At 43.1% G+C, this 144,179-nt stretch overlaps 6 protein-coding genes and 2 pseudogenes across 15 annotated transcripts; 1 reads left to right on the forward strand and 7 right to left on the reverse strand.

The window, feature by feature from the left end:
• Positions 1-9,319: 9,319 nt before the first annotated feature.
• Positions 9,320-15,224, reverse strand: LOC135546452 (dynein light chain 2, cytoplasmic). 2 transcript variants are annotated; one of them, XM_064974877.1, is made up of 4 exons: positions 15,136-15,224; positions 11,837-11,885; positions 10,804-10,940; positions 9,320-10,619 (listed from the first exon to the last, which is right to left on the reverse strand). In XM_064974877.1, exons 3-4 carry the CDS (start codon positions 10,933-10,935, stop codon positions 10,482-10,484), a joined length of 270 nt encoding a protein of 89 aa, XP_064830949.1. In that variant the 5' UTR covers positions 10,936-10,940; positions 11,837-11,885; positions 15,136-15,224; the 3' UTR covers positions 9,320-10,481. The 2 variants fall into 2 exon arrangements, with proteins under 2 accessions (XP_064830949.1, XP_064830948.1); XM_064974876.1 differs by lacking the exon at positions 15,136-15,224 and having other exon boundaries at positions 11,837-12,610.
• On the reverse strand, positions 15,018-24,469 carry LOC135546451 (serine/arginine-rich splicing factor 1B-like; annotated as a pseudogene).
• A 2,582-nt stretch (positions 24,470-27,051) lies between these two features.
• On the reverse strand, positions 27,052-31,986 carry LOC135545288 (fructose-bisphosphate aldolase C-like). The gene is made up of 9 exons (XM_064972911.1): positions 31,881-31,986; positions 30,237-30,373; positions 29,807-30,018; positions 29,332-29,386; positions 29,033-29,193; positions 28,822-28,905; positions 28,551-28,725; positions 28,165-28,364; positions 27,052-27,898 (listed from the first exon to the last, which is right to left on the reverse strand). Exons 2-9 carry the CDS (start codon positions 30,346-30,348, stop codon positions 27,812-27,814), a joined length of 1,086 nt encoding a protein of 361 aa, XP_064828983.1. The 5' UTR covers positions 30,349-30,373; positions 31,881-31,986; the 3' UTR covers positions 27,052-27,811.
• Positions 31,987-35,953: 3,967 nt separating this feature from the next.
• Positions 35,954-42,581, reverse strand: LOC135545289 (ribosomal protein S6 kinase-related protein-like). The gene is made up of 12 exons (XM_064972912.1): positions 42,282-42,581; positions 40,933-41,211; positions 40,580-40,663; positions 40,384-40,452; positions 40,002-40,071; positions 39,269-39,376; positions 39,119-39,159; positions 38,970-38,997; positions 38,351-38,440; positions 38,173-38,261; positions 37,904-38,014; positions 35,954-37,798 (listed from the first exon to the last, which is right to left on the reverse strand). Exons 1-12 carry the CDS (start codon positions 42,306-42,308, stop codon positions 37,496-37,498), a joined length of 1,299 nt encoding a protein of 432 aa, XP_064828984.1. The 5' UTR covers positions 42,309-42,581; the 3' UTR covers positions 35,954-37,495.
• Positions 42,582-42,691: 110 nt separating this feature from the next.
• Positions 42,692-71,729, reverse strand: LOC135546453 (bridge-like lipid transfer protein family member 2). 7 transcript variants are annotated; one of them, XM_064974883.1, is made up of 39 exons: positions 70,945-71,729; positions 68,107-68,233; positions 65,023-65,072; positions 64,731-64,875; positions 64,518-64,636; positions 64,346-64,406; positions 64,047-64,230; positions 63,601-63,724; positions 63,366-63,490; positions 63,134-63,201; positions 62,841-62,977; positions 62,468-62,622; positions 61,789-61,982; positions 61,198-61,495; positions 60,826-61,031; positions 59,638-60,715; positions 58,530-58,721; positions 58,117-58,319; positions 57,889-58,007; positions 57,531-57,754; positions 57,007-57,197; positions 56,581-56,680; positions 56,130-56,329; positions 54,888-55,194; positions 53,435-53,592; positions 53,070-53,276; positions 52,558-52,657; positions 50,861-51,040; positions 50,462-50,583; positions 49,950-50,105; positions 49,594-49,715; positions 49,226-49,406; positions 48,872-48,958; positions 47,734-47,844; positions 47,406-47,541; positions 46,546-46,673; positions 46,135-46,236; positions 45,127-45,261; positions 42,692-44,672 (listed from the first exon to the last, which is right to left on the reverse strand). In XM_064974883.1, exons 1-39 carry the CDS (start codon positions 71,010-71,012, stop codon positions 44,484-44,486), a joined length of 6,789 nt encoding a protein of 2,262 aa, XP_064830955.1. In that variant the 5' UTR covers positions 71,013-71,729; the 3' UTR covers positions 42,692-44,483. The 7 variants fall into 7 exon arrangements, with proteins under 7 accessions (XP_064830955.1, XP_064830953.1, XP_064830954.1 ...); XM_064974881.1 differs by having other exon boundaries at positions 61,768-61,982; XM_064974882.1 differs by having other exon boundaries at positions 64,047-64,233.
• Positions 71,730-72,246: 517 nt separating this feature from the next.
• Positions 72,247-78,033, reverse strand: LOC135546454 (glyoxalase domain-containing protein 4-like). Its single transcript, XM_064974887.1, has 9 exons — positions 77,681-78,033; positions 77,195-77,244; positions 76,946-77,066; positions 76,717-76,861; positions 74,312-74,448; positions 73,933-74,019; positions 72,947-73,060; positions 72,774-72,860; positions 72,247-72,682 (listed from the first exon to the last, which is right to left on the reverse strand). Exons 1-9 carry the CDS (start codon positions 77,768-77,770, stop codon positions 72,617-72,619), a joined length of 897 nt encoding a protein of 298 aa, XP_064830959.1. The 5' UTR covers positions 77,771-78,033; the 3' UTR covers positions 72,247-72,616.
• Positions 78,034-79,029: 996 nt separating this feature from the next.
• LOC135546455 (rRNA methyltransferase 3A, mitochondrial-like) lies at positions 79,030-79,954 on the forward strand (annotated as a pseudogene).
• Positions 79,955-80,213: 259 nt separating this feature from the next.
• LOC135546457 (nucleoredoxin-like) lies at positions 80,214-140,303 on the reverse strand. Of its 3 annotated transcripts, none has more exons than XM_064974888.1 (8): positions 139,782-140,303; positions 95,645-95,762; positions 92,557-92,690; positions 88,637-88,737; positions 88,341-88,447; positions 87,520-87,699; positions 86,721-86,845; positions 80,214-81,671 (listed from the first exon to the last, which is right to left on the reverse strand). In XM_064974888.1, the coding sequence occupies exons 1-8, from the start codon at positions 140,088-140,090 to the stop codon at positions 81,489-81,491; spliced, it is 1,257 nt and encodes a 418-aa protein (XP_064830960.1). In that variant the 5' UTR covers positions 140,091-140,303; the 3' UTR covers positions 80,214-81,488. The 3 variants fall into 3 exon arrangements, with proteins under 3 accessions (XP_064830960.1, XP_064830961.1, XP_064830962.1); XM_064974889.1 differs by lacking the exon at positions 139,782-140,303 and adding an exon at positions 130,467-130,659; XM_064974890.1 differs by lacking the exon at positions 139,782-140,303 and adding an exon at positions 110,790-110,879.
• Between the last annotated feature and the right edge of the window lie 3,876 nt (positions 140,304-144,179).

Below are 144,179 nucleotides of genomic sequence, written 5' to 3' on the forward strand. Positions count from 1 at the left end.
AAATCTCAAATTTGGACTCATCAAAGGACAAAGGGCCAAAGGACATTGCTCGTGTTTCTTGGCCCAAGCAGGTGTCTTCTTATTATTGGTGTCCTTTGGTAGTGGTTTCTTTGCAGCAATTCGACCATGAAGGCCTTATTAACACAGTCTCCTCTGAACAGTTGATGTTGAGATGTCTGTTACTTGCACTCTGTGAAGCATTTATTTGGGTTGCAAATTCTGAGGCTGGTAACTCTAATGAACTTATCCTCTGCAGCAGAGGTAACTCTGGGTCTTCCTTTCCTGTGGCATTCCTCATGAGAGCCTGTTTCATCATAGCGCTTAATGGTTTTTGCAACTGCACTTGAAGAAATTTTCAAAGTTCTTGACATTTTCTGGATTGACTGATCTTCATGTTTTAAAGTAATGATGGACTGTCATTTCTCTTTGCTTATTTGAGCTGTTTTTGCCATAATATGGACTTGGACGTTTACCAAACAGGGCTATCTTCTGTATTTTGTAATTGTATTTATTCATTATTTAACTAGGCAAGTCAGTTAAGAACAAATTCTTATTTAAAATGACAGCCTACCCCGGCCAAACCCTAAGCCGGATGACGCTGGGCCAATTGTTCGCCTCCCTATGAGACTCCCAATCACAGCCGGTTGTGATACAGTCTGGAATAAAACCAGGGTCTGTAGTGACGCCTCTAGCACTGAGATGCAGTGCCTTAAACCGCTGCATACCACCCCTACCTTGTCACAACACAAATGATTGGCTCAAACGTATTAAGAAGGAAAGAAATTCCACAAATTAACAGGCACACCTGTTAATTGAAATGCATTCCAGGTGATTACCTCATGAAGCTGGTTGAGAGAATGCCAAGTGTGTGAAAATCTGACACTTTTTGATGACTACATGATTCCATATGTGTTATTTCATAGTTTTGATGTCTTCACTAGTTTTCTACAATGTAGAAAATAGTAAAAATAAAGAAAAACCCTGGAATAAGTAGGTATGTCCAAATTATTTTATTTCTTATTATTACTTTTATTGTCCTGCAATGTTGCGGGGTACAGATTTTTACTATACCCCGCATTTACATCTACAACCCTGTGACTATTAATCTTCTAATCTACCAGTATTAATGGCTAGCAGGCTCAGACAATATCAATAATGACTATAGCGAAAGGGGAGGGTTGGTGACTTGTGGGGGAGAAAGAACCAGTGGAGGCAGCAACAGACAGGTAGAAAGTAGCAGGGGCCAGGTGGGATTGGGCCAGGTGTCAGGCTAGGGTGTCCTCAGTCACGGTCCTGGAGCATCAGGCCCTCCGGAAGGAGAGACAGAGAAAGAGAAAATATGAGGATTAGTGAGAGCATGCCTAAAACCATAGTACACCACATACACTAGGGGTAGAGAATAATCAGTAGTGTTGCTGTGGACACTAGATCATCTGACTGACACACACCTGTTTAACCTCGCTGTGATACTGTCGGCCTACTTACACTGGGGCAAAAAAGTATTTAGTCAGCCACCAATTTTACAAGTTCTCCCACTTAAAAAGTTGAGAGATGCCTGTAATTTTCATCATATGTACACTTCAACTATGACAGACAAAATGAGAAAAAAAATCCAGAAAATCACATTGTAGGATTTTTAATGAATTTATTTGCAAATTATGGTGGAAAATAAGTATTTGGACACCTACAAACAAGCAAGATTTCTGGCTCTCACAGACCTGTAACTTCTTCTTTTAGAGGCTCCTCTGTCCTCCACTCGTTACCTGTATTAATGGCACCTGTTTGAACTTGTTATCAGTATAAAAGACCTGTCCACAACCTCAAACAGTCACACTCCAAACTCCACTATGGCCAAGACCAAAGAGCTGTCAAAGGACACCAGAAACAAAATTGTAGACCTGCACCAGGCTGTGAAGACTGAATCTGCAATAGGTAAGCAGCTTGGTTTGAAGAAATCAACTGTGGGAGCAATTATTAGGAAATGGAAGACATACAAGACCACTGATAATCTCCCTCGATCTGGGGCTCCACGCAAGATCTCACCCTGTGGGGTCAAAAGGATCACAAGAACAGTGAGCAAAAATCCCAGAACCACACGAAGTGGACCTAGTGAATGACATGCAGAGAGCTGGGACCAAAGTAACAAGGCCTACCATCAGCAAGGGCATTGAAGATGAAACGTGGCTGGGTCTTTCAGCATGACAATGATCCCAAACACACCGCCCGGGCAACGAAGGAGTGGCTTCGTAAGAAACATTTCAAGGTCCTGGAGTAGCCTAGCCAGTCTCCAGATCTCAACTCCATAGAAAATCTTTGGAAGGAGTTGAAAGTCTGTGTTGTCCAGAAACAGCCCCAAAACATCACTGCTCTCGAGGATATCTGCATGGAGGAATGGGCCAAAATACCAGCAACAGTGTGTGAAAACCTTGTGAAGACTTACAGAAAACGTTTGACCTCTGTCATTGCCAACAAAGGGTATATAACAAAGTATTGAGATAAACTTTTGTTTTTGACCAAATACTTATTTTCCACCACAATTTGCAAATAAATTCATTAAAACTCCCACAATGTGATTTTCTGGATTTTTCCCCCCTCATTTTGTCTGTCATAGTTGAAGTGTACCTATGATGGAAATTACAGGCCTCTCTCGTCTTTTTAAGTGGGAGAACTTGCACAATTGGTGGCTGACTAAATACTTTTTGCCCCACTGTATGTTACTTTTCTGAGTCAATTCAGGAAGCATTCAATGTTCTGTGTTTGTGTTTACAATGGCAGCCAGCATTGAAAATAAAGAGATATGCAGAAAGATAATCAGCCTCTGTGTCCGTGGATCCTTTCTCTTAATGTATTGTTCATGTCAGTCAGGCCCTTCTTTTCAAAGAACCCTTACAAAAAAAGATTGCAGTCAGAGTGAAATATATTGACTCAGTACACTGTCCAAAATATCACAGTCGACTGCATTTACTGCACTTTTACTGCAGTTTTAAAACTGCAACCGATTTTTATAATCTGTAATTGAGTAAAATAACTAGTTTTGGTCTGGTCACAAGATAATCCAGAAAATTGCGGTAAACAGCATCACACTCAGGCAGAAAGTGAATGTTCTATTCTCAGCCAGGCCCATCTTTTAAAAGAAAATGTAAATGTAAACAGAATCTCTATTTGAAAATAAATAACCGTTTTGTTGTGATGACAAGAAAATTCTAACAGAATCAGGTAATGATGTCAGACAGTCAGGCATAAAAATCTGAATGTTCTATCATAAAGTGAAAACAATTCTTTTCCCTGGCTGTTTTGTCACTACACACCAGACGTGATCAGCACTCGCAGGTTGAAATATCAAAACAAACTCTGAACCAACTATATTCATTTGGGGACAGATCGAAAAGCATTAAACATTTATGGCAATTTAAATAGCTAGCTTGCTGTTTCTAGCTAATTTGTCCTGGGACAGGGTCCTCTACTCTGTTGCTTCTTCTTCTTCAGGCTGCTGCTTCTTCTTCGTCTTCTTCAGGCTGCTTCTGCTTCTTCTTCAGGCTGCTGATTCTTCTTTTTATTCTTCAGGCTGCTTCTACTTCTTCTTCAGGCTGCTGCTTCTTCTTCTTCTTTTTATTCTTCAGGCTGTTTCTGCTTCTTCTTCAGGCTGCTGCTTCTTCTTTTTATTCTTTAGGCTGCTGCTTCTTCTTTTTATTCTTCAGGCTGCTTCTGCTTCTTCATCAGGCTGCTGCTTCTTCTTCTTCTTTTTATTATTCAGGCTGCTTCTGCTTCTTCTTCAGGCTGCTGCTTCTTCTTCTTCTGCTTCATCTTCAGGCTGCTGCTTCTTCTTCTTCTTTTTATTCTTCAGGCTGCTGCTGCCTCTTCTTCTTCTTCTTTTTATTCTTCAGGCTGCTTCTTCATCTTCTTCAGGCTGCTGCTTCTTCTTTTTATTCTTCAGGCTGCTTCTTCTTTTTATTCTTCAGGCTGCTGCTTCTTCTTTTTATTCTTCAGGCTGCTTCTTCTTTTTATTCTTCAGGCTGCTTCTTCTTTTTATTCTTCAGGCTGCTTCTTCTTTTTATTCTTCAGGCTGCTTCTTCTTTTTATTCTTCAGGCTGCTTCTTCTTCTTTTTATTCTTCAGGCTGCTTCTTCTTTTTATTCTTCAGGCTGCTTCTTCTTTTTATTCTTCAGGCTGCTGCTTCTTCTTCTTCTTTTTATTCTTCAGGCTGCTGCTGCCTCTTCTTCTTCTTCTTTTTCTTCTGGTGGTTGGCAACCAACTTCAAGGTGCGTTACCACTACAGACTGGACTGGAGCATAGACCTCAGTTCATCTTTCAATCACCAACGTGGGTATATGCTCCTAAAAACCAATGAGGAGATGGGAGAGGTGTTAAGCGTCACAAATAGAACCACGTTCTATTTTAGCGTCTGGTTATGCAGATGCTCTTTTACATGCGTGAGAAGTGTGAGTGTAATGATTGAATAACATGTATGTGTACATTTATTTTGCAACTCTCGCGCACAGGACACGAGCGGTGTGGTCTGGTCAGGATAGAAACAATAACGACAGGTGTGATGGAAACAGGAAAAATTGTATTGTATAAATGCCGACAGATAACTTATTTGTTCAACATGGTGGGATATTTGGTGCCGGTAAAATTAATAATACGAGAAATGGCGGTGGAAATGCCTTTTTGAGCAAATATTGATATAATAACCATCATATTGAAGTAAACTTGGAGTCACACGATGATATGGTGTGTGGTCTTCCCACTACAACACTGGAAACCATGCAGTTTAAACCTATTAGGCTACAGATTAAATAATTTACGATGAGCTTCACAGGGTAGTGAAAATGCACGATGACCTTGATGCTCCTTTCCAATAAATATTTCAGGTCTTATTATGGTGACAAGATGATCAATGCTAGGCCGCTGTTTAATTAAATAAAATTATCGCTCTTATCCATAACCTCATCATGTAGACTATCCTACCTGCACAGTATACGCCTTCCTAATATTGATGGACATCCTTTTGGTGATGGACACTTGTTGATACACATGGGAAACTGTTGAGCGTGAAAAACCCATCAGAGTCGTAGTTTTTAACACAAACCGGTGTGCCTGGCACCTACTACCATACCCCGTTCAAACGCACTTAAATATTTTGTCTTGCCCATTCACCCTCCGAATACACATTACACAATCCATGTCTCATTACTTAAAAATCCTTCTTTAACCTGTCTCCTCCCCTTCATCTACACTGATTGCAGGGGATTTAACAAGTAACATCGATAAGGGATCATAGCTTTCACCTGGATTCGCCTGGTCTGTCTATGTCATGGAAAGAGCAGGTGTTCTTAATGTTTTGTATACTCGGTGTACGTGCCTACCTTGATGTGAATTACATGCATGTCACTGGCTTTTTATCTATTTGACCACAAGAGGGATACATCCTCCTATACTGTAGACAAACCACTGACAAAGTCACTGTTACTCACTGTTCGAAATACTCAACACCCACACATACTCTCAAAGGGACACTTATGCTTTCACTCTTATGCCCTCATTCTTTTCTGAGCCCTCCAGATGACCCTAATCAGTGAGCTCAAATCTCTCCACTAAAAATCCCTATAGTCACTGGAAACAGTGCACAATTACTCTGCTGAGTTTAAATGATTATTTGCAACCTTTCAACATTCTCATTTCACTGAAGGGCCAGATGGGAGGAAGAACATCAACATCCTCTGAGGTAGGCTAGTTCTGGAGGAACACATTTACTAACATCAGAGGCATACTCTGTGTGAGCGTCAGGTCTGTGTGTGAGCATCAGGTTTGTGTGTGAGCGTCAGGTTTGTGTGTGAGCGTCAGGTCTGTGTGTGAGCGTCAGGTCTGTATGTGAGCGTCAGGTCTGTGTGTGAGCGTCAGGTCTGTGTGTGAGCGTCAGGTCTGTGTGTGAGCGTCAGGTTTGTATGTGAGCGTCAGGTCTGTGTGTGAGCGTCAGGTCTGTGTGTGAGCGTCAGGTCTGTGTGTGAGCGTCAGGTCTGTGTGTGAGCGTCAGGTCTGTGTGTGAGCGTCAGGTCTGTGTGTGAGCGTCAAGTTTGTGTGTGAGCGTCAGGTCTGTGTGTGAGCGTCAGGTCTGTGTGTGAGCGTCAGGTCTGTGTGCACGTGCCTATGAGGGGCCAAGAGTTTCTTAAAAGAGATGCGATTTTGTATGAAATGTTTCCCTGTACACTGTGGCCAGTTTATTGGGTACACCCATCTAGTACCAGGTGGGACCCCCTTTGCCTCCATAACAAGATTAATTCTTTGGGGCATGTTTCCATGCCCCAAAGACCTACCCTGCTGAGGGGAGGCCGGCTCATGAAAATGTTTGGAATGGAGTGAATAGTTTCAAGCACATGAAAACCATGTGTTTGATACCGTTCCATTTATTCGGTTCCAACCATTACTATGAGCCCCTCCTCCCCAATGAAGGTGCCACTGGCCACCGATGGTGATCGCATGCCCCCTGGAGCCGTTTCTTGTTGTTTTTAACTGATAGGAGTGGAACCCAATAAGGTCACCTGCTACAATAGCCCATCCATGACAAGGATCAACAAGTTGTGTGTTCCAAGATGCCATTCTGTACACTACTGTTGTACCGTTATATGCTGTTTGTGGCCCACCTTTTAGCTTGCACAATTTTTGCCATTCTCCTTCAATACTCATCGACAAGCTGTTTTCTCCCACAGGACTGCTGCTGACTGGATGTTTTTTGTTTGTTGCACCATTCTCGGTAAACCCTAGACACTTTCATGCGTGAAGAGCCCAGGAGGCTGTCATTTCCCGAAATATTGGAACCGGCGCGCCTGGTTGCTTTGGTCACTCGTTTTGCCCATTCTTTATTTCTTACCCCTTTTTCTCCCCAATTTAGTAGTATCCAATTGGTAATTACAGTCTTGCAACTCCCGTACAGACTTGGGAGACGCGAAGGTCGAGAGCCACGTGTCCTCTGAAACACGATCCTGCCAAGCCACTCTGCTTCTTGACACACTGCTCGCTTAACCCGAAACCCAGCCACAGCAGTGTGTCGGAGGAAACACAGTACAACTGCCGACCGAAGTCAGCGTGTATGAGCCAGGTCCGCCACAAGGAGTCGCTAGAGCACGATGGGACAAGGACATACTGGCCAGCCAAACCCTTCCCTAACCCAGATGACGCTGGGCTAATTGTACACTGCCTCATGGGTCTCTCAGAGCCTGGGATCAAACCCGGGTCTATAGTGATGCCTCTAGCACTGTGATGCAGTGCCTTAGACCGCTGAGCCACTCGGGAAGCCGTTTTGCCCATTCTAACATTGAATGAAACAGTAACTGAATGACTCAATGCCTGTGTGCCTGCTTTATATAGAAAGCCACAGCCACATGACTGATTGTGGCTCATTCATTGAGTTCAATTGAGTTACAATTGGCTCATTAATTTCCCCTCCTCTCCCCTGTAACTATTCCCCATGTCACTGCTGTCAATGAGAATGTGTTCTCAGTCAACTTATCTGGTAAAATAAGGGTTAAATAAAAAACAAATAAATATTCTGCAAAAGAAAACCATTTTTGTGAACGACGTGGTGTACCTAATAAACAGGCCACACCATTGTAACACAACACTCAAGTCCATATAAGAAGGCAAAAAGGAAGACACAGTCACACACGATGATGAGTCAGTGCCCAGTGGCAGGGACATTGAGTGGGGTAAAAGAGCAGTCATCAGAAGGGAGCATAGTGTGCAGTACATAACAAGCAGCCTGGGAACAAGGACATTAGCATGTTTACAGCTTTAACAAACTTTAACTATATAATCTGTTTGAGAATCATTTCACATATATCTTACCCATATCACGTGGCATCAAATCAAATTGTATTTGTCACATGCTTCGTAAACAGATGTAGACATATAGTGAAATGTTTACTTACGAGCCCTTCTCAACAATGTAGAGAAAAATACAAAAATTATCCCAAAAAGATTGTACACGAGTACTAAATACACAATGAGTAACGATAACTTGGCTATATACTGTACATGGGGTAGCAGTAGCAAGTCGATGTGGAGGGTTAAGAGGTAGAGATATACAGTATATGTACATATAGGTAGGGATAAAGTGACTTGGCAACAGGTTAGATATTGCATATGGCAATATGATATGGCAGTTCTTAAAACATTTGATGAATAACTAGCTTTATCGGCTCTCTGCTTTTCAGGACTGTTCCTTGAATATGTACAATGTATTACTCTGAATGAGTTTCTATAATCAGGAAAACATCTACACACACTACATTACAAAGTGACTGTGACTGTCCAACAGTTCATTGCTGAATGACAGAACTATCTAGAGCAGAGTTTCCCAAACTCAGTCCTGGGGTCTCTCCTGGGTACGTGTTTTGGTTTTTGCCCTAGCACTACACAGCTGATTCAAATATCCAAAACTTGATTTGAATCAGCTGTGTAGTGCTCGGGCAAAACACTAAACGTGCACCTGGGGGGTGGGAAGTCTACTGAGTCTGTTGCAACCCACTTCAATGTACTGTATCTCATCCATTGTCTAGCTCTTTTGTTATTCAAGCCTTGGATAGATTAGCAGTGGAAGAAGAGATCCTTACTGAATGCTTCCCTCACCTGGCTGTCAGGTAACGGACCACACATTGAGGTGCAGTGTACAGTATACGCAGCTGGACACGAATAGTTACCATGCTGAGAAACAAAAGGCACCTTGTTTTCATAGTAACCACATGCATGTCTGTAATCCATTAAAAAACAAGGACATTGATTGTCAGTGCACGTTTCCCTGCAAGGTCTAGAGTAGTATTTGTGGTGAGATCACATCCACTGGCCACAGTCTGTCCCCACAAATAATTTAGTCACTTGTCCTTCACTTGGTCTTCCTCCTCTGTAGCCTTGCCTGCAATTGACCTCTATGCAGGACTAGTGTCTTCTGAACTAGGAAGGGTAACAAACTGCCAATTTCTTGAAAAAGCATGACTAAGATTAATATAATTAGGCCCCATTATCAATATTACTGCTCAGTTGCAGAAATAAACTATACTCAGGTTATTGGGGTTCAACAGTGTTCACACTTCAGTACTCCAGAGAAGCACATGCTGCCACCGTGGTTAATTCATTTGCCAGTCACTGCATTGTTCCTGTTTTGGGGTGTAGCAACCTTACTGAAATCTAATGGCCGATAGCCCAAAGAATGTGTGGTGGGTTCAACCCCCCATGGTTTCGCAGCAATGGCTACACATTCTACTGTATCGTCAAAGACATGGTTAAATAATCACTGCTGAAAGTGAACAGAAGACAAAAACAGTGACTTGATTAAACATTTTATTGACTAAATTAAAGTTAAACTTTACTGGGCACCTTTACCCCTTTAAAGGGATACTTTGGGATTTTGGCAGAGGCCCTTCATTTAATTCCCTAGAGTCAGAACTCATGGATGTAATTTAGATGCGTTAAAGCAATGTTTGGAAGTATGTGGTATTTACTAGCAACTTCCATTGATTGCACCAACACTAATTAGCATTTGCTTGCCAAACGATCTCCAACTTCCTTCATACTTGTTCAAAGGATTCCACACAGTCGGCTGAGGAAGTAGATAAAGGGCCTCATTGCCAAAAACCCAATTATTCTTTCAGTGAAGTGCAGTTGTACACCCATGCAGAGAAGAGGTATGCCTGTGCAAATCATATAGAAATGTGCATCAAACCATAGACAGACTTGAAACTACCAACAAAGCAGACAGTTAAGTCACTAAGATATGTAAGTCTACAAAAGGACCTGAATGCCAACATTGAGTCCTTTGTTGCACAGCCAGAATAGGTTCAAGTATGGATGGTGTCCCTCTGCAAATGGAACCTCCAAGCCAACATTCTAAAAACATCTGCATGTTAACATAAGAACGCAACAGGACATTGCCAACACCCTCACTATGCCAAATGAGATATGACTGGGAAATGGGATCGATAATAGCAATTGCAAATCTGGGAAGATGTGTCCAAATAGATTGTGCTAGTCTCACTTGTACCTTTGGCAATATACAGGCATTACAAACTGCTGTAGTAGTTCAAGGTCTGGAGCAACTCAGCACATTCAAACAGTAGCACAGAAGTCACAAAACAAAACAGCTCTCTGGGGTAAAGCAGATGCACGACTACGTTCTCTAGCTTTCCTTTATTATACAATCAAAGGCCACTGTTAAAGCATTTACAACTTAAGTATAACAAAATGTAGAACAGCATTAACAAAAATCTCTTCCAGTTGCATTTTATGGCAACTAGTGAAAGTAGTATTTGTACTGTAACATATACACATTAAATATGGTACATCTTAGTCCATGCAGTTGCGCACAGCCAGTTGTGTATCATCACGGTATGTTTTCATTTTAATATTTGAAGTGTGTGGGAAGTTGTGACATCAGCCACCAGTGCATTACAGTCCAGGTTGGGAGGAGAGGCACTCCAGGCCTCACAGAACTCAGCCAGACTTGAAGAGGAGGATGGCCACCTGCCCCAAATAGAAGTAGATGAAATGCTTTGTCTCATGAGTGACGTAGCTGCCGAAGTTCCTCCCAACAATACAATGCCATGTTGGGTTATACTTCTTGTCAAATTCCTATAGGGATTTATAACAAAAAACAAAAACAGGGCTTAAGTAATCCATGACTACATGAGGAAGAAAATGACCTCATGCAGCCCATATCATATTTTAAACAGCTTGCACCATGGAAGACAATTGGAATACACAGGCCAAAGGCAGCAGGCCTGACTGGGTTGATTCTACAGTATGCACATCTCACCTTCTTTATGTAGGCCGCAATGTCCTTCTCTATATTGTACTTCTCCATGGCCTGGGTAGCACAGTCCACTGCATCCTGCTGCATGTCCTCTGACATGTCAGCATTCTTGATTACTGCCTTCCTGTCAGTCATGATGCCTGCAAACAAGAACAAAACGTCACAACTAACGTTGTCACTATAGCTACAAAATTACAAGTCTAGTGAAGTGATGAAGCCTGAATTCACAGGCAACTCCAGGGCGGCCGGTAGCCTAATGGTCAGAGCGTTGGGCCAGTAACTGAAAGGTTGCTGGATTGAGTCCGAGCTGACAAGGTAAAGATGTTCAGTGGCAGAATGACAAGGCAGTTAACCGTTCCTAGACCGTTATTGTAAATAAGAACGTTCTTACTGACTTGCCTAGTTAAAAATAAAAAATAAACATTTCTTTAAGATCGCTTGCCCTTTGATCTTCACAGGTTAACTAACAGTCTTGTTTACTGTGAAAACCAAAGGACAAGCCAATTAAGTGCTGATACAATGTGGCAAACTCGGTTCTATCAATGTATGCGAATGTACTGGGCTTCTTTGTATTTCGACAAGATTACCTTGTGACAACGACCCTGTGTAGGTTAGGTACAATACGAATAGGCTACGGAGAAACTCGATACAGGTCGAATTAAATTACAAGGCAAAAATCACATGGCGACATTACATTAATACAATTTGGAATTGGTCCCCTGGATGATGCACAGTTCTAATCTAGTGCAAACGTCAATGTACATTAGTCAGCCGTTAAATTTCTACACAAATCCTTTAGATTATGGACGATTGAACAGGTCTGAGGGAGATCTGATTCGTGCCAATACCCTGCAGGTGGTAGCGACTGCGCATTAGTTCATACTCATATTTACGATTTAAATCAAAATAGTAAAAGTACACTACCTTGTATAAGAAACTTAGATTCAATAAAAAAATTTTAAAAAACTGAATCACCACCATCCATGCGAGTCAAGTGTGAGTGCGTGTAGGCTACTAAATAAACGTTGTCACTCACCTTGTGTAGGAGATGAAGCTACTTTCCACTTCGCGATCAGGTAACTCACCTTGATGGATATAAAGCTTTGTTTACTTGCTAGAGCGTGCTGCGACAAATTATTTTATAAGCTTTACTCAAACCAAATGTGGGAAACTGCCCTGCAAAATACCTCCCCCGCCCTAACACGCTGCCCTACGCCACTTACACTGCGATTGGCTGCGCTGCCACCTCTTCTTGTGTTGCGAGCATTTTCTACCAGCTCCTCTCTGCCAGCATCTTATTTCATCCCACAATGCATCGTTGACACTACATTGTGAGGTAGGTAGATAAGACCCCCTGGCAAACTCAGGTGTACGGAGTATTTATGCTCAATGTGTAATCTTATTGTTAGCAGCATCAATTAATGTATGCGTGATATCACATTATCTAGGCTATATTATTACATTGTTGTCTTATCATAGAAATACAATCCATGTTTCTACTGGACTTTATATTGACTTGTGTGAGATGTACACTGAATAAAAATATAAACGCAGCATGTTAAGTGTTGGTACCATTTTACATTGAGCTGAAATAAAAAAGATCCCAGAAATGTTCAATACTCACAAAAAGCTTATTTCTCTCATTTGTTTACATCCCTAGTAGTGAGCATTTCTCCTTTGCCAAGATTATCCATCCATCTGACAGGTGTGGCATTTCAAGAAGTTTGTTAAACAGCATGATCATTACACAGGTACACCTTGTGATGGGGACAATAAAAGGACACACTAAAATGTGCAGTTTTGTCACAACACAATGCCACAGACATCTCAAGTTTTTCAAGGAGCATGCAATTGGCATGCTGACTGCAAGAGAATGTAATATTAATATGATTTAATTTGTTTTAGAGAATTTGGCAGTACTTCCAACCAGCCTCATAACCGCAGACCATGTGTACGGCGTTGTGTGGACGAGCGGTTTGATGACACCAACGTTGTGAACAGAGTGCCCCATGGAGTTGTGGTATGGGCAGACATAAGCTATGGACAACAAACGCAATTACATTTTATTGATGGCAATTTGTATGCACAGAGATAGTGACAATATCCTGAGACCCATTGTCATACCATGCATCCACTGCCATCACCTCATGTTTCAGCATGACAATGCACAACCCCATGTTTTAAGGATCTGTACACAATTCCTGGAAGTTGGAAATGTCTTGTTTCTTCCATGGTCTGCATACTCACCAGACATCAAGCAATTTCGCAGCCATTGAAGAGTGGAACAACATTCCACAATCAACAGCCGGATCAACTCTATTTTTTATTTTTATTAACCTTTTATTTAACTAGGCAAGTCAGTTAAGAACATATTCTTATTTACAATGACGGCCTATAATGGCCTAACCCGGACAACGCTGGGTCAATTGTGCGCCGTCCTATGGGACTCCCAATCACAGCCGGTTGCAATACAGCCTGGATTCGAACCAAGGTGTCTGTGGTGACACCTCAAGTACTGAGATGCAGTGCCTTAGACCGCTGCGCCACTCAGGATCCCAGAGACTGACTGGTTTTCTGATACATGCCCATACTTTTCAAAGGCATCTGTGACCAACCGATGCATATCTGTGCTCCCAGTCATGTGAAATCCATAGTTTAGGGCCTATTTCTATTGACTGATTTCCTTATATGAACTGTAACGCATTAAAATCTTTGAAATTGTTGCATGTTGTGTTTATATTTGTTCAGTATGTAAGCACATCTGCTTGAAATGACATTTTCCTGAATATTTTACATTTCCTCACTAATGCATACAACTCATAAACAGGTAGTTTTATCACTTATTGACAAGTTTATATTCAGTTATTTCATACAACCCACGAGGTCAGTTTCCTGATTAAGCCTAGTCCTGGTCTAAAAGGTGTGGTCAATTCAGAATCTCCATTGAAATATACTGAACAAAAATGTGAACACATGCAACAACTGCTAAGATTTTACTGAGTTCATAATGAAATCAGTCAATTTAAATGAATTCATTAGGCCCTAATCTATGTATTTCACATGCCTGATAATACAGACACGCATCTGTTGGTCACAGATACCTTAAAAGGTAGGGCTGTGGATCAAAAAGTCCGTATCTGGTGTGACCACCATTTGCCTCATTTCCTTTGCTTAGAATTGATCAGGCTGCTGATAGTGGCCTGTTCTCCCACTCCTCTTCAGAGGCTGTGCGAAGTTGATGGATATTGGTGGGCACTGGAACACGCTCTCATATACCTCAATCCAGAGCATGCCAAATATGCTCAGAGTGACATGTCTGGTGAGTATGCAGGCCATGGGAGAACTGGGACATTTAACTTCCAGGAATTGTGTAAAGATCCTTGCGACATGGGGCAGTGCATAATTATGCTGAAACATGAGGTGATGGCGGCGGATGAACGGCACAATGGGCTTCAGGATCTAGTCACGGCATCTCTGTTCATTCAAATTGCCATTGATAAAATGCAATTGTGTTCATTTTCCGTAGCTTATGCCTACCCACACTATAACCCCACGGCCAACATGGGGCAATCTGTTCACAACGTTGACATGAGCAAACTGCTCGCCCACTCGACGCAGTTTCGATGTACTGACAGATTCTCTAAAACACGGAAGGCAGCTTATGGTAGAGAAATTAACATTACATTCTTTGGCAACCGCTCTGGTGGGCATTCCTGCAGTCAGCATTCCAATTGCACGCTCCTTCAAAACTTGAGACATCTGTGGCATTGTGTTGTGACAAAACCGCACATTTTAAAGTGGCCTTTTATTGTCCCCAGCATACAGTGCAGCTGCGTGATCATGCAGTTTAAATCAGCTTCTTGATATGCCACATCTTTCAGATGGATGATCTTGGCAAATGAGAAATGCTAACAGGGATGTAAATAAATTTGTGCACAACATTTAGGAGAAATAGGCTTTTTGTGTATATGTAACATTTCTGGGATGTTCATGAAACCAACACTTCACATGCTGCGTTTTTTTACTTTCTTTCACTGTAAATTTAGTCCAGGACTAAAATTAATCTGTGTCCGGGACACCGCCCCATGATGTATAATGTAATACATTAGAGTAGGTCTACTGGGATATTCTTCAATTTGGCCTCTTATTACATCATAGGGCCATTAAGTTCATATTTTACATGACTTCAAATGAAAAACAAACTAAAAAACAGGTACGTCTTTTCAGGATTTTATTGAAAATGCTAAACTAAAAGAGTAAATTAAATTTAAGAAAGACAGACTAACTATACTAAATATAATCCCCAACCATCACAAATTTTAATCCCTTATTTACCAGACTCCTACGTCTCCTTCCATTCTTTGATCCAACTTCCTGGTCCTCAGTTTCCTTTTCTTACTCCAAAAACGTAAATAATCCTTATCCATATCCTTTGACTCTGCGCATATTTACCGCTCAAAAATTGAAATAAACTGGGCCATTCAAAAAGTTGCATCTAGGATTCCTTAATTAGTTCAATTGATTTGATTCCTGGAAAATGGATCCCGCTCCAAGCATCCATTCTTGCCTATCCCTTCCCTAAACGCTCCTCTGATCCGGCTCCAAGCATCCATCCTTGCCTATCCCTTCCCTAAATGCTCCTCTGATCCGGCTCCAAGGATTGGGATCCACTGAGCCACTCCTCCAATCAAAACCTTGAAATACCAGGAAAAAAAATCAGAGGGAAACCATTAGAATCATGTCTGATTTGGGCCCAGCCCACTTCTTATTTTGTGCACTCATGACATGTCACTACTAAAGATCAATTTGAAAATGTCAGTGAGCACCCAAACCATCAAATTCATACTTTAGAAAATGTCTAATATTTCTCAATGTTTAAGCTGAAACAAGCCCAGAGCCCCTGTCTAATATTAAAACAGCATCTATAAAAAATAATATTATATAAATGGTTCTTATGTAGCATTAAAGTAAAAAAAAAAGAAGGTACATTAAGGACCTTTGTCCTGGCACAAAACCAAAGACATACACTGTTTCAGTGCTAAAAAGGTTGCCAAACAATAGATAGGGCAGGTATATATATAGGATATAGAAAATTGTTCTACATTCAAGAAACAATCATGCATCCTGAAGCAACGACTTTATCAACAGATGCAAATAATCAATACTAAAGCATACCATTGCCTCGACCTGACTCCTCCTAAGATGTCCTATCCTGATCAAACAAATGAAATGTGCTCCACAACTTTTATTCCAAATCACTCTTTAATCCTTATCTTCAGATGTCTAAAGGAAGACACAAGGGTAAAATACAGTTTAGCAATGAGACTCCCGCCATCTCATGAAAAAGTACATACATTTTCCAACACTTACAAAAACATTGAACTTGTTAAGATCAACATTTTTGAAGTTCAGAGCAATAGGGTTTCAAATGTTGCAACATTTTTGGAGGAAAGACAACAGGTCAATTAAAATGAATTGAGAAAGGAGATCAAAACAAAAGGACTAAAGTAGGGAGGGTTAGGGAGGAAAGGTGACAGGAGGGGATACACCTACATACCAAGACCTTCCACTAGGACATCAGGAGATGGAATGCAAAAATTAAAATCTATAGTTGACTTCTGAAAAACTCAAAAGGAGGTAAAAACAAGTGGAAAGAGGAACTGCTAACAGGGGATCCACCAAAATGGCAACAGAGTTTAGGAACGGGAGCGAGAGCGGCTATGGCGTGGAGAGTAGCGAGGAGATCCTCTGCCACCACGGGTACCACCACCGCGAGAGTTGCTGCGGCTGCGACTGGCTGCGCTGCGGCTCCTGCTTCGACTGCGGCTCCTGGAACGGGATCTTCCATAACTCGGGCTGCGGGGACCATCTACTTTCACGCGAACGTATGCGGTCTCTCCCTGGTAGACACACAAAAAGAACTAGACGTTGAAACAAAAAGCATTTCCACCTCAAACGGTTCCTTCCATTGCATCAAAACAAGCCTTAAGATCTTGAAAGGCTGCACAAGTAGTCACTGAAAATGGGGAGAGGTTAAGGGGAAAGATTCAATGGTGTTGGTAGTCACTTTACTTACCTTTAACGAAAATATCATCCTATCCTTATAATCAAATCCAATAAAACCTAAAAGCATACCTCGTGTGATCGGAATTTGGTGTTATCCAGCTTTCGAACAGCGTAGGTCATGTCTTCTTTGCGCACAAACTCCACAACCCCAGTTCCATCTCTGAAAACGTCAGCATAACATACATCCCCAGCCTCACGCATGTGATCCTTGAGGTCCTGCCAGCTGCCACTCTGGGGAAGCCCTTTGAAGAGAAAAGCAAATAAATTAGATTTTTTACTCACTGATTACTTTCAACACTTTACTGAAATGGTACAAACTTGCTCAATAGATCTGTGGCATAGCAATATAATTCAGAATGTGCACAGACCAACTAAACCAGGCCGGTTCTACACAACCAGAAACAATGAACTAATGTGGAAGGAATGGATATCACTATTTAGCCGACCAAAAAAGACCAGTGCTTCTGTCTGGTGAAAAAGGAACTAGCCAATTAGACAGTAGCCTCTGCAGAGTCCCCAACAACCGGATGTTCTGGTTTTCAGGGGAAATGGAAAGACCACCTGTGACACGACTTCTGCTTTTGGAAGTTAAGGCGACACTCCATCTTGACCACTTCTCCACATTTACTGGATTGGTTGAACAGTGCAGAAGAGAAGCTCCCGACAGTTTATTTTCCTTCTTGTCAAGACCTGAGGTGCGTTCAGTACGTTCAATGCTTGCTACATTCTTGAACAGACTGAGGTTTGCTGGGTATGGTGAGTTTTTAAATGGCAGTGGCCATGTCGACAGCATTCCCTAAACCTTAACAGTTTTTCAACTGGCAGTTCAGTGCAGCAGGGGACCTAGTTTCAGGTGGTTCTTTTACACCTGCTACATTACAGTAGGTTAATCTGGCAGTAACACAGGGAGTCTATTTGTTAGTTAAATAGAGAAGACCATCAGCACAGTGTCATTGAAACATTAGACTGGTAAATTTTCAATTGCACAGTGCGGTAGTGCAACGAATGATGTATATAAAACCCAACCCACATTACACTAGGGTGGTGTTAAGTGACAAAACAAACAATGGACACTAGGCGAGAATTCCACAAAACTGCAATAAATCAAATACATTGTCACTCATTTCAATAATTTAGTCATCAAAATATAGAAATAATTTGAAAACATGAATGTGGAAGTTGTTAACCATGTGGAAGTTTGGATATTTACGTGATATGAGCCCAAATGTAAAGTAAGTGCTGTGCTTAGAACGATCAATTCTGTGGGACAGCATAAAAAACAATGGAACTCAATCTGAGTGTTCATATTTGCTCTTTGCGATGGGTATTCCTCACTACCAGAGTAAGATTGATGTGACATTGTATTGCCAACAGGTATGGGAATGTCCTGAGGGTGTTTTACAGTCAGACGTCCTGGGACTGCAATTTAAGGTTCAACGTTTTTCCTTCCTCTTCAGTCATTCCACAATGGTCTCAGACTAGACTGAACATAGTGAATGTAAATCCAGGACACTCAAATTAGTATGATATGTTACATTTGGTTCTTAAGGCATAACAGAAAGGAGGGTGGTTGGTTGGGGTGGATGGGCGACGTATAACGCCTAGCAACCCAAAGGTTGCATTTTCGAATCTCATCAAGGACAACTTTAGCAACTAGTTACTTTGTAACTATACTGAACAAAAATAAAACACAACATGCAGTGTTGGTCCCATGTTTCATGACCTGAAATAAAAGATCCCAGAAATGTTCCATATGAACAAAAAGCTAATTTCTCTCAAATTGTGCACAAATTTGTTTACATCCCTGTTAATGAGCATTTCTCCTTTGCCAAGATAATCCATCCACCTGACAGGTGTGGCATATCAAGAAGCTGATTCAACAGCATGGCCATTACACAGGTGCACCTTGTACCATGGGACAATAAAAGGCCACTAAAATGTAGTTGTCACACAACGCCACAGATGTCTCATGTTGAGGAAGTGTGCAATTGGCATGCTGAATGCAGGAATGTCCACCAGAGCTGTTGCCAGATAATTTAATGTTCATTTCTATACCATAAGCCACCCCCAACATCGTTTTAGAGAATTTGGCAGTACGTTCAACCGAACTAACCATGGCAGACCACCTGGAAACAAGCGAGCCCAGGACCTCCACATCCGGCTTCTTCACGCACGGGAGCATCTGAGATCAGCTACCAGGACCTCTGATGAAGCTGAAGAGTACGTGTGTCTGTAATAAAGCCCTTTGTAGGGGAAAAACTCATTTGGAGTGGGTGGGCCTCCCAGGCCAAGCCATGGCTGTGTCTTTGCCCAATAATGTGAAATCAATAGATTAGGGCCTAATTTATTTATTAAAATTGACTTATTTCCTGATATGAACTGTACCTTAGTAAAATCATAGAAGTTGCATTTATATATTTCTTCAGTACACTTAGCATGTTAGCTAACCCTTACCTTAACCCCTTGAGCTAGCTAACGTTAGTCACCTAATCAATGTTAGCAACAACAAATTGGAATTCTTAAGATATCATACATTCAGCAAATTCTTAACATTGTACATTTTGCAAAGTCTCAACACTCACGAATTGCAATTCGTAACATACAGAAGCAGTCAAAAGTATGGATACACCTACTCATTCAAGGGTTTCTTTTTTTTACTAAACTCAGCAAAAAAGGAAACGTCCTCTGCGTCAACTGCATTTATTTTCAGCAAACTTTACATGTGTAAATATTTGTTTGAACATAAGATTCAACAACTGAGACAAACTGAACAAGTTCCACAGACATGTGACTAACAGAAATGGCCCTAGCCCTCTGATCCAACAGGTCCCGGGCATGCTCAAGGGATTGAGATCTGGGCTCTTGGCTGGCCATGGCAGAAAACTGACATTCCTGTCTTGCAGGAAATCGCACACAGAACAAGCAGTATGGCTGGTGGCATTGTCGTGCAGGAGGGTCATGTCAGGATGAGCCTAGCAGAAGGGCACCACATGAGTGAGGAGGATGTCTTCCCTGTAACGCACAGTGTTGAGATTGAATGCAATGAAAACAAGCTCAGTCCGATGATGCCGTGACACACCACCCCAGACCATGACGGACCCTCCACCACCATCCCGCTACAGAGAACAGGGCTTGGTGTAACGCTCATTCCTTTGACAATAAATGCAAATCCGACCCTCACCCCCGATGAGACAAAAGCGTGGCTCGTCAGTGAAGAGCACTCTTTGCCAGTCCTGTGTGATACAGCAACGATGGGTGTGTGTCCATAAGCAACGTTGTTGCCGGTGATGTAAGGCAGGTCCTCACCAGACAACAGGCATACAAGCCCTTTGCCTCGATGACAGCTCTACACACTCTCAACCAGCTTCACCTGGAATGCTTTTCCAACAGTCTCGAAGGAGTTCCCACATATGCCGAGTACTTGTTGGCTACTTTTCCTTCACTCTGCTGTCCAATTGGGTTAAGGTTGGGTGATTGTGGAGGCCAGGTCACCTGATGCTGCACTCCATTACTTTCCTTCTTGGTGAAATAGCCCTTACACAGCCCGGAGGTGTGTTTTGGGTCATTGTCCAGTTGAAAAACAAATGATACTGGGACTAACTGCAAACTAGATGGGATGGCGTATCGCTGCAGAATGCTGTGGTAGCCACGCTGGTAAAGTGTGCCTTGAATTCTAAATAAATCACAGACATTGTCATCGGCAAAACACCATCACACCTCCTCCTCCATGCTTCACGGTGGGAACCACACATGCAGAGATCATCTGTTCACCTACTCTGCGCCTCACAGACAAGGTGGTTGGAACCAAATATATCACATTTGGACAGATCTCTCTAAAGACCATTGCATGTTTTTCTTGGTACAAGCAAGTCTTATCGGTGTCATTTAGCAGTGGTTTCTTTGCAGCAATTCGACAATGAAGGCCTGATTTGCGCAGTCTCCTCTGAACAGTTGAGACGTGCGTTACTTGAACTCTGAAGCATTTATGTCGAATGCAATCTGAGGTGCAGTTAATTTCAGATTTCCGAAGCTGATAACTAATGAACTTATCCTCTGCAGCAGAGGTAACTTTGAGTCTTCCTATCCTGTGGCGGTCCTCATGAGCCAGTTTCATCATAGCGCTTGATGTTTTTTTGCGACTGCACTTTAAGCTTTTCGGTATTGACTGACCTTCATGTCTTCAATAATGATGGACTGTCGTATCTCTTTGCTTATTTGAGCCTATCTTGCCACAATATGGACTTGGTCTTTTACCAAATAGAGCTATCTTCTGTATAACAACTAGAGGTCTAAAAATTAAATCGGCCTAACCGATTTAATTATGGCCAATTTCAAGTTTATAACAAATCGGTAATCTGCATTTGTGGACGCCGATTACATTGCATTCCACGAGGAAACTGCTTGGCAGGCTGATCACTTGTTACGTGAGTGAAGCAAGGTGCCAAGGTAGTTGCTAGCTAGCATTAAACCTATCTTATAAAAAACAATCAATCTTCACATAATCACTAGTTAACTACACATGGTTGATGATATCACTAGGTTAACTAGCTTGTCCTGCGTTGCATATAATCAATATAGTGCCTGTTAATTTATCACCAAATCACAGCTTACTTCGCCAAACGAAGTCAGGGTATATGCAACAGTTTGGGCCGCCTGGCTCGTTGCAAACTAATTTGCCAGAATTATGACATAACATTGAAGGTTGTGCAATGTAACAGCAATATTTAGACTTAGGGTTGCCACCCGTTTGATAAAATACAGAACGGTTCCATATTTCACTGAAAGAATAAACAGTTTTCGAAATGATAGTTTCCATATCAATGACCATTGGCTCGTATTTGTGTTTGTTATATTATAATTAAGTCTATGATTTGATATTTGATAGAGCAGTCTGAGCGGTGGTAGGCAGCAGCAGGCTCGTAAGCATTCATTCAAACTTGACTGTGTTTGCCAGCAGCTCTTAGCAATGCTTGATTACAGCGCCGTTTATGACTTCAAGCCTATCAACTCCTGAGATTCGGCTGGCAATACTAAAGTGCCTATTAGAACATCCAATAGTCAAAGGTCTATGATATACAAATGGTAGAAAGAGAACGTTGACGCATCATAGTACCTATAATAACTGCAACCTAACATTTCTTTACTGGGAATATTGAAAAACCAGCTTTCATATGTTCTGAGCAAGGAACTTAAACGTTAGCTTTTTTACATGGCACATTCTCCAACACTGTTTTTGCATTATTTAAACCAAATTGAACACGTTTCATTATTTATTTGAGCCTAAATAAATAAAATCGATGTATTATATTAAGTTAAAATAAAAGTGTTCACTCAGTGTGGTTGTAATTGTCGTTATTTCAAATATATCCCAAAATTGCCCGATTAATCGGTATTGGCTTTTTTTTTTGGCCATCCAATAAAATCGGTATCGGCGTTGAAAAATCATAATCGGTTGACCTCTAATACCAACCCTACCTTGTCACAGCACAACTGATTGGCTCAAACACATTGAGGAAAGAAATTCCACAACTTAACATTAAACAAGGCACACCTGTTAATTGAAATCCAATCCAGGTGACCATCTCATGAAGCTAGTTAAGAGAATACCAATTGTGTGCAAAGTTGTCATCAAGGCAGAAGGTGGCTACTTTATAGAATATAAAATATATTTTGATTTGTTTAACACTTTTTTGGTTACTACATAATTCCGTGTGTTATTTAATAGTTTATGTCTTCACTATTATTCTACAATGTAGAAAATAGTCTAAATAAAGGAAACCCCTTGAATAAATAGGTGTCCAAACTTTTGACTGGTACTGTAGGTTAACAATATGTCCACCTTATTTTAAATTAATGGGCCTACCATCCTGTTTTTTTTAAATTGAATTTAATTCCATATAGTAATTTGCGTAATAAGTACCTATTTTGCATAAAGTCGTATAAAAAGTTGATTCTAATATATGAAATTGGTGCAAACGTACTTTTGCACAAAGATTTGTTAATATGACCACCTTACCTTAACTTTTGGTCATAAATTACTGTAATTGTGTACTGACTCATTTGCATAACATCAGTTTAATTTCATACATTTTACTTGTATTTGAATCAACTCTGATTTATTGATTTAACCCTTATTTAACTTGGCAAGTTAAATTCTTATTTACAATGACGGCCTACACTGGCCAAATCCGACGACGCTGGGCCAATTGGGAGTCCTATAGGGCGGCGCACAATCACGGCCTGTTGTGATACTGCCTGGATTCGAACCATGGTGTCTGTGGTGACGCCTCAAGCAATGAGGTGCAGTGCCTTAGACCGCTGCGACACTCGCTACTGAAAATGACATTGCATTTGGCCACCCTACCTTGAGATATTGGGCAAAACCTGTTGAAATATAGACTACATACAGATGGAATTGAGGCCATTATTGATTTGGGATTAACAATGACCAGTCCACAACCTTTTTCGATCACTTGTAAATGAGATCTCAGCAATTGTAAATCCCTAACCTCATAGTGTTCCTGAGAAGCATGTCTATAAAATTGAGTACAAAGTATAATACCAAAAGCAGTTTCAGTTTTACCCTTAACACCCTAGTTACATGACTCACCTGAGACAATGACCCTATACTCGGAGCGTCTGGATGGCGGCCCGTATCTGCCTCTAGGAGCGCCACCAACCCCCCACCACCACCACCACCACCACCAAAGCCGCCTCTCCCCCCACCCCTTCCGCTCCGAGGGAATTCAACTCGCAGCCGATAACCGTCGTAGTCATAGCCGTCTCGTCCGTACACTGCATCGTCTGCGTCCCTGAAAAAGTGATAATAGAAAAGTATTGCTAAACAATCATCCACACAGCACTCTGCGGTGTGCCTCATTAGCATATTATGTTACCAGTAGTTAAACGACCCAACTTAACTCCACGATTTACGGCGATAAATCTTGGAGTTTGGTCGGCTAGCCACAAACAAAGACACCTTCACAACATGTAAATGCCGAAACGGAAGCAACTAGCTATCAGGCCAATTGATGTTACTGTACATTCCTAAAACGAAAATAGATAGTTACGGTAGAAACATGTGCAGAGAAGATTCACGTTGTCGCATGAGCAGATAACGTTAAAGCAGTGCACGAGTTGCTAACAAGCTAGCCTTTAACGTTAGCTACCTGGGATCTTCAAATTCGATGAAGGCAAAGGGAGGTCCCCCTCTCCGATTTTTCAAATCGATGTCTCGAATAGCTCCGTATTTGTAGAACACGTCCTCGACATCTTTAGTGCGAATATCAGGAGGTAGATTTCCGACATAAATTCGACAATCGTTATTTCCTGCGGGGCCTCGCACGACGCCTCCCGACATGTTAGCTAGCAAGCTAACGTTAGCTCGTTTATTTTAGCGGTAGGTTGAAATAAAAAGCGATTTCGCAAGACGGTATTCAAGTATATCACCGCCGATTAGAAATTAATTTGAGTATAATACACAAACACTGCTGAAAACACGAAATAAGGTATCACTCGCGCTTAAAGTTGTGTACTAGATAGCTACACTTCTCCCCGTTCAGAATCGCGCTTCTCCGCGAGGGCATTCATCAACACTAGAAATGTTCTCAGTAGAGAACTAGAAATGGCTACGTCCGCCAAATAAAATAGTCCATGGTAATACAATCTGTAAGAGATTGTCAGTATGCCTCCCTTATAGAATACATGTCAAATAAATTAACGCAGGTGTGTGATAATGGTATGATTACGCGAATAATTTCAGGTGAGCAGATTCTTAGATTATGATTGTTTGGACATTTTCATCTTGCAATTTTAAATCATCATTATTTATAATTTGGCCTAATGAGTAGTGTCCAGCAACCTATTATTATAGGTAGACGGCCTACACCAATAATAGTGACTTCACAAGTGAGTGTGCATCTAAAGTATACAGACACTACATTGATTATGAATTAGGACCTTGGAGCCTAATGTACTATATCAACAACCTCTCCCTCAACGTGATCAAGACAAAGGACATGATCTGGGACTACAGGAAAAGGAGGGCCAAGCATGCTCCCATTGTCATTGATGGGGGCTGTAGTGGAGCAGATTGAGAGCTTCAAGGTCCTTGGTGTCCACATCACCTATTATCATGGTCCAAACATACCAAGACAGTCGTGAAGAGGGCACGACAACGCCAAATTCCCCTAAGGAGACTGAAAAGTTTTGGCATGGGTCCTCTGATCCTCAAAAAGTTCTACAGCTGCACCATCGAGAGCATCTTGACTGGTTGCATCACCTCCTGGTATGGCAACTGCTTGCATTCCGACTGCAAGGGGCTACAGGCCAGTACATCACTTGGGCCAAAATTCCTGGCATCCAGGACATCTATACCTGTCAGTGGAAGGCCCTAAAAATTCCCAAAGACTCCAGCCACCCGAGCCATGCCACACGGCAAGCGGTACTGGAGTGCCAAGTCTAGGTCCAAAAAGCTTCTTTAACAGCTTCTACCCCCAAGCTATAAGACTGCTGAACAGCTAATCAAATGGCTACTCGGACTATTTGCTTTGACCCACCTCCCTTTTTTACACCGCTGCTATTCACTGTTTATTATCTATACATAGTCACTTTACCTACTGTACATGTACATATTACCTTAATTACATCGACAAACCTGTACCTCCACACATTGACTTGGTACCGGTAACCCCTGTGTATAGCCTCATTATTGCTATTTTATTGTTTCTCTTTTATTTTTTTACTTTAGTTTATTTAGTAACATTTTTCTTAACTCTTATTTTTCTTAAAATTGCATTATTGGTCAAGGTCTTGTAAGTAAGCATTTCACAGTAAGGGCTACACCGAAAACGTGGATGCTGATTAAGAGCCCCCAGCACTTCTCTAATTCAGAGGGCTTGGGTTAAATGCAGAAGACACATTTCAGTTGAACAACTGACTAGATATCCCCCTTCCCTTACCTGTTGTATTTGTCACACGTGACAAATACAACTTGATTTGATCATCAACTACAATCTTTGGGCCAGTAGATGGTGCCATGGAACAACGTATATGAAAGTAAATCAGACGACAAGCTACAAATAGCCTACAAGTTTATGTGTGAGGATAAATTAACTAAGAATATTTTCCAGATACACTACCGTTCAAAAGTTTGGGGTCATTTATAAATGTCCTTGTTTTTGAAAGAAAAGTAATTTTTTTGTCCATTAAAATAACATAACCTTTTTCAGAAATACAGTGTAGACATTGTTACTGTTGTAAATGACTATAAGATGGAATATCTACATGTAGGCGTACAGAGGCCCATTATCAGCAACCATCACTCCTGTGTTCCAATGACACGCTGTGTTAGCTAATCCAAGTTTATAATTTTAAAAGGCTAATTGATCATTAGAAAAACCTTTTGCAATTATGTTAGCACAGCTGAAAACTGTTGTACTGATTGAAGAAGCAAAAAAACTGCCCTTCTTTCAACTAGTTGAGTATCTGGAGCATCAGCATTTGTGGGTTCGATTACAGGCTCAAAATGGTCAGAAACAAAGCACTTTCTTTTGAAACTTGTCAGTCTATTCTTGTTCTGAGAAATTAAGGCTATTCCATGCGAGTTTTATTGCTTCTTTATTGCTTCTTCAATCAGTACAACAGTTTTCAGGTGTGCTAACATAATAGCAAAAGGGTTCTCTAATGATCAATTAGCCTTTTAAAATGACGTGGAACACAGGAGTGATGGTTGCTGATAATGGGCTTCTGTACGCTTACGTAGATATTCCATAAAAAGTCAGCCGTTTCCAGCTACAATAGTCATTTACAAGATTAACAATGTCTACACTGTATTTCTGAACAATTTTATGTTATTTTAATGGACAAAAAATGTGCTTTTCTTTAAAAAACAAGGCCATTTCTACGTGAACCCAAACTTTTGAATGGTAGTGTAGGTATTCTGTTAAAGTCAAGAACTGGATAACATTCTCAGAGTTGAACCCTATGGTAGAAAATAATCTAAAAATAGTGCAATGTGTAAGTAGGCCTACTCTTCGGTGCAGTTACAACAAATCAAAAAATGATGACTAGGCCTAATCTCTCCTGGACAGACTATGGAGCATGAGCATCTGACCAAATTACGGGATATTTTAATCATGGTGTAACCGAGATTAATTAATGAAAAATAAAACCAGAATTCTCAGATTGTTTCAACTGAACTTTAATTTATTGTCATTATGATTTACTTTTGCACGACAGTATTTGATACATCACTTGCATAGAGAGCAATACTTAGCTAAATCACAAAAATAACATTTTACACCTAACAGTATTTACTGTAAGTCCAGATGTCCATGAGTTCATCCAAAACGAGAAGTCTTTGGAACTCTGTGCCACTATGAAAGAACACCCCATTTCTACAAACTAGTGTCTTCACACAGCTATTTCGTTTAGACACACATCTCTAATACACAGCCTGAATGTGGAATGGCAGTATGGTTTCTTAAAAAAAAACTGTAGTTCTCCATTCTCATCACACACAATAGGCCTACACCGCACACCCTTTCTGACGCTTATCCGAGTATGCAGCAGTTTGGAAGGTGGCTTTACATGGCAAAAGATCATTCTGAATCTCATCGAAATATGTAATGAAACAACCAAACATCAATTAAGTTTCACTTTCCTACTACCACAAGAACATGTTGTCATCTCAAAGGTTACAATAATATTGTTGAAAGTGTCTAATCAAAGGCCATCCTTCAATGACTAATTTCATTAGACCCTTATATCTAGTGTGTCCACCAATGTGCAACATTTTTTGAATTACCAGTGTGTACATTCAAATAACTATACTATAACTCCTAGAATACAGATCGAAGATAGCATATGTCTACGATTGGCCAATTGGTATGGCAGTGACAGCGGACTATGCTATTGGTTGGCCAAAGCTGGAATCACTGGCTCATTAGTATGCATGATTGGCCACATAGATCTGGTCGGATTCACTGTCCCCGCCACCAGTGTACTTCCCCTGACAGGCCAGGCCATTCACCTGATAGTAAGAGAATAGGGGTGGGGGTATGAGGGGCAAACACACAAACACTGTTAGGAGCAAACTCACTTAATGTCAACTGAAAACATAGATCACTTCCTCAAATGACCGTTCCACATTTGAGAAATTGTGAAATGTTCTTAATAGCATTGTCCAGTTTTTATTAAAAACAATATTAAGAAGAAATATGTTCCTCAACAATGCTTTCGTGCTAAAAGACAAATGCCAGGTTGATTAAGAGTCTGAAAACAGAGTGATGTACATGCCTCTGCTCGCTTGATAAACTGCTCAGTTGCAGCACTCTCATTCTCTTTATGTCCCCGCCAGGTTTTGAGTGCGGACACCTGCAGGGCTCGGCCGTACGAGAAGGTGAGGGTCCAGGGCTTCACCAGGGAGCAGTTGTTGATGGCATTCAGGTGGACAGAGGCCTCCTCTTCACTCTGACCCCCAGAGAGGAACGTCACTCCTGCACACACAGAAAACAAATAGAGTGAACAGTCAATGGATTTCTATCAGCACCATAAGTGCTTTACAAACTGCCAATAAATTAACCTATGTTCAATATGCCAAATCACTGGTATAGTGACTGAATCTGACACTAGTACTGTATATTATCTCTTTCTGAACTTCTCTGAGAGGCCTATGACCCTACCCGTGACAGCAGGAGGGACGGTGCGGCGCAAGGCGGTAACTGTTGCCATGGCGACCTCCTCTGCGCTGTATTTTGTGGGGCAGCTGTGGCCAGGAGTGGCCATATTGGGCTTGAGCAGAGTGCCCTCCAGGTACACATGATGGTCAGACATGGCCTTGTACAATGCAGCTAGGACCTGCACAACATGGGGAACACATGGAACATGATAAACTGGCAATGTTAGAAATACATATTACACACTAACAGGTTACAAGTTGGGGTACGGTCCCACCTTCTCTGTGACATACTGACAACGCCTCAGATCATGATCTCCATCAGGCAAAATCTCTGGCTCCACAATAGGCACAATCCCATGCTGGGTGACAGAAAAGGGACATAATTAGCATCATGATTAGAAGGTGATGCTGATGTTACGTACTGTAATTATAATATTTTCTCATACCTGACATTGTGCCTTTACACTGCGTTTGCGGAGTTCTTACCTGCTGGCAAATGCTTGAATATCGAGCCAGAACATTTGCATTCTCTTCAATGCACAGTTTAGAGGGGGTGGCCTCACTGATCTTGAACACACAGCGCCACTTAGCAAAGTTTGCCCCATCCTTCTTATACTGAGCACAGCGTTCTGAGAGCCCATCCAGTCCTACAGGATGAGAAAGAGATGAATAAGGCTGTGAAGGATTGGGATTCACCAGTGACTGGCAGACTACATTTTGTAATTGTCAAATTCAGATAGTTTTGATGATCAGATTGAGTGGAACCCGAGGGGTCTCGGCCCTACCCTGAGTGGTAGATTCTCCATTGGTTCCTGCCAAGGGGACAACACCCTTGTCAACCTGAAGAAAAGGAGGTAGAGCAGATAATAAAATACAAATGAAAATGGTCAATCCTCCCCTTCACACTGATCTTCTCTTTGTCTTAAAGCCAGCTCATTTTCATCCAGATGGTGTTGATATTAATAGCAGCTATTCTATCCATAGCACTGCCATCCATCAGGGGTAGAACTCCTGATCAGAGTGTATCTGTACTACCCTTTGGTCTCCATAATGTTGAAACCTGCTCCCTTCCTGGGCCTGTCCATTGGAGCATATCAAGTAGCCTTATGCTCCATATTCTCATTAATTCCTTCCCTCACGAATGTTATATACAGTAGAAGTAGGGTCAAGACGTATTCTTGCCCAAGCTAGAGACCAGAGACATAAAACATACTTCAGATATCACCATTGGCCCTTTTGAACCCTGTGCTCATACATTACCTTGATGCCCACAGTGATGCCCCTGTCCTTGATCATCTTGACGAAGGGCGTGCCGTCGTCAGCGTGTTGGTACAGCGTTTCGTGGAAGAAGATGACTCCTCCGATGCAGCTGTTGATGCGGTCGTCAGCACTGAAGAGGATCTGGCGGTACTGCCGACGGTTCTCCTCAGTGTTCTCAACCCCTATCTGGTTAAGGCGCTTCGCCATGCTGCCTGTTTCCAGGAACATTAGAAAAAGCATGTTCACAGTCTGGTAAACCTACAATTATAAAAACAGAATATTCTATTGGACACCATCCTGTACCACTGCTTTGTAGAGGGTTCTGTCAAGCACCACTGGAAATGAAGATTTGTCTAATAATAATTTGTCTAATAATTTTCATTATGATGGTTTTCCAATGCATAGAGAAGATGCAGAGCTCCTTACTGACCCACAGACTCATCAGCAGCCAGGATGCCCTTCCCTGGAGTGACGATACGAAGGGCAATCTCCTGGAGCTCCCTCTTCTGACCACTGGAGAGGGCTGGGAACTGGTGCGTCATCCTGAGAGATGGTCGATCACACAACCTGCATAGGGATATCATTAGATATCAGATCTTGCACATCTTTGCTGGTCTAAATTGATCAACATTCACTCAGGGAACTATTTAGCTAGAGACATAGATCAACAGTAGGGGCATATCTCTCCCATCCAATGGAGTAAAGCACTTAAGTAAAAATACTTTAAAGTACTACTTAAGTAGTTTTGGGGAGTTTCTGTACTTTACTATTTATATGTTTGACAACTTTTACTTTACTACATTCCTAAATAAAATAATGTTATTTTTACTCCATACATTTTCCCTCACACCCAAAAGTACTTGTTACATTTTGAATGTTTAGCAGGACAGTGAAATGGTCTAATTACATGTACTTATCAAGAGAACACATGGTTATCCCTACTGCATCTGATCTGGCAGACTCACTAAACAAAAATGCATTGTTTGTAAATTATGTTGGAGTGTGACCCTGGCTATCCGTAAATGTTAAAAACAAGAAAAGGGTGCCGTCTGCTTTGCTTAATATGAGGAATTTGAAGTAATTATACTTTTACTTTTGATACTTAAGTATATTTTAGCAATTATATTTCGTTTTCATACTTAAGTATATTTAAAACCAAATACTTTTATACTTTTACTCAAGTAATATTTTACTGGGTGCCTTTCACTTTTGCTTGAGTCATTTTCTCTTCTATTCTTTACTTTTACTCGAGTATGAGAATTGGGTACTTTTTTCACCACTGCTCCCATCCTCTGAAATCCCAGTGATTTTGGCTGAGTGACTGTCCTTATTGGCACATTGTCAGCTGGGATTAGGGATGTGTGGACCTTTGTGCTGACTATGCAGCCCACCAAACAAATAGCCCAGGAGGCACAAGAAAGGTGAGGGAATTCTGTCAGTCCAAACCAGAGAGTTTTTCAGAAATATTACCCTGGTTCTGTGTAGCTGTAGTAGCAACATCAAATTGGCAAGTGAAAAAAAAACAACTTAGGAGGTAGTAAAATTCACATAGAGACGATACATTTCTACTGTATGAGTACTATTTATTGAGAGCAGAAGGCCCCTAATCACGCTTCCCACTTGCTGATGTAGCAGCGCTGACTACAGTGATCTGTGGGGTAGCACAATGCATTTGTTGATTCATGCATTCATACCACATCCCTTGATAGTGGGTATGGCAAATCATCATGTCAACACAGACCCTCAGCTTTCGCACTCCACTGTCTACAATAACCAAGGAAAATAAAACAATAGCCAGTAAAAAAAAGTAAATCTACCACTTATCATCATGTCACTCCAATCCAGTCTTTTAATTTGGTTCAGTAAATTGGAAGACAAATAACAATCCATTGTAATATCTTTAGTTTTCCAAATAAAACATAAAAAACATTACTTTAATAGCTTCATCCGCATCTCTGTGTGCCACTCATCCAAAAGTTGAACATTCATAGTAGCTCAATATCATATTCTCTATCCTGTTTCCTAAAGCTTGCTGAAATGAAAAGTGAATGTAAAAAAAACTGAAGAACCTTACCTGACAGGATGCTAATTCAGAATTCACTTTTTCACTGCAGAAGTGATAGCCACTGCGCTGTCTGACAGACTGCTGCTCCCTTGTATCCCACTCAGCTCTGTGACCTCCAAAACCAACACCTCTAGGGCGGGGCTTAATGACAGGGTGGGGCTGGTTGATGTATAATAAATAAATATGGATGAATACATTCAACAAGAGGAGGCTGTTTGGAGGAGCTATAGGAGAACAGGCCTATTGGAATGGCTGGAATGGCATCAATGGAACGGAGTCAAACAAGTTAATGTGATGTGTTTGATACCATTACATTGATTCCCATCCTCCTGTAGCTCATCCTACCAGCCTCTTCTGCATTCAACATACACTCTGCATTCAACATAAACTTATCCATCATTCCAAGTCTTTACAATAATAATGATACACTTGTTTTGCAGGTACAGTTGTCCCAATGGCAGTTCAATCAATAGTTCAGTGGATGAAACGAAGCTAATTAATCATTCCAAACAACAGTTTTGTGTTTCTCTACATTGTTTTCACATAGAAGTTAGATTTCAAGAAGCCCATTTGTGTACACCCAGGTTCATTGCAGTATGTTGGCCCAATAACGCTTTTTTTAAAGCTATAATAACTCTGAACCCTTCAGCGCAACCTCATTTAAGTGTTAAACCAATTTGCTCACTATTTTCCTCTAATTAGTTGAAGTCATAGACTTATATAATTAGGTTGAACTATGCCTTAGGCACATTTCTGAATCTCTTGGCAATTCAGACCTCCCCCTAAGACCCAGAAGAAAAGCTGAGTCTCAGAGCAATTCAAACACTCCTATGCATATCTGCATTATGCATTAGTAGTAAATAATGTGTATTAGTAGGTTCAGAAATAGTGTTTCCAGGTTTCCAGTGGATGGAAATGATGAAATATAGAACTGTGACATAGATAAGAGAGAAATGGGGTCAGAAAGATTTTTTTTATGTGAACAAGATATAACAACAATCAATGTTTGAGTAGTTTACAAAGGTCGATAATCAGGTCCATCACATGAAGATCAACAGTGATAGGCTACATTGTCTTTATGGTGGCATTTTCAGTTGTTACATTTCCACTTGAAGTGGTTGGATAAAATGCATATGTAAATTCTATAAAGAATGACATGCATTTGACAGTAAATACTTAATTCAATCATGCAGGCATTATATAAATTCTCTTCAAGTGTTTGAATTTGATCCTTTATTTGGGAAGTTGAATATCTCCCATTTTCTGTATAGAAATGAGAAAATACGTGTTCCCACTTTTCTAGGACATCTCACTTGTTCTAGTGTTATTTTATGGGGCTTCTCCATCCCTCCCTCCATAATTGTGTCAGTGTGCTAGAGGTGTCTACCAATGTAAAGATGTGGGTCACTGGACTAACACCACAGACATACTGTACCAGACCTGTTTAAGACAAGGGCCTGAAGGGGAATTCATTGTCAGACCACAGAGAGAGGAGCCCACTACACCTTCCTATTCAGGAGACATTTTAGGAAGATGACTGGGACTTGTGCTTAGATTATATTTAGCCGTCTCCATTGGGGCAGTAGCTATTTTTTTCTGTTCGAACCTAATTAAAACATTTAATGACGATGCTTTATCTGGTCTTCAATTTTGACATCCTATTAGGTTGCTCCCTTAAGGATTTCTCTGTGTTCTCAAGAGTTTTACCAAATAGGTCACCGTCACCCCAAGGTCTTGGAAAAAAGTTGGTGTTGTGTATCCAGGTGTAGTGCAATATAAATACTGTACAGTATGTCTTAACATAATATATTAAATATGCCATTTAGCAGATGCTTTTATCCTAAAGGATTTACAGTAGTGTATCATCCATACATTTTCATATGGGTGGCCTGGGCCCCAGCAGGAATCGAACCCATGACCGTGACGTTGCAAGCTCCATGAACCACACGAATTTCAGAGGAAAAACCATTTGAAATATCCAATGAATGATACTCTGTAAGATGTATACTTTTCTGTTTGGTAACAATAAACGGAAAGCCTCCTCTTGTATTGTACTGGCTCAAACATGTGTATGTTCTCTGCTGTCATGACTGATGATCAGGTGTCTGAAGTGACTCAGGCTGGAACAGCTAACATCATCTAACCTAAAAAACCTGTGGAACTAATCAACTCTTTTTTAACACTTCAAGTGGCTCCAAAGAAGAGGCTCTGCTTAAACGTACACATTTCCTTTGGTATTTCTCCTAGTATATCATGACAGGAGACAACTCCATCGTGAGTTTATAGGGGTTTTCATTATTCAGCTGTTACTGTGGTTGGGTAAAACACATCAAAAATTAGTGAAATCTAATGAGAAATGGGTATACAGCAAGACTTTGTGAACAGTCAAAGGCATTGTGATCAGTCACACAACAGTCAATCAAATAATTGATGGCCTAGGCAATCAAACATAAAATTACACAGAAGAAAATATTGTTAAAAAAATATATGTGAACGGATTTTCAGGAAAATAGAGATATTATTATATAAATTTAATGACAAAGGTAAAAGGTCAAACATGCAGGTGGTTGATCCACATTTTAAAATAGTGTGCTGTTACAGGCAGTGCCTTGAGAGGCTTTGAGTTTCAGTACTGTTAATCTCAATGGGAAATATGATTGTTATAAACCCTTTTTGGTAAATGGTGGTTTTCAGTGTATTAAAGCTCATCTATATTTATCACCCCATTAAATGGGTATGCAAAGAGGTATACAGAGGAAGAGAGGGAGCCAAATAGGTAAAGTAAATAAAGAAAACACAGTCGTGGTCAAAAGTTTTGAGAATGACACAAATATAGATTTTCACAGAGTCTTCTGCCTCAGTTCATATGATGGCAATTTGCATATACTCCAGAATGTTATGAAGAGTGATCAGATGAATTGTAATTAATTTCAAAGTCCCTCTTGCCATGCAAATGAACTGAATCCCCCCAAAACATTTCCACTGCAATTCTGCAGAAGGCTTCAGGGTGCCCAAGAAAGTCCAGCAAGCTTCAGGACCGTCTCCTAAAGTTGATTCAGCTGCGGGATCGGGGCACCACCAGTACAGAGCTTGCTCAGGAATGGCAACAGGCAGGTGTGAGTGCATCTGCACGCACAGTGAAGTGAAGACTTTTGGAGGATGGCCTGGGGTCAAGAACTTCTCTCCAGGAAAAACATCAGGGACAGACTGATATTCTGCAAAAGGTACAAGGATTGGACTGCTGAGGACTGGGGTAAAGTCATTTTCTCTGATGAATCCCCTTTCCGATTGTTTGGAGCATCCGGAAAAAAGCTTGTCCGGAGAAGACAAGGTGAGCGCTACCATCAGTCCTGTGCCATGCCAACAGTAAAGCTTCCTGAGACCATTCATGTGTGGGGTTGCTTCTCAGCCAAGGGAGTGGGCTCACTCACAATTTTGCCAAGAACACAGCCATGAATAAAGAATGGTACCAACACATTCTCCGAGAGCAATTTCTCTCAACCATCCAGGAACAGTTTGGTGACAAACAATGCCATATCCAGCATGATGGAGCATCTTGCCATAAGGCAAAAGTGATAACTAAGTGGCTCGGGGAACAAAACATCAATATTTTTGGTCCATGGCAAGGAAACTCCCCAGACCTTAATCTCATTGAGAACTTGTGGTCAATCCTCAAGTCAATCCTCAAGAGGCGGGTGGACAAACTCCAAGCATTGATTATGCAGGAATGGGCTGCCACCAGTCAGGATGTGGCCCAGAATTTAATTGACAGCATGCCTGGGTGGAGTGCAGAGGTCTTGAAAAAGAAGGGTCAACACTGCAAATATTGACTCTTTGCTTCATGCAATTGTCAAAAAAAGCCTTTGACACTTATGAAATGCTTTTAATTATACTTCAGTATTCCATAGTAACATTTGACAAAAATATCTAAAGACACTGAAGCAGTAAACTCTGTGGAAATTAATATTTGTGTCATTCTCAAAACTTTTGGCCACGACTGTACAGTGCATTCACAAAGTATTCAGACCCCTTGACTTTTTCTACATTTTGTTACATTACAACATTATTCTAAAATGTAATGAATACATTTTTCTTAATCTACACACAATACCCCATAACGACAAAGCAAAAACAGGTTTTTATAAATGTTTGCAAATGTATATAAAAAAAGTATTCAGACCTTTTGCTATGAGACTCGAAATTGAGCTCAGGTGTATCCTGTTTCCATTGATCATTCTTTAGATGTTTCTACAACTTGTTTGCAGTCCACCTGTGGTAAATTCAATTGATTGGACATGATTTGGAAAAGCACACACCTGTCGATATATGGTCCCATAGTTAACAGTGCATGTCACAGCAAAAACCAAGCCATGAGGTCAAATGAATTGTCCGTAGAGCTCTGAGACAGGATTGTGTCAAGGCACAGATCTGGGGTAGCGTGGCAAAAAATTCAAAAATTCAGCATTGAAGGTCCCCAAGAACACTGTGGCCTCCATTCATAAATGGAAGAAGTTTGGAACCACCAAGACTCTTCCGAGAGCTGGCTTCCTGGACAAACTGAGCAATTGCGGGAAAAGGGCCTTGGTCAGGGAGGAGACCAAGAACCCGAACACTCCAACAGAGCTCCAGAGTTCCTCTGTGGAGATGGGAGAACATTCCAGAAGAACAACCATCTCTGCAGCAGTCAACCAATTAGGCGTTGATGGTAGAGTGGGCAGACGGAAGCCACTCCTCTGTAAAAGTTTGCCAAAAGACACCTAAAGCACTCAAACCATGAGAAGCAAGATTCTCTGGTCTGATGAAACCAAGATTGAACTTTTTGACCTGAATGCCAAGCGTCCCATCTGGAGGAAACCTGGCACCATCCCTACAGTGAAGCATGGTGGTGGCAGCATCATACTGTGGGGATGTTTATCAGCGGCAGGGACTGGGAGACTAGTCAGGAGGGAAAGATGAACTGAGCAAAGTACAGAGATACACAGGACCTCAGACTGGGGCGAAGGTTCACCTTTCAACAGGACAACAACCCTAAGCACACAGCCAAGACAATGCAAGAGCAGCGTCGGGATAAGTCTCTGAATATCCATGAGTGGCCCAGCCAGAGCCCGAGCCAGATCGAACATCTCTGGAGAGACCTGAAAATAGCTGTACAGCGACGCTCCCCATCCAACCTGACAACGCTTGAGAGAATCTGCAGAAAATAATGGGAGAAACTCCCTGAATACAGGTGCGCCAAGCTTGTAGCGTCAAACCCAAGAAGACTTGAGGCTGTAATCACTGCCAAAGGTGCTTCAACTAAGTACTGAGTAAAGGGTCTGAATATTTATGTAAATGTGATATTTCAGTTTTTATATTTTTATACATTTGCTAAATTTTCTAAGCCTGTTTTTGCTTTGTCTATATGGGGTATTGTGTGTAGATTAAGAGGGAAGAAAACAATTTAATACATTTTAGAACAAGGCTGTAACGTAACAAAATATGGAAAAAGTGAAGGGGTCTGAATACTTTCCAAACGCGCTGTACAGTAGCTTTTTCACAACCAAGTATACATGCGGTACAAAGTATATATCAAATGTTTCCATTAATTTGCAGGCAGTATTGAGGCAAAGTAGAACAGGCATATCTCATTCACTACAACCCTGAGCTGTAGCCAGAGCCTGGCTCAGGTCAATGTTGGCCAAGGTAGGTGACAGGTCAGTGGGGCTGGTAGGGGAGTGGAGGATGTCACAGTCAAAGTTCTGGAAGTAGTCCATAGACAGGCCCCGCATTGCTTTGACTGGACGATCAGGATGGTTCTTCAGTTCAAGAATTAATTCAACAGGTCTCTTCTGTAGTAGCTGAGAGTCAAAGGAAGTGCCATGGAAAAACACCTGCCTTTTGAAGCGCTCCAGGTTATGCAGGCGATGGGCTGGGTTCTTGCATAGGAGCTGGAGTCACAAACAGGATGGAGAAAGAAAGAAAAGCACTGAGAATTTGTTGTGATGGTATTTTGTTGATACTCCGAGACAATCCTACTACAGATGACTTCTGACCTCTGTGAGCAGAAGGGCTAGCGCAGGCCTGAAGGTCTTGGGTATGGAGTATGGGCAGTCTCTGACCTTTCTCAGCATGTTGCAGTGGTCTGGCTCTGGAGGTACAGGGAACTATGTAGATGACAGAATTAGCACCAACAACATCTCTAGACTGGCATTTAGATTTGCATGACAGGACAGCTTAAAATAAGAAGAAAAACAACCTTTCTGACAGCTATTACATAATCACATATTAATTTAATTAAGATGAACTGTGGTGGTGACCACACCTTTCCAGTCACCATTGAGAACAACAGAATGCCGAGAGACCACCAATCAGCAGCATGGCTGTAGGGACCCCCACTCAGGACTTCAGGAGCTGTTTGGACAGAGGACCATCCCAGTGAGATTATAATAGGTGCTTCATGTGTAGTGACCATTAACTTTGCCTGATCCCAAGAATCTCACCCATGTATTGGATTGTCCCACAAATTGTAAATGCTCTTGCGCCCCGCTCAAGACGGCGAGAAAGTCCAAAGTCAGCTAAACGCAGATGACCTGCATCAAACAGATACAGCAGTATTTTACATACAGTACTTTACAAATCCAATTCCCGTTATTCTACCTGACTAATATGAAGCTTAAACTACTTTCACCATAGAAATTATATCTTCGAGAATATTCCCAACAACAACAACACTGGTGTCCACTGTATTATAAGGCCCTCTAGTGTTGTCTTATATTTTTTGCAGTAGAAAGTAAACTAAACCATACGTCAAATGTATGCATGTGTAAAGAACGTCACGATGTTTGCTTAGCGAGTACAACTTCCTCCCGATTCGGCCTGGTTGCGAACTCGGGATCTCTGCCTCACAAAATACACGTGACCGTCCACCTTCAAGTGGCTTAGCTGATAGCGCCACCTCAACAGCTAGCTAATGAGACGGGGCAAGCAGGACACTTAAGGCTGAGGAGTACGTTTCACACATCCCCATGTGCTACACATGCATGACTGTTCTGTAAACTGCTTTGGATAAGTGTCTACTAAATGGTTTATATATGAATATATTATTTAAGCCAGCATTACCTTGGTCAGACAGAAGGACATTCTCCATCTAAAAAATACAAAATAATCAGATGATTATAAACTTTCCAGTGAAGTTGTAAATATGAGTCATTTAGTTGTAAGATTTATGTACAAAGAATAATGTTCATGATCAAAACAAACGTTCACACCTTCACATCCCTATGCATGATCCCAAAGTCGTGAAGGAAACCTACCGATCAGACACACCCATTATAATGAGTAAAGGTGAAACTTAAACAATGATCTCATACACATTTTTGGAGAATATACAAGTGTACACACACTTGAGGGACACTCACCCAAAGCACAGCCTAGCTCTGCAGCGAACACCCGAGCCTCATCATCCCCAAACTGGCCCTTCAGTATCCAGTAGGTGTACAGGTCTCCAGTACTGCAGTACTCACACACTGTAGGAAGACAGACACAGTCACACACAATGATCCATCTTAGTACATAACAAGGCTATGTACAGTACACTGATCCACGGCTGGGAGTAGATGACCCCTGCTGAAACACAAGCACTTGAAAAGGAAGGAGCAGTGGAAGAGAGAAGCAATAGGAGAACATTAATTTGTCAGAAGTCACAGAGTTGCAAGTTTTTTAAGGCTGGGGGAAGCATAGGAAGGGAAAGGGCTGATGTTGGGGAAGGAGCTAAGTGTCAGTGAGAGACACAAATGAACTCAAACATGCCTTTATCCACTAATAAAGGTGCGATTAAAAAATCTAAAGGAAGGGAAATTCGGTTCAGAGGCCACAGGACTGCATGATACACACTAAAATCTCAGTAGATGGCAGTATAATTCTTCAGACGAGTCATGGGGCTCAGACTGAGGAGACAACAGTAAATAGCAGAAAGGCCAGATAATGCCATAGTTAACACTCCTGCTAGGGAGAGTGAGACAACCCATTGGGCACACACTGGTTGAATCAACGTTGAACTGACGTGCCCAGTGGGAAGCTATGTGAGACACAGGGAGGTTAAAGAGAGGAGCGGATAAATAGGGATCTAGCTATATCACATTAGTCACTCACTAATGAAGAGGTGGCGCTGGGTCTGCCAGCAGTCCTGCAGATTGTGGAGGAATGGGTGGCTGAGCTGCCGCTGCAACGCAACAGGCAACACACACAGCAACAGTGTGGATGTCAGCAAAGACACTCAGTAGAACTAAATGTGATTTAGGAGGGATCTGAATGTAACCAGGTATTTTCAACGATGGCAAATGTTTTTATTTTATTTTTGTTCAGCAAAAGCTCCATGGGACCATGTTTGTTGTTGTATAGAAGCTCATAGGGATAATTGTCATAGTCATTGTTAGAGCTCAGTGAGTCATAGTTTAGGGATAACATGCTGGAAACAAAGTCAGGAGCTAAGCTAGGATAGCAGCCTTACAGGTCATCCTGCTGTGTGACCTACCTGAATGATGACCTCCTCCTTTGACTGTTCCAGGACCCCATGCTTCAGTATCTCAGACTTGGGTAAAACCTGTAGAGCAACACAATACAATAAAATGAAATGCAGGGTAGGAATAGAATACACTAGATGTGTGTAGATGTCACATGAAATATAGTGCTGGTAAAATGTGATGTGACAGGAGGCTGAGGAGACTCACCTTAACGGCATAAGTCTTCTCCTTCGACCTATCCTTTACTTTCAAGATAGGACCAAAGGAGCCTTTGGCTATGAAGCCCAGGATCTGAATGTCATGGAGAGAGTGAGATTCAAATGTTGCAATATTATTCAATATCATTCAAGGTAGGTTTCACACCAGATAGACCATAATATCATTTATCCCCCCCCCCCCCCCATATAGAATAACCAAGAAGTAATAAGTTACTGATTTATCGGTTGTTTGCCTATCAATGAATGATTTCATTACATCTGCTGAGAAGACAACGTTTTCATCAAAGATAGAAATCATGTGTGGTCCAGGTGTTCAATCCAAATGAAGTTAAGGAGGACTACCTGGAAATCGTCTTGCCCAGTAAATGTACGGTGTGGGAACTCAGGCAGAAAGACAGAGATGAAGCCAGGGAGAGTCGACTCCATGCCAGGCTTCTGAGGGCTGTGTCCTGGGGGGAGGAGGTCCTCAGGGATCGGGGCTCCGCTGCCGAGCACCATGCCCTGTGTGGCCAGAACAGCTGGGCCAAGGTGGCGAAGTCCACCAGTAAAGGATATTCCAATATTGGAGAGAAGGCCATGCCAGCCTTGATTGCGTCGTCTCTCCTGGCTTGGCACCCGTTTCTACATTGAGGACAGCGGCTTTCTAATTAGTGATGGTTCTAATTACAAGTTGTGCTTTGAGTAGCAAGTAACTATAGCTAAATGTCAAACATCTGTTGATGTTACTTACTGGCATATGCCACACTCGAATCATGCAGGACTAAATCAGCATTGGATAGAGATTTCACATGAACATGTGCCAACATAAACGATTGTTGAAGACATTCATTAAAAACATCTTAAAGATCAGCCCCTTTTTAATTTTTTTTTGCCTAAAACGACATACCTAAATCTAACTGCGTGTAGCTCAGGACCTGAAGCAAGGATATGCATGTTCTTGATACCATTTGAAAGGAAACACTTTGAAGTTTGTGGAAATGTGAATTTATGTGAATTTATGTAGGCGTATAACACATTAGATCGGGTAAAAGAAAATACAATGAAAAAAACATGTTTTTTTGTACCATCATTTTTGAAATGCAAGAGAAAGGACATGTCTTATTCCAGTGCAGTCGCCACTAGATGGCAGCAGCGTATGTGAAAAGTTTTAGACTGATCCAATGAACAATTGCATATCGGTTCAAAATGTATCTCGACTGCCCAAATGTGCCTAATTGGTTTATTAATACATTTTCAAGTTCATAATTGTGCACTCAAACAATTGCATGGTATTCTTTCCATGTAATAGCTACTGTAAATTGGACATTGCAGCTAGACTAACAACAATGTAAGCTTTCTGCCCCTATCAGATATGTCTATGTCCTGGGAAATGTTCGTTACCGACAACCTCATGCCACATTAGCTTAACCGTCCCGAACAAGAGAATTTCCCAGCAGCCACAGTGAGCCACTCCCCCGTCCCTTTTAATATAACTCCCCAATGACCCTTGGTGCTCATCACCGGTTTATATTCGCTGAACTCACGTGTTTCTAAACGCCAATATTGTCGCGAGCTAGCGGCTAGCCTACTATACAAAAGGTATAAATGTATCACTTATGTGGAACAGACCGAAGATTTGTAGGCTAAAGCAGTCTGAATAAACATGTGATCAAACCTGATAACGTCATAGACTACGTCTGAAGATCTCTTACCTTGTGTTTACTTGAGTTGTTGCCCATCACATTGCTTGGTAAACCTCGATCAAACCCACATCATTATTTTCCCAATTGGTTAGTTTTAACACGGTCTTACAATGCCTTGTAAAACATGGAGCGCACATTCCTGACCCGCCATGACTGAACAGCGCGCAGGGTGGGTCTGATCATCTCGAGAGACGAATGATAACCTCACATTCGATGGTATTCTACAGAAGGCGAAATTCCGCTCCAGTTCACCCTGTCAGATGAATGATCAAATCAGCCACTCACATTCCACTGGGATAACGGCTAAAATCAAAACGCCACATTTCTGTTAACCAATCATACATCTAATTACGAAATAAATTATAAATTAACGGTGTAGTGACCTTCTGAGAACATACATGATACATTCAGCTATAAGAGACATTAGAACAACTATTTTATTGACAAACATTTATAGTTACATATATGGTGCTCATTTCATTGAGGTATAATCAAAAACTTTTTTTAAATATTTTGACAGAAATATTTGACATCTTGCACTTTAAGGAAGCTGTAACTGAATAACAAACTCAGTAGGTGTAGGTACAGTTGTGATTGAAAAGAAATAACCATGGTTACAAAAATATCTGAAAATACTTTGCTTAAAAAGTGCTGTAGTGTTAAAATTTCAAAACATTATCAAGACAAGCTGCAACAAAATTATTTTTGCAGAGACTATCAAAGCTGACAGAATAACTGCCATAAAATAGAAAACAAGAACATATTTTCGCACAGATATGTTTAGGAACTGCAGTATAAAACGTAAGTCTGCTGTGGCATATATGTTGTTGGAGAAGTCTCATGCAGGGTACCAAATTATATATTTGTGATCTTTTACAGGGATGCACTTCCCAGTCAGTTTGACAGTATCATACAGACTTGAGTAAAATTCCAACAATATAATAAAAGTACAAGGCTAGAATATATATCCCCTGTACTAGTGAATCAGGCATTTCTAACTGTTGCAACAGACAGCATTTCTATGGTTGTCAAGGTGCTTTCATTTGAGATTAAAATGTTTTACAATCTACCTGATTTACATTTGCTTGAGGATACAGTATTCCTGAACCAGCAGGAAACAATGCTCTCAACAAATAACATTAGCTGCATCTTAAATGGCATCCTATCCAATATAAAGTGCACTACTTCGGCATCCTATCCTCTAAAGTAGTGAACTATATAGGGAAGAGGGTGCAATTTGAGACAGTCAACATATAAACTATGAAATGTTCTAATTGATTTACAGGGGAAATGAGCAGAGGGTGAAACTAAAATAAAATACCCATCACCCCAGTCATGCTATTAATGCAACAAGTATAGGCTGCTGATTCTGAAAGTTCAGGACCATATGTGATGCATTGAATGAAAATGAAATGTTTAATGTATGGCACAAAAAAACAAAAACAAGAAAACAAAGATACATTTGGTCAATAAGACCCTGGCATGTTTTTAGCAGAGAAGTGGGCCCCGTATCCATAACACCTCTTAGAAAAAGAGTGCTGATCTAGGATCAGTTGTTACTTTTAGATCATAACAAATACAATTATATGGACAGGAGGGGATTTGATCCTAGATTAGCACCCCTACTCAGACACATTGAATATGGGCCCTGGTCATACATGAAAATACATGCTTTATTGGACAGCAGTTGAGAGATAATTATTACATACTTTCTATATAGTTTTGTATGTTCAAATATGGAGTGGAGTAGTTTATCCTAAAATAATAATTTCAGCCATCGTGGGCCATATTTAATTGGCTGGCGTGCCGGACTTGGCTCGCAGGCGGTAGTTTGTCCCCCTCCAGGTAAGAAAGAACAGGGTGTGTTTTATTATCAGTCTGTTCCCCATAATGACCTGCTACCTCTATCTTCACACCAGAGCATACAGTATTCAACCAGGTCAAGTGTCATCAGATAATACGCTAGTAAAGACATTGACCTCTCCATGATTCCCTGGGCGTGTGCAACTGTAGCTACCATAGACAGCATCCCAAATGGCACCCTATTCTCTATACAGTACACTACACTACTTCTGACCAGGAACCATAGGGCCCTGTTTGAATGTAGTTCACTATGTGAGGTATAGGGTGCCATTTGGGACACTTACATAGACTAGAGCGCAGTGGTCCAGTACAGTACTGGTTCAGTGTGAGTGTATGTGGGCCTATGGGTCACTTGCGTCGGCTGAAGATGCTCTTCTTGCTGGAACTCTTGTCTGAGCTGCTGAGACCGATGAGGAGTCGGGCCTTCTCATCCTCCTCCTGCTGCTGCTGCATGCTACTGTCTGACTTCCCCTCAAACGCCTTGCTCCGAGAGTCAGAGCCCGACGCCGGCTTCAGACGCAGCTTCTCCTTTATCATCTACACACAGAGGGAGGGGAGGACACATGTCATAGGTCACTTCAGAAAATATGAAATAACATATGGTTCAAGAACTCCTTTATCATCTATGGATGTGAAAAGGAAAAAGTGACAAATATATAGGACATATGACTGAAGTAACCTATACATAGTCTATATTGTGAGAGCTTTAGGCAGGGATTGGCATTTTTGCAGCTTGAAACATCATAAAGTGCCATTTTTGCCATCAAACTGCTACTGTAGGACATGACCGTGTTGGTAATGAGAGAGGCCAAGGTTCTATGCAGTATGGAGTAGGATGAAGTTGCCCCTATATGCTGACCCTGGGTTAGTTTGGTATTTCCCCAAATAATGGTCAAGGGGAAGGGGAGGCTGATCCTTGATCTGTATCTAGGCGAACTTCACCCCACAATGGTTGGGTTAGTAATAAGCGGGACAGGGTTCAGTGCAGTACCTGTGCTACCAGTGCTTTCCTGCTGTCCCTCTTAACAGCCATGGCAAAGTCCAGCCAGGTCCACGTGTTGTTGTGGTACTCCAGACAAGGTAGAACCAGGTTCAGATCCTTCCAGTCAACACTGCTTTTCTCTCCCTATGTGGACACACAAGCACAAAATACATAATGAAACTGCATTGTCTAGGAGTTATAAAGTACAACAGTTGTTCATATAATTCTACAATAATCATATCTTCATTACATGTCTGTGTTTATTTATCTCCCATTTAATGATATTACATATTCATACACGAATATTACATTTTCAATATTAAACATTCAGATTCATTAAACATTTACTCAAATCAGCTATGGGATTATGTAATCTGGAAGACAATGCTGTCATTGGAAAATAACGATTATTTTGCAAATCCCTGAAGACATGAAATTGAAAAATCGGAGGATTAAAAACGTCATCCAAGTCACAAAAAGCCAACAGTGTGAGAAGGTTAACATATACAAACAGATAAAACACATGACAACACACGAGATGTTGAGGTATTTTTTCCAGTCTGAGAACAAAACATGTGACCTGGTATGGGGTCAACACAGAATCATGACGACATCTCTCTAATAATGGCTGAGTGAGATTTGTTATTTTACCTTTATTTAACTAGGCAAGTCAGTTCAGAACAAATTATTTTTTTCAATGACGGCCTAGGAACAGTGGGTTAACTGCCTGTTCAGGGGCAGAACGGGAATTTGTCAGCTCAGGGATTTGAACTTGCAACCTTTCGGTTACTAGTCCAACACTTTAACCACGAGGCTACCCTGCCGCAACATCTCTCTTCGAGGGGAATGTTTATTTATGAACTCACTGACATGTATATAGAATCAATAACTGGCTTGAATCAAAGCATTGAGTACCGTTCTCCTTTCGCTAGTTGCAAAATCCAGACAACTTCTGGTACATATCCAGATTTTCCAGAAATGTTGCTACCCTTAACTTCAGCACATGGTGATACCTACCTTATAGCTGACACACAGGGGAACCTGGGGGATCTTGATGTAGATGAAGGAGTTATTCATGGCTGCTCTCTCCTTCATCTTGTCGATGTCATCTACAGGATGCTAGGTAGGGAAATAAGACATACTTCAGTTTCAATACAGTATGGAAGACCAAAGGCTGCATCTGAAATGGCACCCTAAATACTCATCATAGTTCACTACTTTTAAACAAGGCCCATAGAGCGCTGGTCAAAATAAGTATATAACAAGAAAGCTGGGAAGTGCTTGTGAAAACAACGAGCCAATTACCCCAGCAGATGTAGCTGGGTGGCAACAAAGTACGGCTGTATGAACATTGGGGATACATCAACACAAAAGACACATATTTTCTAATTTCTCATAAAAAAAAATAAAAAAATAATAAAAAAATACCTCAACAGCCTTTCGGAAGGACCTCCTGACCCCAGATGTACGGTTCAAGCCCTGGGTGACCCCTTTGCTGGGGCCCATGACCCCCATGGTGTCTTCCGAGAGCTGCCGAGGCTTGATGACAGGCATGCCTGAGATACAATTTACATTAGTCATTTAGCGGACACTCTTATCCAGAGCGATTTACAAGTCACTGCAAGTGTAGTAGGAACAACAACCACATAACATAGTAATTGTAGTTATACACCCTTCTTTGAAATAGCCGCAATCAGTAGAACCAGTGCCAGGAAGAAAAACAAATGTGGATGTGAGTGCAAGAAAGACAGCAGCAGCACCACCACCTCTGAATGACTCCACCACCCCATCAGAGTCCACACCCTATACTCCTGTAACTCTGCAAAATGTCCAATAGGGCACCCTATCCCCTTTATAGTGCACTACTTTTGACCAGGGTCATAGTGCACTATGTAGGGAATAGGTTGCCATGTGGGATGCACAGTCTCACACAGCCCTCAAGGTCACAGTAGACCCAGGCTATTAATAGCCACCAAGGGTTACACAGCAACTACCAATCCAATACCATGTGTGGTATTGAAGAGTTGGCAACAATAATGGAAACTAATATTGATTGGTTGGGTGGAGAGAGGTGTGGATTTCAGGCTGGTCAACATGTAGAGGATGGATGAAGCCTTGAGGGCAAGTGAACGTATATAGTACAGCATGACTGTTGCACGTCAATAACTGGTAAGTATGTAAGCCTTATCCAAGTCAGAATGGCCCATAGGGCAGGCACCTATCTTCTGCTTCTGTAGCTTGATGTACTCCCCCAGGGCAGGATGCTAACAGGTAGAGGCAATACACACCAGTAGTGACCATTCGGGACTTGTCCTCCTCATCAGCAACTTCCTCCTCCTCCACATTCCTTCCTGGGAAGAAGAATCCCATCATCCTTTTGAAGAACTGGTACATGAGCTGGATGGTGAGAGGAACCACGTTCACCTGGTGACACAAACACATTACAACAGAGAAACACTATCTACCTGTATGCTCCCAATGCTTTCATAATTAAAAATGTTATGAACACATTAAGACATCTCTAATGTTATGATCACATATGTTATGAGATCTTCAATGTTATGATCAAACAGGTTAACACATCTCTAGTGTTATGATCACATGCTTCCTCCTCACCTCAAAGTGCTCCTTGACTGAGATGCCTCCCACTGGGGGGCGGACCTTACTGAAGATGCGCAGGGCAAACTGACGGCCAGACTGACACGGGCTCTGAGGACGCAACACCACCTAGGAGACAGGTTTCATTAAGTTAAAAGTCACAACACAGAGGCTGCATCCCAAATGGCCTCAAAAGTAGTGCACTATATAGGGAATACGGTGTCAATCAGGACGCAGACAAAATAACCACTGGAATAATGCCATGCTCCTAACTGCTGATTCATGAAGCAACCCAAAAATATATTTCATGTCATTTAGGAAACCAATTTAATTCAGAATACAGCATATTCTGTAAAGACAATAAAATGAATCTGAAATGTCTCCATACAGCATGAATGGTGAGCAGGAGGATAAATGAATCATTTCATGGATTTTTCCTCCCATATGAACAGGAAAACATTTGGAAAACAAACCTGACTTACACAGCTACGTAAGACATGGTACCGTAAAACATTCAGATGACGGTGCAAATGCAGTGAGGAGCACGCAATAAGAGGAAGGACTGGAGATGGGCATTGGAATGACCCAGTCCCATGGTGGACATGCAATGTTGAATAACAAAGGATACGTCCCAAATGGTACCCTATTCCATGAATAATGGACTACTATTAACCAAGGCCCATAGGCCTCTGGTCAAAAATAGTGGACTATGTAGGGAATAGGGTGCCATTTGGGACATATACATTATATTCTGAGAGGGATTTCCGTGATGCTGACTGGATAAGCATGATGGTGTCAACAACAGTGACATGAACACCCAGTTACTGTACCAGCACCATACATACCCTCACATGCTGCACATAGGAAACCAAGTAGAGAGTTATCAACACAAGCAAACACTGCTTTAGGAGGGCTTTGTGAGCACATTTTGGGTGCAATAGGACCTGGAATCATTGGATCAGTAACAGCAGGAGATGGAAACTTCTTGTTTCTGACAAAAGACTGAAAAACTCAACAAAAAGGCTTGTACTATAAGAGATCCCTTTCAGATGCAATATTTGTAAGCTTCACAGGTTCATAGCGCCACCGGTTGTAAAAATGAGCTGTTGACTGCCCTTACCAAAGAAAAGGTCAGAGATAAGCATAATTTCCTGACCTTGTATGCAGCGTTGGGGAGCAGGTTGTTCATGGTGAACCAGCCCAGTTCCAGGAGATGCTCTGCTGTGTCATCGGACTTGTTCAGCTGTGGAAGGAGACAGTTTTAACAGATGTTTAGCATCAACATCAGGGCCCGCATTCATAAAGTGTCTCAGAGTACTAATCTAGGATCAGGTATCCCTTGTCCATATTTTATTATCTAAAAGACTAAACGGATCCTATTTCAGCACTCCTAATATGAGACTTTTTGTGAATATGAGCCCAGCTCTCTAGCCAAAGCACAGTATCAAAAGAGTTATGGTCATCTCCTTGTTAGGACAGAGCAGCGGTGTCCTCCCTGCCCCCTGCTCACCTTGCTGTACATGAACCTCTGCAGCTCCAGCTCAGCGATGCCCAGCTGTCCATCCTCCTCAGTGAGACACCAACGGGCCTGGGCAAAGCAGATCTCTGTCCTGCGAACCACACTCACGTCCTCCGGCGGCTTACGCAGCTCCAGCTTATTGGTCCTCTGCAGCTGGAAGTCTTTAAAACATCTGGGAGCAGAGAGTGACATGCAGGGAAGAACACAGGAGAGGATGAGTCAGTATTCTCAGGAAGTATCTCAGAACTTCCCATGGCTGGCCGAGTAGTTTTCCTAGGCATTGAAAAGATGGTGTGGTGAAAGTGTTCGGTAGTTTGACTTGGCATTGAATGGTGTGTCTGTGGCGGTGTTGGGCTGACCTGATGAGGATGTTGAGCTCCTCACTCTTCATCTGCATGTCAGTCTTCTCCTGATTGAGCTGGTTCTGAAGCCTCACGTTGATCTCTGACAGCTCATCTCCTCTCAGATCCTCAGGCTGGGCCTGGAGGGGTCACACCACACAGGTGAAATATACTCAAGTAGATATTTCAGTGCTTTGGGGTTCGTAACTCAGGGATGTGTTTTAATCCCTCTCAAGATTATAATTGGATGAAGTAAACTAGGAATTACCTTCACCTTGGGTTTTCACCTCACAAGTAACAGTGCTGAAATCAGCCATTGCCTCGCCACACAGGGCCTATGAGAAGAGTGTGAGTCAGTCCGTCCAATGGCTCACCCTGATATTGGAGTAGATCTGTTTCTCCAGGCGTCTGATCTGGGCCACGTGCTGCCTTACGGCCTCCTGCAGGTGTAGAATGCTGCTGCGCTGCTCCTCTGGGTTACTGGAGATCTCCAGCTGGAAACGCACACGCTGCTTCTTCTCACTGTGCTCCTGAGGACAGAGCCCACACACAACATGGTCAGAGGGTAGGACACGAGGCATCCCAAATGGCGCTATTCTCTCTTTTGCCTATTTAGAACCCTGGTCAAAAGTAATGCACTACATAGGGAATATCATGCCATTTGGGACGCATAAGGGACTAGTACAGTGCAGACACCTCAGCTATCATACAGTAGGGGTGAATCCGAACTTCCACTCAAGTACAATTTTCACTTAGTCTCCCACTGAACTCAGTACATGACTAAGTGAAAATTCGACTTAAGTAGAAGTTAGTAATTGCCCCGTATACAGTTGCATATGCTATAGGACAAAACATTGCCTAGTCAGATGTTGAGGCATCTCGTTACCTTGCGTTTGGGCTCAACGTGCAGCAGTAGGTTGTTAACGATGTCCAGGATCATAGCATACTGCACAGGGTTGGTGGAGATCTCCAGGTCATGATGAATGAGGGTGAAGGTGTCCACAGCCCCTGATAGTGAAGTGGGGGGAAAGACACCAAGTCGAAAGGCTCAAGCCTTTACACTGAATAACACTACAGCAACATTGTCAGCATGTTCTGACACTGTATTTGAGGATGTCGGCTGCCTCACAGAATTAAATGGAACATAATGGACTTTGGCATCCAAAAAACAGGATTCAATTCAGGAAAAAGTTCATGCTAGAAACTGCTAAAAAAAATAATTGTGAAATATTGTATCAAATGTTGTATAAAATAGTGCATATATGAGCTCTATGGGGTGCTTTACCAGCTTGCTTTTTCAGCAGGTCTTCCTTCTCGTTGCGGCGTATCTCTGGAGGTTTGATCTGCGTGGCCAGCTCAGGGTCGATGTCGTGGCTGTAGCCGATGTAGTACATGCGACAGCTGCAACGAGAGATGATACGCTGGACCTGCTGAGTGTCATTCACCTGGGCCGGCTGGTTCCAGTCTGGATTCAAAGAGAACAGAGAGGAAGTGTTACATTTACCTTGACACATAAGTTAAAGGGTGAATATACCATTTAAAAAAGTCACAAAAGTGCCACGATGTTAACTACAGAACATAAACACTTTCAGTTTACAGATAGTGCATTCGGAAAGTATTTAAACCCCATGACTTTTTCCACATTTTGTTATGTTACAGCCTTGTTCTAAAATGGATTAAATCGATTTTTTCCCTCATCAATCTACACACAATACCAAAGCAAAAACAAGTTTTTAGAAATGTTAGCAACTTTATAAAAAAATAAAAATATCACATTTACATAAGTCTTCAGACCCTTTACTCAGTACTTTGTTGAAGAACCTTTGGCAGTGATTATAGCCTCAAGTCTTCTTAGGTATGACGCTACAAGCTTGGCACATCTGTATATGGGGAGTTTCTCCCATTCTTCTCAACCTCTGTCAAGTTGCATGGGGAGTGTTGCTGCACAGCTATTTTCAGGTCTCTCCAGAGATGTTCCTGTCGCTGAAAAACATCACCCACAGCATGATGCTGCCACCCCCATGCTTCACCATAGGGATGGTGCCAGGTTTCTTCCAGACGTGATGCTTGGCATTCAGGCCAATGAGTTCAATCTTGGTTTTATTAGACCAGAATCGTGTTTCTCATGGTTTGAGAGTCCTTTAAGTACCCTTTGGCAAACTCCAAGTGGGCTACCATGTGCCTTTTACTGAGGAATGGCTTCTGTCAGGCCAGTCTACCATAAAGGCCTAATTAGTGTACTGCAGAGATAGCTGTTCTTCTGGAAGTTTCTCCCATCTCCACAGAGGAACTCTGGAGCTCTGTCAAAGTGACCATCGGGTTCTGATTGCTGATTGCTCAGTTTGGCCGGGCAGCCAGCTCTAGGAAGAGTGTTGGTGGTTCCAAACTTCTTCCGTTTAAGAATGATGGAGGCCACTGTGTTCTGGGGGACCTTCAATGCTACAGACATTTTTTGGCACCCTTCCCCAGATCTGTGCCTCAAAACAATTTAATTTACCACAGGTGGACTCCAATCAAGTTGTAGAAACATCTCAAGGATGATCAATGGAAACAGGATGCACATGAGCTCAATTTTGAGTCTCATAGTAAAGGGTATGAATAGTTATGTTAATGGTATGTTTTTTTAATTTTAATTTTTTATAAATTTGCACAATAAAAAAATAAAATAAAAAACAACACCTTTTCTCTGTCATTATGGGGTATTGTGTGTAGATTGAGATATTTTTATTTAATCCATTTTAGAATAAGGCTGTAACGTAACAAAATGTGGACAACAAAATCAAGGTGTCTGAAAACTTTCCGAATGGTCTCTACGTAGACAATGGCATGGTGCTGGAGATAATAAAACATTATTATTATTATTTTTTTTAAATATGGAATTTCACTTTAAGGAAAGATTCACATCATAATGAGATTTTCAGCTTTGAAGGGCCAGGGTTTAAACATTTCATGAAGTAGAGTGTGTGCGAAGAGCAGCAGTACCTGTTGTGGTGCTGACCATGCCTCCAACAGCCTGGCCACTCTCCATCAGCTCCAGCACTGAGTCCAGGTGACGCTGCCTGTGCTCCTCAATGTTTTTCACCTGCAGACGCACCATGCACAACCAAGGCAAAGACACACGGTCAAAGCTGTGACAGCACCCTGAATCTGAAAGATACAAATATGCTCTCTACTATGCACCTACTATAAAAATACGTGCAACTTGGACTTGAGCCCATACACAACACATCATCTTTCAACGCTACAGATGATAATTTATGGTAGTTCTTGTTAAAGCTTTTGGGTGACCTGACCAAATTCACATGGAAAAGTGAGCGTTTTTGATCTGTCACTCATTGGAAGAAAGTCTAAGAAGTGGTAGATCTGTTATATGCGCGCCATTTCTATGCTTCCCTTTTCTTAAATTCTTAGAATTTTAGCAACCAGGAAATGGCGGAGTGATTTCTGGATAGTGCATCTTTAAGAGCCTGTTAATAATGTTTTCACTGGCCCACCTCAAGCCACAACTGCCAGTCCTCCTGCTCTGAGGGGTTGGGCTCCATGGTGGCAAAGTACTGCATGCCGTCAAGCAGACAGGTCCAGGTGGTCTTCTGCTTGAGGGTGTCGCTGTACCAGGCAGGGTGGTGCTCACACTGCAGCAGCTGAGCCTTGGCAGCAGACACCAGCACGCAGCCAGCTGTCTCTGTGCCACGCAGCATCATCTACAGACAAGACAGCAGAGCAGGATTATAACCTTGGGTCCTGTGAGCAAACATTGTTACATTTGGGGGCAAATAAAAGTGTGATTGGCCCACTGGGCTTTACAATCCTAATCTGATTTGCCATGAACCTAAACTCCCAGACTAGTTGTCAGTTGTACCTGACAGTTGACCAGCTCGATGAACCAGTTGCGGTTGTAGACGTCGTCTGTCTGGCAGGCAGCAATGCCACACAGTTGATCACTCACACCAGAGTCCTCCTCTGAGAACACCACAAACTTATCAGTCTCCTCAATCAGCTTCTGCAGCATGGACGTCCCTGCATAGTGAAGAGGAAGGAAGAGTTGAAGAAACAGTCAGTAAATTCTATTCAAAGATGCTTTATGTGGCCTGGCTGGCCTAGCAGTAATACTGCAGCCTCTAACATACATACACTACACGACCAAAAGTAGGTGGACACCTGCTCGTCAAACATCTAATTTCAAAATCATGGGCATTAATATGGAGTTGGTCTCCCCTTTGCTGCTATAATAGCCCCCACTCTTCTGGGAAGGCTTTCCACTAGATTGAAACATAGCTCTGGGACTTGTTTCCATCCAGCCACAAGAGCATTAGTGACGTTGCGCGATTAGGCCTACCTTGCAGTCGGCGTTCCAATTCATCCCATCTCTATGGGGTTGAGGTCAGAGCTCTGTACAGGCCAGCCATGTTCTTCCCACAACAATCTGAATGTAGCATTTCTGTATGGACCTCGCTTTGTGCACGGGTGAAACAGAAAAAGGGCCTTCCCTAAACAGTTGCCATAAAGTTGGACGCACAGAATCGTCTAGAATGTCATTGTATTCTATAGCGTTAATATTTCCCTTCACTGTAACTAAGGGGCCTAGACGGAACCATGAAAAACAACACCAGACCATTATTTCTCCTCCACCAAACTTTACAGTTGGCAGTATGCATTGGGGCAGGTAGCTTTCACCGAGCATCCGCCAAACCCAGATTCCACCGTTGGACTGCTAGATGGTGAAGCGTGATTCAGCACTCCAGAGAAAGCCTTTCCACTGCTCCAGAGTCCAATGGTGGCGAGCATTACACCACTCCAGCCAACGCTTGTCATTGTGCATGGTGATCTTAGGCTTTTGTTGCTCCTAGACCTTTCCACTTCACAATAACAGCACTTACAGTTGACTGGGGCAGCTCAAGCAGGATAGAAATCTGACAAACTGACTTATTGGAAAGATGGCATCCTATGACGGTGCCACGTTGAAAGTCGCCGAGCTCTCAGTAAGGGCAATCTATTGCCAATGTTTGTCTATGGAGATTGCATGGCAGTGTGCTCAATTTTATACACCTGTCAGCAACGTGTGTGGCTGAAATCGTCAAATCCAATCATTTGAAGGGGTGTCCACATACTTTTGTATATACTGTATAGTGTATCTACAGTGTTGACATGGGTTGGAAACCGGCCTAGTGGCCTTTGACACATCATCCCTCTTTCTTTCCCCACTGTCATCCTCGATCACTATCTGTTCAACACAATCTGAAAAGACTTTCAAAATATATATTTAAAAAGAAAATACCATCAAATACCATCAACTTAGGCTGCACGTCTCCTACCTTCGTGCTGGCTCTTCTCAGGGCGGCTGGTGCTGGGCATGGTTGGGGTGGAGGGGGCCGTGCTGGGGCCGCCGGAGTAGTTGGACAAAGAGCGCTTGAGCTTCTTGGCAGCTTGCAGTGTAGCGTCTATCCTCAGGCCCTTCAGAGCCTCTGTGGAGAGGTTCCTCTTGAGAACGGCTGCCTTCTTGTAGCCGTCGTACAGACCGAACGCTATGTTCCTGTTAGTGGTGGTCCAAGAGGCTCGCAGGTCAACCAGGCACAGCTTGTGGGTGTAGGGGGCATTTGCCTCATCTTTTGGGTTCCCCTCCTGTCACAATGAGAAACACCATCATTACAATTCAGGTTTTTACAAGATATCTAGCTTCACCTTTTGACTGGAGAACTACAAATGAAGGGTTGAAACAGAACCAGAACAAATATAATTAATTTAAACCTGACGACAATGGTTAAGAAGCTACTGTGTGCGTCCCAACTTGCGCCCTCTTGGCCCTGGTCAAAAGTAGTCAATGACATAGGGAATAGGGTGCAAATGGAGACACAGCCTGTGCAATCAACTTTGGGGTGTCTACCATGCCCTCCCCATCAGTTGCGGTTCGAGCTTGTGTGGCTTCCTAGGCGAACCCCCCCATAACATTTAAAACTATATAAATATATACCAAAATAAGACTCATAAATATCAAAAAGTAACTAAGACAAATAGAAACAAATTGTAGTATATAAACACAAATAAAAGAGAATCAAATTACACCATTACCCTATTGCTAACAAAAGACACAAATAGAACACACTTAAAGAGAACATGATTATTACACTATTGCACTTCAAACAACACTAAATTGCTCAACTAATTGCATTACTAATTGCATTAGTACTGTACAAAGTTAGAGGTGCGCTATTTGATAAGATTCCCCGTTCCACTTACTCGGGCATCCAGCAGGGAGACCTGAGGTCAACCTACCCCCCCCTCCCCATATCGTACTTCTGAATTGGAGACGTTCCCAGGCAGTAGCCTGCCTAGCTCACAAACTGGAATCAGGGCGCCCACTCCGACAAGGATAATTGACCCACAGTCCCACACGGTGACATGACATCATTGACGTGACGTGCAAAAGAGCGATAGAAAACCGATCGCGCAAATGTCACCATTCCAAATGTGTTTTTTGTTGTTGTGCGGGTGCCCTGTGACACCCCCGGCAAGATGCCGCCTATACCTAAATCCGCTACTGCTCCCCATCGTCTTACCTCCTCCATACGGTTGCTCTGGCGCTGGTAACTGAGGGAGGACAGGCCGAGCAGGTGGGTTTTCTTCACCTGGGCGTTGATCTGGTGGTCAGCCGTCTCGTCCCAGGTGGAGGCCATGAGGTGCACCGTCATCAGGGACAGCTCTGACACCATCTGGGTCACGTTCCACTCAGATATCAGCCTCCTCATCACCGTGCCCGCTGAGAGAACAGACAGACAACACGCACACAAAATTGAGTTAGACCAACAGACAGGCTGCTCAACAACTCAACAGCTCAACAGCTCAACAAGTCTCAAATTATACCCAATTGCACATATAGTGCACTACAGTATATGGAAATAGGGTGTCATTTGAGAAGCACACATTCAAATAAAAACCAATTAGACCATTGCTTGAGTGTGTAAATAGCTTGTGGCATTTCTATGCCCGTGTTGTGCCCTCTCTTCTTACCCTGTGGGATGAGTCTCTGAGCCCCTCTGGTGAAGACGTGGCCTTTGCTGCACTCCACCTGGATGCCCCTCTGCTGAGCGAAGGAGGCCCAGTAATGCACCTGGGGAGGAGACAAAGTCAAATCTCAAATGTTAGCGCTCATTGGAGGTAACAAGACCATGCAACGGACAGCGCGCTCTGAAAACATGGAATCAGTAAAAATAGAACATATAAGAAGGTCTTTAAAAATGGCAATTTTATCCTATATTGACAAAGATTTGTCTGCTTTGTTCTTTGGATGTAGGCTGAACATAAGCAGTGAGTGTATGAGTCCCAAATAGCACCCTATTCCCTATATAGTGCACTACTACTGGTAAAAAGCATTGCACTATAAAGGGAATAGGGAGCCATTTGGGACGCGTTGCATAGTGTTGGTGATTTACTCACTTGTAGTTGAGGAAAGGCTGCTGTATAGGACATCTGTTTGTAGTGCTGGCCCAGCTTCTTTCGGATGGGTCTGAGGCTGTGGAAGAGCTTGCCTCTGCAGATGGGTCTGGAAACGCTGGTCCAGGTGGCCCAGAAATTCTGCATCCAGCGCAGGGTACTGCTGTACAGGAGGATTCTGGGCTGGCACGGCTCTGAGAGAGAGAAACAAATGCCTTCAATAAACAGACAGTCAACATTAGAGCTAATGATTTAAAGATGAATAACAAAACATTATCGCATGCAAGCTAAATACAGAGACTTGATTTGACAAGCGTTCACGGTATCCCAAATGACACCCTATTACCTAAATGACTTACTTGACTGAGAGCGTGACTCATGGAAACTATGGGCACTGATCATAATTAGTGCATTATATAGGGAATAGGGTGCCATTTGGGATGCAACCTCTGTGGAGAAGTCCTCAGTGAACCTGGAAAAAAGCCAAGCCACACAGCTATCACAAGGTAACTGCTCAACCGCCTCACCGGTGCCACAGTGTTGGTTGAGGTCCATGGTGATGGAGAGGTTGAGGTTCTCTGAGCGGAAGGCTCTGAAGGAGTCGTGAGGTTGTCCTGATGTCACATCAGCTACATTCTCTGCACAGCAGAGCATTACAGCGTGATGGTCATGGGGGTTGCCATGACAAAGCCACTGGAGGTCAAGGGTCATGCACAGATTTGGCAGGTGCAGGAAACAGATGTCATCATACCTGAGAACAAGAAATATATATTTTTAATCAAATTATGAACAATTTCATGAAACATAAAAATCTAAACGTTTCACAGGTGAAGCCGGTTGCAGAATTTCTGATATTTGAAAGCCAGATTTCAGTCTGCCACCTACTTGGAGGCTGTCCTGACGTTGACATCCATGTCACCTTTGAAGACAAACTGCCCAGGATTCCACTCGTAGTTGACTTTGTTCCATTCCCAGTGCATGTTCTCTGTAGTGTTATAGGGGTCCTACAAAAGACCAAAATGATGTCAAACAATTGCAGATAATCCTAATTCTCAGGCCAACACAAGAGGCAGTAAGTGGCTAAGAAGTGTTGCTCAGACTCCGTGTTTTAACCTCCGTGGCCAGCTGATGGAGGTTGGCCTGTTCTATGTCCATGATCCAGCGTCCATGTACCAGCAGGCGACTCTTGTCCCACCAGGCCAGAGGAGGGGAGGGGTCAACCGTGGGTTTGGTCAGCAGATCAACCACCTGGCCAATCAGGGTCCAAGCTGGGTCCCAGCAAGGCCCCCACACTATAGTGTACAAGGATATATTGGCTGCATGGAGAGAAGAGGAGATGGGAAAATAATAGTTAAGAGTTGAATTTGCACAACTGCCAGTATATGTTTAGAGATTAGATGACACTACATCAAACAAATTCATACAAAGTTATGTGATCGTCCGCTGTGTGTCTATTGCCTATTGTTGAAAATAAATATAAATCACCACAAAAAAATGATTGTGCTTCATTGAAACACTTTACTTACATTTAAAATCGCAGTAGAACTTGAGTGGTGGCATGTTCCTGTGGACGGTTATGTCGCCCCATGGCTGGCCAAGTGGCACAGTCTGCCTTCGGCGAGCCCGGCCCTGCCCGTCCTGCTCTGTCCCGATCAAGCGGCCTGACAGCTCCCAGTCCCGGATCTCAAACAAGTAACGAGGATAGTCCCGGATTCTCACTGTCACAGGGAGAGAAATAATAAAACATGATATATGTATCACCTCTTCACTGTTGACGTTGAGACTGGTGTTTTGCGGGTACTATTTATTGAAGCTGCCAGCTGAGGACTTGTGAGGGGGCTGTTTCTCAAACTAGACACGAATGTACTTGTCCGTATGCTCAGTTGTGCACCAGGGCCACCCACTCCTCTTTCTATTCTGGTTAGAGCCAGTTCGCGCTGTTCTGTGAAGGGAATAGTACACAGCGTTGTACGAGATCTTCAGATTCTTGGCCATTTTGAGCATGGAATAGCCTTCATTTCTCAGAACAAGAATAGACTGATGAGTTTCAGACTAAAGTTATTTGCTTCTGGCCATTTTGAGCCTGTACTCGAACCCTCAAATGCTGATGCTCCAGATACTCAACTAGTCTAAAGAAGGCCAGTTTTATTCTTTAATCAGAACAACAGTTTTCAGCTGTGCTAACATAATTGCAAAAGGGGTTTCTAATGATCAATTAGCCTTTTTAAAATGACAAAATTGGATTAGCAAACACAATGTGCCATTGGAACACAGGAGTGATGGATGCTGATAATGGGCCTCTGTAGATTATCCATAAATTAATCTTATATATATATATATATATATATATTTAAAAAAAAAATCACCCATTTCCAGCTACAATAGTAATTTACAACATTAACAATGTCTACACTGTATTTCTGATCAATTTGATGCTATTTTAAAATGGACAAAGAAAGCTGCTATTCTTTCAAAAACAAGGACATTTCTAAGTGACCCCAAACTTTTGAACGGTAGTGTGTGTATATACAAAAATAGTAACAATATTAATAATTAACGTATGAAACAATGGTCAAATGTAGTGCACTATAAAAAGCAATAGAGTGCCATTTGGGACGCACACCCATCATTCACCTAGGAAGGCAGTGAGGTTGAACGTGACTGCCCGGCACCACTGGACCACCAGGGGGAGCCCGTCTCTGGGGAAGGGGCTGACTCCGTCGATGTCCCTCAGATGCTCGCGGACGCGCTCCGGCCCATGGAAGGACTGGTCGGCCAGGGACACCAGCTCCAAGTCGGACACCGTCCAGGTCAGCAGAGACTTCCTCATGGGCGTGTTGGAGTAGAGGCGACGGGAGCGCTGGATGTAGATCTCTATGTGTTTGCGCTCTAGCGACGTATACAGCTCTTCTATCTTCCTGGCAGGCAGCAGTTCTCCGTGCTGCTTCCGTAGGTCAGCCACCTTCTTGTCCAGCAGCTGGAGCCTCTTGGAGCTCTCCTTGCTCTCATCCTTCATCAGCTCATAGTTGTCCCTCAGCTTGATCTCGAAAACGTCATCCAGGAAGACGAAAGAGAACTGGCTGATCTTGAAGACCAGGTCTGGGGGCAGGCGCTGGGGGCCTGGGTTCTGACCAGGGCTGCTGTGCAAGGACTTGAGCCACTTCTGAACGCTGATGAACTTGTCAAAGGTGTTGGAGAAGTTGTACTGGTAGGGGAACTCCACAGCCAGGCAGGGGCAGGTGACCACCCAGGCACGGTTGTGTCGGGTGGAGAGGAAGGGAAAGAGGTGGCGTTGGTCCAGGGCCTGATCAGGGTGCATCTGGACCTCCAGGCCCTTGAAGGAGAATATGTCGTTGCCGTCAAAGTTGAGAAACATGTGTGGAGAGCGGACGTTCATGGAGCCGGAGTGAGTGGAGAGGGACAGGGCGTCTGAGTGCAGCAGGAGGTAGTTGTGCTCTGTCACCTGGGCTGTGAAGCGGGTTCTGCCCAGTTCTACACGCACAGACAGGTCCTTGACCGTACTGTGGGCTGGAGAAGTCTTAGTAGATCCACTCTCTGGAGGATCTGCTAAACTCTTGTCATTTCTTCTCTCTGTAAGGCCTAGAGAATCACACAGAGTATCCCAGCAACCCTGGCTCTCTGTCACGTGGTGATATAAAAACATGTGGTCTGATGGCGTCCACTGTACTGCCAGCTCCTCTTCACACTGGACCTGCACAAGGGAAGAAGACAAGGCATGTGAACTTATCTGAATAACACCGTCAATCAGGAAGAAGGAATAGGCCTGATTGACTGACGGTAGGAAGAGTAACTGTAAGCTACCTCCACGTTCCCGGTGGCGACGTGGTAGCAGATGGCCAGGGTGGAGAGGCTGAGGACAGGGTTGGGGGTTTGGGCTGAGGGACAGCAGGGCTCCATGGTCTCTGTGAGAGCCTTCACTACACATAGACGTACACCCTGGACAGACAATGTGGAGCTTTCCGCCGAGCCTTGGGCCTTCACTTTGTCCACCCGCAAAGACACAGCTCCTAACACAAAACAGGAGCCAATTACCATACAGAATGTAGGCCTAGCTGGAGATGGAGATTAAGGGTCCATCCAAAATGGCACCCTATATAGTGCACTAATTATGACCAGGGGCCATAATATGCCGTTTGGGACGCATCCCTAAATAACACTTCCCATTTAACTTACCTGCTACATTAGAGAGTGTGAACACATTGACATCCTCCAGGTTACACTCAATCTTAAAATAAAAGGCGCCCTGACTGGGGGAGGTTGTCCCATCAACAAGGGCAGAAACAGGCACCACATCTGGCTGCTCTGAGGCCTCACGCTTCCTGCCATTGGCCAGGTTACAGAGGGCCAATAGGCGGGACAGGCACAAGGCACAGGTCTCGGACACCTCCAGCTGTAGTCCCTTCAGATTGGACTCCACACTCACACTCTCAGAATGACTACTGGACTCACTCTGGGGCTTGTTGAAGCTCCCCTGGGGAGACAGAGACAGCAAATATAAATAACGGCTGGTGTAGTATTGGTCAAATACTAATCAGGGCTGTGATCATCAGGTCAACACAGTAAATTAGGGAAAGTATGTTATTAGCTTAGAGGTAGGTCAATTTCAATGATCTATGAATAGACGGTAATTTCAGAAAAGTAGGATTTCCTGTAGCCTGACTTTGATTTTCTTCATCACAACATTGGAACTGAGGAAAAACCACAGGGAGTAGTAGTGAGTAACCCTAAATAGTTAATGCCTACCTTGTTGTATGCCTGCGTTACCTGCAGTGTAAGGGAGTCCAGGATGAGGGCTTCCCCCCACACATGTTTGCCAGGGGGGTGGGGGGCCTGCTGGATGTGGGACCCCTGGCCTACCCTCCACCAGAAGTGGTCCAGGGACAGAGCGAGGCGGCGGTGAACATTCTGGAACTTGAGGCTCTCTGCGTTTGTACTGATGTCCAGGAGGTGCTGCATCTCTACATTATACATGACATATTCAGATCTACTGAAGATCACAAATCACATTACTATATTTTGGGATGCAATTTTAACTCAACTCACTATGTGTAGGTGTGTGATGATTCCCGTGGTGTAAAAGGATATTGCATTTAATTCCCATATTTTCAGGGATAAAGTAATTGTAGTTAATGTGTTACAGACTGACAAAAGCTGACTGCCTTACAAAAACACTTCTGATGACTTATCTAATCTATCAGGGCCGTATGTTTGGAAAAGGTTGATTCAACAGCACGCCAAGTACCATGATTAATCTCTTGAAACCGCTGCAATGTTGAACGCAGAATGAACTGAAGAAAAACACCCACTGCTCTCCATTAGCATTCCTGTCATTCCTCTCCAGGCAAGACTAAACTTTGTGTTCCCACAACAACATGCTTGACCTTTAATGTAATGGGAGTAAATCTTGACCATGGCCTGTGTGAGTATGTGTGTGGTGCTGTACCTGAGCTGACTGAGATGAAGCCCAGGGCAAAGGGAGGAGTGTCTCCCAGCTGGACAGAAACGTTGACATTGGACACAGAGGAGCTGATCATCACTGGGGCGTCCAGATGGGGGAAGTTCCTGTAGGACGGGAGGGTATGCAAATACTCCACTGGACTACACACCACAATACACCACCAGACACAACAGAAACATGAAGATGAAGACAGGAGAGGAGTGTTAGTTGATTTCAGGTGGGCTCAAAATCAAAAGAAATCATGCTTTCTGGCCAGGTTAGTAATATATGTTGGATATTGTCTTTACATCCGTTTGAAGCAATGAACTGATGTGCTTGACATTCTCCAGTCTGGTTTGTCAGTTGAAAATGCTCATACCTCTTTCTATGAGTTTCTTTCCTATGAATAAGCTGTTTCCATGGAAACAGGTCTAGCCAATGGGAGAACTCCTGGTGACGGTAGTGGATGATGCAGGTGTTGACTGTGACTGACCCTGAAATGTCCACTGATGTCACCTGGGGACATGAGTGGGAGATGAGCAAGAGACTTCAGATCAAACGGATTTCTTACAAAAGTTCAAATGTTAAGCATATTTACAAGGAGCTTTGATAATGAGGTGCAACTATGATAACTAGTAACCGTATCAATCAAATCCGAAGCACACCACTCACCTGCAGGACAGTCCTGAGGGTGTTAAGGCAAAGGATTCTCTGTCTGCTCTGGGAGAGGAGAAGCCCATCTGTTGACACACAAACAAAGAGTGGTTATTTTCCACCCTCCCAGACCCTCTCTTTCCCTTCTCTATGGCTACATCCCAAACGGCAACCTATTTCCTATATAGGGAATAGATTGACGTTTGTGATGCACATCTTTCTGGTGCCCAGTGTCCAGCTCTCCACTCACCCTCCAGAAGTAGCTCCAGGCTGCTCTGAGGGAAGCTCATCTCAGGGGTGAAGCTCCTGAGGGGCAGCTGCTCGTCCTCACGTCCGTATCCCACCTTCAGAGACTTTAGCGTCCAGTTCAAGTGTCTGGATGATTCAGATATACAGTCAGAGGAAAAAGAAAATTACATTGTGCCTTTTTTTTGGGGAATAACAAAAACACATGATTCATACTAACTCTGTGCCCTATGACTCACCTTTTCTGGCTGTGCATGGACAGGGTTATACTAGTATTCTCAAACTCCATGTTGACCTTCTGGGGCACCAGCTGATGAAACTGCTCCACTGCTTCAGTCTGGATATACTCGTCCTTTTCACATTCTAGAAGAAAATGACAACAGAGAAATGGTTGAGAATAATGCATTGCCGAATGTTTTTTTTATTTTATTTTTTACCTTTATTTAACTAGGCAAGTCAGTTAAGAACAAATTCTTATTTTCAATGACGGCCTAGGAAACAGTGAGTTAACTGCCTGTTCAGGGGCAGAACTCTAACCACAAGGCTACCCTGCCGCCCCAAAAATCACCTTACAACAGCCATACAATAACATCACATCTGCGTCTCACGACACACTTTTCCCTAAAGTAGTGGACTATGTAGGAAATAGGGTGCCATTGGGACACAACCCTTTGCACTTTCTCACCGTCTGCAGAGAGAGTGCACTCCAGAGGAGGAGGTGGAAGCAGTAGCTGGCTGAGGAACAGGCCCTCGTGCAGCTCAGCAAGCAGTGTTCTCACACACAGGGCCAGTCGGCCTGGACGCAGCTCTGGTAGGCTGACATCCCCAGACAGCACCAGGCTCAGGGACACCTCTGCCAGACATGTATCCTGCTGAGCAGTGATTTGGGACAATGCAGTGAAATACATTCTGTGGAGTAACACTTCTTTAAAATAGACCCACTTAAAAGATTGCTATGTTTACATGGGAAGAAACCCCACATACCAATCGACTGCTTTTAAGCACTTTACTGCTTAGCTGTCCAACAGAAAAGTCCCAGGCCAACCTGTTATGAAAGTTTGAGAAATTTTTATGAAGAATATGAAAATGTAAATAGTCAGGCTAAACTAAAAAGACTGATCTGTTTAGATGAAGTTAGTGTGTAGAGGTTTAATACCTTTTGCCCTGGTGGTCGAGCAGTAAGTCGATACTTGAGGTGGTCATGTACCATAAAGACTCTGACAGGGCTAGGTTTAGCACCATCACATTGATAGAGTCAATATGGAAAGACAGCAGCTGAGAGCAGAAAGACAGCAGCTGAGAGCACTGTTTTTCATTAATCATTTAATGAGTAAAATTTATATATAAACAGTTGTGTGTTTGTCCCTACCTGGGAGAGGAACCGCAGGGCTGCAGGGCTAAGGGGAACCTTCCCTGACTCTCCTCCATCACGGCTCTTAGGCGCCCGAGGTCTTAGAGGCTGCTGCAAGTCCACTCTCACTCTGGACTCGCCCACACACAAAGCCAGGCACCTCCTGAGAAAAAAAAAAAAAAAGAGTTCACAACCTTGTATTGTTAAATTATTCACAGGTCCTTTCCCTCAAAGGCCAAGAAAGCTGAGAGATATGCAATTAAGATATGAGGGTATAAGATTGTATAAACATGTCTTTAAAAAAACTCACGGCAGGTTCTGGTTTAAAAGTTTGCTTGAAATCCATATCCTGTCTATTTCCTGCAATAAAAACAAGGAGAAATGCACCTGGTTTACAACTGAATTGTAGTCTTACACGAGTTGAAAAAGGTTGTATATTCTACAATGTGTGACAATACACATATAAATACCCTTCCCAATGAATACATAGAAACAGGATTTCTAGGGATGTAACGATTCGCATCGGTCCCGGATTCAAATGTTTAAGAAGCAAGTGCATTAGTATGTGGACCCCAAACCGATCCAAATGTAGCATTCAAACGTCACAAATCGCAGGATCACGAAAATGTTTTGCTCATTTAGCACCTTCGGAAAATACCTCTCATATTTTGTGACAACTGATGCTTCCTCTCCTTAAGCGTCGAACTGCATGTAACTGTGTTGAGTCATTGGTCTGCAAGTCATTTTGCCTGCCGAACAACCCCAAGAAATATCAGTATCCTTGTCAAAGTGCGAACTGTGCCCAGCTTCACGTACTGACCAACGGAGGTAGGCACAATGTTGCCAATTTAGTGACTTTATCGCTATTATTTATTGGTACAGGATAGCGAAAAATTCAGGTACTTTTCAGGCTGCCTTTGGGATGTTTTGCCACAGTTTCTATGTTTTTGATAGCATTTAGCGAATTTGTCACTAAATTCTGCCGCAAACGAGTGTAAAAAGAGGTCTGCGTTAAAGCCAATTTACACTTAATCCAAAAATGTGGTTGGAAGCGCGGTATGGATTGTGTAACGCAAATTTCGGCGACTCCAGATGCATGCAGAGGCCAAATTTGGCTCCGTACCACATCGCCATTCGCCCCTCAAAATTTAAAACAACGCGGAAGACCTCCGTTTTACTCCGCATTGACATGATTGGTTGACGTTAGGTGAGGGCGAAATGTCCTGCATAAAAAACAAACTCCTGATCTTACGCATGTGCGTGGCACCTTCAGCATTCACATGCTAAAATTATAGACTTTATTAGTTGAGTGACAACCTATTGTCGTCTATGCACTGTTGAAAAGTGTATAAATAATTTATTAAAACTATTTTGCAATGAACATCTACAGTATCCTCAACAGCAATCTGTAGAGTAGCACCATGGTTTAGCCAGAGCTAGTTTCTGTCCTCCTCTAGGTACATTGACATTAATACAAAACCTATGAGGCTCATGGTTCTCACCCCCTTCCATAGACTTACACAGTAATTATGACAACTTCCAGAGGAAGTTAAATGTCCTCAGAGGCAATTCATCTTGCAGCAGTCAGAAAACATACATTGCCATTCAAAAGTTTGGGGTCACTTAGAAATGTCCTTGTTTTTGAAACAAAAGCAATTTTTTTGTCCTTTAAAATAACATCAAATTGATCAGAAATACAGTGTAGACATTGTTAATCTTGTAAATTACTATTGTAGCTGGAAACGGCAGATTTTTTAAATGGAATATCTACATAGGTGTACAGAGGCCCATTATCAGCAACCATCACTCCTGTGTTCCAATGGCACGTTGTGTTAGCTAATCCAAGTTTATCATTTTAAAAATGCTAATTGATCAATAGAAAACCCTTTTGCCATCATGTTAGCAAAGCTGAAAACTATTGTTCTGATTTAAGAAGCAATAGAAACTAGCCTTCTTTAGACTAGTTGAGTATCTGGAGCATCTGAATTTGTGGGTTCCATTACAGGCTCAAAATGGCCAGAAACAAAGCACTTTCTTCTGAAACTCGTCAGTCTATTCGTGTTCTGAGAAATTAAGGCTATTCCATGCGAGAAATTGCCAAGAAACTGAAGATCTCATACAATGCTGTGTACTACTCCCTTTACAGAACAGCGCAACCAGAATAGAAAGAGGAGTAGGAGGCCCCGGTGCACAACTGAGCAAGAGGACAAGTACATTAGTGTCCCTAGTTTGAGAAACAGACACCTCACAAGTCCTCAACTGGCAGCTTCATTAAATAGTACCCGCAAAACACCAGTCTCAACATCAACAGTGAAGAGATATGATATGGATTTTTCTTGGCAACTCTTTGCAAGCCCAAAAAGACTGCTGTGGTGTCATTTCTTGGTACTTCTGTAGTGCATAAAGACAGCTACAGATAGAGTGTACAAGGTGGAATTGAATGTGTCAATCAATGTCTGTCACCTTGATTACTCAATTTTTTCTCGACATGTACACCTACGTGGTAAACATTCATTCAGAGGCTAGGTTGTAGAAACCGCATGATATGTTTAGGGAAAGATTATAGTATCATGTAGTAGCCTAAACCTATCGATGTTACATTGAGCTGGGTGTATGGAATATGAATGACAGAATGACAGTCAACCAATATGCTGTAATAGAAATAAGGCCATGCTCATTAAAAAAATAATCATCCTCCCTCATCTTAAACGGCACTGACTGCCACTGCCTGCTGAATTGGGCTTACAATTAAAAATAATGATAAATTAAATTTAAAAAAAGTATTTTTGTTGTTCAGGTTCACCATCAAGCAATAGTTTTGGTAGATTTGCTTTAAACAAATCAGTGTATATGGTCATTTTTAAATATACAGGGTATATCAAGTTGATAAATTCATAAAAGGACAGCAATCACTTTTGTGAGGTGCACTGCATGGCCAAAGCGAGGAGAAGAGAAAATCACTCAGTAAACTGTCAAAACCATTTGATTTTCAGATGGAGGTGAAATTCAAAATTGTGCTATATAGTGCCTTTCGAAAGTATTCATACCTCTTGACTTATTCCATATTTTGTTATGTTACAGCCTGAATGCAAAATGTATTAAATATGATTTTTTTCTCTCACCCATCTACACACATCAACAGCAGATTTGATTTAGAATAGAAAACGAATGTGTGTATGCCACAAATGTTAGTACATCTAATCGTAACGCATCGAACCAAATCGCATCGATTCGTTCTCTAATCAAACTGAATCGTTTCACACTAAAACATATCGTTCCTGCATGGTATCGGAGCACATGTACCTAGCTAGATATGTATCGGAAAGATGCACATCCCTAAATTTCATTTCATAAGCCACATGCTTTGCGTAAATGTAATGTGAACAAAGCCTACCAGAGTGTGCTGGGGATGAAACTGGATACTTATTCCATGCACTGAAAAGAGCCCTACTGATTTGATCTTCAGCTCAGCATTCAGTGTGTTGTGGAAGAACCGTACCGCCAGGCTGCATATTAACCATCTGAAAATAACCAGAGAGAACAACATACCATGTCAAATGATTTGATAATGTCACCGATCATAAAGAAATGATACATTGAACAGACTAGAAGTCGACAGATTAATCGGAATGGCCCATTAATTAGGGCCGATTTCAAGTTTTCATAACAATCAGAAATCGGTATATTTGGGCGCCGATTTCCGATTTAAAAAAAAATATTTGTATAAAAATGTATACCTTTTATTTAACTAGGCAAGTCAGTTAAGAACACATTCTTATTTTCAATGACTGCCTAGGAACTGTGGGTTAAGTGCCTTGTTCAGGGGCAGAATGACAGATTTTCACCTTGTCAGTTTAGGGGTTTCAATCTTGCAACCGCACAGTTAACTAGTCCAACGCTCTAACCATTGCACTCCACGAGTAGCCTGCCTGTTATGCAAATGCAGTAGAAGCTAAGGTAAATTGCTAGCTAGCATTAAACTTATCTTATAAAAAACAAACAATCATAATCACTAGTTATAACTACTAATCCAGTTTAGCAAGCAATATTAACCAGGTGAAATTGTGTCATTCCTCTTGCGTTCATTGCACGCAGAGTCAGGTTATATGCAACAGTTTGGGCTGCCTGGCTCATTGCGAACTAATTTGTCAGAATTTTACGCAATTATGACATACATTGAAGGTTCTGCAATGTAACAAGAACATTTAGACTTAGGGATGCCACCCGTTAAATAAAATACCGAACGGTTCCGTATTTCACTGAAATAATAAACGTTTTGTTTTCGAAATGATAGTTTCCGGATTCGATCATATTAATGACCAAAGGCTCGTATTTCTGTGTATTATTATGTTATAATTAAGTCTGATTTGATAGAGCAGTCTGACTGAGCAGCAGCAGGCCCGTAATCATTCATTCAAACAGCACTTTCGTGCGTTTTGCCAGCAGCTCTTCGCAAGCATAGCGCTGTTTATGACTTCAAGCCTATCAGCCTAATGGCTGGTGTAACCAATGTGAAATGGCTAGCTAGTTAGCTGGGTGTGCGCTAATACTGTTTCAAACATCACTCGCTTTTAGATTTGGAGTAGTTATTCCCCTTGCGCTGCAAGGGCCGCGGTTTTGTGGAGCGATGGATAACGATGCTTTGAGTGTGGCTGTTGTCGATGTGTTCCTGGTTCGAGCCCAGGTAGGGGCGAGGAGGGGGACGGAAGCTATACTGTTACACTGGCAATACTATAGTGCCTTTAAGAACATCCAATAGTCAAAGGTATATGAAATACAAATGGTATAGAGAGAAATAGTCCTATAAATACTATAATAACTACCACCTAAAACCTTTTACCTTGGAATTCTGAAGTCTCATGTTAAAAGGAACCACCAACTTTCATATGTTCACATGTTCTGAGCAAGGTACTTAAACGTTAGCATTTTTACATGGCACACATTTTTACATGGCACATATAACTTTCTTCTCCAACACTTTGTTTTTGCATTATTTAAACCAAATTGAACATGTTTCATTATTTATTTGAGGCTAAATTGATTTTATTGATGTTTTATATTAAGTTAAAATAAGTGTAAATTCAGTATTGTTGTAATTGTCATTATTACAAAAAAAAAAAATGGGCTGATTAATCAGTATTGGCTTTTTTGGTCCTCCAATAATCGGTATCGGCGTTAAAATCATAATCAGTCGACATCTAGAACAGACACATCTTCTGTGTCTCTCACTTCCCCAACAAAGTTGTGTGCATTTGTTTGCCTGTCATCTTCAAATCAAATCATATTTGTTACATACACATTTAGCAGATGTTATTGCGGGTGTAGAGAAATGCTTGTGTTTCTAGCTCCAACAGTGCAGTAATACCTAACAATTCACAACAATACACACAACCTAAAAGTAAAAGAATGGAATTAAGGATATATAAATATTAGGATGAGCAATGTCGGAGTGGCATAGACTAAAATACAGTAGAATATAATACAGTATATACACATGAGATGAGTAAAGCAAAAATGTCAACATTATTAAAATTACTAGTGTTCCAGTATTTCTACTTGCACATCCTCATCTGCACATATATCACACCAGTATAAATTGCTAACGTGTAATTACTTCGCCACTATTTGCACACACTGTATACAGATTTTTCTATTGTGTTATTGACTGTACGTTTGTTGATCAAAATGTGTCACACTGCTTTGCTTTATCTTGGCCAGGTCGCAGTTGTAAACGAGAACTTGTTCTCAACTGGCCTACCTGGTTAAATAAAGGTGAAATAAAATAAAAAATAAATAAAGTAGCCAGTGATTAAGTCTATGTATACGGGGCAGCAGCCTCTAAGGTACAGGGTTACGTAACCTGAAAGCCACCTAGATATTGAGTTCCATCAAAGGACAGGCTGGCACTTGTGTTCGTGCACAAAGATAGGGCATTGTTCTAGCCAACTCTTGCAGCAAAGCTTCAGCAGTTCAGTTGTCTGATTGCCCAAGTCATTCCCATTACAACATTTAGTACGTTCTCTACATTTCTCAAGTCACATGAAGAGTGATTTTCAGAGGTAGAAAGAATCAGGTATTCCAAATGTAAGGTATGCATAGATACTTTCGAAAAAGGGGACAGATGCATTATTTGATGATTTGGCAATAGTTGTTTTGGCATTAGAAGGAAGGTATATGAAAAAGGAATATTGTGTGAAAGTGTTCTTTCCCATGTTACGGCATGTTTTCTTACCTGAAGAGTAGAACAGATAGGAGCAGGAACAGGAGAAGTGCTAGTATGACGATCAGCAGGAGAGACATTTGTCCTGATGTTGACCCCTCGTTCACACCCAATGTGTGGTCATGGGGCTGGTTATTTTGATTTCAATGCCTCACGGTGGGAAATTAAGACAGCTCAGCTCCTCTTTGGAGCCCGGAGATACCTGTCATGCAGGTGCCTCGAGCTTAATGTCACGTTATGTCTTGTTAGCTAAAGAAGTGCAATCATGTGACTATTTAAAAGCTATTAAATAACATATGCCAGCTAACGCTGTCTTGTCTAGTCTGGAAAATCTGATAGCTACACTTCACTAGCTAGGTTAGCTCGCAGGGCCAGACTGGTATGCTAACGTCGTTACCGAACGTTGGCTGACACAAAAAAAAAGTTTGAAGGAACCGATATAGCTAGCGGGTTAGATGGAAAGCTGGAACTGGCTCACAGTTTCGAGTAGCCAGCTAGCTAACTATACTCAGATATCACTGGTCAGTCACAAGCTGGTAGCTAGTTACGACGTTCGTTGGCTAGCTAAATAGCCACGTACTAGCTAGCAAAAGCGTCAATTGAAACCAATGTTGGCAAATTTGGTAGCTATCTAAAAGCCCCTTTTCAACCTCTGGTAAATCTGACGGTCTCAAATGTTCTTATCCCGTCTGGAGGGTTCTCATCCTCCTTACATTTTCAGTGGCAAAGCACCATCATATTCTAAGATTGTTGTCCACAACCGTAGAGGAGCGATGAGCAGAACCAAAAAGTCAATATGGAAATGGCCAACCAATTTGTTTCCCGGAGTTCGAAACGCCTCACACTGAACCCATTCCGGATGTCTGGCCTAGCAACATTGCACTTATCTTTTCAATCAGTGCACACAAGTTTATTAAAAAATGATTTAATATGCTTCTCCCTCTTTATTATGCAGCATAACAACTCAATAGTTCTTTTAATAAGGGACCAAACACTTCTTAGTGTCATTCATCTCTTTATGCCAAAGAAATGGAATCACTAGAAGATGATACGAGTGAGTTGTTAGCAAAGGTTAGGCAATTCTCCCATCTTGATGAAAATGTTCATGGCACCCCCTTTTGATATAGTTCACTTTCATTTCCCCATTTGAAACAGTTCAATGAGCACAACACAGCTTCAACATCACATGATATGCCCAGTCATTTCATTGGTTTTTCAACCTGCAGCGTCTGCATCTTTTACAAACCTTGACCTACAATTTGGCAGTGTGAGGACTTCAAATTGAAATTACTTTTCTACCACACACTTGCAGTCTTGCACTTCACTGTTCTGATGAAGTCAGTGTTTTATTAATTTCATTGAGCTGAACAGGTACAATTGTTTTCTTTGCATACAAAAACATGATTCATTTAAAAGTTGTCCATGTTCATCAAGCTTCTGCCACAGTATGAATGAGATATATGTACACTTTCAGTCTCCTAAACATCTCTAAATAATGCTTCTGGTTGAGTAAAATCTACTGACGTAGTGCAGCTGGAAGGGTAATGCCATATATGGGGCAAAATATACAGGCAATTAGAGATCCCATGCTCTACACCTCTATTGGAGTGTTCACAAACACATCCAGGTACAGTAGTTGGAGATGTCCAGTAGACCCATGACAGCTCAGCTATGTTCTAAGCATTTACGCTGAAGCCTTCTGCTTGTTGTGCTTGGCAAACCACTCATCACTTTTATCTTCAGCCATAGCCTGAAAATAAATTAGGGTAATAGATTAAGACTATGTACTCAGTGATAATGCAAAGTATGGTTTCATTTTCATAATATTTCTAAATACCAACCTTATCCAGCAATGCATTTCCACTGGGGTCCATCTGGGAGAGCTGTCTGAATGCCTCATCTCCCACAAAGCAGATCTCATGGCCATCCTAGACCACATATGACCACCGTTATTATGTGCAGAATGTAGAATTAATACATTTTACCCATGTTAATCATTTGGTAATGCACTCACTGGATCAGCCAGAATGACCACTTCTACTGTAGCCTTCCCAGGGGTGTCCAGGCTAACCAAAGGAGTAAGGATTTTATAGTTTTCTTTGGTCATCAGGGCTTCAAGATCTGGCAACTAAAAATAATTAAACAACAATTATTCAATATTGCTTTCTGTGTGCATGTGTAACCGGTGTGAAATGCCTAGCTAGTTAGCAGGGTGCACACTAATAGCGCTTCAATCAGTGACGTCACTCGCTCTGAGACCTTGAAGTAGTTGTTGCTCTGCAAGGGCCGCGGCTTTTATGGAGAGATGGGTAACGGTGCTTCAAGGGTGACTGTTGTCAATGTGTGCAGAGGGTCCCTGGTTCGAGCCCAGGTAGGGGTGAGGCGAGGGACGGAAGCAAAACTGTTACACATGTAAATAATTTATAGCATTGTATAGACCCCTTTCTGTGTTAGCAAACACTGCTGCATGAGGGCGATGCGAGCAAGCTGATGGCAGAACAAGGGTGAGTTCTTATAGAAACGCCACCAAAAAAATACTATTTACATTTTGCTTATGAGTGATTTCACACTACTTTTGGATTATAAGGCTCGTATGAATGTCCTGTTTAATATGTTTGTGTCATCATCGCAAATCACTGCATTATACTTTCAATAATAATAATAATAATAATAATAACTCGGAAATTGTCTCTTTGGGTAGCTTTTGCAACAGCCTATTTCAGTGATCGTTAACATTCTAGCTAACAACTGCTGCATCCAATAGTTATTTTGCAAAGATTACAACCAAATATAATCTTTGTCAACTGTTCAAGCTAGAATCAAAACATTGTAAGCATGAGATCCAAAAAAAAGTTATTTTGTTTAGAATAATAAAAAAGTAAATCTAGGTGATGTTGAACGGGCGCAAATGGCGACGGCTTTCTTACTGCCGTCAAGAGACACGCGGATATGTGCATGACATCAGTGTGTCGTGTGCTGGAAAAGGGTCTATTACTTCACCTGCTTATGTGGACAAGAGAAAGCTATCCTCCCGAAAGCTGTCCCATGATCTACTGTCCCACCAATGTTGTAAAGCTCTAGTTTACACTGCAAATATACAGAAAAACACACCTAGCATTAGCACCATCTTATCAATTAATGCAAACACACACTCGTGTTCTAAGTGTAGAACACAGGAGGCTGCTGAGGGGAGGATGGCTCATAATAATGGCTGCAATGGAGCAAATGGAATCATCCACATGGAAACCATTTGTTGGATGTATTAGATACCATTCCACTAATTCCACTCGAGCCTTTACCACAAGCCCTCCTCCCCAATTAAGGTGCCACCAACCTCCTGTGGTGTAGAACCAAGTGTCTCTCTCTCTCTCTCTCACACCTGAGTGTCTGTGAATCCCATCAGCACAGTCTTTTTCTCCTCATTTCTCTCCATCACCTTCATCCCCAGAAGGGAGGACCAGTAGTGTGTTGATTTCTGCAGGTCAGACACTGCCAGACATACCTTCTGTACAGGATCTTTAAACAAGTGAAAAACAGATACAGTTTAAGTCGGAAGTTAACATACACTTAGGTTGGAGTCATTAAAACTAGTTTTTCAACCTCTCCACAAATTTCTTGTTAACAAACTATAGTTTTGGCAAGTCGGTTAGGACATCTACTTTGTGCATGTCTACTTTGTGCATCTACTTTGATTTCCAACAATTGTTTACAGACAGATTATTTCACTGTATCACAATTCCAGTGGGTCAGAAGTCTACATACACTAAGTTGATTATGCCTGTCAACATCAGTTGAGTCAATTTGAGGTGTACCTGTGGATATATTTCAAGGCCTACCTTCAAACTCAGTGCCTCTTTGCGTGACATCATGGGAAAATCAAAAGAATTCAGCCAAGACCTCAGAAAAACAATTGTGGATCTCCACAAGTCTGGTTCATCCTTGGGAGCAATTTCCAAACGTCTGAAGGTACCACATTCATCTGTACAAACAATAGTACGCAAGTATAAACACCATGGGACCACAGAGCCGTCATACAGCTCAGGAAGGAGACGCGTTGTCTCCTAGAGATTAACGTAATTTGGTACGAAAAGTGCTAATCAATCTCAGAACAACAGCAATGGACCTTGTGAAGATGCTAGAGGAAACAGGTACAAAAGTATCTATAGCCACAGTAAAATGAGTCTTATACCGATATAACCTGAAAGGCCACTCAGCAAGGAAGAAGCCACTGATCCAAAAACGCTATAAAAAAGCCAGACTACGGTTTGCAGCTGCACATGGTGACAAAGATCGTACTTTTTGGAGAAATGTCCTCTGGTCTGATGAAACAAAAATAGAACTGTTTGTCCAGAATGAACATTTGTTATGTTTGGAGGAAAAAGGGGGAGGTTTGCAAGCCGAAGAACACCATCCCAATCGTGAAGCATGAGGTTGGCAGCATCATGTTGTGGGGTGCTTTGCTGCAGGAGGGACTGGTGCACTTCACAAAATAGATGGCATCATGAGGGACGAAAATTCTGTGCTTATATTGAAGCAACATCTCAAGACATCAGTCAGGAAGTTAAAGCTTGGTCGCAAATGGGTCTTTCAAATGGACAATGACCCCAAGTATACTTACAAAGCTGTGGCAAAATGGCTTACGGACAACAAAGTCAAGGTATTGGAATGGGCATCACAATGCCCTGACCTCAATCCTATAGAAAATTTGTGGGCAGAACTGAAAAAGCATGTGCAAGCAAGAAGGTCTACAAACCTGACTCAGTTACACCAGCTCTGTCAGGAGGAATGGGCCAAACTTCACCCAACTTATTGTGGGAAGCTTGTGGAAGGCTACCTGAAACATTTGACCCAAGTAAAACCATTTAAAGGCAATGCTACCAAATACTAATTGAGTGTATGTAAACGTCTGACCCACTGGGAATGTGATGAAGGAAATAAAAGCTGAAATAAATCACTCTACTATTATTCAGACATTTCACATTCTTAAAAAAAGTGACCGAACTGACCTACGACAGGAAGTTTTTACTAGGATTAAATGTCAGGAATTGTAAAAAAAAAACAACATTTAAATGCATTTGGCTAAGGTGTATGTAAACTTCCCAACTTCAACTGTACACAATATACCAGGTAACTGTCAAAATAAAGGAAACACGAGTAAATGAGGGATACAAAGTATATTGAAATCAGGTGCTTCCAAACAGGTGTAGTTCCTGAGTTAATTAAGCAATTACGTCCCATCATGCTTAGTGTCATGTATAAAAATGCCTAGTTACCCATTATTTTGGCTACCATGGCTAGAATAAGAGATTTATGACTTTGAAAGAGGGATCTCAAAGGTGCATAGGGGGTTTAAAGTGTGTGTGGGTGTCTTGGTCACCAGATCTCAACCCAATTGAACACTTATGGGAGATTCTGGAGTGGCACCTGAGACAGTGTTTTCCACCACCATCAAAAAAACACTAAATTATGGAATTTCTCATGAAAGAATGGTGTCGCATCTGTCCAATAGAGTTCCAGACACTTGTGGAATCTATGCCAAGGCGCATTGAAGCTGTTCTGTTTTGGCAGTTACCTGGATGTAAGGAGTATTGATATCTAGATTGGTTCGAGATACGTTTGTGCTCCTGCCTACTCAATGCAAACCAAACATGGCATGGCAAGAACTGACATGATGGCACAAACAGACTGGTACCCAGGTTAATTTCCTCCTGGACTTTTAAGTAAGCATGGTAGACTATAGTCTACTACAGCAATGATCTTCTGTGCAAAGCACTGTTGACCCACCATTGTGAGGCTGATCTTTGTCCACCAGGTAGAAGTGGTAACCTCCAGGAGCCTCAACCAGATAGAGAGCCTCTCCAACCTCAGTGATGGGCCAACCAAGCCGCTTAGCATTGCTGACAGCCTGGCTAGACTGCAGAGTCAGACCCTGAAATAAAGACATGGTGGCATACATTGAGTTAGGATTGGGTTAATATATATATATAGTGTTCATGAATAACCATTCACTTACCAGGAAGTCATTGCCAAGGCGATATTCTCCCACTCCATAATTGTAGGTCAGCTCAGCCACAAAGTGATCATCCTCTGGACCAAAGCCGACCATTGTCTTGCTCCATTTTCCATCATAAGGGCTGAATACATGCAAGCAAGTAGGGCATCATATGAGAGAGAACTTGACTATTGTTACACAACAAGTAATTCAAACATTTCATTTTCATAAGAGGTGTTGGTTGAACAGTAAGGTTGACAGCCTGCCTACCCATTACAAGTGGCCTTGCATCCCTCTTCAAACTCTTCATGACGCAAAATCTGAAATCAAATCAATGATTTTGACATTTTGGCAAAACAGTGATCTCGTCCCCAATATCACGTGAGTACAGCACGTACAGCACTATGAACACCATTGAAGCACAAATCATAACAAAAGATTGAAACAAATTAAATGTGGCGCAACAGTCTAAGACACTGCATCCCAGAGCAAGAGTTGTCACTACAGTCCCTGGTTCGACTCCAGGGTGTATCACATCCAGTCATGATTGGGAGTCCCATAGGGCGGCGCACAATTGGCCCAGAGTTGTCCGGGTTTGGCCGGTGTAGGCCGTCATTGTAAATAAGAATTTGTTCTTAAGTGACTTGCCAAGATAAATAAAGGTTAAATTAAAAATACAACGGTGGTACACTCTGTGCAAGTGAAATCTATTGGTCACATGTTTGAGGATGTTCTACGAAAGAGCTGGAAATGTACCTTCATGCCTAGCACATCTCGGTAAAAGGTAGCCGTTTTGCTTCTGTCACCCACTTTGAAAACGAAATGCAAAGCTCGTCTCAAAGCCATTATATCCCAGGTGAGTTCGCTGTGTACTTATGTTACGATTATTTTTCACGCTGTTTGTCTACGTCGAATAAGGAACCTTGCAATCGGTTGCTCTGGTATCGATTCTATGGAAGACAACGTTTTTCGGGACAGATACAATTATTTGCCGCTGAATCGCAGATCAAATCTATCTCAAGATTACCAGGAGTATTTGAATTAAAAGTTAAGCATATTATATTGTTTTACAGATCAGTATTACCAACAAACAAATTACCCCCCCACATTTTTTTTATGGTATAAACCAACCAATCCTCATGCCGCTGTTTAATGTTTCCACGCCCTCTTCGCGAAGATGGTGACGTCCATTAGAGGCATCTTCTTCCAACAGGACGAAGTCATATTATGAAAAAGGCAAAGACTGTATCGTAGATTCAAAAAGATACGTGCGAGCATTGAAAATGAGACCCGTGAAGGTGTTGTATCCTGATAGTGAGAGGACATTTCAAACCTCGAAAAAAAATGTCAGATCAAATCGGCACAAGCAGTCTGACAGTTGTGTCCAAAATGAAGGACTGTCAACGACCATTAAAAAAATTAGACAACTGATCGTGTTTTCAGCAAGTCATGGAGTGCCAGAAACGGCAAAGCATCCTCCGCGCCGGGAACATACAACCAATCTGAAGGACCAAGGAGGTGGCCTCAAATTCGAAAGGACCGTCCCTGGTGACAAAAGATTGGCGTAAGTATCTGTGCATGTTGGCTATCGACCTATGTTAGATAATTGAGTGAATATATCCGCTTTCATTATAATGGCTAGTAGAGGTTTAGTAACTACGGTCTATGATGTATGTTTGCATGTAGACTTTGTATGAAGTCAAGATACATAGCCTGCTATCTGGACTGAACATCAACTATCTTTTCGCCATCTAACCCGGACGACACTAGGCCAATTGGACCTCCCGGTCGCGGCCGGTTACGACAGGGTCTCTGATGGCACAGCTGGGGCTGCAGTACAGCGACCTTGACCACTGCGCCACCCGGGAGGCCCTGAGTGTATGATTTTGAAGTTCTATACTCTACTGTATATTGACAATACTTTCCCCTTGTAGCCATATTTTCTCAGCCAGACCCATCCTGGCTGACATTCCCTCAGGACCAGCGTGGTCAGTCTGTGCCACTGTCCCTGATCTGTGACAACGTGCGGGAACCTGGGCACCATCCTGCCATAATGTCCTGCTCGCCAAGGGTATGTCATGATGATAAACTGAGGATGGGCATAATCCAATTTATAGAAATGTTACACCCTATTCAAGTCAATGATGCCATATTGGATGGACTGGTGGCCATTTTGAGTGTACCCATAGGAGCTGATAGTGAGGAATTAGTGTGTGAACTTGTGCACTACTCTGGATGGTTCTTTCACTAAGTATCTTGTGTAGGTCTCTTTTCACAGGCTGTGTGGACGCTTGGGAACCTAAGGTGCTGCGAGCAGTGATTGGTGCCCATTTCCGCCTTCCCCAGCTTGGACTGGGACGACATTCAAAACCAGCTGCCAAAGTCTGACTGTCCACGTAGCAGACAACTGCAGCGGCTATGAGAGAGAAATAGCTGAGAACATGGAAGCAAACCAGTCCAACAAACCTTCAAAGGCAGGGGACTTTGGATGGGTGAGTAGCAGGCCTAATTGTAAAGACATGCACAATGAGGAATATCAGATTCCAAACGGTCACTTCCAAGAGCGGCGACCAAGTTGTACCATGAAGGCTGGGCTCAGGGGAACACAGGCCTTGTGATTGGTGGAGAAACTCATGGACTGAGTCTGGAAGCCGTCCAATTGGCTGAGAGAACTGCCGGTCCAAGACTGTTCATCCCTGGAGTGGACAGTCTCAACTCAGCCATGGCAACCAGCATGCTCCTGTTTGAAGGCAGCTGTTAAACATAATGGAGACGTCTTGGAGGAAATCTTAATCTAAAGTGCAATTTCCATGATTTTCCTGGAAGCCATTTTCAGTGTAACGGACATGTTATTCCTGGTGTCACTTTTTCCATGCATACATTCTAGACTGCACAACACCTCTTCACTGTATCTCATGTCAGACTGACTCATATGGATGGATTTCATTTCCATATTCAACTCGGCTAATAAAAGTGAAATAAAAATCAGCGTTTGGCTGAAAATGACCATTACCACGATGTGAAATGTGTTCTTTCCGGGCTGCCTATTTACTCAATTATATCTTCCAATTCCTGCCAGTGTGGCTTTGTAAGCTTCACTTACACTCCACACAGTTGCCTACTATATTTCCTGCCAGTTATGACTAAACTGCTGCCATTCAAGATGACTGCTTAATCTCTATACTGGACATGTGCATGTCTGTTTAGCAAGGGAAATAACCTGTCAATTAACAACTTCACTGATGGGCATATGAAAGCAATTATCATAGTAACCACAGTGGCACCTGAAGCAATTTGGGAACATTTACTGTAGGAAAGGAAGTTGTAGGGTAAAAAAAACTACTTAATTGAAAGGTGTGAAATACTTGGTTGTCTTACACTGTAAACAAATGGGTTGTACACAGTCTGACATCAAGACAAATTGTACTTAAAAAAATATATATAAATGGAAACTAAATTGAGGTCATGATGCATTATCAATAATGGACACAGGTAGGTGATACCAAGCTAATACTGTAAAATACATTTTCTCAATGGAATAAAACTGCTTGACCAAGTGAATGAGAACTGGCCTCATGGATAGAGGAAGTTGCCAGACAGTTGTGCTTAACAGTGCATTTTAATGGCTGTGAAGTCATGATTAAAGACGACCAGGGAGTGACAGAAAATGTGAATTAATACTTCACTTAGTTGCTAAGATGGATTTTAAATGCCATTTTTGTGCCTTAAAAATATCTGGCCTTTTCAAGAGAGGATCTTCACAGAAAATCATCTTAAAATGTCATGGTGGTTGAGATGGAAACAATGATAAGACTACCATCTCTCGTATCATGGAGAACATGACATGGTATGGTATTTGAAATACCATTCACAATACAAAACAAGCAAATACAGACAAAATGACCTTTTAAAACAGGGAAATCAGACATTGTTAGGTCTATACTGTATGCACAGCGGTCATACTATTCTGCAGCACCTTTTAAACAGAAGAACAATAACACCAGACGGAAGATCAGAACATTTTCTGCACTGCATACTTGTAAATTACAACTACAGAACATTTGTTGCAATCATTTTATTCTTTCCCAGCAATGAGGGTTCGGCAAAAGAAAGAGACATTGTGAAAATTCAAGTCCATTGGGTCAACATTGTGTGGTTTCTTCTCGTATCAAGAAATGCCAATAATGAAACTGATCAAATAAGCTATTGGAGCCAAAAAGCAACAGAATGTCCATATTACTGTAGGGGCTTTAGGCAATGCAAGGCACCAAAGGAGAAGACTCCATGAGAGAAAGACCTGTCTAAAAAAAGTTGATATCAGTCAAAAGTGAGACCTTTGACAGAAAGGGGGAGACTGGAGAGGAGGCTGGCTGGTGGTGGTAGCCGGGAGTTCAGGGTTTGATGGAGGTGTGGGTTCAGTCCCATAAGTTTAGGTGTGTCCCCTAAATGGCACCCTATTCCCTATATAGTGCACTACTTTAGACCAGGACTATGGACCTTGGTCAAATGCAGTGCACCATATGCAGGGAATAGAGTGTCGTTTGGGACAGTCTAGCCGTGCTCTCTAGATGGGCTCTGGTTTGAGCTTTTCAGCCAGAAAGTCTTGGACAAAGGTCTCCACCACGGCCGGTGTGATCTCCTCCACGTCCTTAACGTACTTGGCCCGGGCAGACATGTCCAGGATGGTGAGCAGAGGTGCTGCCTCTGGGAGGTTGGTGTAGTCACGCAGGGAGTCACTCATGTCATCCTGGGAACACAGACAGGTCAGTCATGATCATACAACAATCTTGTCTACCAGCCTGTCTATATGTGGTAGTAATTGTGCCTGGGGAAGAAGTTGTATGACAAAGTGAAGTGGCGTGGCCTAGTTTACATATAGTCAACAACACTTTATCCTGTGTGTCATGCAAAAGGAATTGCGAGATAATTGCTAACATCCTTATGACCGAATATAAAAACATAATTGCTTTCAATCAGTTCTGACTTGATTTTGGTATTAAAAAAACTGGGACACAAGATTAACTATGGCACTTAATATAACTCAATGGATTCACAACTGAAGGTGATAATGTCAATGTCTGCTTGAAGACTGGGGAGGGAGCTCTTCTTTTCTCTCCTGCAGGCAGTGTTCACAAACCAGGTCTCCATCATGCACCCCACTGTGGGAGAGAGGGGGAACAGGAGGGGGTCCAACAACATCCATCCCTTCAAAGCCTCACCCACAGACTACAAGGCTGGGAAGCTTCAGAGACACATCACAGCGTGTTTGGATAGTGTACGTGGGTGAGAAGGAGGGGGAGAGAGTGGTGTATTCCCTCATGTCTGGTGAGAAATAGTAGAAATGGGTGTGTGGTGGAGCTTTGACGACAGAGTTAGTGAGGACAGACTTATGTCACTGAATGTCTTTTTACAAGCCTTGTTCAGTCCCAGGCTTGATCTCACCTCTCACCCTTTTAACAACTGGGAATTACAGACACTCATAAGACAGCAGGAATAACTCACTATAACACCACAGCAGACAGGAAGCGGCACCCCAGCCCACTCGGAGGGGCTATCAATTATTCAGAGAAAATAACATGCACTTTTTGGCAATACTTGCAACCGCATGTCATTTCAGTTAGTAATCTTAGAGGAAGCTTTTCCCCACTTCAACAAAGCTGCATTAGTTCCAGTCAGTCCAGACTTTTCTTCTAAATGTTAGAGGATTCCAAGTGTTGATTTGTGAAGTCACATTTCAGCTCTGTCATGCCAGATTAGTATATGACATCTTCTGAGATGGTCTCTCCCTTCCTCGTGACAGGATGAGCTGATTTCTACTCAACTAAGCCCTCTGGGTGAGAGAGACTTGGAAGAGATCAAAGAACAATTTCATATGGAAAATATTTCAAAATAGAGAAGTGACAGAACACGACCACAAGCTGGCGCTGTCGCAAAGGCTTGGCCCCGTCATTAAATCACAGCTTTTCACAAAATGTTTTTTCTTTTTTGGAGTAACGCTCCCGTTATCTGGAAAAATGGCAGTAAAACATTTCAACCTAAATGAATTGAACTGCACAATCAGCTCTCTGACCAGTTTGGCCACTTTGTTACCTAAAAAGGACAAGTATGTATGCCAACACAGTTTGACTTGTTGCGAAACCGCTAGCAGAACAGTTGAGTTTCCTGTGGCATGTAAGATCTGGAGAGCTCACTTCCCCTGAATCTCTACCATCTGATCTGGGATCAGATAGTCTTAAACCTATTCAACTTCAGAAAAATATACAATGAAACTAATTGCTACACTTATGAGGATGTTTAATGGATGATTCATGTAGCCACAAGCTACATTCCTAAGCTTGAGAAAATCTGTGACTCCTCACATCCCCCATAAAGTCTTCTCTTGCAAGCTCAGATTGAAGATACATCCTCGGCATTGCCTTCGAAAGGAACCACAGAAAGAGAAATCACAGGAGTCTCTCTGTTAGCATGGCCTCCCAGCCTCTTAGATATGAAGAGATGTAATCTCCATGGCTGTCTTCTTCTCTGTGGGAAGTCTTGAGTCTTCCTTTGTGTGGCTGCTAACCATGTGTAAACTGTTATTCATGAGAAGCAACCAGTCCAGCTGTGCGAGTGATAAAGAGACTGGCCCCCCATCCTCGCTCTCCAGCCCAGCTCTGAATACAAAGACAAAAGGGTATCTATGCTATGCTACGTATGGCCTGCAGTCACTGACTGACTGCCGTGATAAGGCTCCCGTGTGCGTTTACCATATGGAACCTCCTGCTGCACCATGTCAGGTTTATTCTGACCATTGTAGCACTGTGGCATTCCAAAGAGTAGACGACGTTCATCAGATAAGGACCTGCAAAGATAAGAAGCTCCCGTTGGCCAGACGGCCTGGAAAGCAGCCTACTGATTGGTCAGCTTGAGAGTCTCCAGGCGTTGTGAAATTCAGGATACAATCGGCACAGCGATATGACTGGCTGAACAACGGCCTATCAGTCTGTATCACTGGGAGATTCAGGCTGGAAACCCATAGTTACTGAGAATCACTGTATCAAAGGATAGGATATAGGCCAGCTCGACCCTGTATCTTTACATACTGTACATTGTAAAGCACTGTTAGACCTAATGAAAAGTGTTTTTAATTCAATAAATAGTTATGTTGCTTTAAATGACAGGGATTTGCCTGTGAGGTTATTGCTTCTTGATGATTGATTGTTTCATTTCTTCTAACTGTTGAACTGTATTGCCAGTAAGAGACACAGGAGATGAGTGTTTTCTAAAAACACCAGACTGCTTGGACGTAAATAACTAGTGGAGAGGCCAACCTGTCTGGCTCACAACACACACAGTGTGACACAGGTCTGTGTCTACATGACCTTTGTACCCTGGGGTCAGGGAGGTTAGCAGGTGATACGGGCGGCAGACTAAACTATTGTCAGGATCTCCTATTCCTGGCTAAACCTGGGAAGATCAAGGCAAAGAAGACAACTATACCCCAAGTATCTCATAGTTAATAATATAGAAAACACTGTAGATATAAAATACATAACATTTACAGTATTTGTCTTTATTGCAATCACAAATATCCATCAATCCCCATGAATTTTCTCTGTAAATAGGGCATCTTCTTCATCTTCAGCCTCCAGTATTTATGCTGCAGTAGTTTGTGTCGGGGGGCTAAGGTCAGTTAGTTATATCTGGAGTACTTCTCCTGTCTTATCTGGTGTCCTGTGTGAATTTAAGTATTCTCTCTCTAATTCTCTCTCTCGGAGGAGGAGGAGGACCTGAGCTCTAGGACCATGCCTCAGGACTACCTGGCATGATGACTCCTTGCTGTCCCCAGTCCACCTGGCCGTGCTGCTGCTCCAGTTTCAACTGTTCTGCCTGCGGCTATGGACTCCTGACCTGTTCACCGGACGTGCTACCTGTCCCAGACCTATTATTTGACCATGCAGGTCATTTATGAACATTTGAACATCTTGGCCATGTTCTGTTATATTCTTCACCCACACAGCCAGAAGAGGACTGGCCACCCCTCATAGGTTCCTCTCTAGGTTTCTTCCTAGGTTCTGGCCTTTCAAGGGAGTTTTTCCTAGCCAACGTGCTTCAACACCTGTATTGCTTGCTGTTTGGGGTTTTAGGCTGTTTTTTTTTACAGCACTTTGAGATATCAGCTGATGTACGAAGGGCTATATAAATAAATTTGATCTTCTAATTTTTACCTTTATTTTACTAGGCAAGTCATTTAAGAACAAATTCTTATTTTCAATGACGGCCTAGGAACAGTGGGTTAACTGCCTGTTCAGGGGCAGAACGACAGATTTTACCTTGTCAGCTAGGGGATTCGAACTTGCAACCTTTCGGTTACTAGTCCAACACTCTAACCACTAGGCTACCCTGCCGCCCCGTGGTACAACCGTAGGTTGCAAGTCCATTTCTCTTAGCCTCTCTGTGACTGATAGGGTGGGGTAAGGAGATCCCCTCTCATTTTCTTCAGGCCAGGCTCTCCATGTTGGGCTGCCAGCATTGTACTGTCTCACTGATTAAGTAAACCATCCCCAGCACAGCAGCTGGCAGACGTGCAGGCAGGCCTCACCCAGGCCAGGGCCCTGCGGGCTGCATGGGGGTCCATCCTGTAACCTCAGCCTCTGCCTGGCATAACAGAGAGCCCAATGGGTCCATGGCAGGGAGTGATATCTAACAGGGTATACACATTCGGTCTCCAAAATGTTACCTTATTCCCCATAGGGCCCCATATAGGGAATAGGGTGCCATTTATAGGGAATAGGATGTCATTTGGGACTACCCCCCCAGTCTGGAACAGATCGAGTGCTGGTGAATTCAGATCCAGCTACATGTAACCCAGACGATGAGAAAACTGTACCTGTCTGTTATAGACTGAACATTAACCTAGAAAGCAACACAGACCTTTCAGCTGAGAAACAGATTCACTGATGTAACATTCATTAGAATGGGTCCAATCCAGATGAATATAAATACCAATCAGTATGCAACAAATCCCCAAACAGGAGAAAAGGTAAAGAGAGAGGGTGTTAGTATGTCGTCTTAGCCCCAGTGTGTCTGTGTCCATAGCATTAAGGCTGACAGAGCGCAGAGTGGCCTCAGGCATCCAGGCAGAGGGTAAGACAGGACAGAGGGTAAGACAGGACAGAGGGGGAGCACCTGTGCAGCTCCCCATGGCTGAAACCTAAACCATCTGACATGGGACACCGTCCTTACCCCCCCGTGCCCTGTGAGCAGAGAAGTGAGGGAGGAAAGGGGGAGCTAGCTAATCTGGTAATTACGGCTGTCCCTGCTGCTAACTCCACAAGCTCTGGAAAGGATGAGAAGGAAAAACAAGAGATAAGAGTTAAGAAAACTCCATGTTCCCTCCTGCACTGAGGGCAGGCAAGTGGGTGGGCGGAAAGATCGAGGGAGAACAGCCATCAGACACACGGCCAGCTAAATTCTGGGCCATGGGCCTTGTGGTGTGCCTCACATAAAAGTGAAAGGGGGTTTCATCCCTCAGAAATGGCCCCTCTGACATTATACTGTAGCTTATGTCAGTAGGGGAGTAGTGGCATGTTCTCCACCGGAGGATTATGATATGTGATAACTAAAGCAGATGGAACATCATGCCAGAGCATAGCAACAAGCAAACACACAGACAACCACAGTAGAGGAGATGTACAGTACACAAGACAGGAATGCAAAACAACTAAAATGCCAAAATATAAGACAGATTTCATCACATGTGAATATTCTCATCTAGGTCAGCTGGAGGTGTTTGTGTGTGTGTCCATTATCTTACCTCTCCAGCCACGAAGAAGAGCAGTGGTGTCTCCTCCTCCTTGGCTTTGTACTTAGCCATGATCTTCTCTGCGATTGGCTGGATCAGCTCCTTCGCCGGCTCCAGCTCTCCCTCCTCCTCCGTATCTGAACAAGAGATACACAGGTGTCAAAAGTATGAAAAGAGTCAAAAGAGGAAAAGTTGAGAGAAGAAGAGGAGAGAAATTGGCATGAAGACTAGAGAGAGGACAGGAAGAAGAGAGAAAGAAGGTAAATGAGCAGAGAACAGGAGGAGGAGAGGTCTGAGGGGGTGAGTGAATGGACAGATGAGCAGATGAGTGAGGAGACAAAAGGAGGAGAGCAGATGGTCTGTGGCTGACCCCTTCGGATCTGATCTCAGGGCCTGAAATCATGAGGTCATCAGTTTGCACCCGGTCACTCCATTCTCACATTGCTGTCTTATTGTCTCGTCTGGCTTGATGGTTGCCCTGTCCACTTTGGCCTAAGCCACTTAGCAGAGGATGGCATCCATCTCTCGCACTGCTAACAAACAAATAGACAGACAAACCATTTCCTTCGCTCCGCCCAACTCTTGCATGTTCACAGACTTAAAATAGCATGTGGCCGTACAACTGATCTGTTCACTTTTACTACATGAACAATGCTATTTAGAATGTAGAATACATAGTCTGAAGGGTTGGTTTGGTAGAAACCAGCACTGAATGCTCCTCCATTCACCCACAAAGAGCACGAGGTAGGGCCTCTCGTGGAGGTGCACGGTAGGGACTGACATTGAAATGTTCATCCACTTATCTACTCACCCACAAAGAGCACGAGGCAAGGCCCCTCATGGAGCTGCACAGCGTTAGATTCGCTGAGCTCCAGTACGGGCCGGGGGTGCCAGGGGAAGAGCCGACACTCTGGGTCATTCAGCACCTCCACACGGCCCTGTCGCGTGATCATGTGACCCTCCGCGTCCAGCAGAATAAGGGTGGGAATACCTGGGAGGGAGGAAGACAGAGGAGAAAGAGGGCGAGAGAGAGAGGGGGAGGCAAGGTGGGAGAAAGAGAAATATGGAAACAGGGGGAGAGAACAATCATGAACTGTAGTTTCACTCTGCCACCGCCCCTCCTGTTCTTCCATGTTTTTCAGTTGCTCTCACCACATATGGCTGTATCTCTCACTGTTTATCTGTGTGGTATGGAGGAGCTTTTAATCCTTGAGGCTCTGACTGTCCTCTGCTCTCTGAACTCTCCAGTTCCCTCCCTCTCTCCATTCATCTCTTCTCAGACTCCCGCTGATTTTTCTTAACGCCCGACCCTCCTCTCCCACAGTCTTTCAGATTAGAATATCACTGTGTATTAACAGCCTTATCAGACACAGAGTGCACAGTGTGTGTTTGGCTGGGAGGAAGGGTGTGTGTGGTGATGGGCCAGTGTGAATAACAGGGGTTTGAATGGGGAAGCAGGGCAGTATCGACCAGTCCTGCAAGCACTCTGAACATTCCAGCCAGAAGAGGTAATGAGCCAGCACTTTGTCTACAACCACACTACTCCTCTCTACAGACAGACAGAGAGAGAGACAGAGAGAGGACCCTTACAGTATATCAGTTCAGGAGGAGACATCAGAGACAGTGTTGTACCTTGTATTCCAAAGAGTCTGTTGAGTCGTGATCGTCGGGCCTCGTCTGAGTATGGGACTGCCAACCAAGGCATCTCACTGAAGTACTGCTGAAAGGACTCCTCCGACCTGCGTTGGTGGGCAAACACAAAACAACACTCAGTTCCACTGTCAACTCCATTTATTTAGTCAATTCAATTAACATATCAGAGGAGCATGAGACTGTGTGTGTGTGTGTATTTTATATATATATATATAAATATGCTCGTGAGAGAGCGTGACAGAGAGAGAATGTATACGCGTGTGTGAAGGGAATACCGGTCAGCGCTGACAAACACCATCTCAAAATGTTGACCCGATTCCTTCACAGTGCGATATGATTCCAAGAGCACACGGGTCAGACTGCGGCATGGAGGGCACTGCAGGGACAACACATACGGACACACTCAACAAGTTATGGCATTAGTTTACAGAATGACCTAAATTGATCAGTCTATATAAAACAGTATATAATGATGACATGGTGTTTTCTGACTCTCTCTCCCTACATCTCTGCAGTGCTTCACCCTCATTTTTTTATGCATTTATTTATTTCACCTTTATTTAAACCAGGTAGGCAAGTTGAGAACAAGTTCTCATTTACAATTGCGACCTGGCCAAGATAAAGCAAATCAGTTCGACACGAACAACACAGAGTTACACATGGAGTAAAACAAACATACAGTCAATAATACAGCAGACAAATAAGTCTATATACGATGTGAGCAAATGAGGTGAGATAAGGGAGGTAAAGGCAAAGAAAGGCCATGGTGGCAAAGTAAATACAATATAGCAAGTAAAACACTGGAATGGTAGATTTGTAGTGGAAGAATGTGCAAAGTAGAGATGGAAATAATGGGGGTGCAAAGGAGCAAAATACATAAATAAATACAGTAGGGGTGGTAGTTGTTTGGCTAAATTATTAATGGGCTATGTACAGGTGCAGTAATCTGTGAGCTGCGCTGACAGCTGGTGCTTAAAGCTAGTGAGGGGGATAAGTGTTTCCAGTTTCAGAGATTTTTGCAGTTCGTTCCAGTCATTGGCAGCAGAGAACTGGAAGGCGAGGCGGCCAAAGTAAGAATTGGTTTTGGGGGTGACCAGAGAGATATACCTGCTGGAGCGCGTGTTACAGGTGGGTGCTGGAGGGTGACCAGGGAGCTGGGATAAGGGGGGACTTTAACTAGCAGGGTCTTGTAGATGACCTGGAGCCAGTGGGTTTGGCGACGAGTATGAAGCGAGGGCCAGCCAACGAGTGTACAGGTCGCGGTGGTTAGTATATGGGGCTTTGGTGACAAAACGGATGGCACTGTGATAGACTGCATCCAAATTATTGAGTAGGGTATTGGAGTCCATTTTGTAAATGACGTCGCCGAAGTCTAGGATCAGAAGGATGGTCAGTTTTACAAGGGTATGTTTGACAGCATGAGTGAAGGAGGCTTTGTTGCGAAATAGGAAGCCAATTCTAGATTTAACTTTGGATTGGAGATGCGAGTCTGGAAGGATGCGAGTCTGGAAGGAGAGTTTACAGTCTAACCAGACACCTAGGTATTTGTCCACATATTCTAAGTCAGAGCCGTCCAGAGCAGTGATGTTGGACGGGCAGGCAGCGAGCGGTTGAAGAGCATGCATTTAGTTTTACTTGTATGTAAGAGCAATTGGAGGCCACGGAAGGAGAGTTGTATGGCACTGAAGCTCGTCTGGAGGGTTGTTAACACAGTGTCCAAAGGGCCAGAAGTATACAGTATGGTGTCGTCTGCATAGAGGTGGATCAGAGACTCACCAGCAGCAAGAGCGACATCATTGATGTATACAGAGAAGAGAGTCGGGCCGAGAATTGAACCCTGTGGCACCCCCATAGAGACTGCCAGAGGCCCAGACAACAGGCCCTCCGATTTGACACACTGAACTCTATCAGAGAAATAGTTGGTGAACCAGGCGAGGCAATCATTTGAGAAACCAAATGATTGCCTCGCCTGGTTCACCAACTATTTTAACTAATGTTTCACCAGAAACCAGGACTAACATTTCCTTTTGTTTCCTGGCCCATTCAAATGTGAGAACCTAAGTACTCAGGATGGAACTCAGGATGGCCTTGGCTTGGAGGCATTTGTTGTTGTGAATGAGTGAGTGTTTTGAGAATGGTCTCTGGTCTAGTGTGTGTGTGTGTGTTGTATTCCCTCCACAGTCTCTCCCTTACAGGATATGGGGCAGTAGAGTAGAGCAGCGGCTGTGTGTGTGTGTGTGTGTGTGTGTGTGTGTGTGTGTGTGTGTGTGTGTGTGTGTGAGACATTAAGGTGGTATCAGAGTGCCAGCGGAGGCAGAGCTGTGTCTGAATAAAACAAACCAGACCAGTCTCAATCTCCATTTCCTCCTTTTCTTTCTCAGCCTCAGTGAAACACACAGCTAGAGATGAGCGTAAAGTCAGTGAGGAACTGTGTCTACTCTATCCTGCCGAGGATCACTTCAGGTCGTTGGTAAAAAGTAATCCACTGTCCATTTCAAGTTTGTAACCATCTCCTAATGGTGGGTGGATTTACGCTGGTAAGACAGGGGAATGTAGCCTTAAAATAATGCACAAACCTATACGATAGCTACCTCTACCTCATAACCCTGCACATCGACATATACTCCCTGTATATAGTCATGTAATTTTTACTCGTTATTCTTATTCAGTGTTTCTTGTCACTATTTCAATTTTTTTGTAGATTTAAAAATAAAATAAAAACTGCATCATTGGAAAAGTAAGCATTTTACTGTTAGTCTACACCTGTTGTTTACAAAGAAGTGACAAATAAAAATGTACCAATTTGTATTGGTTTGGAAAGTGGACTAGTCTGAGTGTGTCATGGCTTGCTAATGGCTTGTCTCTGGAGCTGAAGCCAGCACTGGCAGCTCATCATTGACACAAGCCTTTCATGAGTCACCAATTCACGACCGTCACACAGATGGGCAAGCCTAGCACTGATAGAGACAGACAATGGGTCTGAAGCCCACTGCCCACTTTAAAGGGCACTAGTAGGTGATGACAGCAAGGAGTGGAATAACTAGCGACTGTAGTCCCAGACAACGGAAGTCCCCTAACTTCTGTCCATCCCCTGGCTAAAGGCTGTTGTGTTTTCTCCCGCTGCGTCCTGCCGCCCTGCCACCCTGCCCTGGCTTTCACGGTTCCTCTCTGTTTAAACAGGGCTAAAGCTCATATCAGAAGACAGCTGGGTGCCTGAAAGGGGAAATGAGGCACCCCCTGCCTGCCCCACTCCCTGTGTGTGTGTCTGTCTATGTGCCCCTGCCTGCCCCACTCCCTGTGTGTGTGTCTGTCTATGTGTCCCTGCCTGCCCCACTCCCTGTGTGTGTGTCTGTCTATGTGCCCCTCCCTGCCCCACTCCCTGTGTGTGTGTCTGTCTATGTGCCCCTCCCTGCCCCACTCCCTGTGTGTGTGTCTGTCTATGTGCCCCTCCCTGCCCCACTCCCTGTGTGTGTGTCTGTCTATGTGCCCCTCCCTGCCCCACTCCCTGTGTGTGTGTCTGTCTATGTGCCCCTCCCTGCCCCACTTCCTGTGTGTGTGTGTCTGTCTATGTGCCCCTCCCTGCCCCACTCCCTGTGTGTGTGTCTGTCTATGTGCCCCTCCCTGCCCCACTCCCTGTGTGTGTGTCTGTCTATGTGCCCCTGCCTGCCCCACTCCCTGTGTGTGTGTCTGTCTATGTGCCCCTGCCTGCCCCACTCCCTGTGTGTGTGTCTGTCTATGTGCCCCTCCCTGCCCCACTCCCTGTGTGTGTGTCTGTCTATGTGCCCCTCCCTGCCCCACTCCCTGTGTGTGTGTGTCTGTCTATGTGCCCCTCCCTGCCCCACTCCCTGTGTGTGTGTGTCTGTCTATGTGCCCCTCCCTGCCCCACTCCCTGTGTGTGTGTGTCTGTCTATGTGCCCCTCCCTGCCCCACTCCCTGTGTGTGTGTGTCTGTCTATGTGCCCCTCCCTGCCCCACTCCCTGTGTGTGTGTGTCTGTCTATGTGCCCCTCCCTGCCCAACTCCCTGTGTGTGTGTGTCTGTCTATGTGCCCCTCCCTGCCCCACTCCCTGTGTGTGTGTGTGTCTATGTGCCCCTCCCTGCCCCACTCCCTGTGTGTGTGTGTGTCTATGTGCCCCTCCCTGCCCCACTCCCTGTGTGTGTGTGTCTATTCGCCCCTCCTGGCCCCCCAACACTCACCCAGTGTGCTGAGAAGTACACTCCCACATAGTGGCCCTCCAGGGAGCTGATGTCTGTCGTCTGCCTGTTGTTCCTGAGCAGAGGGCCGGCCACCACCTCCGCAAAGGGCTTGGGCCCCCAGGGGAACTCCAGGCCTGAGAGAGGGGGGGAGGGTAAGGGAGGGGGAGGGTTTGGTGTTGGGGAGAAAGGATATTGAGAGCCAAGGGTCTGATTAGTGAACAGAGAAGAGTTTTTTCTATGTGTGAAAAACTGCCCATTCAAAACCAGAGCACTCGCTCTCTCCACCCCCCTGGAACAGCTATTAGATATTAAACAAATCAAATCTAATTTTAAGGTCACATACATGTGTTATTGCGGGTGTAGTGAAACACATTTGAATTATTTTTCTGGGCAATTAATGTAAGAAATAACAAAATTTGCCTTGGGGCTAGAAGGACAGCTTCCTTATCTCCCAGCGCCATTTTGTAACCAGCATTTGTCATACATATACAGTACCAGTCAAAAGATTGGACACCTACTTATTCCATGGTTTCTTTATTTTTACTATTTTCTACATTGTAGAATAATACATATGGAATCATGTAGTAACCAAAAAAGTTACTACATTTTCTATTTGAGATTCCTCTGCCTTGATGACAGCTTTGCACACTCTTAGCATTCCCTCAACCAGCTTCATGAGGTAGTCACCTAGAATGCGCTTCAATTAACAGGTGTGCCTTGTTAAAAGTTAATTTGTGGAATTTCTTTCCTTAATGCATTTGAGCCAATCAGGGGAGGGTGATATACAGAAAACAGCCCTATTTGGTAAAAGACCAAGTCCATATTATGGCAAGAACAGCTCAAATAAGCAAAGAGAAATGACAGTCCATCATTACATGAAGACATGAAGTTCAGTCAATCTGGAAAATTTCAGGAACTTTTAAAGTTTCTTCAAGTGCAATTGCAAAAACCATCAAGTGCTGTGATGAAACTCTCTCTAATGGCGACCGCCACAGGAAAAGAAGACCCAGAGTTACCTCTGCTGCAGAGGATATGCAAATAAATGCTTCACAGAGTTCAGACACATCAACATAAACTGTGCAGAGGAGACTGAATCAGGCCATGGTCGAATTGCTGCAACAACAAAAAAAACACTAAAGGACACCGATAAGAAGAAGAGACTTGCTTGGGCCAAAAAACACAAGCAATGGACATTAGACCGGTGGACATTTGTCCTTTGGTCTGATGAGTCCAAATTTGAGATTTTTGGTTCCAACCCGCTGTGTCTTTCTTTGTGAGATGCAGCGTAGGTGAACGGATGATCTCCGCATGTGTGGTTCCCACCGTGAAGCATGGAGCGAAAAAGGTGTGGGGTGCTTTGTTGCTGACACTGTTAGTGATTTATTTAGAATTCAAGGTACAATTAAACAGCCTGGCTACCACAGCATTCTGCAGCGATACGCCATCCCATCTGGTTTGGGGACTATCATTTGTTTTTCAACAGGACAATGACCCAACACACCTCCAGGCTGTGTAAGGGCTATTTGACCAAGAAGGAGAGTGATATGTGGGAACTCCTTCAAGACCGTTGGAAAAGCATTCCAGGTGAAGCTGATTGAGAGAATGCCAATTGTGTGCAAAGCTGTCATCAAGGCAAAGGGTGGCTACTTTGAAGAATCTCAAATATAAAATACATTTTGATTTGTTTACTACATGATTCCATGTATTATTTCATAATTTTGATGTCTTCACTATTATTCTACAATGTAGAACATAGTAAAAATAAAGAAAAATCCTTGAATGAGTAGTTGTGTCCAAGCTTTTAACTGGTACTGTATCTAAACCCAGCATGTTTCCTACTCACAAGTTCCTTTGTACTATGTTTCATCTGCGTTTGGAAATGGGACTGCACAACAGATGCAAAATGTTGTTTTAATGATGATTGAAAGCCATGCTTTTCCATTTCCCATACAGGGAGCCCTACCAGCCTTCCCTCCTCTCTTTCCTTCCCTCCCTCCCTCTCGTTTCTTTTTCAAAGTGTCTTCATTGTCAATGTCAAGCACTAGAGATGCATTTGGGATGACCAAATAAAAAGTTGTAATCAGAAATAAAGCACTGTCGGCAGCGCTGTAAAGGTTCCTTTCCTCTGTAGGGCTTCATTAGGCAGGGCTGACATCCCCACGGCCTCCGCCTCTGCAGCCTTTTATAGTTGTCCCCATTCACACTGTAAAAAGGCACTCCTTCCTGGCAACTTCTCCTCTGCTCTGCCACTCAAGACAGCTAGGCCCTTTCATAATGCTGAAAGAGAGAGGGTCCTGAATCCTCTCCCCAGCCCACCTCAAACTCTTACTACCCCGCCTGTAGCCGCTCTGTTTCCCTTCCTCACCACAACACAAACAAAACACCCCTTTTCCTGCCACCGCTACCACACTACACATCCCCTCTAACAACTCTGAAAGCGGGGCAGGGGGCAGGGGGGGGTGGATGGAGCAAGAAGATGAATCTCTTCTCTACCCACTTCTACTGTAGTTTGTAGTTAATGAATCATGGAAATTATACAGTATGTACTCTACTGTGGGCTGGGAGGGAGACTGGGATTCATTAGGCAGACTTATGTGAAAGTCTGCTCAGCTCATGTGAAATCCATTCCCCTGCACCACGGGTTCTACTGCCACGATGCTGGATACTCTACCACTCTCCACTCCCTTACTCCCTCTCCTCCTCTGACTAAATGGGCCTTTCTCATGTTGTACAATAAGGGCTCTGAAGACCAGGATGTCAAAATATTGAGATGAGATGACATCCTCATCTGTCTACCAGAAAGGAATGCAAGCCTGCTCTTGCTAACAGGCAATCTCCCACTTAAAAGACAGGAAATTATAGGTCTGCAGATGTGGGAGTAAAAGGGGGCACTTTATAATATTCATGCAATACCAGAAGAGTAGAGAAATGGAGAAATATGGCCAGCTCTCTGAAGGATGTGGCACAGAAACATTGCAATATGAAATTCTGGCAAGGCATTTTGCATGTAATAAACTGTATGCTTGTGTGTACCGGTACATGTGCAGCTTCCCAGATGCTGAGGCTCAGGCTGACTGAGGAGACTTACCTTTGGGGTCATCTCTCACCACCAGTAGTCCATTCCGACACACCACCTTCCCTGTGGCTGCATCCACAAACACTAGCGAGGGAATACTGGTCACCTTGTACTTGTTCCACAGCTTCATCTGGACAGACAGAGGACAGGAATGGAAAATGTACCATTATTATAAATACACCTATACTCTGGTAAATCCGCCAAGCAACCATGAGAAAATCAAACAAAGAAAGAGAAAAAGTAATTGAACGTCATACATCTTACTAGTTGTTTTCCCATCTAGTTTATAACATCTGTTGATAAATCATTATTTGTCAGACATCCATTGATCCAAAAGTTGATAGTGAAAATGGCTGTAAGCCTATTACTACACCAAAAGTGCAAAAGTACCAGTATCCATTTTTCAAGGCAAGCTGTTTCTCTGAAGTATAAAAGGGACTAGAAAATGAGCCAGGTTGAATAAAACAGCAGCAGAGAGTCACCTTGCCGTGAATTAGCTGAAGGCTAGACTCACACTACAGCTAACTTTAAAAGGAACTGGCAGAGAAGGAAATTCACAGGGAGCGTTTTGCCCCTGCTGTGTCATGAATAAGAGCAACACGGGGTAAGAGGAGCAGAACAATCCACACTTGATAAAAACCTTTTGCCACAGACTCTGCTACTGTACCGCATCCCATAGAAATAGAATAACTAGATCGTAGTCATTTTAGGCTCATATAGTACTATTCTATGTTGTACCCTCGCACTGTGGGTGGCACTTTATTTAGCCGATCCTTCTTCAAATGAAGACAACGCTGTACATGATTCTGTCTGTTCAATATGTGAAGCAAGCATACATCCACAGGCATTAACGGAGGAGGAACACACACTACTACATGTAATTATACTGAACATAATTATAAAATGCAACAATTTCTATGGTTTTACTGAGTCACAGTTCATAAGGAAATCAGTCAATTGAAATAAATTCATTATGGCCCTAATCTATGGATTTCACATGACTGGGAATAAAGATATGCATCGGTTGGTCAGATACCTTAAAAAAGGCACTGTTCACGATGTAAAAAAAAGTGGTGCATTTTAATCACCTTTTCTCCCCAATTTCGTGGTATCCAAGTGGTAGTTACAGTCTTGTCCCATTGCTGCAACGGTCGAGAGTCACGGGTCTTCCGAAACACGATCCTGCCAAGCAGCACTGCTTTTTGATACACTGCTCGCTTAACCCAGAAGCCAGCCGCACCAATATGTTGGAGGAAACGCAGTACAACTGGAGACCGAACCCAGATCTGTAGTGACGCCTCCATTGCTGCGCCTTAGACCGCTGCACCACCCGGGAGGCTCTCTGTTCAATGTTGACATCAGCAAATCGGTTGCCCACATGACGCCATACACGTGGTCTGCGGTTGTGAGGCTCGTTGGGCGTACTGTCAAATTCTTTAGGCGGCTTATGGTAGAGAAACATTAAATTCTCTGGCAATAGCTCTGGTAGACATTCCTGAAGTCAGCATGCCAATTCTACGCTCCCTCAAAACTTGAGACATCTGTGGCATTGTGTTGTGTGACAAAACTTCACATTTTAGAGTGGCCTTTTATTGTCCCCAGCACAAGGTGTGGCTGTGTAATGATCATACTGTTTAATCAGCTTCTTGATATGCCACACCTGTCAGGTGGATGTATGGGATCTTTTATTTCAGCTCATGAAACATGGGACCAACACTTTACATGTTGCATTTATATTTTTGTTCAATGTATAATGACTGTATATTGTGTCTTGATCTCAATATACAACATACCGCAGAAAATCGGAAACAGACTCTTTATGACCGCAAAACTGTGTTTGAAACTGGGACTATTTAGTGTGTACGTTCAGTGTTGTCCTCGACGGAGAGCACAAGAATACCACGAAGAGGAAACTCACTTTACATAGAGGGAAGATGGGTGTCGCTTGAAATGACTAGCCCCTGAAGAGTAGCACTGAGTGTCTGAGAGGTCACTTTTCTGAGAGTTGTCTGAGAAGTATAGAAACATTGATGTTTGAAAGTCTGATAGCAAGTCTGAGCCAGAATTGTACCACTGACCTTGAGATTGCAAAGCCAATACACAAAGGACCGTACCAGTCCAGACAATTTGGTATAGGCACATAGTACCATATAATGATTTCAGCACTGTTATCTAGTAATTTCAGTGAAAGGGAGAGCCAAAATGTAGGAGTGAGGCCTGTCTGCAGTCTGTCTATGAGGCTCAGTGGTGGAAGCCTCCAGTTGGGTTCAGTTCCAGTTCTGCTCCAGTTCAGGTCTGGCTGACGAAAACCTTTTGTTTCTCTTCTAATGAAAACAATGACTTCACTTCAGGAGCAAAGTTAGCGTTTTGACATGCAGACGGAAGGCAGGCCCAGACTGCTCCGAGAGACTGCCTTTTTACAGGGTATGGGTCCCCCCTGTAGGGACTGTACAGGGGGGGGGACCTCCTCTCTACTGTGGGACTGGAAGTCCCTCCAAAGTACCACTCATTTCAGGGCCCTGTATCGTGAGCTACTTTTGACCAGAGGCCATAGCCCCAAATGGCAACCTATTCCCTATATAGTGAGCTAGTATTGACCAGAAGTAGTGCACTATATAAGAAATGGGTGCCATTTGGGATGCAGATAAGGAGACTTGAGAAGGCAATGACAGTTAGAGAATAATAGGATCTGCACTAGCTGGGAAATGTCAGGGAACAGCTCCCATGCCAACTTCCTGAAGTGTCCTCACAGAGCTGAGAGAGGACAGCTAAGGTGTTTACAGTAAAGCACATTGGAAATCTGAAATTGAAAACTAATATATATATATATATATAATATAAATATATATAAATTTATTATTTTAATAGTGTAATACACTGCTCAAAAAAAAGGGAACACTAAAATAACACATCCTAGATCTGAATGAATGAAATATTCTTATTAATTACTTTTTTCTTTACATAGTTGAATGTGCTGACAACAAAATCACACAAAAATTATCAATGTAAATCAAATTTATCAACCCATGGAGGTCTGGATTTGGAGTCACACTCACAATTAAAGTGGAAAACCACACTACAGGCTGATCCAACTTTGATGTAATGTCCTTAAAACAAGTCAAAATGAGGCTCAGTAGTGTGTGTGTGTGTGTATGACCTCCCTACAACGTGCCTGTATGACCTCCCTACAACGCCTGGGCATGCTCCTGATGAGGTGGCGGATGGTCTCCTGAGGGATCTCCTCCCAGACCTGGACTAAAGCATCTGCCAACTCCTGAACAGTCTGTGGTGCAACGTGGCGTTGGTGGATGGAGCGAGACATGTCCCAGATGTGCTCAATTGGATTCAGGTCTGGGGAACGTGCGGGCCAGTCCATAGCATCAATGCCTTCCTCTTGCAGGAACTGCTGACACACTCCAGCCACATGAGGTCTAGCATCGTCTTGCGGCCCCCCAAAGAAATGCCACCCCACACCATGACTGACCCACCGCCAAACCGGTCATGCTGGAGGATGTTGCAGGCAGCAGAACGTTCTCCACGGCATCTCCAGACTGTCACGTCTGTCATATGTGCTCAGTGTGAACCTACTTTCATCTGTGAAGAGCACAGGGCGCCAGTGGCGAATTTGCCAATCTTTGTGTTCTCTGGCAAATGCCAAACGTCCTGCACGGTGTTGGGCTGTAAGCACAACCCCCACCTGTGGACGTCGGTTTGAGCAGACACATGCACATTTGTGGCCTGTTGGAGTGCTCCTCCTGCTCCTCCTTGCACAAAGGCGGAGGTAGCGGTCCTGCTGCTGGGTTGTTGCCCTCCTACAGCCTCCTCCACGTCTCCTGATGTACTGGCCTGTCTCCTGGTAGCGCCTCCATGCTCTGGACACTACGCTGACAGACACAGCAAACCTTCTTGCCACAGCTCGCATTGATGTTCCATCCTGGATGAGCTGCACTACCTGAGCCACTTGTGTGGGTGGTAGACTCAGTCTAATGCTACCACTAGAGTGAAAGCACCGCCAGCATTCAAAAGTGACCAAAACATCAGCCAGGAAGCATAGGAACTGAGAAGTGGTCTGTGGTCACCACCTGCAGAACCACTTCTTTATTGGGGGTGTCTTGCTAATTGCCTATAAATTTCCACCTGTTGTCTATTCCATTTGCACAACAGCATGTGAAATTTATTGTCCAATCAGTGTTGCTTCCTAGGTTTGTTGCTTCCTGACAGTTTGATTTCACAGAAGTGTGATTGACTTGGAGTTACATTGTGTTGTTGTTTAAGTGTTCCCTTTATTTTTTTGAGCAGTGTATATAAAAAGGGCATGGCTTTGAATTGCTAAAAGCATTTCATAGCTTGACCAAAATGCGCTGCCTGCAGCAATTCTACTGTACAGGCAAGTCTGCTAATTTGGTCTTTTTGGAGACATTGAAGTCACAACAAATTATATGCAAAATCAGTTAGCTAACAATGCTTTAGGGCCAATGGAATCCTAAGGTCTATTTGCATGTTTCAAATACTGTCCTGTTATGAACTAAACAGACTAGGAGATTTTTGCCACAATATATCCTAGTACATACCCTTTGGTCAGTGTGTTTATATACAGTTTGTCTAAAATATACATCATACGTATGATGTGTACAGTAAGTGTACAATGTCAATGTGCATACATACATGCATGTCTATCTATTAGTGTGTGTACCAAAATCGGAACCCCTCTCAGCCCCACTCTGCTGTAGTCGGAGCCTGATTCATAGAGAGCACTGCTGAAAGAGAGATTGGTTCTGAGAGGCAGAGAGACCTCTGAGCCGATTCAGCCTCGATCCTTTCACTACTGCTAATTTACTGCATGATCCGGAATTATGTCTGCCTGGCGGTTTGGCTGCAGTTCAGAGCACAGCAGGACACTAAATCACGTCAGCTGTAGATCTGTAGATCCGCCTGGAGGCTAGGCTGTGTGCAACAGACATTGGGGGTGTCATGATTTCAGGGCAGATGATGGGCCTGGTAATTAAGACAGTTACATCACCTACATTCATTCATTAATGGCAGCTACATACATTTCATCACCTTGAGATACGATGATTCATACTGTATGAGGTATGGAACAGTCATTCATTTATACTTATGTCACTTATGTGTTTAGAGGCAAAACAAGATGCTTTGCTGTGGTTGTTCTCATGGTGATTCTTCCTCAGGCTGGCTAAATTCAACACCAAAAGGAGAACCTCAGTTCTACGCAGTGGGAGTTTTTTTTTTGCAGTCTTGAAGACAACAGCACATGTTCCCAAGGGAATGCATGTTTTGGAGTGGTATGTTTGAAAATGTTGAAAACAATGTTGAAAACAATCGCAACATTTGTTCAGAACCTCTAGAGGTTCTGCCGTGCACAGTACAGAGTGTACTTCTTTCTACTGCTTCTCTCCTCTGTTTACCTTTAGGGACTAAACAGAGGAATGTGATGCCATAGTGGTCCCTATAATAGCTTTAGCCACTCCCTCTGGTACCTTACTCCAATCAGACGGTCAAAGTCTGAAGCTAACTGTTCAGAGTGGGGTGTATTATAAGCTGCAGAGACAATAAACAGAACTGGTCACACGGTGAGCCACAAACACTCATAAATCACTGTGTCCAAACTAAACTTATCCCCCAGCCAGGGCTCATCTCCAACCTTCTTCACATAGGTTATGTCTCAAATGGCACCCTATTCGCTATATAGTGCACTACTTTTGACCAGAGCCCTATTGGCCCTGGTCAAAAGAAGTGCACTATATAGGGAATAGGGTGCCATTTGGGAACGCATGCATGGTCGTCTCCAAACCAGATCTCTGTAGTTTGTCTAGATTTCATTCGCATCTTGAGGAAATGATTTAATCAAACTATTGAATATCCACTGTGCTGTGTTTTAATCATCTACTGTAGTAAAGTCTGGGTCTGTGCAAGAGCCAAAGAAATAGAATACCCTAGCATCAGTCTACATGTGTCTGCTACACATCTCCCTGTCCTCCTGCATGTTTTTAGGGGGACAACCCTTTTCATTACCCAGAACAACACACTAGACTAGATCAAAATGTGCCAATAACCCCCAGCGAGACTCAAGCAACTGCTTAGAGACCCGGAAATCCATACTAACAATCCATTTAGACCTCATCTCTCCCTCTCGCTCTCCCACACCCAGCCTGCGTTAGTCCAGCACTGGGTAGCATCCCAAATGGCACCATATTCCCTTTATAGTTCACTATTTTTTTTTTTTTACCAGTGCACTGTAAAGAGATTAGGGTGCCATTTCGGATACATCCCAAAGCCCAGAACTAGGCGCTAATAGGATCACGCATGACTGCGGTTCCACTTATGGAGGCTGAGGGAGCGGAGAGGAGGCCTCCGAGGGAGCAGCACATCTGCCTGTATGGACGTGTAGATGTGCATAGCAGGGCCAGATCGCCAGGCCTATAGCTTAATGCAATGCTCTGTATGCAGCTCACATCAGAGAAGTTCAACATGAGGTGAAAAGGTTGAAAGTTCTGACTGCCTGTTATAAACTGATATTGTTAAATCCACTGATGAGTCTTGTGATTGCACTAAGTAATGTCACACTGTCTGCATATCATTCTATCGTTTGAATGAGGAGAAAGAAGGGGGAAAATTCTCAGTTGCCCAACTTGTCCACATACAGTAGTACTGTATCCATGTCTGGTGTCATGGATGGTAATCATTTCCATTCTTCTTTGCACTGTTGCACTTTAGTAGCAACACTGTGGGGGTTTAAAGGGGTGGGGGTAGTTACGAGAGTTACTACTGATGTTCCCAATGCTCTCACACAGACACATCTGCTTCACTTTTGACCCGCTCCCACACATCTGAACCCATACTGACGTTTCTTCCCCCAACCCCACCTCCTCTCCCTTCCCCTGGGCTGACCACGGAGAGAGAAGCCCCGCTGAGAGAGCTGGAGTGGAAGAAATTCTCCCAGTCATCGTCCCCATTCACCTCTCATTGTTCCTGCACCGACTCCACACAGACCTGCTTTCACTGGCCCAGGCGGCCAGACCTGAGGCGCTGGCCAAACGCTCACATTGCAGTCCCATTTTAGCAAACACAGCAGTCACAAAGGGATTTCAAAACGCATACAAAGGAGTGCATGTGCTCCACCCTGCTGAGTACTGGCAGGGATAAAGTTCTTTATCTCTCAATAGAATACTTAAGAATAACACAGATGGGCATTTTAAACAGACACTACAATAGGATGAAGAGAGTCAGAGTAGCCATTTGTAGAATCAAAGCTTTGGCCTTTCACAGAGCACTGTGGGCGATACCTAGAGAACAATTCCCCATCTGATAGTGGCTAGCTCGTTCGCCTTTTAACTTATTTATCATGGTCTAGAGGGCATTCCTGTACTTCATCTTACATTCAGACATTTCTGGGGCTAAAACTCTCTGGACTCATGTCTCTTCAACTAATGAACAAGCAGAATCCTAATTAGGCTGGATTCCCTTAATCCAAATATGCTATGTCACAATGCATTTTACTTTAAGAGCAATGCATTCCTGAATTAACTCACTTCCCCATTCTTGTCCAGAGGAATTTGTTTCCATGTGAATTCTGTTAGATTGGGGGGGGTGTGTCTCTACAGCGGGCCAGAACAAGATCATGTACGAATGCTGCGGAGGAATCCGCACTGACCCGTTTAATACCCATGATGGCAAAGACACCAGTGGTCAGATGATCATTCACTCAGTCGATAAAACCTTAGTTGGTGGTATTTGAAATAAAGCTATCCTGTTAGATGTCTCAGGGACATAAGAGCTCTAGTAGTCTCTCCTGTTGCCTTTCAACAGGCTGATAGAGGATGTCGGTCTGTCTGTTTGTCCAGCTCACTCCAGACCAAAGCGTCCATCTTTTATTAGGTAGTTCTATAGAGCCTGCCTGCAGGCTGCCTGAGCCCTGGCCATGAGGGTTTACTGGGAAGGACCAGGAAAGGAGATAGGAGAGCTGAGTTGTGTCCCAAATGGCACCCTATTCCATAGTGCACTACTTTTGACCAGGGCCTATAGGGCTAAAAATGTGAGCACCACATAGGGAATAGGGTGCCATTTGGGGCATAACCATGGGCTACTTTGTAAAGGACAATACAATAACTTAGAGCTTTTCATGTTTCTCACAAAGCAACTGCATAAAAATTAGATTCCCCGAGATGACGGCTAGACAGCAGAGAAACTGTAGGGTTCGGTCCTCAACGATGGGAAATTTATCCCATCCCACATTTGGATCCCAACTTGATCTCATTTACATTGATGTAGTGTTCAACCGTCTGCAGCTTATTCATTCTACATGGAGCTTTCAGCCTTTGCCTCTCGAGGAATAGAGGAGAACCGGGAAAAATATGAGGCATATTGGATAGAAGCCTTGTGTTCTAGTGCTTAGACAGGAAAGGAGGGAGCAGATGACGTGGAACAGAAGAGATTCATCCAGTCTCCTAACACCCTCAGCAGACATTCCCAGTCAGAACCCCTGATTAACATTACAGGCCTCTGGTCTCTCTGTTCCACTGAGCTCATTACAAAATCTGTCCCCGAACCACAGTACAGTATGTTATGATGGATAAACACTCTGTACCACAGTACTGTTATAATATGACCTCTTATGATGGATAAACACTTGAAATGCACAACAGTAATACACATCAGTCCCCTGCCTTTTCAATGCAGCATGTTATTGCTATATCATATTTAGCTCTTAAAATATGAATTGACCCAACCAACAATTTTGCCGTTGTGGACCCCTTACACGCACACATGAAACTGCTTTTCAATAAGAGGCCTACGTTGCCATGGAAACCCCCGTCCCCGTCAGGACATGTCACGGAGTGCCAAACACATTGTGGGCTCTTAGTTAATAATTCAGTGATAAATTAACGGTTTTCTGAGGAAAACAGGTGCCAGAATGTCAGAGGGCTTAGGGGGAATAGCTGGGTGGAAAACGAGAGAAAAAGAGAGGGGGGAGACAGTAAAAGAGGGGTGTTTCTTCCGCTCCTCTTGTGTTTGAGGCACAAAAGCTGCTCTCTAAATGCAGGCTATTAATCCTAACTCGGCCTCTGTATGGCTGGGCTCCACCGTGCAAGTTCTTTTTAGGGAAGAATACAACGTAAAAGCAGGGGGATTGCAAAGGAGTAAAAAGCCCGTACTCAATAGATATATACACATCATTGCATCTTTCACAGGCGTGGGTCGCCTCAGAGGGCTACATACTGCAGGGTCAAAGATCACCAAGGCAGGGGGTACAATCTTCACTCCCGCTGGTTTTTAGAACAATCCTCTTGCCTGGCCCCACGTCTCCCTCTCCCAGTGTGTGTGCAGGGCTGACTGGTTTACAGAAAGGGCAGACCAGACACACACAGGGAGATCGTCTGTGTAAAAGCAAAAATGTATCTCTCACCCTAGACCTGCATATCCCATGAGTCAATTATTAAATGAGTGTAGCCCACAACTGTAGGAAGTTCACCGCTTGCATTGCTGTGGAATAATAACGTTCACAAGATACACTGCAAACTAGGGCCGGGAACGATACCAGTATCGTGATACTAGTTAGTATTGTGGTACGAAGAGGATTTAACTTCCTTTAAGAAAACAGCTCTAATGCTGGAAACAAACCATGTCACAACATTTTACATACATCAGGTTTTTAAAGGACCAAATAGTTGTTTGCTTCGTGTTTTCAATTTTGCCATGAGTGGTGGGGCTCCCGAGTGGCACAGCGGTCTAAAGCACTGCATCTGAGTGCAAGAGGCGTCACTACAGTCCCTGGTTCAAATCCAGAACCCTAAGTCACATCCGGCCGTGATTGGGAGTCCCATAGGGCGGCGCACAATTGGCCCAGCGTTTGGGTTTGGCCGGTGTAGGCCGTCATGGTAAATAAGAATTTGTTCTTAACTGACTTGCCTAGGTAAAGGTTAAATAAATGAAAAGAATATTCACAGCCCAAATGTATTGTATAAAAGCTCCAGTGGTGAATGTAAGCTGCTGTCGTCCTGCCTCTCGTCAAGGCCTGCTGGCTCTCTCAGATAGCAGAGAGAGGTTCTGGCTTTGGTCTGGCCAACGGATACGGTCGCCAGTCAGTTAGAGATTGGCATCACCATGGCCCGCCTGCCTCACCCACTGGGAGAGCGCGAGAACTGCCCTCAGGGCAAAATTTTCCTGGTTGTCCCAGGCGCCTGCCAGAGGTAATTCAAATCCCACTCTCTCATGCAAAAAGTGTAATCCAATACATTATGGAGTGGTTCCTGGCATGGGGCCGTCCAGACAGTGCAGCCTCAGCATCCTCCTCAACTAAAAACACACAAACACCACATGTCCTGAAAACACATGCCCACACACACACACACACCTTGTTAAGACCACATTAAGCCCTTGTTGGCACCTGCTTAGTCTCCATGATGATTGAATAGAAAACATTACTGAACATTACAATGGCATAGCCTACTATAACACACATGGAGAAACCACTAAGAATAACCTGAACATCCTCCGATGTCTTTAGTGAATAAACAAGAGGGATACATTTAGCTACATAAATAAAGTGAAACCGGGTTCTATGTTTAGGCTAGATTGGAGGCTTCGGTCCACTGGGTTCTTATGTGCATTTACACAGCTCCCTCCCCCTTTTGACCCCTGATTGACCCCACTTTTAACTCTCACTCCTCCTATTCCCTGTTAGAGACTGATGCTACATCCTAAATGGCACCCTATTCCCTTTTTAGTGCACTACTTTTGACAAGGGTCCTGGTTAAAAGTAGTGCACTATAGAAGGAAATAGGGTGCCATTTGGGATGCACACCAGAGACTGACTGGTTGTGCTCCTCCAGCTTCAGGTCCCATCACAACACAGGGGATTAATATTGATAAACACTGCAGCAGCACAGCAGCTTTACATTGACAGACATTATCACGTAGATCTTTCAGAACCCTCCATCTCCTGAGGATTTCTGCCTTCCTGTACTTTGAGTTTACTGAAACACTGGGATTATTACATCCATTGGCATCATGTCTTATATAGGCTTACTTGCTGATAGTGCTGGGCTTGGACTTCTAATTGGACACTACTACTGCAATAAACCTAAACTAATCCTTACAAATTATAGCATTTTCTTATGTCCTTGAAACATTAATAGGCTCCTCAAAGAGCCTGAGCAATGTTATGAAATGATCCAATAAGAAATTAAGCTATACACACACACTGTAACCCCCAGAGATATATAGTGCATCTTAGTGAAGGTGTATTTTTGGTTTCATTGTGCTCTCCATGGCCAATGAGTAGGGTTGTAAATCACAGTGACACTGGCCATGCGACTGTACAGCATCATAAGCTATAGACCAGTGGCAGCTAGCTCCCAGATATTTGGCTCCAACGCCGCAAGACCAGAGTCAATACAGACACCCCACTCCCCACTGTTATATATAAATATATATATATATATATATATATATAAATAAAGCCTTGGATCGCAGGCAGGCATCTGAGACCGATTTCTCACCTCTACTACAATACACCCACATCATATTCAAAGTACAGAATGCATGTCATAAAGAGATGGGGCGGTCTTGATAAAAGCCACTAGGGTGAAACGTCGACCAAAGTGCCCTGTCAACCTCTGTGAACATGGAATAAAAAGATACAGATCACCAGCATTTCTGCCTCCCAGACATTCATTTTATACAGAAATGGAATGACATGTACAGTATACATGTATTGCGCTGTCCTCTGGGAGAAGAGTTGTAGCTCGTCCCGTTCCTCCCTTAACTGGTACCAGATTAAACCTACAGTGACATTGGGTTACATTGTGAGACTTAATCTCCATCCATTAACCCATTTCCTCCTCTTCTCTTACGCTCATTAAAAAGGCACATCTGTTTTGTGTTGCTGCAGGCAGGGCTCTGGAGTTTACGGCTGAGCTGTACATCTGGACACCCGCCTAAACCCCCTCCCCACAACCCCCACCAATAAACCCCTCTCCTGCTCCCTGACAGTTTACAACCCCATTCTCACAGCAGCATCAACATGTATAGAGAATCTCCTCTACCCTCTGACTCCACCCCCATCCTCTGCCATCTCTCCCACTTCTACCTGATCTGCTTTGCTCCGACAATTTGTTCTCAAATCAGAGGAGCATGGATTGGGAGAGTGGTCAGAGAGACTTATGGATGCAGCTTTCATTGGCGTTCCGGCTTAAGATCTCAACATGGACCAAAAATCCCTTGACCTCATTTTTGCCAAGTCATTTGAAATGGCAATGCATGGAATGAACGCAGGTATGAAAACATATACTGATATGGATCCCCCTGCAGCCCAGGAGAATTATGTGAGTTAACTCTGAAGTGTGGGTCTGACCGGGGTGTATGTGTACAGTACAATAGTTAGTGTCTTCTGGGTGTAAATGTCTCTGCATGTCTGTGTGTGAGAGAGAGAGATAAATAGAGAGAACAAGCCTGAGAGACAGAGAGGGAGCCAGGCCGAGGGCAGCCTGCCCTACAGACAGCTGCGAAGCCAGTTCAGTGTCACTAACTAACTTGGGGAGGGAGGCGGGGGGTGTCAAAGGTCAGGTTGTTAATTCCCCAGCAGGAAGAACATGGCCTTAAAGAAGACTCCTGCCACTTGCCTCCCCCAAAATGTTCCCCTGGCCAACCCTACAACCCTCATCCCCTCTGACCCGCCAGCCCTGCCATGTCACATCAACTTTACAAGGGGAACCTTTTAAATAAACACTGAGCAATATCCTTCTTCAAAGCCTTCCCATCCTGCACAGGCCTTCTTATCCTATGAGGCCTCTTCCTGAACACACACAGGCGCACACACAGAAAGACAGTGAGTCAGAGGATAAAACACAGCTGGGAGAAGCAGCTAAAATCGACCGTCCCCAGCAGAGCGTTCTATGTGTAGAGGTAAAGTGACCAGCCCTAGCCTCCTCTTCAAGCTTCCCATGTATCAAAGAGTGAAAGGCACACAGTGAGTTGTGCTTTGCACTCTGTAATTCAGCACCAGCATCCCAATAGCACAGATCTGAAGTCTCCCAGAGACAGGGAGCGAGGTCACTAGCCCTCGGTAAGCCCTGGTTTCTGTAAATGTCTTATTTCAGCAGTTTAGGGTTTTGCTAGACAATATGATGTAATCCACACAGCCTAAAATCCTATTTCCACCATCCAGTCATTCGGTCGTCTATAATACCTCATGTAACGGCATTGTTATTGGAGCCAATAACAGTCAAATCTCATTGATCTGTATGAATAGGTATGCATGATCCCGTTGGGAGAGGCTAGGCAGTGAAACCAAGGAGGGCCTCTGGTAACCCACTGACGGTGATTGCTTTGGGCTAGACTTTACGTCTCTGCATAGGAGGGAGGGGTGTGAAATTTTACATAAAACCGCAGAACAATTGCTTATTTTATTTTTGTAAAATCCCCCAAGTACAGTATTAAGACTGGTGGAGTAGAGTGGTGATCTGTGTAGTAATGTTTTAAGCTGCCTCATGAGTCTTCAGTTGACTTACTGGACTTAATCTCCTGCAAATCACCCTTTCGTCTCAATCCACACACAGCAGCACATCATTACACAGTTAACCCACAGAGACACTGTGCTGCTCTACTGAAACATCACCAGACTGTATAACTGTCAGACAATAACTACTGTTAGAAAGAGTCTAAAACATATGATTGAATTGGCTGTGACGGGCACATTTTCCCTGTTTTACCCTGGGTTCAGAGAGACAGTATGTCTCCTCCATCTCCTGCCTTTTTAAACAATTCAAGCTGCACAGAGAATGAAGGGAAAGGCTGGTCTAGGCGAGCTTCACAGTGATTTGTAATCAGGCCTAGCATTTACAGGAAAAGGGAAAACTCTTTCAAAGCCTGCCAAGAACCGAGAAGGTAGAGGAGAAAAAAAAAGAAGAAGAAAAAAAACAGACTCCATGTTCCAAAGATGTGCTGGGTCCTTTTTTCCCCTGAAAAAGAAGGGAGGAAGAGTGATGGAGTTGGAACATGGACTGTTGGGAGGAGGGAGCTTATCTTTTCAAGTGTGTTTGCAGTCGTGAAGAAGTGGCCCAGAGTTGTTTGCTTCATAGCAGTTTCCCTTCCAGTAAGTATGAACAGTGAAACACAAGCAAACAAATTCCTATATCCACACAGTCATTTTGACGTCATGTACCGTAGAAACCATTATCTCATGTGATCTGTGGCCTGCAGCGAGAGAGAGTTGTGGAGCTTAGATGACAGAGTTGGTTAGGACAGACATATGTTACTTCCTGAATTTCTTAACAAGCAGAGCCTGGTTAGAGGGGTGGAGAAGTGGAGTCCTTTAGCAATTGGACCTGCTCCAGAACTGCCTCCACTGCACTGCTACAGTAAACTGGCTCACAACTGGAGCCAGCAGAGAGAGAAGTGGCTGGAGAGAGGAGACTATGTCCAGAGAATAAATTGACTGCCTTTACTTGACTGGCAGCTCATTGTGGGTTTAAATCCTGGCTGGCCAGAGAAGTGTGATTAATGTTTTCCATAGTCTGAGATAAAAGGAGTGTCAGGAGGAAAAGAGAGGGAGCGAGAGAACCACACTCTTCTGAGCATTTTTTTTATTTTTAAAGGTCAAATTCAACTGTTTTTAATCTCTATGAAATCATTTTTGGGTAACAATTAAGTACCTTACAGTGATTCTTTTTGACTATTTTAATTAGCAAAAGAGCAATTTCTCAAGTAAGAATTTTGCTTGGACTGTCTTGGAGTGGTCTGAGTGGAAAACTAGCTGTTATTGGGAAAGACGTTTGGGACTCTTTCCTATTGGTCTATTAAGTAAAACTCAGTCCCACCAAAACAGGCTGAAATTTCAGGTGGTCTTTCAAACAGATTTTCATAATTTCACAGTATTATTCCAACCTCCATGTGGAAACGTATATTAAACACAGGAAAATCACATTTGACTGCACTGGGCCTTTAAGTAATATGTTAACATGAAACCTAAGACCCTGTTGCCAAGCGAGGACGAACCTCCCAAATATGAGTCACCGGAAGACCACAAGCATAGCCCATAAAAACACAACAGCCAGGACAAAATTAAAGAGCACAAAGTCCCATAAACCAATTGCAAGGGTCAAAGTTAAACGTAGTTAAAAAGCCATAGGCTGCCAACCTTTCGAGAAAGACAATTAGTCCCCCAATGTGTAAAAATGTCCTTTGTCGAATTGCCTCTCGTTTCAGAAAACGTCAATATAAACCACCACTGAATGGCCCTGAGTAATGTTGTTCTAGATAAAAGTAAATTCCCCAGAGCTCTAGTCAGAGACAAAGAGGACACACATGGGTGAGGTGCAGCTCTGCTCTGGCTGCATCTGTGGCAGGCTGGAATGTGATGAGGGTTTACTGGGTTTAGAAATAACTGTCAGAAACAGGCAGACAAAAGGCAGTGCTGTTCTGAATCTGTAGGGCCGGTCTCTCGCCCTCTCAGACAGCACCCTCCTCTCCGCCTGCCCTGCAGCCCACTCCATCTTACCACTTTCCCATGAATGGTTACCACCAGCCCCCCTCCATCCCGCCTCTCCTCACCATTGCTGGCATCACCAGAACCATTGAGTCTGAATGTAGAAAAGTTGTTAAGGCAACTCAGGAGTGTTTAAAGGGAGATATTGTGGCAGGAGCATGTATGTATGTGTGTGTGTGTGTGTCCGTGTGAGAGAGACATTGAGGTAGCTTACAGCAGTGCACGTATCCTCCCCATTCGTCTAGAGGAAGTGACTGTGACTAGCTTTAACCAGCAACCAGTACAATAGTATCTAATGTCTTCAATAACTCAAAGAATGTTAATAGGGAGAATCAATACTCCAATTTCAAAACAATAAGAGAATCTCCAAAGTCTCTAGAATAGTACACAGACAAACAAAAATGTGGCTAATTCACAACAGTATGATACCGAACCACCCATTGAAATATGCGTGGAGCAGAAAACCCAGCCAGAGCTAGTTTCAGTGTAAATCTGTGCAGTGCTCCAGAGCTGACAGGGGAGGTTTATGATGAGAATCAATCGGTTGTCAGATTACAGCTTTCATCCCTCTCCCTTGGTTTCCAAGGAGCCAGAGTGGACCGCCACACTTCCTGTATGCCTGAAGCTTAACCAGCAGAGATAGAAATCACTCTTTATCTCTCATTCCTTATGCCACCTTTCCCTCCTTCCTTCCTTTTCTAATGACGTACCGTCATGATGTGTAATGACATGCACAGAGACCGAGGGAGGGAAATAGGGAGGGAGGGAGGGGAAAGGGGAGAGGTGGAAGACTGAAAACAGCTCCACAATAGCCAGTCACACCACATTTAAATGCCTTCGTACTATCCAGAGTGAAACGGTTAGGGGGAGAGCAGGGAGGACGGTGAAATGTGCATTTATGTTCTATTCTTCATGGTGTGGCAAATTGGATTGTGATGATGGTTCTATGGATCAATGTGATTTGGCACAGACTGGGGAGAGAAAACACCACCATCGCAACCAACCAGCTCTATTGTCTCCCCAGCCAGGACACACATCCCTTTATTAAAACACATTTAAAAAATATAGACAATTAAATCACAGAAAAACTATGGGTGAGTTCATGTATGATGAGGCATCATTAGCTACAGTATCTCTACTCTACCCACCCGGTCTGTAACTCCAGTTGGATTAACAGAGGCCTGAGGGAATGCATTTGAACTTCAGACATGTTCACCCTCCACTATCAGATCTCACATAGGGGCATTTATGTCATATCCACCCAGTTCTCAGCAAGGGGTTTCCCCTATATAGAGGAGCTTTGTTGAGGAGTTCAAACGAACAAGAAACCCACTCAACTGCCCACCACAGCTGGGCTGAACTGTAACCTAGCCACCCTGGCCCACATACACTATCCCTTTCTCCTATCAGCACAGATCAAAGGACCAATCAGAGACGCTAAACAGCAGATGAAGCCCATTTCAGATTTATACCTATTTCTTCACTGTCTGTACTTTCTGCGACTCAGCAAAATCTGCACAATGTTGTTTGCTTTTCCTGCACTGTTCCAGGGACATCCAGTGAGATGTTACTCTACAGACACCCGGGCCGTCCCATCCACCATGTTGAGCGGATCTAATTAAATGCTGTTCCACATTAACAGGATTGGGTGAACTCACCGTTTCCTGCCCCGCTCCCCATGGCCTTTGAGTGGCACTCAGGCTAATGCATACAAACAGGAGCAGGATGAAAACGCCAGACACAAGCGAAACCGACATCAACACACACGGCAAACCTGCTCACATTATTGCCTTGCGGTGGTGGAACATGGTGACATGGCAGAGGTGTTGTACAGTCACACAAAAGCTGTGTTGAGACCACTGCCGACAGAGGAACAGGCTGTAAAGGCCTGCGTCTTTATGTATCCCAGGGCTACAGTAGAACTAGGAGGTGTAATGCTATGGAATTAAATCTAACAATTTAATAGGATCTCTATGTGTAATGCCCTGTAATAATGTCATTCCTAATCATACTACATTTATAAGCCTGTTCTTTAACCACACAATTTCCCTCTTCATTTCCTTATTTGTTTGCAGTCATTTGGTTGTTATTGGACTTCAGGGTTTGACCTTTCAAAACATAAGGCTGCATATGTCTCAGCCTCACTTTCCCACTGCCACCAGCAGGCCCCTGCCAAAGACCCAACCAGGAAGCGGTGGATTGCCAAGCAAATAGTTACGCAATGTGGTAGTCAGAGTAAGTGTCAAAGGCTGCGTTTGTGAGCTGGTTGATTAAAACTGCCTTCATCCAAAGATAATCATGCTGAAGTTTTGCCTTCTAACTGGGGACTGAAGACAGTCATGCTGAGAATGGCAACAAGGGGAGAGGGGATAAGCTTCATGTCTTGAAAAATGCTATGAAATACATGTTGCACAAGTTCCCCCTTCCATTACACTGGGCTGCTAAAAGACAGTTAACTGCATGTTATTTGGTTCCACATAACATGGCACCCTCTCTACGTGTTTTTGGCTTGGGACCAGCTGCAGAACCAAAATGGTGAAAACAAACAGTCTAGAGGACATCTAAGCTAAGAGCTTTGAGACATAAACAGTAGGCCAATGTTCCCCCTTGGCAAACCAAAAGGTCAAATAAGAGGCTTCTAGACCACCTCCTGATCCATTCTGTTTATGTGGTAATTCACTTCTGTTAGACAACACATAGCAACTGTTCAAAATCTCCCAATTCACTCATTTGTCCTCCTGCACAACTGCAATAGCTGGGTCGGAATGGGTTAGCTCAAAGAATATTTATAATTTGTGACAGAAGACCTACCACAAGCAGACCACACAGTCTGCTCGTTGCTCCTACGTGTCACTCCTGTTCTACTCTGTTTTACAGGGACTGAAACATTTCCTTCCATTCTAAGCTACTTCAAATACTCCCAAACATACGGCCTCCTCCCCTTAAACCCCCAACACTCCTCCAGCCTCTCACAGGGTGAGTTCACATTCACAAGGCTGAAAGGGAAGTGAACTGCAATATCCCTCTGAATGCAACACTATACATTGTCAAAGTGAGACAACGTTCATCTGTTGTTCTCTATGGCCAAAAATATCCTATAAATTACCTATAGAGTCTGTGATTCGATGACCATGGCTGGATATTTTCTGGGTGTTTCTGAAACCTCCACCAGGGGAAGTGTGTGCTGTGCAGCGATGGTTCCCAACCATCTAAACAGCATGGTGTCCATTGGTCTGTATCAGCGGAGGCTCCTCAGAGGAGGACCATTCTCCTCAGTGAAATTTCATAAAAATAGGGAAACATTCATTTTTAAAAAGTTATCCTTTTTAGATAAAACTAAATATATTCATAGGTCACCAAATAATTGGTTAAAATACTGTAGTCCTTCATTGCAAAACAGTGTAACTTCAACAGAACTGTCTGGGTTGGCACCCTGGTGTAGCCGGAGGACAGCTTGCTTCTGACCTCTGGCTTTATTGACTTCAATACAAAACCTAGGAGGCTGGTAGGCCTCACCCCCTTCCATAGCTATACATGGTAATTATGACCACTTCCAGAGGATGTCCTCCAACCAATCAAAGGTTTTGCAGTAGGAACTGACATGTTGTCCATCCAATCATAGATGTAGGATCAGAGAATGAACCTAGTGTAGGTTGTATTGGGATTGTGTCACAGAGCATTATGGGGATTCTGTGTTGAGAAGATTGGTGACATTGTTGGATAGAACTTAAGAGTGATAGTTGAGCATTTGAGACATTCAATTCAAATTAGTTTTTTAAAATTACAGGAGATGGAGGTATATTATAAATTGTTTTCTTTGCTTTAGAACTTTGTGCCCAGTTAAGGCAAATTTCAATAAATTGCACTGTTAACTTCAGTAGCTCGCTAGCTACCAGCGCGAGTGTACAGTTCTCCACCAGAATAGTAGAATGGCCAACGCTGCCGAAAATGTTGTGGACTTTGTTGAAGAACCCCTTTCATTCTCTGGGGTACACGGAAAAGGTGCGAATTAAACACGAGTCGACCTCTGCCCGAGATCAGTTTCATGAAGAAGGATGAAAAGGTGATGGTGTTCAATACCAACTGGTATCAAAAGTATAGCTGGTTAACAGGGAGCCTATCATCAAGCCGCCTGCAATTGTACGTTACGATGCTTTACATGCTGAACATCTTTTCTGGGATGTCGAAAACAATTCAGAATGATTTGATAGCTTCCATCGCATCAACCATTAAACGTTAGGATTAAAGAGAGGTTGATGCAGAACATGTTTGCGCGTGCGCTCAAGTAGGCTTTGCATTTTTTTCCGGTATTTATTTAGCAAAGATGATAACACCTAATCACTCCAGACAGACACAAGCAAAAACTCATGACAGAAATGTTGCAGCAGCCTAGGCAACACCTAAACATTAGAAATCTGACATGCTGTACGGGATGAAAATATTATTCCATCTGATCAACTGTAGGCTACTAATAAGAGCAGATGCATACAGCCCATGTGCCCTGTCCATCTGGTCAGGGTAAACTAATGTACCGTTATGTATTTATAGTCCATTTGTGTGTCAGGAGAAAATGTGAATGTGATCATTTAGATGATATTCCAAATAGGGATGGCTAGGCTGCCTACACGTTTTCAATCCAAAATGATTACCTGGAATTAATCAATCGACAGTGATGGCAGATGGGAGTACATTTAAAAAAAAGGCCTACAGTTGCATAGGCCTGCATGATGCAAACATGCATAAAGAAAGCTCAGCCCTGTGAGTTCTAATGCTTGTGTGTCTGGGTAGAGGAAATCCCCCTCCAAATCTAGTCGAAATATAATTTGTATGAACAAATATAAAACGGTAGCTGCAGTTTGACAGGGTTTTCATCTCCCCCAGGGCCAACCATTTTTTTAAACCACATAAACATTTCCCCACCACTCTGGGACCTATGGTGGCAACAGTCTGCTTGCAGTTGTCTGTTATTTTCAGGGTATGTGGATGATCAGGGCCTTATTCAGGAACGTTTCTTGGGCCACTTTGATGTGTCAAGTGGGCGAGATGCGCAGTCCGTTTGACTTTATGAATTTTGAGATGTCGGAGTTGAACTTCATAGAGAAAATTGTTGTCCAGACCTACGATAGCGCAGCTGTAATGAAATGTATCTGCTATTTGTATTTAAAGCTACGTCCCCTCATGTGCCATGATTAAGAGGTGATAACTACTCCATTACCATTGTCAACTTTCTCCTGACATGAACGGAAGCCACATTGTCTCATGTGCCCACTCATCCACTGGCACATTGAATGTTTCCCTTCCAAGCACTATGAGTACCCTTACACAATCTCTCTCATTACTGTATGTAGAGTCAATCACATACACAATCACATTATTACAAAGATTTTACTCCTTGTTTGGACTAACTCATTCTTAGCTCTATTGTCTAACTGTGTAGTGTCTTGTGTTATCGTTTTGTCTTCCCAGTCAAATCCTGTCCTGCACTGGTCAAGGCTCTGAACACCTCAACTCAATCCTCATACATGCATTCAATCACTGCTGAGATCCCCTTTCCAACACTAAGTAGCCCTCTCATTCCCCTTCCCCATAATATTGTACCTTAAAATGTCTATTAAAATCATTTGTATATGATTTTTGAAACACATGTTGTGGTCTCTGTGCGTTCCGCACCTATACCGTGAGTCTCCCATCCTCCTCAATTTTTCAAGTCAACAGCCTCCACTGGTCTGTATTCAGTAGTACCATAGCAAAACCCCACAATGATTATTTCCAAATACCCATTTAATTGCTGAAGTGGCGCGTTCCATTAGCCCATGGCAAGCGGAGCACAGCAGCACACAGCCTCTTTCCAGGAGTCAAAATAAAGCAGGATATCCTGGTCACAGTTCCCTAGCAATGTGTTCATGATTCCCCAGCCTAAAAGCCACGAGACAGCTATTATTCTGAATGTTTCCTAGATTATTAGAATTAAAATAGGAAGTTTGAGTATACATACTTTTGTCTTTATGTCAAATCTATAAAATGTATGTATCATGGACTAGCTGCTTGCACTTCTTAAAAATGTACATAAACATACAGAATCTGAAAAACACTAAATGGCTGGACTCATTAAAATAAAAATGTTTTATTTTGTTTTATTTCACCATGTAAAAATTGTGTAATTAAGGCATTACATATACAAATCTGCTTTAATGTGGTGCAGTAACAAAGACATTTCTCTGCAGTACTAAATTCCAATTTCTAAACACTGTACATGTGTTTTCTCCTCTCTGTTCATCACACCTCCCCTCCCAAAGCCAATATTTTTCAAATTAGACATGAGTGTTTACAAAGACAGAATGCCTCATCACACTAGAGACATCTCCCTCCCTGGATACTCTCAGCATCCAACAAGATTTGAGTGTCATGCCAAGAAAATAGAAAAATGGACATAATCAATTATTTGTATTTCTTCTATCATCTAGGAGTGGATGAGTGTGGGTTCTTTAAGCAGAGAGCTACGGACTATTCAGGATACAGCTGCTATACAGCCACTCCAGCAGCCAATACACAACTCATTTAAAATGGTTCCTCCCACAAAGGAAGTAAAGCCAGAGGTTGAAGAGACTGCATTAACAGTAATATTCCTTATTGAAATAAAGCTCTGGAGCAGGAGAGTAGGTTTGATGTTTAGTAACAGCCCGCCAAGAGAGAGAGGGCTTTGCATATATTGAGAGGCATTGTAAGCGCTGGCAAGGGGTCGCTCCACTACTCCAGAAATACAGCTTTTCGCATACCAGGTCTGTCCTCCACACACATACATGCTCTCCTCTGGGCTGGCCAGCCCCTTCTCATACACTACATGAGTAGTCTATAGTCCGACACCCAGCAGCCTAACTGTTCCTCAGACACCCTACGCCCAGATGCCGAGAGCTCTACAGTGGGCCAGTGTGAACCCGGCTAATAATTAATAGCATGTAATTAAGATGGCAGGCTCCCTGTACTTGTAAAGACCCATTAGCCCAATGTATCAGCATGCTGTAATGACTTTGTTTGATGTGGATTTCTAGAGTATCACCCCTCCCCCCTCTACCGCTTCCAGCCCTCACGCTCCCTAAACTTGAGTGACATTGGCGCTTGTTGCGGAGCCCTGTCGAGGGCAGAAATCACTCAGTGAGGGTTGTAAGGAGAGGAGCAGCCCTTGTACAGTTGGCAATTTGCCAGACTCATGATGACAGGCGAGGCAGGGTGGACTTCATAAGCGGGCCCATTTTAGTTCTTGCCATTAACAGCACATCAACGATCCCACCAGTCAGTCAGCCAGCTGCCCAGGCCTGAAACCCAGCAGCCCCCATACTCTGTCCTCCCCCTCACATCCCATCATACCCTGCACCCGGTTCTCAGCCTTGATCTGCAATTACCACCAGTCAGTCGCCATTCCATTGAAGAAAAAAGGCAATTTAATGCATAAAGGGATAAATGGGTGAATAATTACATTTTTAATCAAGCTGAAAGGATCTCTCCAGCTCAAAATGGGAGAAGGGGAAAGTTAAAAAAGGGGGAGATTTGCTTGTTTCCAAAAAAACGTGTTTAATCCTTGACACCTGTCAAACGGCTCACACTACACAGACCCCCGGGGTTCATAAAAGGCTGCGGTTGAGGCTTAACCCTACAAGTGCCTCGGCATTGAAAGAGTGTCCCTGCTCAGTCTCCAGATCCTTGCAGGCTCACACACACATAATACGGTCATGCCTGGTGTGGTCACCACACCAACACTGATATATACAGTAAGTGTTAATCCCATATGGCACCATATTCCCTATTAGTGCACTAATTTTGACCACGGCCCATAGGGAACGTAGAATATTCCCTAGTATAGGGAATAGGGCGCCATTTTGGATGCACACTCTGCTGCAGCCTCTGCTTCAGTGCTATGGCTAAAGTGATCTTACACATGTAGACTGCCTGAAACTAGACACAGACCAGAGGACTACAGGAAGTAAGAAAGAATGTTCAGGTCCGTGTTGAACATTCACACAATACTCTACCACATCACACAGCTACCATAAGGAAGAGGCCAGTTGTGGGTTAGGACCTGCTGTGAATGGAAAGAAAAGACAAACACGATGGAGAATGTAGGGATTGAATAAAAAGCCTAGATAAAAAGAGGCTCTCTACGGTGGGCCTTATCTGTACCGCGTTTCCTTACTCCCCTCAGCAGTGCTCCACTGCCTGTCGTGTGGTCTCTGCTCTGTGTTGTGGGAATTCCATTCTCAGATATCAAAGCTGCTCGCCTAGCAGGCCATAGCAACGGCATTACATACACATTGCGTCAGGCGGAAGTTGGAACGATGGCCCGCCTCGCGAGCCTAGGGCCTCTGGGAAAAGCAACTAGACTAGGAGAGAATGGAGTTAGCTTTGGACTGCATCAGCTGGGTCAACTTGTTGAATAGCTCAGACAATAAGGAGTTGGAACACTGCCATGCTAGCATCAGTTAACCTCCATTTCCCTCTATAACCTCACCACACAGAGGCCTTGAGAAGGCATGAGTTAAGGCTTTAAATGATCTGCAATTCCATATTTACTCTCAGTCAGGTCAAGTCTCTGAAGTTTACTCCACAAGTTATGAGACCAGTGGTATGAAAGAGGCTTTAAAAATGCTGAACATGGAATCCAGCTCATTATTTGCAGTAACCCTCACGGTTATTGGTTGATGTTGACAAGACAGCGGGGTGCTTGGCCTATGGAGGAGGCTTAGTGGAGAAGAGATGGGGGGCAGTAAAGAGGATTATGGGGGGGGGCAGCAGTGAGGGGCCAGTCTATTGTTAGAACTTGAGAAAGTGTTAGAGCAGGAAGAGTGGCAGACACACTGGTTAGAGCGTCCCAAACTCAGGAAATACTGAGATACAGGTCTGGACGACAAGCTACTGCCCAGTCCTGCTGCATGGGGACTACAGTATTGGAATTATACAGCCACAAACTTCCACTCACAGAAGAATCTAGGCTGAACTGCTCATGCAAAATAACATGATGGAGCATCATGTGAGATTTTCCAGTTTGTACACTGTATAGTTTTGTCCAAATCAATTGAATGCTGAGGTGTTTTAGCCTTTGAAAACGGGGCCTGCTGAAATGTAGGCTGGGAGGGCTGCTCATTTGGCAGATGGTTGGGAGGGGTTGTTGAGAGGCAGAGATCTCCACCAAGCCTGTGAATACAATTATCCCTGAGCTCTTGAGTTGGGGCCACAATCAATATATTCATGTTGTTATCATAAATCATACCACAACTATGCTTGGAAATAGAGCTAAATTATTTTGTCATTTTGTGTCGTTTGTGGAACAGAATCTAAATTGATGTGTGGGTTACTTTTTGGATGTGTATCCAGTCCAGACCCCCACCTCCTGTGGGAAAAACAACCAAAATTAAGGACCAACAACCCCTTGGAGAGAAGGAGGGAGGGCAACGAAGGATGGAAGGAAGGCAGAGAGAAGGAGGGAGGGCGGAGAGAAGGAGGGAGGGCAACGAAGGATGGAAGGAATGCAGAGAGAAGGAGGGAGGGTGGAAGGGAGGGATGGAGGAAAGGCAGAGAGAAGGGAGGGAGGGAGGACAGAGAGAAGGGAGGGAGGGAGGGCAGAGAGAAGGGAGGGAGGGAGGGAGGGCAGAGAGAAGGGAGGGAGGGAGGGAGGGCAGAGAGAAGGGAGGGAGGGAGGGAGGGCAGAGAGAAGGGAGGGAGGGAGGTCAAGAGGGAGGGCAGAGAGGAGGGAGGGAGGGAGGGCAGAGGAGGGAGGGAGGGAGGGAGGGCAGAGAGAAGGGAGGGAGGGAGGGCAGAGAGAAGGGAGGGAGGGAGGGCAGAGAGAAGGGGGAGGGAGGGAGGGCAGAGAGAAGGGAGGGAGGGAGGGCAGAGAGAAGGGAGGGAGGGAGGGCAGAGAGAAGGGAGGGAGGGAGGGAGGCAGGGAGGGAGGGAGGGCAGAGAAGGAGGGAAAGGTGGACACAATCTGCTCTTCCTGCTTTCCTTTGTGTTGGAGGAAAAGGGACACTGCTGTGGGGGTGGAGTCAACCAAAAAGAGAAACACAACATAGTGGGAGGCAGCGTGTCAGTGTGTGTCTTCACACGGGTGTGTGTGGGCTATATGTTTAGCTTTAGGTGTCCCTCTACCCCCCTCACCTCACACGGATAATACATCTTTAGGCAGCCCTTTCTGCACTTAAGTGTCTGTTCTCACTCTCCATGCATCGCCCCTGACTATTAAACTTGAATTGTATTTACTTTCCATAATGGCACCGCAGTACAGTGATGCCTCGAAGATCTAGTACCTAATAGTGCCTGCCGCATCTACACAATAAATACTTAGCCATTTATCCTCTGAACATTATTTTAAACACCAAAGCAAACAGCTGCAGTGGTGAGGCTGTAGTCAGTGACCCAGCTCACATACATACACAGCAATCTTTTCCAACTCTCCTTCGGCTGGTATCCTACAGTACTACAGCTGTCCACGTGTCACCCAAGGGCACAGCCAAAAGTAGGCCATGGCTCCAAGAGGAACTCAAGCTCCTGCTACTGTTGGAGGCTTGACTCCCAATCCCTACGTTAACACAATGCCAACACAAATCACAACCTTGGCCTGCAACCCCAGGCCCACCACTAAGTGTAAACTCCAAAGCCAGCCCACAATCTACTCATTTCAGTGGCATCCACAGGACTGGCTGTGAGAGGAACGGATTCCCTACATTTGGAAGGTGGGAAATACTGTATATAGAGCGTGTTGGCATCCATTAGTATAAAGAGAGCAATTAAAACGAGTATATACATCATCAGCCATAATTATAGCATGATGACATCAAAGTGAAACGTGACAGACATATGTCACTTTGTCACAATGGTACTGAATATGAAAGCATGGTAATCGAGGAATTTACACGCTGTATTATGACATGTAATGGCTGCAATTTAAAGATCAAAGTTGGGACACATCTTTAGGAATGCTTCATTTCCCTCCTCTCTTCATCAGTGTCCTTAAGGAGAGAAGAAAGGAAGCATGAAGAACGGCCTCTGACTCCAGTCTTGGATTCTGATTTCCCATGGGCGCCTCCACAAACTGAACGTCATGAAGTCTAATGTCAGCCAAATTAAGAGAGAATTCTAGGACAGCAAGTTTGGCTTTCATTGCCAAAGCGACTCATGGGTATCACTTCAAAAAGGAAACTAAACGGGAAGGGAAAGAGCGACAAGGGAAAACAGAACACCCACAGCAGGAGGCTGGAAAGCAAAACGCCTGGGTAGAACCTTTATCTACTGTACGGCACCACCACCGAGCCAGAGGTGACGGAAACCAGAATGGTAGGTCACACCTACAGGCCTCGGTCGGTAGGTCGGTCTGTGTGCGCACATATAATGTAGTAATCCTTGCAATACCATGCTTTGTATTCAGGATACAGGACTTGAAATATTCAGAACAATAACCTTGACTAGCACCTCATTTCTACAAACCAATAAAAACATTGTGGATGTACTATGCTATTATTCAGAAGTATCAATGCTTGGGAGAGTTGCCTTATAAGAATACCCCTCATAACTGGCAACTAACTGGCCACAAAAGACATGTGATCTGTTATCTCTGTCCCTGAACTTACATAAACCGCTTTGCTTTCCTCCTCTGAAATGTTCTTAGCTTTGAGGCCAGATATTTAGTTTGGCTGGGCTTTCAGCTGTGAAATTAAAAAAAGGTTCTGGCAGAATAGGCCTGGGGAGGCCAGTAAGCCACAAGAATAGAGCTATTTTGCTTAGTTTCCCCCCAACAGAGTCTCACCCAGAAACCCTCTAAAAACACTTGCATAGTCAGCATGAAACATGCAAGCATTAAAATAGACACTGCAATAATCGCCATTTCAGCTTTACCTAGCCGGTATTACATTAGCCTGTCATTCTTAATGGTGTTGATGGTGTTAATAACAGTTGCATCTCCAGAGACAGTAGGGCAGGATGGCAGGAACACCACTAGTCTTTTAGAGACATGCTGCTATGATATGTTGTAGATCTCCACTAACTAGAGAGGTATACATTATGAACATCTCTTCTCCACCTTACTGGCAAATCCCAACCCAGCGCCGCAGCACTAAAAGTTCTGTCACCACAACAAAGAGACTGGAGAATTCCCTCTCGCAGACACTCCTTCAGACTCACACTGGGAGGGTCAACTGGGGTGAACATATGGAGACAAGGCATTAAGGACAGTTATTTCTTACTGTATATGTTTAGACGGTTTCTATACATCTTTAGAACATGTTAGCTGTAGAGGCAGTGAACACCTGTCAATAGCAGACCTGGGAGGCGATACATGCTGTATGGTGGGAAATGTCTCTGACCTTGGAGGCTTCTCTCGGGGGCCAGGGTGGTTGAGGAGGGGGTGAATCTACAGGTGGGGTATAATCTCACAGACCATGGACGAGTTATAGAGTACAGCAGTTCTGTTCAAATGTTTATAAATCAATGTCATGAGATGAACCTCTTTGGCAGTTCGTCTATAGATATTTTGGACAGTTTCTCAGCTTGAACTGGGCTACACTTGGTTAACATTTAGTTTCATTCCCATAAACCTTTGGTAACCTCCCCTGCTCCATTTCACCCATCCCTCTGAGTACATCTCCGCTACTCCTCTTACTCACTTTCTGCTTCACTTTCATTGCTTACACTTGACCTCAGTGCATATAGTACCTCCGCCGCTCACTGTGCTCAGTAATTACATGATAGGAGGGAACGAAAAGGTGGTGCTTGGCAGAAACACTGACATTCCAAACGGGAAACCTTCTCCTTAACAGGCCTTAAGCCTTTATTCTGCTCCAACAGCAGCTTTGCCAGTCTGTTGGGAATCACATGAACAAACAGGAAGACCTTATCAAGGCTCCATGAATTACTACTAAACAACATGACTCTGGACAACCATTACATTCAACAGTAAGTAGGCTTTCTGCATGCGGCAGGGCAAAGGATGGGTTGTATGAAATACACCGACGACCCGTTAAATACTTCTTTTTAAACTCACCTGCTGGTTCTGAAAGCACGAAGGCGGTCAAATGAGCAGGTGGTGAGTAACATGCTGCTGCGCCATGGAAACAAGGAGGGGTTAATATGCACTTTGTCTATGGTGGCGTCCAAAATGGCACCCTATTCCCTATCTAGTGCACTACTTAACACCAGGGCACATAGGGATCAATATAAAGGGATGAGGGTGCCATTTGGGACACATTCTGTCTCTGTACGCTCCGTCTGTCCTCCTCCCAGACTCTACAGACTGGACTGAACACCTCACCAGGCTGGGAATCTCACTACACTAATGACTCTGAATGTACACACTAAGTTTTCATTTCCTAAAGCATGTTCCAAAGAAAACATGGAGGGAAGTGGGATAACCTTTCTATTGGACAGGGATCAACTTCGGTCTTATAAAATGTCCCCTTATACCAATGACAGGTTCCATCCGGTCCAACATGGGTACGTTTCTGAGTTGCATAGACTCATCTCAACTCATCGATCTGAAGTAACTGGATAGCAAGGACCATTCATATAACGAGTCTGAAGAGGACCATTCATCAGTTCATTCTGCATCCAGTAAACCTGATTGAGGCTGAGGGTATCTGCTTCTACACCGCATGCTGAGAAGAGCCGAGCTAAACATGTGGCTTTCATTTGGAGCCTGTGTTAACAATGTAGTGCAGGAGAAAAGTCTCTCTCTCACCAGCTTAAGCTGATAAAGGCTTTGATGCTACATGGCCGTGGGATCGGTTCCCCCCAGCCCAAACAGATGCACAGCAAAAGAATCATTAAAACAACGATTAGCCCCCATCACAGAGGCACAGGGTAACCCACAGCATGGGCTCAGCCCAGCAGGGGGTCAACTCCAAACCCATCACCAGCCACCGCCACCAGGCGTTCCCTTTCAAGATTTCCCTGTGCTTATTCTTATACATTTGGGAACTTGAATGTATGCCTTTAAAATAACTATTACCTTCAATATGTTTGGAATGTGTGTAGTGGGAGTTTTATTGAGTAACCAAGACTTCCAATAATAGATTTTACAACGGGATGTGACGGCAGTGGAAATGTACACTGCTATAATTACTAGGTTAACCTGACTGGCTACAGTATGAGGCTCTAGTCAGACTCATGCCAGTGCTGCAGCTCCACTGACCTTAGTGAGGCTGCGAACCAGTGATACTCATCAGTATCGTGGCATGGAAACAAAACACAAACTGGATTTACTTTAGGAAATAGCCCTGATGTTGGAAACAAACTTAATTTTGTTGTCATCCAGAGTCACATTTATTTACCAAGCTATATCACACAGTATTTTACATTCAGCTGGTTTTTAAAGGACCAAAGAGTTGTCTGCTTCGTGTTTTCATTTTTGCCATGGAAAGAATATCGTATCGTCACAGCCCTAGTACCAAATAGCACCTTATTCCATATGTAGTGCACTACTTGTGGCAGCAGGGAGCCTAGTGGTTAGAGCGTTGGGCCAGTAACCGAAAGGTCGCTGGATCGAATACCCGAGCTGACAAGGTCAAAATCTGCTATTCTGCCCCTGTACAAAGCAGTTAACTCCCTGTTCCTAGGCTGTCGTTGTAAATAAAAAGTTCTTAACTGACTTTCCTAGTTAAATAAAAGGTTAAAATAAAATAAAAACAATTTGACCAGAACCCATAAGGTGCACTATATAGGGAATAGGGTGCTGTTTGGGATGGAGACTCAGTCTACATAACTTTCAGGCAGTATGTCTCCTCTCACAACAGATAGTGAGCACCTCCCACATCATCATCTTCTCTCATCTCTGGATGTTTCTTCCAGTGTCTCTCTCCATTACTTATTCCTCCATATTGGTTGCCTTGCCACCAGCTCCCATCTCTGTACATTGGCCTGCCTGTACATTCTGCAGATTCCTTGTCATTTCTCAACAATGTAATCACAAGACATTCTTTGCATGTACGAAAGCTTACAGCTGCAGTGAGCAGACAAGCTTTACCGTGTGAGATTGGGTACATCTTAAAAGTCAATGTAAAATCTATTTAATTTAGCTCTGGGAATCACTTTCATAATTCTAGACTATTGAAAGCAGAAGAGAGGAGACCATAATAGCTTGCTAATGTGATATATTATTTGAACCTATAATGATATGAATCAGTATGCGGTGCATTACGATTCCTAATTCATTTGTTTTCAGGACCAGCTTGCCAAGCAGCACCCTTGAATAATGGTTAGTGAGTGCTAATGTGTCCAAGTGCTCATACAACATACTAATAGAACTACTGAATCTGTAATGAGGTCAATAAAAAGCAGATGGAATTATCCTGCCAGGCAGAAGGTATCCTCATATTGCATGGAGGGCATATTGCTGTAGTAATGTGTAGGAATAGACAGACCGACACAGACTGACTGATTAACCTGGCAGCATAATAGACTCGATATTTGGATTACTAATCAAGAAATGGTTGGAAGAGCATTATGTAAAATCCAAAAGGAAACATTAGATTTTGCCAGCTATCTCCAGAGACAGCAGGGAGGGGATGAAAACCAGGGTTGAATCTGATTGGATTCTGACTTCCCCCTGGCTGCTTTGACGACTGACATTGTGCAAAACTGCCTTGGGCAGTGCTCTGCCAAAGCTCTGATCTCAGTCACCACCGCCACTCAATTCACCGGCTCGCCACCAAAAGAGTGCATGAACTACCCACAACATTATTGAGTTTCACTGTGGGTTGTACAGAACAAGCACAAAGTCCCACAGAGATGCACTACATACACACAAAAGTATGTGGATACCCCTTCAAATGAGTGGATTCAGCTATTTCAGCCACACCCTTTGCTGGCAGGTGTATAAAATCAAAACACACAGCCATTCAATCTCCATTGGCAGTAGAATGGCCTTACTAAAGAGCTCAGTGATCAGCGTGTCACCGTCATAGGATGCCACCTTTCCAACAAGTCAGTTTGTCAAATGTCTGTCCTGCAAGAGCTGCCCCGGTTAACTGGAAGTGCCGTTATTGTGAATTGGAAACATCTCGGAGCAGGGCTCAGCCGTGAAGTGGTAGGTCAAAACAAGCGCACAGAACGGGTCCACCGCGTGCTGAAGTGTGTAAAAATCATCTGTCCTCGGTTGCAACACTCACTACAGAGTTCCTAACTGCCTCTGGAAGTAACGTCAGCACAATAGCTGTTCGTCGGAAGCTTCATGAAATTGGTTTCCATGGCCGAACAGAAGTACAAGCCTAAAATCACCATGTGCAATGCCAAGCATTGGCTGGAGTGGTGTAAAGATCGCCGCTATTGGACTCTGGAGCAGTGGAAACACATTCTCTGGAGTGATGAATCACGCGGAACCATCTGGCAGTCCGACGGACTAATCTGAGTTTGGCGGATGCCAGGAGAACGCTACCTGCACCAATACATAGTGCCAACTGTAAAGTTTGGTGGCGGTGGAGGAATAATGGTCTGTGGCTGTTTTTCATGGTTCGGGCAAGGCCCCTTAGTTCCATTGAAGGGAAATCTTAACGCTACTGCATACAATGACATTCTACACGATTCTGTGCTTCCAACTTTGTGGCAACAGTTTGGGGAAGGCCCTTTCCTGTTTCAGCATGAAATGCCCAAAGCGAGGTCCATGCAGAAATGGTTTGTTGAGATGAGTGTGGATGAACTCGACTGGCCTGCACAGAGCCCTGTCCTCAACCCTTTGGGATGAATTGGAACGCCGACTGCGAGCCAGGCCTAATCGCCCAACATCAGTGCCCGACCTCACTAATGCTCTTGTAGCTGAATGGAAGTCATCCTGTCTGGGTTGGCGCCCCTCCTTGGGTTGTGCCATGGCGGAGATCTTTGTGGGCTGTACTCAGACTTGTCTCAGGATGGTAAGTTGGTGGTTGAAGATGTCCCTCTAGTGGTGTGGGGGCTGTGCTTTGGCAAAGTGGGTGGGGTTATATCCTTCCTGTTTGGCCCTGTCCGGGGGTGTCCTCAGATGGGGCCACAGTGTCTCCTGACCCCTCCTGTCTCAGCCTCCAGTATTTATGCTGCTGTAGTTTGTGTGTCGGGGGGCTAGGGTCAGTTTGTTATATCTGGAGTACTTCTCCTGTCCTAGTCGGTGTCCTGTGTGAATCTAAGTGTGCGTTCTCTAATTCTCTCTCTCAGAGGACCTGAGCCCTAGGACCATGATACAGGACTACCTGACATGATGACTCCTTGCTGTTCTGCCTTATTATTATTATTATTATTATTAATAATATTATTATACGACCATGCTGGTCATTTATGGACATTTGAACATCTTGGCCATGTTCTGTTATAACTCCACCCGGCACAGCCAGAAGAGGACTGGCCACCCCACATAGCCTGGTTCCTCTCTAGGTTTCTTCCTAGGTTTTGGCCTTTCTAGGGAGTTTTTCCTAGCCACCGTGCTTCTACACCTGCATTGCTTGCTGTTTGGGGTTTTAGGCTGGGTTTCTGTACAGCACTTTAAGATATCAGCTGATGTATGAAGGGCTATATAAATAAATTTGATTTTGATTTGATTTAATGCCCATAATTGTGGAATGAGATGTCCACATAATTAGCTACAGCAAAAGTTTGTTTCCTTCTGCCATAACCATTCTGACAGTTAGGGGCAACTTGACAATTTCATATTACCCCAATCAGCTCAAATTGAAAGCTCTTTAGAAAAGTCTTGACGTTCTGCCAGAGATTGGCTGGAAAATGGCTGATTCAATATTATGGAAAGGAATCTTTCAGAAAACAATGCGTTGCCATCCAACCTCATTAGACACACACCAGCTCCTGCCCTCCAACACCTCATTATCTAGTAGCTGGAGATAAGCGGCTTTCCAACAATCAAATCTGTCTTTAGAGGGGGCTAGGATCAGAATACAGCACCACAATGTAGAGAAACTAATCTAACCAAGTCATCAGAGTCAAAAAACACTTGTAGGGTGAACTCTGTCCAAAAAACACTTGTAGGGTGAACTCTGTCCAAAAAACACTTGTAGGGTGAACTCTGTCCAAAAAACACTTGTAGGGTGAACTCTGTCCAAAAAACACTTGTAGGGTGAACTCTGTCCAAAAAACACTTGTAGGGTGAACTCTGTCCAAAAAACACTTGTAGGGTGAACTCTGTCCAAAAAACACTTGTAGGGTGAACTCTGTCCAAAAAGCAGGACAGGAGCATGAGGAAGCTTTTTTTTTTAAGTGACTTTTGAGGAGGTGCTAATTGGCTGTAAGATACCTGACACGGAGATTAAATGGCTTGGCCTGAAACCAAGCCTTGCTCTCCTCCCAGGAGAGATGACTGTTGGAGCCAAATTCTTTGAACTGTCGCAAGGGATGTGACAGAACATTACTTCAGAGTTGTGACTGTTCCCCTTTCACTGGGGCTTACTGAGACCTCAAATGGAACCTTACCCACGTCAGCCCCCCTTTTAGGTAACAGAGACTTGTAGTACAGTAGGGTAAAGAAAAACATCTGCTTGGAAAGTCAATGGTTATTTGAAAATCTGGACCAAAAAAATTCAAATCTATAATTCAAGAGAGGACTTATTGAAAACATTGTACGTTTCCAGCCACAATAAGGATCATCTCCTTGAGATTCCTGCTCTTTCTCAACTCTTAAAAACTCTCCCTCCTCACCACATATTCTCTCCCTCAGCACCACCCTCTCTGCACTCTTACAGAGAGGTGGATTGGATGCAGCTCCGTCCTCTTTGTCACAAAGCTTTTTAAGATTACAGCAGTGCAGAGCAGTCAGTCTCTTAGGCTCCCACAGTCACACTACCAGTCCAGTCCTCATTATTCCTCTCCTGCTCAGTGCCTTCCTACAGTATCTGCACTGTAGTTATACATAGATTACAGATTGATTATACTGGCAATGTAATATAATGTACCCTGTAATGGTATTTGGGTTCTCACAGCAGAATAATAATAAAATAAATACTCCCAACAACTCAATAGTAGACAAGACAGCAGGGCTAGAGCCAATGTGTCAGTCTGCCAGGCTACAAGCTGAGACAGTGGGCCTGTTTGCATAGTAAGCCTCTTTCAGACAGGAGCCAGAGCTGCAGAATAGTCACATGACCAGGATTCACACCCTTCTCATTCAACGGTCTGCCATCCATCTCCTATTAGGCTGGTGAGACAATAGCACAGGGAGAGAGGATATTTGAGGGGAATGTTTCAGTGTAGAGACTAAGGACTTCTTGCATTGTATACAAAACGGTCATTGAAAATCAACTGTTATTACGCAGAAAATGTAACCAACAACTGTGAGAGCTGTGCATGTGGAATAAAATGTGGAGGCTTGGCTCAATTTACCTTCCTTCCAGATAAACATTCCTCCGTACATCAGTCCACTTCTCTGACCACTACACCATGTATTCACTGATCACCAAGGAGAAATATGATCAGAAGGTATGATGAGAGGGAAACTAACCGGGGAATGAAACAAAAACCTTGCAATCTAGGAGAGAAAACAAAAGGAAACCGAAAGACATGAGCTCTGTTCCGGATGGCAGACTGCTTCTGGGGGGCGGGGTTGCTACAGAGTTATTATGCTGGAAATGAATGCAGAACTGGGGTGTGGGGGGAAATTACAGACTAGAGGACTGTGTGACTGTGTGTTTTCACTGGAGGGGGGGGGGGGGGGTCCTAAAGACCTGGGGAGATCTCACACCACGTTTGCTAAGCAAATATGGACATGGCAGCATCGCAAGGAAAACAGCAGATGAGGGTAGGATCATCAAGACAGAACAACAACAATGTTTATGTCCATGGAAAATAAACAAAGTCATTCTTAATTCATATCTAGTCAGTGTCTCTGGTATTCCATTTCCTGTATTTAGCGCATTTGAAGAAAATAAATGAGGAAAGTGGGCATTCTTGGAGAGGCTAGTATGTGCTAATTGAGGTTGGTTTGGAATAATGTACATAAGCTGGAGAATCATCAGTTGTTCTCATTGCAGTGTTACTGTAGACAATGTGGTGAAGACATGGCCATGCTCGTACTCTACTGTGGAAACTTCTGGTCGAAAACCACAAACAGAGAGCCCGTATCAATGGGTCAGCTGCAGAATAGTGGGGGGAAAAGCCATAGGCCCAATCCCAGTGCATCTTTTCAGTAGTTCACAGACCAAGGTCACAGTCTCAGCGTCTTTGTGCGTTTACATTTACAGGCAGATAACGGATGTAGAAACAGATCAGGTTGCTTAGAGGACACACAGAAATTCTGGTTGTAGTCTACAAGTCAGCCACACTGTTTTCACCAGTTTTCAGAGGGTAACTTAAACTCCCCTTTAACATCAACCTATTGTCACCTCTCACAAACACCAGTCTCAACGTCAACAGTGAAGACGCGACTCCGGAATGCTGGCCTTCTAGGCAGAGTTCCTCTGTCCAGTGCCTGTGTTCTTTTGCCCAACTTAATCCTTTCTTTTTATTGGCCAGTCTGAGATATGGCTTTTTCTTCGCAACTCTGCCTAGAAGGTCAGCATCCCGGAGTCGCCTCTTCACTGTTGACGTTGAGACTGGTGTTTTGCGGGTACTATTTATTGAAGCTGCCAGTTGAGGACTTGTGAGGCGCCTGTTTTTCAAACTAGACACTAATGTCTTCTTGCTCAATTGTGCACCGGGGCCTCCAACGCTTTCCATTCTGGTCTGAGCTAGTTTGCGCTGTTCTGTGAAGGGAGTAGTGCACAGTGTTGTACGAGATCTTCAGTTTCTTGGCAATTTCTTGCTTTAAATAGCCTTAATTTCTCAGAATAAGAATAGACTGACGAGTTTCAGAAGAAAGTTCTTTGTTTCTGGCTATTTTGAGCCTGTAATCGAACCCACAAATGCTGATGCTCCAGATACTCAACTAGTCTAAAGAAGGCTACTTTTATTGCTTCTTTAATTAGCACAACAGTTTTCAGCTGTGCTAACAATTGTAAAAGGGTATTCTAATGATCAATTAGCCCTTTAAAATGATAAACTTGAATTAGCTAACACAACGTGTCATTGGAACACAGGAGTGATGGTTGCTGATAATGGGCCTCTGTAGAGATATATCTCTACAGAGGCCCATTATCAGCAACCATCACTCCTGTGTTCCAATGACACGTTTTTTTTGTGTTCCAATGACATCTTTTTTAAATAATAAAATACATATTTTTTTTTTTAAATCTGCCATTTTCCAGCTACAATTGTCATTTACAACATTAACAATGTCTACACTGTATTTCTGATCAATTTGATGTTCTTTTAATGGACAAGAAAAATGTGATTTTCTTTAAACAACAAGGACATTTCTAAGTGACCCCAAACTTTTGAGCAGTAGTGTAGATTATTTACATTACATTACTTTGTGGGCCATTTTTATTTTACCTTTATTTAACCAGGCAAGTCAGTTAAGAACAAATTCTTATTTCCAATGATGGCCTAGGAAACAGTGGGTTACCTGCCTGTTCAGGGGCAGAACGACAGATTTGTACCTTGTCAGCTCGGGGGTTTGAACTTGCAACCTTCCCGGTTACTAGCCCAACACTCTAACCACTAACACTCTAACCACTATTACTACCCTGCCGCCCCTATACTCAGTCTTGTCTCAGGGTAGTAAGTTGGTGGTCTGTTGACATCCCTCTAGTGGTATGGGGGCTTTGTTTTGGAAAAGTGGGTAGGGTTATATCCTGCCTGGTTGGCCCTGTCCGGGGGGGGGGGGGGGGGTATCGTCGGACAGGGCCACAGTGTCCCCCAACCCACCCCACCTTGTCTCAGCCTCCAGTATCTATGCTGCAATAGTCTATTATGTGCTGGGGGGCTAGGATCAGCCTGTTATATCTGGTGTAATTCTCTGGTGTCTTGTGTGAATTTAAGTATGCTCCCTCTCTCTCCCTCCCCTCCTGGAGGACATGAGCCCCATGACCATGCCTCAGGACAACCAGGCCTGATGACTCCTGGCTGTCCCCAGTCCACCTGGTCGTGGTGCTGTTCCAGTTTCAACTGTTCTGCCTGTGGCTAAGGAACCCTGACCTGTTCACCAGATGAGCTACCTTGTCCCGGAACAGCTGTTTTTGACTCTCGCTCTCCCACACTTGCCGTCTCAACGTCAATGCTTGGCTATGAAAAGCCAACTGACAATTACACCTGAGGTACTGACCTGTTGCACCCTCTACAACCACTGGGATTATTATTTGACCCTGCTGTTCATCTATGAATGTTTGAACATCTTGAAGAACAATCTAGCCTTCATGGCCATGCACTCTTAAAATCTTCACCCGGCACAGCCTGAAAAGGACTGGCCATCCCTCAGAGCCTGGTTCCTCTAGGTTCTTGCCTTTCTAGGGAGTTTTTCCTAGCCACCATACTTCTACATCTGCATTGCTTGCCGTTTGGCGTTTCAGGCTGGGTTTCTGTACAGCACTTTGTGACATCTGCTGATGTAAAATGGGCTTTATAAATACATTTGATTGGCTGGTGCTGTGGTGTGAGAGAAGCGTGCCTGCATCTCTCACAGAACTAGAATGAGATTCACTTTCTATTATCTCTGATAGCCATGAGGCTGCAACCATCTCTCCAGCATTGTAATTCATCATTTATTTCCTGATAGAATCATAACTGCGGGAAGGACACTGCAGCACCCCTGATAAATATAAATACATTTTCCAAAGTTAAAGAATTACTGCTATCTGTTCAGAAAGAAATTTAATGAATTCAGAATACTACACCAATAATATAAGCCTATCATTTACCCAAAGAGGATCAATAGTTTATTTTGTTATTGCCTAGATATTGATTGTGTGTAGCAGTCCTGAATGTGCGGCAAATCTGTCAGTGAACAGCATGCAGCCAAAACAGGTCTTTCGCAATATCTCAAATACAATCAGGGGAAAACACAGGTTGGAAAGCAAATGGCTCCTGCTGAACAGAGAAGTCTAATCTGTCTGTCGAGGCTTCCAAAATATTCTATCAACTTCCAAATAGGCCTATTGAGTGAACACCATTGTTTTACAAAGTAAAACGAGAGACAGGCTTTTGGCATGAGCATCTCCTGTGCGTGAGACGATCATAATTGAGTGAGTTAGAGAAACTGTAAAACTTTTCTAGAACTAGAATTTCCTCCGCAGATTGTAAAATATGTGTCTCCACACACCTAGGCCTAAACTATTGATGGATTCAAGACAGTCCTTTTTAATGATCTCAGATTCTGCTTATCAGCAGCCGGTCATTTCGATCATTTGTGCGGTATTAGAAAAAGATTATGCTAAGGTCTCCAGTCATGTCAAATTACAGAAAATTGCATGAAATGCGTTTATAGAAAGGCCAAATCTTTCTCGGACCGTAGGCTATAAAAAGGTATCCCATGTGTGCAACTCCTGCAAGCACCTCTACAACGACATGTATGCAATGCTTTATTAGAAAGTTGTTTTTTTCCCCCCATACGTTCATCCGGTATCTCAGAGCCCCCTCGGTTCCCACCCTTTCACGCTCCCTTTTTGTTCAGGCATCTCCCGATTTACAAATTAAGCACTTGGGGTCACCCCACTGCATGGCGAGCCTTGATCATTTATGTATGCAATCTTATCATGGTGGTCTTACTTACCATCTCTTCATGAGAGGGTTATCTAACCAAGTCTTTCATCCTGACTGATGGGAATAACTATGTCCTCTCAGCATGAGCCATACGGTTTATCAAAAGGGTTTACCCTGTGTGTAATAAGGCTTAGTGTTTGTTCACCGAGTTATCCACTTATCAGCAGCAGTATATCAGCCCAAACTATTTCCCACACGTGAAATTGACAGGTGAGAGAGCATCTACACAGGTCAACCCCAACCAAATGTGACGTTTACAGATAAGGAATTGCACATTATCACCTGCAGACAAGAGGGCATGCAGCAGGCTTTTTCCAGCTGCTCCTGCTGGAATCAAAGGACTGCAGCAGGCACAAGGAGGAGCAGGGCTGAGATATGTGATGAGCAGGGCTGAGATATGTGATGAGCAGGGCTGAGATATGTGATGAGCAGGGCTGAGATATGTGATGAGCAGGGCTGAGATATGTGATGAGCAGGGCTGAGATATGTGATGAGCAGGGCTGAGATATGTGATGAGCAGGGCTGAGATATGTGATGAGCAGGGCTGAGATATGTGATGAGCAGGGCTGAGATATGTGATGAGCAGGGCTGAGATATGTGATGAGCAGGGCGCGGTGCGGTTTTCATCAGATCAGTGACACCCTGATGACAGGCACCCTTAGCCCCTCTCTGAAGCACCTAGCAGCTGTGGCTCTAGTCCTCATGAAGCTGGCTCCGACCCAGGGGAGCACGACACTGCAGTGGGGTAGACTTCTTATGTGACTCTTCAAAACGAAAACTTGCCTAATAGTCACAAACCTAATGCCCCCAAGGTCCTTTCAAAACACTAAATCTCCTCACTTGTAAAAGACGTAAGACGATGTCTTCAGTATGTCATCTCGTCTCTGCATAGTTAGATAAAAAAACATTCCCAGCGATGTGAGCAACAGAATAGACTACATAGGAGAAGAGAAAGCAAGTGCAGTGTGGGAAATGAGAAGGGAGGGGAAACTACTGTTTGAGGGGTGGACGGAGGGAGGGAGAGGGGGGCCTGGTGGGTGATGGGGCTCTGAAAGCGGCGATGGAGAGAGATTGCTGGCTGTGCCAGGAGATGAGCCCTGTGTCGAGCAGAGCTGCCTCTCTCGCCTCCCCTGCCTACAGCCAGAGCCCAGCCAGGCCTGAGAAGAGGGGGGAAAGAGGGCCACTTACTACCCACAGACCCACAACGTAGCCCTCCACCAGGTCAACATCATACACCAATTAGGTATCTCTCTCCCTCCCCCTCTTTCACACACACACACACACACACACACACACACACACACACACTCTCTCTCTTACTGGTTGCTATGATCACACTCGCATACAGGCAAGATCTGGACTCAAATGTGTTTCTTCTACACAGACATGCTGATTTAGAATAGAGTATTACCTTGTCTTACTTCCCTCCCATTTACTGGGTTCTAATCGCAATATAGGCACGGATGATGCCTTTGGACAACTGTGTATGATAACAAGCAGTGATAAGTCATATTGGTGAGGTTGTCACCTTGTGTTTTTAAATCAACTAAAAGTCCTGTTCATATAAAATGTGAAGAATGAGTGGAAAATAAACAGCATATAAATGGTAATAAATAATTAGCCAGCTCATGTAGACACAGCTGATACATATATACAGATGATATCTCCTCTGAAGCAAAGCTTCTCTTATCAGGTGCCAGGAGCTTCATATACCCGTCCTGGTGATAAGGCCACATCTGTGCAGCAGACAAAGGCTGAGACTACATAGCCAACCCACAAGGCTACAACGCCATCTAATGCATTATAAAGCCTGGCTACAGGAGCAGAAATCACATTCACGTCAATGCACACACAGATGCCAAAATAATCATTCTGAAGGGGGGAAACATATAGGCCACATGAAACCTTAAGTAAACACTAAACATGTACTTGCCTTAGGACATGTCAGAAGGCTAGGGTAGTGTGACCTACATCTGACAGCTCAATGAAACAGCAACTCTCTCTTCAGTATACAAAACAGAGCAGGCCAGAGGTTAATTAAACCCCTAACAGACACACTCATTCAGGCCCCTGCTGTACTGAAGGTCACAATTACTCTGCAATTAATACTGGTGGCACTGTCCGAGTTAAATGCAAAGTTGTTCACAACTCTCAGGTAGCCAAGTCATGGCCGCACTAGAATTATTAACAATGGCAATGTTAATGCTGCAGAATATTTTCCACCAGCAGCATTCAGAACACAATAACGCTGCAATGTGGCTATACGCTCCTCCCAGACGGTCCCAAAACAACTCCCATCCCTCCCGCCCTCAAATCAAATGCCTCCATCATTCCCCTCCTTCACGCCTGGACTGCATAATGAAGTGAAACACAAACAATCTGCAGCACATTAAAAAGGGCCTTGATTGAATCTAAATAAGCTGCACCTATTAAAAGTGAGGGTTAGGGTTCTACAGGAAAAGACTGCACTAAGTAAATTCACAAATAGTTCATAAAATATACAGCACGCTATTTGATGAACATGGGGAAGGGTTGGATGGTGTGGAGCCAAGAGGCCAAGGCTCATTTAAAAAGGTCCCGTATACCCTTACAGTTGAAAGGTAATCATCCTAAATGTCTCCATTTCATTGAAGAGGTGGTCAAATGTTGATGTAGTAATTACTTGCTGATATGTAGGTAAAAAGGGTAGGCCTAGATCAGGTAAATACATAAACAAACATCCCCTAAAATGGCACATTGTACAAAATATCATTCCACTGGCTGATAGTAGTGCATGCAGAACTATTCTTACAGATATCTTCTGAAAATCATTTTTACTAGCCTAGTGTGGCAACGTAATAAGACACGGAAGAGTGAGATATATATATATATATATATATAATGTTAATACAGAGAGAATATTTCCAAATAAAAGAGTTGCCCTGGCAACTTAGGACAAGGAAATTATCACCATCCAACTAAAAGCCAGCCTCCTTTATCACCATATTCTGCTCCCGTTATTTTAAAGAGATAGAAACAGTATGGCATGATTTCTTCACTGTGAGATTGTATTTTATACCTATCCTATGGGGCCGAGAGACCATGATAATGTCTTCACCAGCCATTACTGGATTTAATGTCCTGTACTGCCAACAGGGTAGCAGCAGCAGGGCACTGAGAATGGTGCAGGTCTGTTCTCTGCAGACAATTACATTTATATTCACACTAACTCAGCTCTCTCCCTCTACTCTCCTCTCCCTAACGATTGCAATGTACACAATGATATTCTTTATAGCATATGGATTATGTGCATGCAGCTGCAAGCCGAGACACATCGGCGAGCCGAGACAGTCTCAGTGGGATTAATTGTCATTTGTTATTAAGGATCATCATTTGTTTTTAACACAGACATGCTGACGTATGTAGGAAACTGGAGGTGGGGAGGACCCAAAATGGATCCTGATGTGGGTGAACCTGCAGCATGATGCAGGTATCATCTAGGTATACTTTATTTCTAATCCTGTACATTATACAAAACACTCTGACATCAGCCTAAACATTTAAAAAGGCTTTCACAACATGCTATTTGTATGTTTATTGAATTCATGTCCAGAAAATAAATACAGACATGAAGATATTGTGGTAATCATATTTACAATATAGGCCTAGATTAATTATATGGGACAGTAACTGTAATCATTTGTCAAGGCAACAATCTGTTGTTCTGCCCCTGAACAAGGCAGTTAACCTAGGAACAGTGAGTTGTCATTGTAAATAAGAATGTGTCTTAACTGATTTGGCTAGTTAAATAAAAAGGTTTAAAAAAAACATAATAAAAGAACAGAATAATTGTGATACATTAAGGACATTTAGTTTGTTGTGTGCAAGGTAAAATAATGAATAAATAAATGGACAGTGTACATAGAAAAAGCTTTTCTGTGAAAGGTTATGATGATTAAGCTCAATCAATCTCAACATCCATCTATTTTGAAACCATTACATTAAATTCATATGAAACAAATGGACAGATAATGCAAATAAAATTAATGGCAGTGTCACCTACAGGTTTATTTATAGGAAATTTGATTAAAACTTATCCTTTTTCAAAATGTATGGGTGTTTTCCAATAGCTGTGTAATGTGTAGGCCTATTGTGAGATGTTGACTTCTGGATCCTAAATAATGGCCCTGCAATTAAAGAACTAATTGAACAACAGCCTAACAGCTAAAGACTGGGTCATTGTATCGAGTCTCACATATTTCACGAACACTTGATCAAAAACACATTATACATTTTTCCTTTGTATTTTTACAATAACAATTTTCAGCATCGATCATTTCACCTTGGCTAGAATAAACCTTAGATATTAGGTATCCATATATTGAACAAACAATTAAAACAAAACCTTTTGAACTATATTTAAATCAATATTTATATAGCATTGTCACTATTTCTAATTGCTATAGGCCTACGTTAAGTCCAGTTTTGGTCAATATCTTGACAATATTTTTTTGTCAATTGTCCTGCCCCAAAACAATGTAATTTGTTACTTGAGTGTTTGAATTAAAAAGGATTCTACAAATGCCACTATGAATAACAATCCATTTTAACATGAGCATTTATTCCCACTACCGGTGTGTGTATCATCCTCTTATTTCACTATGGCTATATAGGCTGTAGATAACCTGTGACACATGCCACTGGGGTGCACAATAGATAGCCTATATATTATATCCAATACAAACAATGGAACCTGGAAAAAATACATTGGGCCTTCTGTAAACCATATTATGTATACATGAGAGACAAACGAATCTACCTACTGAAAAATAGGTCAGCTGGCAACATTAGAAACAAAATATGTTAGACCCTATATCAACTTTTGGTTCCACCGTCAATTATGTCCAATGACCCAAATAAATGCATATACCTGTGCACTGTAAGGTAGGCCTATGTAATTGGGCCAAGTGTTTAATTAAGTAAGGGTTTATTGGCCAAATGGCCAGGGTAGGCTAAATATATTTGACACATATGTTTTTTATATCGTGACTCAATTCCAGATTCACATTTTTGGTCACTTCTTACCTTTTTGTGTCTATCTTTGAAAGGTAATGCCGGCCATTGCATCTCCTGTAAAAAGTCTTGCCAATGTTTCTGGTCCTGATCAGATGAGACGAAGACGATTTCCAATGTGTCTTTATGTTCAGATGATTTTTTGAACTTGCTATAAAACTCACACAGACTGGCGTTGAACTGCTTACAGGGGCCGTTTAAACTGCAGCCGAAGTAGAGCCCGACCAAGGACAGCTTGCTGCCCAGCGCCTGTACATCCACCTCGGCTGTCTCGCTGTTGACGAGCCGCTCCCCGAGTAGATTCACCAGAAACTCTGACATCTCTGCTCGAGTCCTTGAAACAGACCCTAATATATTCCGTTCTCTTACCAAGACTGCAGAAAATGAAAACTGAAAGGCTCAGTAAAAACAAACACGCCCTCGTCCTCCAATTTAGCTTCCTTGGAGAGCCCCAATTCGTGTTATAGCCTATGCTCAAATGTGTGCACGACGACAGATACCCTTATCCGCTTCTCAGCTCAGCCGCTCCAATGTGTGGTGTGCAGGAATGCGTTCCACGTATACTCTTATTGTGGTTGCGCTCATCACTTCAAAGCATGCAACTCTTTCATGATACCTAGTTATAAAATGGCGATGTTGAGTCAATATAATATTATTGATGTAATATAAAACATTTAGACCACCTTTGTTTGGTCTGGTTTAATAACACTACTTGGTCAAGTTCACTATTCAATGACTGATTGTTGTCAGCATTGAGCATGTTTTGGCTTACATGGTAGACACATGACATGTTTAGGCCTATGTGTACATTAAACCCATATGACAGCACTAGGGATAGGTTACTTTTTTCTTCTTCATGAGCTTATAAGGAGCGGTTTACAAAGACATATCAAATGTGCCAATTATATTATCTAGTTTGTAATTTCGCATAAAAAGTTAGAATTTATATTTCTATCATTTCAGATTTTTTAAATGTTTTATTATAAGACATATTAGGCCTAATATATTTAGACAAGCTGAGGGAGCCACCTAGCGTCTCACAAAGTGAACTGCACTATAGACAAACTTATTTTCACACATTAAAATATTTTCATCCAGCCATAATTTCTTTTCATTTGACTAAGTTACACTATACCAATCACAGTATACCAGGTAATGCTTCAGTTTATATCCTCACTATAGATTACTGCCGTAAGTAAGAAACAAGAATCATCAATTGATGAGATTCAATTCATTTGACACAATATGTCTGGCCCAACACATTCTAGGAGTAGGCTGCCTACCACTTATGGGAATCTAATTTATTTGTCAAAAGTGGGCTTTGTTATTATAACTCTTCTATTTAATTTACTAAATTAAACATCAAGTTCTAAAAGCAGTCAGCTAGCTAGCTCTACCAAAGCCTCTGGTTATGTTATAGTTGCTTTTTATTTCCATGTAAGAATAGCAACACATTCACTGATTGACACTGACTTGAAAGGAGTGGAGTGTGTATTTGAATTCCAAAGAAACAATCAATTCAATCAAGTGTAGTGAAAAGGTGATTGGGCTGGGACTGGATCTCAGGAGAGGGGGAAATGGAAGATGACCAAAGTGCAGGGCGAGTGTGGTCCTCTGTTGCCCTCTAGTCCTCAGTGAACATCATCCTCACCAGGTCAGCTTTGTAGCACTCCTCCTCAACCAGCTTCTGAGGCTGAATTAGATGGAAGAAAAGAAACAGAACTTAGCATGTTTTGGTAACCCTTTCCCTGAAGGTATATTTCATTAAAAATTTAAGTTTATAAATGGTTAATAACAACCTCACTAATGTGTTTACACAAATGTGTTTTTATTTTATTTATTTTTACAGATTGACTATCTATAAAAAGAATAATAAAACACTTTTGTGACCCATTGAGTGTTACCACAAAATCCAAAAGAAAAAGCTACACTTTTAAAATTGAAATTCTCAGAAATTCTCCTTCTTTGTCATCTTGCCATGCACTTATGCTCACCGTGCCATATCGGATCAGAGTGGGAACTCCACTGAGCTTCAGAGTCTTCTTAAATTCATTATTGGGATCCTTCCAACTGGTCGAAGATGAAAAGGTACAGTGGGGAGAACAAGTATTTGATAACTTGCAAAATCAGTGTTTCCTACTTACAAAGCATGTAGAGTTCTGTCATTTTTATCATAGGTACACGTCAACTGTGAGAGATGGAATCTAAAACAAAAATCCAGAAAATCACATTGTATGATTTGAGTAATTAATTTGCATTTTATTGCATGACATAAGTATTTGATCACCTACCAACCAGTAAGAATTCCGGCTTGCCATCGATAAAATTAAATTGTGTTTGTCCTTAACTTATGCCTGCTCATACCATAACCCCACCACCACCGTGGGGCACTCCGTTCACAACGGAGACATCAGCTAACCGCTCACACACACACACACACACACACACACACACACACTCTGTGGTTGAGGCCAGTTGGAAGTACTGCCAAATTCTCTAAAACAACGTTGGAGGCTTATGGTTGAGAAATTAACATTAAATTACCTGTCAACAGCTCTGGTGAACATTCCTGCAGTCAGCATGCCAATTGTGCACTCCCTCAAAACTGAGACATTTGTGGCATTGTGTTGTGACAAAACTGCACATTTTAGAGGGGCCTTTTATTGCCTCCAGCACAAGTTGCACCTGTGTAATGATCATTAATTTAATCAGCTTCTTGATATGCCACACCTGCCAGGTGGATGGATTATCTTGACAAAGGATAAAATGCTCATCAACAGGGATGCAAACAAATTTGTGCACAACATTTCTGGGACCTTTTATTTCAGCTCATGAAACCAACACGTTACATATTGCGTTTATAATGTTGTTCAGTGTATTTTGCTCATTTCAAATATGCTGTCCAAGAGAGACAACAATTCATGATGTTACAACTTGTACAATGTATTTAAGCTTTTCAAAACCTCTGGCTGCATTTGAGGGTGTAACGGTTTTCATTGGTGGAAGGAGTAGACCAAAGCGCAGCGTGGTAAGTGTTCATGTTGTAAATTTAATCAAAACTGAACACTAAAAAAATAACAAGTCATAACGAGTACAAAACAGTTCTGTCAGGTGATACACACAAAATAACTACCCACAACTCAAGGGCAAAACCAGGCTGCCTAAGTATGGTTCTCAATCAGAGACAACGGTTGCCTCTGATTGGGAACCATACCAAACACATAGAAATACAAACATAGAACAAAACAATACCCACCCACATCACACCCTGACCAAACTAAAAATAGGAAAAAAAATACAAAGCAATCTACGGTCAGAGGGTAAGAAGAATACTTATTTTCTATTGCCTGTGGATTGCACAACACTATCATTCTGCTATCATCACCAGTGAATATGAAGAAAAAGTTGAGTAGCCTACATATTATGGCCTCTCTCCAACCTGACAGTAGAAGAAGACTGAGCCCTCAGGAAGGTGGGAAATCTCTCCTCTAACAACTGGCTCAGCTGGAGGGTAAGGAGGAGAAGAAAGCTGGCAAATGTGTGGCTTTGATTTATGCACACCATAAATTACACAATAGTACAGTACAATATATAATAAAAATACAGAAAATATAGCACAAAACAAGCACCCCCTGTAAACACTTCACAGAGATTAGTTGGCTTGGCTACCATGAATTGCCAACCATAATGTCGCAGAGACTGACACACTATGACAGACAGCTGGGAAAGAAAGCCAACTGCTATACATGACGGCTACACCAATGTATAGCCATAAAACAATACTTCTGTTACCTTTCACACAATCTGGACACCAGCTCAACCCTTGAGCGTCTTTATCACCAGAGAAATATGCAAATATGTCCTTTCCTTTCCTCTCAGACACTGCTTTGCAAAATTCATCATAACCATGGACCTTTACTTCTTCGTAATGAGACATGATGCTATAGAATAAGAAGCAATATTATCAATTATCGTAGGCTAGGCAAGCAGGTATGAAGCATTTCATGCAATAACAAATGCGACATGGACTCTTCGCCCTATGATCGCTTCTAAAATACTACAAGCAGAGTGTAAGCGGTAAAGAGAGAGTCTCAACTCGGAGGGAAATCTGTCTCCGTCCATCAGGTTGCATTTTTGCCCACCAAGTGAGGAGTTTTTCTATGGAAGTCAATGAGAGTGTCGAATTTGGTTAATGGCTTATTTGTTACGTGATGTTAAGTTGATTTAATATAAGTTTCGTAATTCTTAGGTTGTTACGAGTGCACTTATATAAGTAGGACACGTGACACCCACGCAACTTTAAAAAAATATATTTTTTAAACAATTTATATCGGAGTTGTCTCTATAGTTATGCATATTCATGATATGAGGCTAGTAGCATAGCAGCTCTCCATTGAATACAGACGATTA

Source organism: Oncorhynchus masou, chromosome 9 (assembly GCF_036934945.1).
Source record: "Oncorhynchus masou masou isolate Uvic2021 chromosome 9, UVic_Omas_1.1, whole genome shotgun sequence".
Taxonomy (NCBI): Eukaryota; Metazoa; Chordata; class Actinopteri; order Salmoniformes; family Salmonidae; genus Oncorhynchus; species Oncorhynchus masou.

Coding starts and splice junctions, on each gene's coding strand:
- LOC135546452 (XM_064974877.1), bottom strand. CDS start 10,935: ATGACTGACAGGAAGGCAGTAATCAAGAATGCTGACATGTCAGAGGAC. Junction 10,620..10,803: donor TTGCGGCCTACATAAAGAAG/GTGAGATGTGCA, acceptor AAATCCCTATAG/GAATTTGACAAGAAGTATAA.
- LOC135545288 (XM_064972911.1), bottom strand. CDS start 30,348: ATGACGCACCAGTTCCCAGCCCTCTCCAGTGGTCAGAAGAGGGAGCTC. Junction 29,387..29,806: donor GCATCACTGTGGGCATCAAG/GTAATGTATGAG, acceptor CCTTTTCTTCAG/GTTGACAAGGGTGTTGTCCC. Junction 27,899..28,164: donor AGTTTATCAAGCGAGCAGAG/GCATGTACATCA, acceptor TCTTACTATCAG/GTGAATGGCCTGGCCTGTCA.
- LOC135545289 (XM_064972912.1), bottom strand. CDS start 42,308: ATGGGCAACAACTCAAGTAAACACAAG. Junction 41,212..42,281: donor ACAACTCAAGTAAACACAAG/GTAAGAGATCTT, acceptor TCCTCAATGTAG/AAACGGGTGCCAAGCCAGGA. Junction 38,015..38,172: donor TCTCAATGGTGACTGGAAAG/GTGTGGTCACCA, acceptor TCATCTACATAG/TTCCCTGTACCTCCAGAGCC.
- LOC135546453 (XM_064974880.1), bottom strand. CDS start 71,012: ATGTCTCTCCTGCTGATCGTCATACTAGCACTTCTCCTGTTCCTGCTC. Junction 58,722..59,637: donor CAACCTCACTGCCTTCCTAG/GTGAATGATGGG, acceptor TCCCTGTGACAG/TGAGAATCCGGGACTATCCT. Junction 47,542..47,733: donor CAGTCAAGGAGCACTTTGAG/GTGAGGAGGAAG, acceptor TTGTGTCACCAG/GTGAACGTGGTTCCTCTCAC.
- LOC135546454 (XM_064974887.1), bottom strand. CDS start 77,770: ATGGCTTTGAGACGAGCTTTGCATTTCGTTTTCAAAGTGGGTGACAGA. Junction 77,245..77,680: donor GAGATGTGCTAGGCATGAAG/GTACATTTCCAG, acceptor ATTTGATTTCAG/ATTTTGCGTCATGAAGAGTT. Junction 77,067..77,194: donor TGCAAGGCCACTTGTAATGG/GTAGGCAGGCTG, acceptor GCATGTATTCAG/CCCTTATGATGGAAAATGGA.
- LOC135546457 (XM_064974888.1), bottom strand. CDS start 140,090: ATGTCAGAGTTTCTGGTGAATCTACTCGGGGAGCGGCTCGTCAACAGC. Junction 88,738..92,556: donor TGTACTTCTCAGCACACTGG/GTGAGTGTTGGG, acceptor TTGTCCCTGCAG/TGCCCTCCATGCCGCAGTCT. Junction 87,700..88,340: donor CAGACTCTTTGGAATACAAG/GTACAACACTGT, acceptor CCTCCCTCCCAG/GTATTCCCACCCTTATTCTG.